Source organism: Thamnophis elegans, chromosome 5 (genome assembly GCF_009769535.1).
Source record: "Thamnophis elegans isolate rThaEle1 chromosome 5, rThaEle1.pri, whole genome shotgun sequence".
NCBI classification, from domain to species: domain Eukaryota; kingdom Metazoa; phylum Chordata; class Lepidosauria; order Squamata; family Colubridae; genus Thamnophis; species Thamnophis elegans.
The window spans coordinates 85822048-85966226 of NC_045545.1; the positions used below are offsets into that span (position 1 = coordinate 85822048).

A 144179-nucleotide genomic window follows, 5' to 3' on the forward strand; every position below is an offset into this window, starting at 1 on the left:
TTTACGTTGCTAAGTGAAGCATATGTTAATTTTCTGCATTTTTCTCTCTTTTGTTCTCTCAACATCAATCCTTACATCTTGGAAGGTACATCATTGTGACACTGAAAATGAGAGGAACATTATTTCTCTGGTTTTGAAAGTAAAGTAGTCCTCAACATATGACCACAATGAAAGCCCGTAATTTATGTTGCTAAGCAAAAAATGTGTTAAGTGAGTTTTGCCCCATTTGACGACTTTTCTTGTCGCATTCGTTAAGTGAATCACTGCAATTGTTAAATTAGATACATCGTTGTTAAGTGAATCTGGCTTCCCCATTGACTTTGCTTGTCAGAGGGTTTCAGCAGGGGATCACATAACCCCGGGACACGGCAAGCGTCATAAATGTGAGTCAGTTGTCAAACATCCGAATGTAAAATCATTTGACCGTGAGGATCCTGCAACACAATCACAAGTGTGAAAAATGGTCGTAAGTCACTTTGTTGTAACTTTGAACGCTCATTAAGTGAACTGTGGTAGGTTGAGGACTACCTGTTCAATTTGTGATTGTTTAAGGGTTGCAAAAAAGGAAAGATTCGGAGGCTGAATCATGTAGGAATTTTTGGAGTTGTCACATGCCTGCTAGAAGCATCCAATTTTTTCTCTCTTATTTATTTATGTATTTATTAGACTTATATACCGCTTCATAGGGCTTTCAGCCCTCTCTAAGCGGTTTACAGATTTTTTTAGCAAATTGAGTCAGCAACTTGCCCCCACAGTCTGGGTCCTCATTTCACCCACCTCGGAAGGATGGAAGGCTGAGTCGACCTTGAGCCGGTGAGATTTGAACCGCTGAACTGCAGATCACAGTCAGCTGAAGTGGCCTGCAGTACTGCACCCTAACCACTGCGCCACCTCGGCTCGATTGTCTTGCCTCTTTGATTGTCAAACAAAGAATTTTATTTTATTGCAGCATTTTATTGTCCCCTGGCTCCTTGGTCCAAAATGTTCTGAGCTGGACTGTGAGAACTTCAGGCCACAAAGAAGCTGCCCAACTCTTTGTGAACAGAAATTAGTTATATTATCTTGCTGCTAATGACTTGGCTGGGAGCTGGGAGAGAAGAGAAACTTTGGCCAGGCAAAATGGTCACTCTTGATTGCACTTTCTCCTGTCACTTAACTTATGAGGTGAGGGCCGATGGAGCAGCATTAGAGCCTTGGCTGCTTTAGTGTGACATTATCTACAAAGCCAAAATGGGAAAGATCATCTTTTCCCATCCCCTGGAGGAGAGTAATAGTTTATGAGTCGCTGGGAAATGGCGAGAGAAATCGTTTTATTGAATGGCGTAGGACAAAGGGAGAACCCAGCCAAATGTAGCTTATTAACAAGCCGTGATTTAAATGCTGCTAGATGAGCCTGGTGTATCGGTTACCGTCAGAGTGTGAAATTAGGCATTTTATAGAATGCCTGGAAGGGTATAGAATGCCAAAAATGGGATGTCAAAGCTATGAAAAGCTTAATGTTTCACACATTTCCTGGGCATGCGATGCAATGCCAAACGCAAAGCAGGAAATACACCCGCTGAAATGCCATTCTAGGCATTGTGCAGAAGGGCATTGTTGCAACAAGTAGGTCAATACTGTTTTTTTTCTTTTTTACTGTACTTTATCTTGCATTTCTTCTTTTCACATTTTCACATATGTCTTTTCAATAACGATGTGATGGCTCAGTGGTTAAGATACTGGGCTTTGTCCGAAAGCTGACAGCCCAGGTTCGAAACCCACGCATTGCACAACGGGGTGAGCGCCTGTCTTTGCTTAGCTCCTGCCTACTTAGCAGTTCAAAAGCATGAAAGTGCAAGTAGACAAATGTAGAGCCATGGTGGCGCAGTGGTTAGAATGCAGTACTGCAGGCTACTTCTGCTGACTGCCAGTTGCCAGCAGTTTGGCAGTTTGAATCTCACCAGGCTCAAGGTTGACTCAGTTGATTCAGCCTTTCACCCTTCCGAGGTGGGTAAAATGAGGACCCAGCTTGTTGGGGGGCAACATGCTGACTCTGTAAACCACTTAGAGAGGGCTGTAAAGCACTGTGAAGCAGTATATAAGTCTAAGTCAGTGTTTCTCAACGTTGGCAACTTGAAGATGTCCGGACTTCAACTTCCAGAATTCCCCAGCCAGCATTCGCTGGCTGGGAATTCTGGGAGTTGAAGTCCGGACATCTTCAAGTTGCCAACGTTGAGAAACACTGGTCTAAGTGCTAGTGCTATACTGCACTACGACAGCCGTTGCTCTCCCATCCGTTACGCAAAGACGGAGTCTTACATTATTATTTCAAGAGAGGGATATGCATAAATATCATAAAAAGTATTTTTTTAAAAAATCAATTGTTAAAATGCCATGTAGAAAGACACCTCTGTTTTAGGTGCTCTGCATCTAATGTTCTTGGAAACAGCTCCCGATCATGGTATGTTTAAATGGATTAAACCAGAGGTGTCAAACTCAAGGCCCGTGGGCCAGTTGCAACACGCAGGGGATTTAGATCTGGCCTCCAGGGCCTTCCTGGAAACACTGAAGAACCGGCCTGCAGGGCCTCTGCCAGAGAAAATGGAGCTCCATTTTCGCTGGCAGAGGGCTGCAGGAGACTGTCGCAGCCGACGGTTGGAGGACGTTGAGCTGGCCGTGCCCACCCCGGCCACACCCACTTGGCCCCTCAGGGTTAGACACAACCCTGATGCAGCCCTCATTGAAATCAAGTTTGACATCCCTGCCTTAAATCATGCCTGGAGGGATTGTCCTCAAGAGAAAAGCCAAGTTTAGGTTTAGGTTTATTAGATTTATATGCCGCCCTTTTCCCAAGGACTCAGGGCGGCGTACAACATTAAAAGGAACACATAATACAAAAGTTTTAAAAAGATTAAATAGAATATCCCAAACCCAATTAAAATTGACAAGTAAGTAGCATTCCTAATCAGCAACCACACTTCCGGGGAAGCCTCTCCAGTCACAACTCTGCCAAGAAACCCATCACAACATTTCACTTCCCAGGTGCTAAGTAAATAAGGCAAACTGGAGGAATCCAGATGTGTGATCGCACAGCATCCCCTGTGCCTACTGATCAAAAGGAGAGGTGGCTTCTATTTATGTTGCACAGAGGCGTCACGTAACAACTGTTGGCTGCAAAAAAGATCGGAAGCTTAGTCTCCAACGTGCAATTAAAAGCTTTAGAGGAGAAAGGCGAGTGCAAACAGTACCACTATTGTTCTCTCACAGGCGTGCTTGACATTGTAATTGTGAGGACGTTGTGGTTAAAAAGGTAAAGTGTCTCTTGAGTTCCCCTGACTCCACTGAGATGTCCAGCCTGTTTCCTCTTTTTAGCAAAAATGCAAAACTCTGTGTGTGTGTGGGGGGGGGGGTTCTCCTTCTTCTTTCTTTTAGAATTGCCTTTTTCCAGAGTATTTTTTCAGTTCTCCAATCTGGTCATGGAAATCTGCCCTCCCTTGTATGCAGTGGCCCACATCTAAGCACATTTGAAGGTCATCCAAGGTCATTAACCAGAGTTGGCTGTAACATAGGACCTGAATCATTGCTAGGATGTTTTCTGTTTTCCAAAAGCAGTGGCTTTTCATAGGCACATGCCAATGAACGTGTGAGTACCAGCACAATTGCCCACACTGCATTTCGGACATAAAAACATTAGAGAGGGTCCAGAGGTATTTTAGGCCTGGATAACCTTGAAATATGTTCTACGTTCCAACCTGAGCTTAATGCACAAGATAATCTGCCATAGCATCCTACCAGTTAATGACTACCATATTTTTCGGAGTATAACACGCACCAAGGTTTTGAAGAGGCAAATTAAAAAAAAAAAGTTTTTGCACACTGCAAACCTCCCAAAAACGGTCCGTTTTTTGCAAAAACGGGATTGGTTGTTTCCCCCCCCCCAAGAAAAGGCATGAATAGCTTTTAGGGGGTTTGTAGAGTGCTCCTGGGGGTGCCCCACCCAAAACGAGGAAAACGCAGCCCATTTTTCGCAAAAACAGGCCTGTTTTTTCTTTAAAAAATTGCATACATAGCCTTTAGAAGGCTTATAGAGTGCTCTTGGGGGCTGGGGGGAGCAAAATTGAGCAAAAAACGGCCCGTTTTTCACTCATTTCTGCCTTCCCCAGCCCCTGGAGCTCTCTGAAAGTCTTCTACAGGCTTTGCACAGGCATTTTAGTGAAGGGGGCGGGGTTTCGGGAGGCAAAAAATGCTGTATTCAGTGTATAAGACGCACCCAGATTTTCAGCCTTTTTTTTTTGAGGGAAAAAGGTGTGTCTTATACTCTGACAAATACGGTACTTTACTTCAACTGCAATAACACAAGGGCTATCAATAGATTCAAACTAAATGTAATCCACTCTAATCTTGATTGCAGGAAAAACGATTTCAGCAATAGAGTAGTAAATGTGTGGAACACCCTACCTGATCCTCTTGTTAGTTCCTCTAACCCTCATACCTTTTACCTTGAACTGTCTACCATGAACCTTACGCATTTCTTAAGAGGTCCCTAAGGGGACGTGCATAAGCGCACCAGCATGCCTACCGTCCCTGTCCTACTGTGCCTATTTATATGTACTCCTTTTATGTGTTTATGGCTATATTTGCTTATTTATTTGTGTCATTTTTCCATGTGTTTTCATACTTGTTTCCTAGGACTTGTTGACAAAATAAATAAATAAATTAAAATTTAAAAATATATAACGTAACTTAGTGCCACACAAATCAGTGCATTCCTTTTGTTGATGGCATGAAAACGTTCCATAAGCCTATGGCAGGTAGCCCTCGACTTACAACAATCCATTTAGTGGCCATTCAAAGGTACAACAGCATTGAAAAAAGGGACTTACAACCATTTTTCACACTTGTGATTATTGCCGCATCCCCACAGTCAGGTGATTTACATTTGGATGTTTGACAACTGACTCAGTTTATGATGCTTGCTGTGTCCCGGGGTTATGTGATCCCCTGTTGAAACCCTCTGACAACCAAAGTCAAAGGGAAAGACAGATTCACTTAACAACCGGGTTATTAAATTCACCACGGCAATGATTCACTTAATAGCAATGGCAAGAAAAGTCATCAAATGGGGCAAAACTCACTTAACGAATTTCTCGCTTAGCAATACAAATTATGGGCTCCATAATTTGGTCATATGTTGAGGACTACTTTACTTTCAAAACCAGAGAAATAATGTTCCTCTCACTTTCAGTCTTAAAAAGATGTACCTCCCATGACGTAAGGATTGATATTGGGAGAGAAAAAGGAGAGAAAAATGCAGAAAATTAACATATGCTTCACTTAGCAACGTAAATTTTGGGCTCAATTGTGATCATAAGTCAAGGACTACCTGCATTATTATGATGGTATAAGATGTTCGTTCAGTATGTGTCAAATGCACAACTGCAGGAATGCAGTTTTAAAATAAATAAAAAGGTGTGTATGGATTCCCGGTTCCACCACAAAACCGCGGAGTACAAAATCGCGCTCGACGAAAGCGCGCATTTGACGTCATCACAGCGCGACGAAAACATCGCGCTGTGATCGAAAAATGTAAAAATAAAGCGAAAACCTTACCCTAACCCCCCCAAACCTAACCCTAAACCTAATCCTAAACCTAACCCTTAACCTAACCCTAAACCTAACCGTTAACGTAACGCTAAACCTAACGCTAACCCTTAACCTAACGCTAAACGTAACGATAACCCTCTAAACCTAACCCTAACCCTTAACCTAACCCTAACCCTAACGCTAACCCTTACCTTTATGTGAATCGGTTTGCTTTAATTTTAATTTTATTTCAATTTTTAATTTTTTTCGGCGCGCTGTGATGACGTCACATGCACGCTTTCGTCAAGCGCGATTTTGTCCTCCGCGGTTTTGACGGGTCACGGGATTCCCAACTGCATAAACACAATGCAAAAAAGAGTACAATAACACAAAACAAAAGGTAAACCGAACAACTTTCTTTTTTTTTCCCCTTGCAAACCTTTCCTCCTTTCTGAGGTTGAAGGAGAAAGGCAGTGAAAAATCTTGAAAAATGGGTTCTGTGGCTTTAAAATCACATATTCCTATAAAAGGTAGAAGAGCAAAAGACTGGGAAATGCATCGCTTAGTTGTTCCTCTCATTTTCAGTGGTAAAATAATGCCCCTCCCAAGACGTAAGGCTGGATTGAGGTTGAGAGAGAGAAAATGCAGAAAAATCAACATCACCTGAACAGAAAACACTTTTTCCAAAGTATCTACCTTTCTGGATAGATTTTGCCTACCCAGTTTAGAGGGCAGAGAATTTGGAGGATCAGAGAGCATCTCCTGAAGATCCCCACCTGTCTTGGTGAGGCCTCCCACTTAACCGTACAACTTTCCAGGAAGCTGACACAAGTCTTGATTTTCCACAAAAATAAAAATCCTCTGAGAAGTACCTATTGACCATTGTGACTTATATTTGTTTTATGCCAATGTTAATTAAGTAAATGCATTCTTATTATGCATTTTTGATGTTTCACGTTTTATTACTCTCTGTAAACTGCCAAGAGTTTGGCTGAATAGAGAAGCTGCATCAACTACATAAATCAGTACTGTTAGATAAATCAATTAATTTTCTGGAAAAATCAACCCTTGCCCGCTTTTTAAAAGCGTGACCAAAAAGAGGGGAAATAGGTTCATTTCTGCTTTGATGGAGGAGCATGCTTCGGTTACTGTTAGTTAAACCAGTTTCTGTGTTTAAGGAACAAAGAAAATATTTTCTTTCTTTCTCTTGTATGCTTCCCACCTTTAAAATGTAGCTTGGGTAGAAATGTGGCATTCTGTTTTGTGCATTTCTTAATAAATTTAACTTTGAACTCAAACCTATTGAATGTATGCTAGCATTGATTCACAGCTGGAATAGAATATACTCTGCATCCATGAACGGTTATTTGAGGAACATTTTTCTTTTTAATGGGATCTTCTGCTACTTAATTAGTTGGTATTCTTTTAGCATTCTACATATGCTCAGGAACCCATCCTTTATAAGAGCTGCTGCTGCTGAATCCAAACCTCCAATAACATTACACAGCTTCTTAATAATTTGAGATAAACTGGGGCTTCATTTGCATAGTGGTAACTTGCAAAAAGGGAAGACGTATTCATTAGGAACAAAATAATAGTTTTCACAGCACTGTTTTTAAATAATTTTATTAAAGATAATAATTGTAACAGTAAGCCCTTTAGTTTTGTAAAAAATGCAAAGGGGAAAAATGGAGAGAGAGGGGCGGGAGAGGGAGGACTCCCAATGTTCATCACAAGTACAAACAATTTTAGTAACTTTCCACCCCTTAATTTACACCAATTATCTCTTCGTCAGATATCCCGGAGGACAGCCTTCTCGGTGGCTGCTCCGACCCTCTGGAACGAACTCCCCGTGGAGATTCGGACCCTCACCACCCTTCAGTCCTTCCGCGCCGCTTTAAAGATCTGGCTGTCCCGACTGGCCTGGGGTTAAGATTCTAACCCCACCCGAATTGTGTGACTGTTGTGCTCTCTTTTTAATATGTTGTATTGTCTCTATGTGGAATACTGTTTGTCTCCCCCCCCCCCTTTTTGAACTGTGAGCCGCCCTGAGTCCCCCCAGGGAAAAGGCGGCATACAAATAAAGGGTAAACTAAACTAAAATCCCTTATCTTATCCATAAGCAAAATCCTTAAAACATCATCATTTCAGTCTTGGTGTTAGCAAAAGTCATTTAAGATTCAGAAATAACAATGTATCTATTTTAACCTTGATCAAATAAACCAATTTTATATCCCTCCTTTTACTTCTAACACACTTTGGTCCATTCAAGTAATGTCAATAGAATTGGATTACTTTCCTCTCTTTTTTTTTGCCTCTTCTCACAAGATTTATACAAACTTTAACAAACCTCTTTTACAAATCCAATAAGAATTATCCAAATCACTCTGTTTTTTATTTGTAATTCCTTTTTAAATTTTTAAACATTGACTTTTTTTTGTGTGTCCAATGAGACATATTTTTCTATGTCATTCTTGTAGCTTTCATTTGTAGATTCACTTTCAGTTTCAACTCTGGGTCTATCTTGTCAGTTAAAATGTGTTCCTTTTCTTCCAAAACATATTTTGAACACAGTCTACCCATAGAAGCAAACATCACTATTGACATTGATGATCTTAACTTCTCATTCCGTTTTATAAAAAGTGTCCTTCAGTATTTCCAATGTTACAATATTTTGTATTATTCTGTAGCTGTTAATTGGGTTTATGTATTTTTCTCCTTTAATTAAAATATTTAGTTTCCTCTAGTGTCCAATTTTTTTAAATGGATTAGATTATTATATTTTAGAAAAAAATTCAAACCAAGTCCATTTTCCCATGGGAAGATTTCTTCATAATTAATTCCAAAATCTTATTTTATATTATCTAGATCCTTAATCCATTTATAACTTTCTAAAATATAAGTCTTAATCAGCTTTCTGCTGTTTATATCAATTTTTTAAAAATTCTTAAGCTTGCAAATTTTTCTTTTATTAAGGACTGAAATCAGACTCAACTGTTTTTTCCCAGACTTTTTGCTCCAAAGATCTCTAAAAGCTGAAAAGTAGTTAACAAGCAAATTCCTAATCTGATTAGAAAACAAAGCATGTGAATTTAGTGACCTTTTAAGGTTAGGTTAGGTTTATTGGTTTTGTATGCCGCCCACTCCCGAAGGACTCCGGGTGGCTCACAATAAAAAGGGGAGGGAATAAATAAGACAATACAAACAATTTTAAAATCCACAATAGTCACAATTAAGACGGGGCTGGGTGCTTTAACAGCCCCCAGCCTGCCGGAACAGCCAGGACTTAGTAGCTTTACGGAAGGCCGGGAGGGTAGTAAGGGTCCGGATCTCCACAGGGAGCTCGTTCCAGAGGGCCGGAGCAGCAACAGAGAAGGCTCTCCCCTGTGGGGGAGAGATACCAATCCTTGCTTGAGCAAGATAGCAATAGCACTAAGACTTATAAACCGCTTTACAATGCTTTATAGCCCTCTCTAAGCGGTTTATAGAGTCAACATATTGCTCCCAACAATCTGGGTCCTCATTTTACTGACCTTGGAAGGATGGAAGGCTCAGGCAACCTTGAGTTGATGGGAATCGAACTGCCAAACTGCAGCCTGCAATACCGCATTCTAACCACTGCACCACCATGGCTCATCCATTGTCTCCCAGTGCTCAAAACCCACCGGAAACTGCTGTCTTTTGGTTTCTTTGTGAGAAGCCACTGTCTGGAGCACTTGTGGGTCATCTCCGGCCCTCTCTGCCTGGAGAAATTCGAAGCACCAGTCTAGTCACCTACTCTTTGTTCTTTTCTATGGTTGTTGGCTCCATTTTTCACTGGAACCATCTTCACACTTCGTCATTTTCCCCCCCTCTGAAAGTCCATAGCATTAAGGTGTTAAAACAACAAGAAGACATTCGTGACAATATGGGAAGAATTATATTACTTCTTTCTCTCTCCCTCAGAACACTATAACATAAATATCTGGTAAAAGTGTTTGGCGTTGACTCTACAAAAAGGATTTTATGGCAGCAAACTCTAATGATTCATTATCCATGCCAAAAAAAAAAAAAAAAGATTTGGACTGGAACCTGTGAGCATCTTCACACAGCAATCCCAAACTCCTAAATTGTATAAGACAGAATGGAATTTATCCCCCCCCCCTCATCTTTAATCTTCTTAGCTAACATCTTCCATTCAGTGAAGGAAGTGGTGGTCCAAATAAGCAAATTCCTGTCCATTAAGATATTACAACTGGTTTCCTGCTGGGACTGCAGAGCATTACTCCAGCTGCTTCATACTTTCAGAACGAACCCCTTCGATTCCCACCATGGACGAATGGTGGCAGAAGCTGATGGAGTTGACCGAAATGGCAAAATTGACTATTTTTATTACAAGAGAAGGACATAAGTATTTCTGTTTCCACGTGGAGATCGCTTCTGAACTTCGGGCGTGATGTGGAAAAGAATGAAAATTAGACTTTGGGATTTACCAGTTAGACTGATAGATCTCTATAGAAATGGCTTGTTGATATTACGAGAAAGCAAAAGGTTGTGATTTGATGTTATTAAGTTTCCCTGTAACAGAGAGAATCAAGATCAAGTGAGGTACTGATACCACTCTATAAAGCCCTAGTAAGACCACACCTAGAGTACTTCATCCAGTTTTGGTCACCACACTATAAGAAAGATGTTGAGACTCTAGAAAAAGTGCAGAGAAGAGCAACCAAGGGGATTAGGGGACCGAAGTCTAAAACATATGAAGAACGGTTGCAGGAACTGGGCATGGCTAGTCTAGTGAAGGGAAGGGCCAGGGGAAACATGATAGCAGTGTTCCAATATTTGAGGGGCTGCCACAGAGAGGAAGGGGTCAATCTATTTCCAAAGCACCCAAAGGTCAGACAAGGAATAATGGATGGAAACTTACCAAGGAGAGATTCAACCTAGAAATAAGGAAGAACTTATTGTAAGAACAATCAACCAATGGAACAGAAGTTGCCTTCAGAAGTTGTGGGGGCTTCATCACTTGAGACTTTCAAGAAGAGATTGGACTGCCATTTGTCAGAAATGGTATAGGATCTCCTGCTTGAGCAGGGGGGGGGGGGTTGGACTAGATGACCTATAAGGTCCCTTCCAACTCTGTCAATCTGATCTGATGAAGGAAGTCAATGCTTCTTTTTCTTATCTTTCCTCACTTCTCCTTTCCTCCCCCCCCAGTGCTTTTCTATTTCTTTTGTATTTAATAGTACTTTATAATTCAATAAAAAAATGTTGACCAGAATGAACCCCTGTAAAACTTGCTTTTGAACGAAGCAATGAGCAATAATCAGAGCAGCATCTGCATCTTTGCATTTCTCTTATACAGCAATACAAAACCTTCCTCACTTGCAAAAAGCAACAGGGCTTCGTGGACATAAATATTCCTCATCCGCTATAATGCTGAAGAAAAGCAGGTGGTGCTTTGAAGGCCCCCATCCTTACTGCTGGACTCTTAACTTTGCAATCCTTTCAGAAGCTGAAGCTTTCTTCATTTCCAAAGGCTTTTAACGAGTCCACATGCCCAAGTATTCAAGGAGTTCATCCAAAGTACAAAATGTACTAAATAAAAGGAAAATGAATCAGACTTGCTCTCGCCATCCTTCTGTTTCACTTTGGGAGCTGAAGTTTGCTCCCGAGTTCTTCAAAATCTCTTTCTCCAAAATGCAAACTGCTTTGAAAGAAAAATTGGGTACTTTGGTATTCTTCAGACGGAATGTCATTCAGGCTTTATTCCGATTTAACAAGGCTCTTAAAAGAAAGGCACACAGAGACAATCTAGTTCCCCTAAAGGCAGAAAATATTTGAGTCCTGTTCTAAGTGTCCTTCTTCTGCCTTAATAGTTTATTATTGTGTAGACTGTCTAGAGTTGCTTCCATGAATGAGGCATCTAATGGATTTGACAAACAAGCAAAAACAAACACAATTTACTTTTGAACTTTCTTTCCTTTCAACTACACGTCTGTGCAAAGCTGCATCTGGACACGTTGAATGCTGGATCTGCAGAGATGGGAATGAGAAATGAATCCAATGCTGCATTCTGCCAATACATGAATCCTCTTCACTTGTTCTTCCAGATGTGCAGAGAACACAAAGAAAGATGAACAGAACTGGGAAGATGTGCCTAGTGGTGGAATGGGACAACTTGCCATGGCCAACTCACTGTGGGACAACTGATCGAGGGATAATTCAACAATTCAATGTAATTATTAAAAAAAAAAATTCTCATTCACATTTCATTTCGTCCCTCCACCATTTCTTCAATGTAAATTAAGATTAAGATTAAGATTTAATGAATTTGTATGCCGCCCAATCCCGAAGGACTCCGGGCAGCTTACATAAAAACAAGTTAAAAATATTAAAAGAATTTAAAATACAAAGACAAGGCAGTTAAAAGAACACAACATGCACTCAATCTTAGTGGGGCTGGAGCTCAATCAAGGATCAGCAGCCCCAGGCCTGCCGGAACAGCCAGGTCTTAGTAGACTTCCGAAAGGCCGACAGAGTGGGGAGGGTCCGGATCTCAGGGGGTAGATCGTTCCATAGGGCCAGGGCAGCTACAGAGAAGGCTCTCCCCCAAGGAGCCGCCAGACGACATTGTGTAGTTGACGGCACACGGAGAAGGCCCACCCTGTGAGATCTTATCTGACGCTGGGAGGTATGTTGCAGGAGGCGGTCACGGAGATATCCAGGTCCTAGGCCATGTAGGGCTTTAAAGGTGATAACCAGCACCTTGAAGCGCGTTTGGAGACCAATAGGGAGCCAGTGCAGCTCACGGAGGATAGGTGTAACATGGGTGTATCTCGGTACACCCAGTATTGCCCGCGCGGGTGCATTCTGGACCAATTGTAGTCTCCAAACACTTTTCAAGGGCAGCCCCATGTAGAGCGTGTTACAGTAGTAGAGTCTTGAGGTGACGAGGGCGTGAGTGACCATTTGGAGTGCCTCCCGGTCCAGATAGGGCCGCAACTGGTGCACCAGGTGAACCTGGGCAAAAGCTCCCCTGGTCACAGCTGACAAATGGTGTTCTAGTGTCAGCTGCGGATCCAGGAGAACACCCAAGTTGCGGGCCCTCTCTGAGGGGTATAAGATTTCACCCCCCAGGTTTAAAGATGGAATATCTGGACTATCTTTGGGGGGCAGCATCCATAGCCACTCGGTCTTGTCAGGGTTGAGTGCAAGCTTGTTCATTCCCATCCAGACCCTGACAGCTTCCAGGCATTGGCACATCACTTCCACCGCTTCACTGAGTTGGCACGGGGTGGACAGATACAGCTGGGTATCGTCCATGTACTGGTGGTATTTAATCCCGTACTGGATTAAGTGTAACTCTTGTCCCACAGCAAGTTGGCCATGGTCAGTTGGCTGCAGTGAGTTGACCATGGTAAGTTGGCAGTGGTGAGTTGGCCATGGTGAGTTGGCTGTGTTGAGTTGGCCATGGTGAGTTGGCTGTGTTGAGTTGGCCATGGCGAGTTAGCTGTGCCAAGTTGGCTGTGGCAAGTTGTCCTAGACCCCTTGGTGGACAGTTGCACTCATTGCCCAAGGAAGAACATCTGCACTTCAAGTCCTTTAGGAAGCTAAAGAGGTCCTCCATTGTAGTCTTTGTAAGAGGAGAGTTGTGTTAGTTTAAAAATCAGAAGTCTCACAGCAATCTTTCTGACAAACTTTATTAAAAAGGCATAAGCTTTTGTGAGTTTGCATCTCATCAAGAAAGCTGCAGCTTACAAAAGCTTATGCCTTTTAATAATATTTATTAGTTGGAAAAGGAGTTAGCAGATTCCTTTGATTTCTACAAAAGTCCAAATGTTTTCATTTACAAATGGTTAGTTTTTCAGTGAGAATTAGCTACGATGCCTTGGTACAACCACACTTGGAATATTACATTCCGTTTCTGTTACCATGATATAAAAAAGATGTTGAGGTTCTGAAAAGAGTGTAAAGAAGAACATAAAGATGATTAAGGGACTGTAGGTTAAAACATATAAAGAACAGTTGCAGAAATTGGGTATGCCTAGTTTAATGAAAAGAAGAACTGGCGGGGGGGCATGATAGAAGTGTTCCAATATTTGGGGGGCTGCCACAAGGAAAAGGAGATCAACCTATTCTCCAAAGCACCAGAGAGCAGAACAAGAAGCAATGGATGGAAACTAATCAAGGAGAGAAGCAACCTAGAAGTAAGGAGACATCTCCTGACAGTTAGAATAATTAATCGGTGGAACGAATTGCATCTGGAAGCTGCAAATGCTCCAACGGTGGAGATTTCAAAGAAGAGATTGGACAACCATTAGTCCGAAATTGTATAGAGTTTCCTCCTTGAGCAAGGGATTGGACCAGCATTCCTCCAAGGTCCCTTCCAACTCTGTTATTCTGATCCTCAGTGGACAAAGCAGTCTATCTTCAAAGACTGAAAACTGATGGCTATTATTGAACTGGCATGCGTGGAGTGAAATTGGCTGTGGTGGACTTAAAAGGGCAATTCTTCTTTTGTTTGCTTTCTGGCCCAATTTATTCTAAAAGTTTTGGTTGTAGTTCCAAGAATGGCAACCTTCTTAAGATATTCCATATTTGTCATCTGGAATGTTGCTTTCCGTGATGTACAGCTGTCTTCTTAGTTCTATGGGACACTATTTGGGGCAGGAAAATGTGAAGGCCTTCTGCCTTCGGTCATCATCATCATCATCATCATCATTATTTATTAAATGTATAAGCCATTCAACTCCCAGCAACACATACGTGCTTTACTTTCAAGTAAAATATCTTACAGTGTGTGTACATAAGTGTAGGCAATCCTTAGCATTCATTTAATAATGGTTCAACGTTACAGCAGCCTTGGAAAAAGTGACTTACAATCAGTTGCAATGTCCTGTAATCACGTGGTCATGATTTCTGGTCTGTTTTGCTGATTTCCAGCAAAAAAAAAAAACCCGACCATTGGGAAACCTGGATTTGCTTAATGACTGCAGGATTCACTTAACATCCATGGTGATTTGCTTAACAACCACCATAAAAATTGTCATAAAATTGGGTCCAATTGATCAACTTATGATTACAATGATTTACAATGGAATTTTGGTCCCAGAGAGGGTCGTAAATCAAGGATTACAGACATATAGTAGCAGAATAGAACATAACAGATATAAATAGCTTGTGTCTAAGTATTCTGGGTTTTCACCGTACATTAATATTCTTAGGCAAAGAATTCTGGTTAAAGCATATGGTTTTGCAATAAAACACGCATATTACTCAACATTTTCCCCAATGTTCATTCACTCAACATACTTTATCTTCGCACCTTAGATCAGCCAAGTCATCCAAATCCTAAAACTCTGCACCATCTCAGTTCAGGGGCTGGGTTTTGGGGGGTCTTGTAGCTGTGATATATTTGGAAGTTGCAGAATGTCTGGATAATCCCAGACATAAATGATTGTCAATTATTGAACTGCACAGACTTCCTTTTTCTTTTAAAAACAATTCATATCTCTACAACTTGTCCACTCTTTAGTGTTAAAATGATCGGTACAAATGAATTCTTACAGAAAATAAAATTTAAATGCAAGGCAGAGGCAGGAAAATTTGTGCTGCACCAGGCAAATGACACACTGTAGTACAGAATATATTGCTTAAGGAAGAGTCTAGTCCTCAAACGCCATTCTTGTGCGCCCCCTGCTGCTCACAATGGGAAGTACCATTTTTAAAAAATATTATTACTGGAATATTCTTATTAGCAAAAGCACTTTTTTATCAATCAACTTGCTCCATTCTCCTAACAACGAGGAACATTCAGATGCAAGAACATTGGAAAAGGAGCTGGGCATTATCATGAAAAAATATTACTGGATCAAAAACTCCAAAGACAAATAGAGAAAACACAGGAATAATCTAAGGTGACGTTTCTTATATGTACCCAAAAATGTGCTATCCACTGGCATAGATATGAAAGATAGAGTACAACTCAGGGGAGGAAGATCACACTTTATTTATTTGTTGTGGATTTCTAGCATGCAAAGGAAGAAAAATGGAGAATTTTTTTAAAAAAAGAATGATTATAAGAATTTTGAATTGTGGGCAGGAAATTCTAGGGCTCTGATTTGCTATCAGGATCATTTCGGGAAAACCAAAGGAGTCTGATTGTGTACTATAGTGAGAGCTGTTTTGCTGTTAATGGCAAAATGTTTTTTAGATGCAGCACTATGCTGGAAATAACCACTGTCCCTTGTTCATGCTGTAAGCCAGTGGTTCCCAAACTTGGCAGCTTTAAGACTTGTGGACTTCAACTCCCAGAATTCTCCAGCCAGCTCTGCTGGCTGGAGAATTCTGGGAGTTGAAGTCCACAAGTCTTAAATTTGCCAAGTTTGGGAACCACTGCTGTAAGCAATGGGTGTGGATGGGATTTTGCCCCGTCAGCCAATTAATTTTGTTACAATCACCTTATGAAGTCTGCCTTAACTTAAAGTTAACTTAATGTTAAAGGCAAGAAAAATCAAATGCACGGTTAAAGAATAGGTGGCACCTGGCTCAATAGTAGTAACTGTGAGAGGGATCTTGGAGTCCTAATGGACAATCACTTAAATATCAGCCAGCAGTGTGCTGCAGCTGCCAAAAAAGCCAACACAGTTCGAGGCTGCATAAAAAGAGGGATAGAATCAAGATCATGTGAAGTGTTAACACTACTTTCTAATGCCTTGGTAAGGCCACACTTGGAATACTGCATCCAGTTTTGGTCGCCACAATATTAAAAAAAAAAAGTTGAGACTCTAGAAAGAGTGCAGAAAAGAGCAACAAAGATGATTAGGAGACTGGAGACTAAAACATATGAAGAACAATTGCAGGAACTGGGTATGTCTAGTTTCATAAAAAGAAGGACTGGGGTGACAAAATAGCAGTGTTCCTATATATGAGGGGCTGCCACATAGAAGACGGGGGGGGGGGTGTCAACGTATTCTCCAAACCACCCGAAGACAGAGCAAAAGAAATAACTAACCAAGGAGAGAACCAACTAAGAAAGAACCAATAGCCGGCAGTCAGCAGAAGTAGCCTGCAGTATTGCATTTTCACCACTGCACCACCATGGCTCATAATGAATGCAGTGTTATTAAGCAAACCCATTGTAATCATTGGGCGATATTTGCCAGATGCTGGCAATAAATGCCGGTTTCCAGCAACAATGTTGTAAATGGCAGTCACATGGCTGCGGGATTCTGCAAGTGGCTTTGCCTTATGAGGAGATGGGCGGTATAAAAATTTAATAAATAAATAAAGGAATTTTTTTAAAAAGGGAAGCTAGCTGCCAAGCACCAAAAATGCAATCTTGTGAGAGGCAGCAATCAGAACTTCGAAACCAGGTCGTAGGCAACTCTGGAGATGTCTGCAGTAAATTTAAACAGTTGCAAAGCGACCAGTCGCATGTTGAGAATTACCTCTGTTTTTTGGAACAACTAAGGAAAGGCCAAAACTTTGTCTTAAATGAACTTTGGGGTGGAGATAGCAAAACATGAAATAAATCCTCTATAAATCCTGTGAGTTTACACAGCCTTCTTCTAATCTAAGGCAGTGTTTCTCAACCTTGGCGACTTTAAGTCCTATGGACTTCAACTCCCAGAATTCCCCAGCCAGCTGTGCTGGCTGGGGGATTCTGGCAGTTGAAGTCCACAGGACTTAAAGTCGCCAAGGTTGAGAAACACTGTTCTAAGGACATCTAATTTTGGAAAATATTAGAATCAAAGTGGTAAATCCTATATTTTCATTATGCATTAGCTCCATCTACTGTCTTTTCAAGCTGCATATAAAAAGAACAAAACAAAAGTTGTAAGATCTTTCAACAGAAAAATCAGATGTGCAATTTTTTTGGGGACATTTTTTGTGCTTGAGAAGAACACATACCATATTTTTGGAGTTTAAGATGCACCAGATTTTGAAGAGGCAAATTTTTAAAAAAAGTTTTTGCACTCTGCAGACCTCCCAAAAACGGCCCATTTTTCAGCGTACCGGTTGCAACGTGAGCCGGAACCCACCCCTGGTACATTCCACCCAGCAGCCGAATCCACACAACACACAAGCCCAGCTTTACAAACTGCAATTGCATACCTAAAGTGCTATGCCAAACAAATTATGGATTAAGACGGTGGTCTGGCTCCTACAACATGCTAAGACTACGGCTGTATTCTCACAGTTAAATTACTCGGAATAGAGCTGGAAGGGACCTTGGGAGGTCTTCTAGTCCAACCCCCTGCTCAAGCAGGAGACCTTATGCAGTTTGAGACAAGTAGCTGCCCTGTCTCTTCTTAAAGGGCTCTTTCTTTCCTGCGATTTCTGTTAGGAGGATGGGCAGAATGCATGATTAATATGTACAGGGAGACGCGTCAATTAATTTCATAAATGGGATCCTTATTTTTCAGGCCATTACTTTTAATCAGTGGTTACTTAGATTTAATTAGTTGCCTACGTAAATTAAAATCGATTCTACTTAGCCTAGTCTAGCGAGCTGCGTGAATTCAGCGAGGCTGGCAAAACAGGCAGTTCTGAACCGGTGGCTAATCTTAACTGAAATCTCCCCATCTCAACATTGCTGAGGTTGAGAAATACCCTCCTTTACCGGACTCTCCCCACTTTCTCCTCCGCCTTTTAACTCCAGCTTCTTCAGGCCACGCACGCAAGAGCAGCGAACCTTATCGCGTCGAACGGGAGCCAGCGATAGAGGGTCAGCCCCCAAAGCGCCGCGCCTCTTTGTCCCGCGGCTCCACCTTCTACCTTCTCCGGAACTTTTAGTTTCACGCCTCTTTCGGGGGCCAGCCGGGGAAGGATTTGAGCGCCGGACTAGGCGGAAGTGAGCCGAGCCGGGCCGTGATTGCAGTCAGGGTGGGCGGGCGAGCGAGCAAGGCTAGGGCGCACACCGGAGGGAGTCAGGGCTGGTTCCCTTCCGTGTCCTGCCAGCGGCGGGGAGGAGGAGGAGGAAGAAGAGCAGCCGCAGCGCCGCCCGCAGGAAACCTTGCAGGGCTCCCCTTGGAGGGGGGGGCGTTTGCTCGCAGGGAGACTAACACGGGGAGGCTCCCGGGGGCGTCTGGGTGGGTGGAGGGGCGCGCTTTCCCTTAGGAGGAGGCGCTTCCTTGGAAGGAGCTTCGGCCTCCGGGCAGGCAGGGACTGAAGAACCGCATGGGGAACCCTTGCAGGGAAAGCCCCCGCGGGAAGCCCTTTGCAGCGGCCGTTCCATCATACCGGGCGCCGTTTTAAGAACCGGGTCCCGCCGGGAAGCTGCCCTGGTGGTGGTGGGGGATCCCTTGGGGTTAAGCCTGAGCGGGGCTCCTGCAGGCTCTCAGCGGGGCAGGGAGGGTGGGGGTCCTAGAAGGACCTGTAGGAAACTTTCAGGCATGGCCACCCGGCGTTTAACAGACGCGTACTTGTTGTTGCGGAACAACGCCATCCAAAGCCGGCAGCTGCTGGCCGAGCAAGTGAGTAGTTACAGCTCCTCCAGTCCTCTGACTTCACGTAGCATGGCTGCTGCGGTGAGTCTCCCTTCATCCTACTGTATCCCACATGATACCCTTGTTTGTGTGTGCCAACCCGCTTAAAAGATAGCCAGCATGTCTTTCTTTCTTTCTGGGTGCCCCCCTATGCCCCCCTCCTGAATCCACTCTGCTTTTCTCCCAATCTATGAGATCTGGTTGGCCTAACAGGTTTCTTTCGGATAAATTTGCCCGTCTTTTAGGCTAGGCAGCCCTAAGTACCCTGTTTCCCTGAAAATAAGACCTCCCCGAATAACAAGCCCAATCGGGCTTTTGAGCGCATGCGCTAAAATAAACCCTCCCCTGAAAATATAACACAGCAGCAGCCATGAGGTGACCACGCTCACCGCATCTCAAAAATAATAAGGCCTCCCCGAAAATAAGGCCAGGCGCTTAGTTGGGGGGGTCAAAAGAAAATAAGTGTCTTGTTTTCGGGAAAACACGGTAGAATGGACTTACTATAAGCGCACCTGGTCAACTGTTGTGTGACACGGAATGCTGGATTTAGATGGGTCTGATCCAACAAATCTCTTATTTTCATAGTGCGAGCTACCAGTTTGGCTCAGTCTGATCAAAGGAGGTTGGACTGATTCATGGATGTTATTGGGAATCAATGGCTGTGTTATGCCAGCATATTGAAGGCCGTCTACTGGGAGAACAGAGGGCGTCCTTAAGCAGAAGGTTGCCCCCCCCCCTCCCTGCCACCCTATCAGAAGACTGCTAAATTTACATGGGACGGGGAGCCAATCCAGCAGGACAGTAGTTCACTTTTTATGGTTTAATATTGTACTCTACGATTCCATAATAAAGCTAATGTTAGGCTTTTTTCTAAAGGTGAATTATTCTATACATTTGTTGTAAAAACATGCTCTGTATAGATATGATCAGTTTTGGTTTTTAACCAGCTAAGGATAATAACAAAGGGACCAGAAATAGATGTCTTTATTGCTTGGGAATTAAATTCCCCAGTATTTAATTCATTTTGTTGTGTTGGGTGTTTTCTGCTTGTTGGTTTTTTGGATGAGGGGATATTTATTTCTTCTCCATTTTCTAATCAATAGTGCATGTATAATAATTATTTTATAATGCAAAATGATAGATCCTTATTCATCCCATCAACTGAAAGTGCTTGTGGTCAGATATTGATATAGCTTAGAAACTGTAAGAGTTGAAATAGACTTGCCTGGCTGATTTCTTTTTCTTATGATTTCCCAGTCAACCTGGCAAGGACATCTGATACCAATTTTTCTTTTCGCTTGAACAAACTCAGAAAAACTCAGGTTCCCCCCCCCCCAAAAAAAAACCAAAACAAGCATTTTATGCCATAACCTCAAAGTTGCACTAAAAAATAAAACTAGTGAATACTTGTCACTATGATTGGAAATATTTGGGAGGACCTACCTAGACTGTATTTCGTGACGGTTGAAATGCCTTTTATAATGATAAAGGTAGACATAAAGGGGACGTTAAAATGAATGTAGCCCTGTACTTTCTCATGCCATTTTTAACCCATTGAGTGCCCTTGAAAAAGCCTCTTGGTGGTACAAAATGGCCTGTTTCAATATCAAAATAGAAAGTGTTGGAAATCAGAAGATTTCTTTTAAAGTTGGAATACCTTGTTATCAACCCCTAAGGTTGCTGGGCACAACTACTTAGAGTCCATAATGGGGAGTTTCAGAGTAGTATTAACACAATATATTTCGAATACCTTCCCAAAAGCTTTTATCTAGTATTAAACACAGAAAGTTGATGGTGCAAAGTTAGCAATAGTTCATATGGTCCTATTGTTATAGTGCTGATAGAACCACATTTTTCCTGAGAGTGGATGTAGGAAAGTAATTTATAGCAGAGGTACAGGCTACAGATTGTTATTACCTAAAATTACCTAATTTATCTTCAGATGTTTTTGAATTAGACTAAAAAGGGAGTCCTCAAATTCTTCAGCTCATTGACCCCTCCATGAAGTTTCAGATTTATTGACATTCCCCCCAAACATATTTGAAAATTTAATAAATACTATTTTAACCTTTACCTCTTTTTACCTTTACTATGAATAACATCAGCCCCCATCAGCTTTTGAGGTTGATATTGACCACTTTGGAAAACTCTAGAGGAATGTTTCTTCCTCATCCTTTATATACAACGGATCTGCTAATAGAAGCCGTATCAGCTGAATACAAATGGTTCTCCATTTATGTCCCTAATGAAGCCCAGAATTTCCATCATAACTCACAACAGTCATAAGTTGAGGCACCCATGGCACCAAGCCTGAGTTTACAACTGCAATTTTAATAAAATAACCCACCATTTTCCTCCCCGGCAGTTAACTGGCAGGATATATATCAATTTTTCAATTGACTGTCTTTTAGCTGGCAGTATGAAAATCTGAGAGCTTTAAGTAGATCCATTATCCAGCCCTCCCTCTTTGGGTGGGTGGGAGGCTGATTCCTGCAGTGTGCAGTCAGAATAGTCGTTGCTATTTTGGTCTTGTAGTATTTCCAGAATTATTCCTCAAAGTGATAGAGTGGAAATGACTGAAAAGGCTGTACAAAAGTCACCATGGAGTTCTCAGCAATTTTGAAATGCTAGAGAAGAGTATAATCAGTTAAAGAAGACTATAAAATAATAATCAGCTTAATGTGAAAGGCATGCCAGACTGTCTTTTGAGGTGGACTGTGTTCTGTGGGTGTGATCAAAGGAGGCAGTTGAAGCCACCGAGTTGCTAGAAAAAATAGCTGAATAATCCTGATAGGTTACATTTATAGACCTTTGCAGCACTGAAACAAAAGGACTTTAAGCCAACAGGCATATTGGTGTTAAAGAAAGACAGACAGGTATCTCTGCAGAATAGAGCAGCATTCTTGGTAGCTGAAATTATTGGAAAGATCTAAACTCTTAATAGAAAGAAGGATGGACAACAATATAAACCAGGGCCCCCCAAACTTGGCAACTTTAAGACTTGTGGAGTTGAACTCTCAGAATTCTCCAGCCAGCTTAGCTGGCTGAAGAATTTTGGGAGTTCAACTCCACAAGTTGCCAAGTTTGGACACCTCTAAAATAAACAGTTGTTCCAGCACTAAGGAAGAGCAGATTAAGTCTACATAAGAAGTCCTTAGTATGACATCTATTTCCATCTGCATGAAGAAATCATATCTGTCATGTGCTTTCTTTTTACTTTTAAAACTCTCCAAGTTGCCCCCCCCCCCGTTACATCACCTCTACATATTGTGCCTTATTTCTCTTTTTCCTCTTTTGACCTGCTAGAAAGGATAACTGGAGCTCCATTTGTTTAAAACAGGCAAAAAACATAAAGACTAAATTAGGGATGGAAGTTATGGCTAGACAGCAAGTGCCCTCAAGAATTCATCCAGTCCTGCTAATTGAGAAATCCATTGGTGCAATTCTCTGTGTAGAGACGCCTTCTTAAAAACAGGAACAGCGTTGACTTGAGAATTCTTTTGGCTTCAACTTGGCCACACTTGATTCTGAAACTAATCCAATTTAGAGATTGGTTAATGAATGTTGCCCATACAGACTTTCTGTAATGAATGATCTGCATGTAATCTTTGACTTTTTTCCTGTTTTATTAAAATGCCATACGTACATAAGCCAATTGATTCTTTTTAGATATTTCATGGCTACATAGTTTAAATCTTAAATTTAAGACCCCCTATTTATTGTTTTAATGTTTATGATGCATTTTAATTGAATATTTGTAAGCCACCGTAAAGGGACTCAGTGGCTAAGACGCTGAGCCTGTTGATCAGAAAGGTTGCGGCGGTTCAAATCCCTAGCGCCACATAAGAGTGAGCTCTTGTTACTTGTCCCAGCTTCTGCCAACCCAGCAGTTCGAAAGCATGTAAAATGCAAGTAGAAAAATAGGAACCACCTTTGGTGGGAAGGTATCAGTGTTCCGTGCCCTTTCATTGTCTAGTCATGCCGACCACATAACCAAGGAGACATCTTTCGACAACGCTGGCTCTTTGGTTTTGAAACGGAGATTAGCACTGCCCCCTAGAGTTGGGAACGACTAGCACATATGTGCAAGGGGAACCTTTACATTTATCTTTAAGCCACCCTAGAATCGCTTTGACATGATGGGCAGCATATCAATTTGGTAAATATATAGTTGTATTATTTTCAGGTGTCGTGTAACTGAATTAAGTTGGAATCAGATCCTCTAAACTAGGATTTCTTTTAATGGCTAGGTTAAATAGAAAGTTCTGGATCCACTATCATATTAAGCAATTTATACTGTTTGTGCCTTGGTTTTCTTTTTATTTCCTTAACGAACGTTTTAAAAGGTTTGTAATGTAAAGCTCCTAAAATGTGCATTTCTTTACAGATCAAGAACATGGTTAGAAATATATTGAAAGGAAAAATACAATATGCAGCAGGCCGAATGTGAAATCCACTTGAAAACTGATACTGCTTTAAAAGACTGTTTTGTTTTCTGTGATAATCTGCCAATGTTGATCAATAAAATACTTGCATTCCTTCAACTGACTGTACCCTGTGCTCTGTCCTGTTCTTTTTGTTTCCCTCTCTTAAAATTTTTTGCTGGCTCTATATGGATGGGCTGATGTGATCACCAAACCATCTCAGGAGCTGGATGAGGTATTGTGCTGTTTGTCTAATCTATAAAATATCATTCAAAGTTGTCTTGTTCTGGCAAGGCAACTACTGCATTTAACTTAGGGTTATTCCTCCAAAGAGAAACCAGAAGACTGACGTGCAAATAGTCATCTGGATTTTGTCTCTGGTTTACTTCATTCCCTCGCTTACTGTAATATGCATGGATATTGACCAGGATTTAAAATATTACTGTTTAAACCAGGTGTATCCAATCTATGGCCCACAGATCGCATGCAGCCCTGGCGGCTAGTAATGTGGGCCCCACAAAATTTCCCTTTTACATTTGCTTTTAAAGCTCTGGATATATAGAAACACATTTTATTAGCTTTAGCTTCAGCATAATTGCCATTTCCTTTTTCTAGAAAGGACTAAAAACCTAAGAATACCAAAATGTCTTAACTGGCATGTTTACTTGGAAATGAAAGAAATGTAGAGTTTGATTGTGCTGGTAGGTTTTTAAGTTTAAATGTAGGAAGACACGAGGGCCAGTTTTAAAAACGGAGCTGGCACTGCAGATGAGCCACCCTGTCTAATATGGTGGGTTGCTTTAAGAATTCCTTTAAGTGTAACATTTTCTCAAACCAGGAGTTAACAAGATCTGAACAAAAGAGGTTGTAAACTATAAATAATTTTAATATATCAAGCCTAGCACTTCCTTTAATTATAAAGCCAACCATAGATTTTTATATAGCTTCCTGAAGAAACAATACCCTTTCATGGGCCCTATTGTGAAAGGCAGACAGCAGCTACTTGCCTGGATGTTAAGTGGAAGAACAGTGCCAATGTAGACCGGGATCCAAGTTTAGCTAAATTCTCAGATCGATAGATTAATTTGGAATGGATCCCCCAAATCAACTCTCTCTGTCCTGTTTTTTTTTCCACTGTGCTCTTTGGGTTTCGGTTTCATTCACTCTCTGTGACTTACTCTGCACATCCAACTAAGTTGTTATTTATTAAACCATGACTTGTTAAATAAATTATATTAGGTTGGTTTTGCCCAACGTGCTGAAACATAACGGTTTGCTAATTATACTGGCTGGATTCTTTCAACATGCTTTGCCAAACCACAAATTTGGCTTAGTCCAATGCGTAAACCCAGTCTACTAGAAGTGCGCTTTTTAAAACCCCATCATTCCAAAGGCTAAGAATGTTATATCAAATATGGAGTTTGCTCCAAACTCAATCTTGGATTAAGCCAGGATGGAGGTATTTATACCTACCTTCAAAGATCTTTTTGATGTGTTGAAAATAGATAGACAGCTTACCTGGGACATAAAATGTTCTTTGGTCTTTGAAAAGAAAATAGTAAAATAAAGTTGTTCTTTTAATAGTTACCAGCTTGGCCCAAAATCATTTATCATGCATTAACTTTACTTCAATTGCATAAAAAGCACATGTATATTTGGAAAGTAATATAGAAAATAACAAAAGCTGAAATAATTTCATACTACCTAATTTCTTTTCTTTATAACTTCTTGAAGGGGTCCAGAACTAAATTTTGCTTTATCAAATTGCAGTGAGAGCCTTCTTTCCATTTGACCTAAATTCTTCAAGCCCTTCTTTTTCATTGTGCATCTGCTTTTCTAGCCTAACTAGATTTATTTTTTTCAAACTTGGCTTCTGTTTTAAATAAAACACTGCATTTATATACAGTGTGTTTGAAATGAAGCTTGTCCTGGGAATTTGTTTGTCGAATGGTATGAATGAGTCATAAATTGAAATATTTTAGGTGTTATGTACAGAGCCACAGCCTTTGCCTTAAGCCAATGGCTTAAACCTGAGAAAACTTTGGACATCAGTTTGTATGTGATTTTCTGCCATAAAACCCCTGTATTTTGCAGAGTTCTGAAGAGATAACCCTAGATGTGTGTTTGTTTGCAAGCATGTTGGCCAAGTTTGTGGGTTCTTATAATGGTCTTACATGATTATCTCAAGAAATACATTCAGCTCTCCTTTGCAAATTTAAATTAAAATGGAGTAATGTAACAATGGTCACCACTTGTCTCTCATTACAGTTACAGTGTCAGTTTGGTCTAGTGCAGTGCTGGTGAATCTATGGCACACGGGCAACAGGTGGCATGCAGAGCCCTTTCTGTGAGCATGTGCACTGTTGCCCCAGCTCAGCTTCGCTGCGCATGTGTGCGCACCTCCCACTGACCAGCTGGTCTTCGGGTCTCTCCCGCTCATGGACAGGAGGGATTGGGGCAGTATATATGTGTGTGTGTTGCATTTTGGGTATGCACGTGCGCACATGCGCTTTGGGCACTCGGTGCAAAAAAGGTTCTCCATCACTGGTCTAATGGTAAAAGCACCAGACTAGAAACTGGGAGGCTGTGAATTCTAGTCCTTCCTTAGCCCCCTAAGCCAGTTGGGTGACCTTGGGCCAGTCACACTCACTCTCTCAGCCACACCCACCACACGGAGTTGTTGGGGGAGAAAATAGGTGGAGGAAACTGCATTGGATATGTTTGTTTGCCTTGAGTTATGTGTCAAAATAAAAAAGGTGGGATATAAATAAATAAATAACCAGCTGTCACAAAGAGTTGCAAAGAATCAGAAGACCATGAGCTTTGAGTCCTAAATGTTCAAGTTATTTTCTTCTGAATCTGGAAGCTGTGTCATTTTGATTCACAACAGACAAAACACCTTTCTTCTATTTTTCTCCAGCTTGCAGATGATCGCATGGCACTGGTATCGGGTATCAGTTTAGATCCTGAAGCAGCTATCTGTGTATCTAAGAGGTTGTCTCCCAAGTGGATTGATGGTATAGAAGAAGTAAGTATATAAAGAATGTAACCACATATGCATAAATTCTGGGAAAGCAGTAGTAAAAACTGGCAATATTTTGTTTACTTAATTTTTAATCTTCCGATGTTCAGGGAAGAATGTAAAATTAAAAAGTGGTGTTTAGAGTTACAGGTCTAAAAACATTTAATAGGAATACCTACCTAACCAACTCCATGAAATAGACAAATGTAAATTTGCTTTTTGCAATTTGTACAATTCTTTACAATCTATTTCAATATTTTAGGTTTTAAGAGAGAGAGGGATGGGGGCATAATATGGGAATATATGGTATTCCCCCATTTGTAAAGGAGGAGAGTTTTGACAGGGGAAACTATTTGATTTGCAAAGGTTCAAGTTGCTAGCATTAGCTGGAAGGGGAAATTCATAAGGTTGAAGGAAATAAGATGCCTAAGGAAATAGCTGGATTATATCTTGTTGACGTTATATTCCCCCCCCCCCATTATATGACCTTTCTTGGTAGAGTTGTTAAGTGAATCCCTGCAGTTGTTAAGTTAGTAACATGGTTATTAAATGAATCTGGTTTGCTCATGGATTTTGCTTGTGTCAGATGGTCGCAAAAGGTGATCACATGCTCCTGGGACACTGCAGCCATCATAAATAAATGCCAGTTGCCAAGCGTCCAAATTTTGATCATGTGACCATGGGGATGCTGCAATGATGATTAAGTGTGCAAAATGGTGATAAGTAACTTTTTTTTAGTGCCAATGTCAGGGTTCCAAGTAACATACCCATAGCAAACAAAATTCTGAGGCAGGCATGTTCCTCAAAGACTAGATTTATTGGATATGTCATATTGGCACCAGCTGGTGAAAACCGATTCGGAATATATCCCGTGGTTTTCACTGATTAAAAGTGAAAGTTTGTCACTTTCTCAAAACAACGAGTCACATGGTCCAATCAGGATGCTGTCCAGTTGCTAGGTGTCTCCAGTTCCCTCCTTCCGAGCACCTGCAGGAATATCCTTGGTTCCCATGAGAAAGCATTTTGTTGGCTACAACACCCCAACTATCTCTATTTCCTCCTCCCCCTCCCTCTTCCCTGGTGTGACAGCTCTGAAGTCTCAAAATGGCCTTAGTCAGGCCAACTTCAGGGTTGACAACCATTGTAACTTCAAATTTGATGGAATTCAGTTTCTTGGTCAAGACGGTGAAAGATCAACCATTTCGGAAGTGATCTGAACTCAAAATATGCTGGCTTCCCCCCCCACACACACACACTTGTGTGTATATGGCTGAAATTGAATAGCATTTTTCTATAAAAAGCCAATATGTATTTTTTAAAATATAACCAAGTGGGTTTTTTAAAAAAATTACTATTGTCTGGAATGCTTTCTTCGCTTAAGTTTCTAATGTTGCCCTTCTTTTTTTCAAATTTTGTTTTAAGATTCAATATGAAATATCCAGGATAAAACAGAAGATGAAAGAACTTGCCAGTCTGCATGACAAGCATTTAAACAGACCAACTTTGGATGATAGCAGCGAGGAAGAGCATGCAATAGAAATAACCACTCAAGAAATTACACAGGTGCCACCGCGCTTCTCTTTTCAAAATAGAATTGGGTTTTACCAAGTGCAGATACGTGAGTAAGTTGCCCGAATGTCCCTTTGGATAAAGGTAAAAATCCAGCCGTCAGAAGTCAATTGATTTCTTAAACAAAAAAATAAAATAAAAATGGCAATATTATACTGATATATGAATACTTAAAATAATTTTAAGAAGAAAAATGCAAAGATGTTAAACATCTGCAGTTAAGAATTCCAACCAAAACGCATTTGTGTAGATTGATGGTTATAGAAAAAAAATATTGTTACCATTTTAAACAATGGACACCTGATTTTAATAAAACAGTACTTAAGATTTTATAGTATAGATTTCGTTGTTCAGCTGTTGCAACTGCACATACGGGTAAGTTAAATACCCTGTTTCCCTGAAAATAAGACCTTCCTGGAAAAAAATCAAATGCCCTCTGCCAGCAAAGATAATAGAATTTGGTTAGAAACCCTCTAACACTAAATCTACCTGATTTCCTGGACTCTTTTTCTGGGCTGGTGTTGGAGAACCCATGGTCACATGTCCTTAGGGATTTCAGTTTCCCACCATGTGACAAGGAGTCTGGGATTTCTCAAGCCATGAAGTTCATCATTCCAAAGCAACCCTGGACTAATTCCGGGTCGTTGACAGCCCAGCACAAATTGGAGGGTTGCACATTTACACCTGCATTTTTTTACTTGGGGCAAATGTGGCATGATCTGATTTTAGAGGATATAAGGGGTAGGATTCAGCCAGTTCGCCCCAGTTCAGGTGAACCAGATGCTAATTTGCATCTGTTGCAAGGACCGGCTGGCCGTGCCCATCCCAGGAGTCTCCACGCGGCTCATTCATCATGCCAGGTAAGTGTAGGGCCTACGTGGAGGCTCTGGGAGGGCGAAAAACAGGCCTACCGGAAGTTTCCGGAGGTCACGTCCCCCAATGGCCACACCCACCCAGCAATTGAGCAGACAATCAGTTGCTAAAACTTTTCAATCCCACCCCTGATTACCATCCATCCAGTTGCCCTGATCAAATCACTTTCTTATTGCTTTTTTGGCTTGCTGGTGTGATTCCCCCAAGATGGCTCATGTTCTACTGGGGGGTAGGAGTGGGGGATAAGACCTAACAACTTCTATTGAACCCTTATGAAGATTAGTTTTGCTACAGTATCTTCCTGGCAGATAAAGTCCCTCAGATCTCCTCCCAGTTGAAATCCAGTGGGCAGGTCCTTTCAATATAACTGAAGTGGAGTCTTGCAGAGTTATCTGGGGCAAGATTGAGACTGTGGCACAGGAGGAAATGGACAGAATTCTTCAGCTACCTGTTTGCTAGATCCAGATCCCTCCTGATTGGTCAGATCTTCCTGGGATTTGATCTTTTTTGACTTTGAAGTTGTTTCCCGGGTTTTGAAAGAGGTATTGGTATACCAGCTCTTCAAGAGACCATTGGTGGACCCAGTGATTCTGGACAATTGTCATCCACTCTCCATTCTTCCCTTTGAGGACAAGATTGTCGAATGGAATCTGCTTCCTGCACTATTTTGAAACTTTCAAAAGAGCCTGACTAACTGTACGTAGGCTCCTTATTATACCTCAGTCTGGATTTCATTTTTGGTTTCTTTTTTCATAAAGATCAACAGCTCCTTTTGCTCTTTATCAAGGAAATAAATATTACCAATAGCTTCAGTTACTGCGATAAGCTATATGTATATTCTCAACTCTGAGATACATATATTCTCCCCTTCTGTTGGCTACAGTTATTCTCCGCACAGTGTAAATCGCCAGAAACTCAGTACAAGAAATTACTGTGAGATTCAATTCAATAAGCTTTTAAGACATAGTTGAATGTAGCTACAGCTCTAGAGGATAGCTTTACTTCAGTTTAAATAAATAGTTTCTTAGGCATTTGTTGTTGTGGTCCACCAGGGGCGAGCAGATCTGGCAGTAGATTCGGACAGTGAGGAGGTTGGAGAGGAACATGGGCCAGTCCTGGAGTCTGTGAAAGACTCTGATGAAGGCTCTGTGTCAGAGGCAGAGAGGGGGCCAGAGCTATATGCCAATTATCAGTTGCCTTAAGAATCAGACATCAGTGAGGCAGACGAACAGGTGGAGCCTGTTCCCGGTGTGCACATGCACAGAGTTGCCAGACGAAGGAAGCAGCTAAAGAACAGGGGTCGACTTGGGAGTAAGGCCACAGGTGGATGATGAATGGCCCTTCCCAGAGGAAATAAAAGAGGAGCGAAAGGGGAGTGGAGTTTGCAGGAGACAATTAGATCGCTTAATTGGTTCGTGACTGAGACTCCTTGCCAGGTTTTGCAGATATCGACCTGGCATTTCTCCAAGCCAGAGAAGGTCTGTGACTGTAAATCCTCCCTTGAAAGACTTTGCTGGATGTGAATGAACAGAATTCACAGTAAATTAATAAAAGGGTTTTTTTGTCGGGACAAGGAGTTTGCTTCATGGTCTTGGGAAGCCTCGGTCAGAACAGTTGTTAACTGAACCAGGAATGCTTGCTCCTGTTTCTCTATAAAAACGATTTGTCTTCTCTCTCTCTCTCTCTCTCTCTGTCTCTCTGTCTCTCTCTCTCTTCCCCCAGCTATTTCACAGGTGTCACAAAGCAGTCCAGGGTTTGCACAGCAAGTCGCGAAGCTGTACTGGCCAAGAATGCCGGCTTCTGAAGAACGTTGTGTGTTCCTTAGCTCAGTCTCTGCAGGACCTCTCCACAAGCTTTAGACACGGGCAGTCTGACTATCTCAAACGTAAGCCATGGACCATTTGCAACCTTTTAGAACAGGGCACCTTCCCACTGTGGCTGAGAATTCTTAGTGACAATAATCTTCTTGTTCTTGTAGGCATGAAAAATCGAGAAGAAAGATCCAAACATTTCTTCGACACCTCGGTCTCTCTCATGGATGATGGGGAGGATATGACACTGTACGACAGGGTAGGTACCAAATTGTCAACTGGATTATTTTTATGTAAAAATACAAAGCATCTGGTGTTCATTTGCCTGCTATGAAGAACTTGAAAGTAATGATTGCATGCATCGATTAAAATTGAGTGAGTCTCTTTTGTATTAAGATGCAAATTTCTCAAAAGAGACAAACTTTTGAAAACTACATGCTATTTGCTGGCATGCCAAAGAATCAAAAGTACTGCCACACCCACCCACCCACCCCACCCCTCTCTCTCTCTCTCTCTCCCTCCCCCCTCCCTCCCCCCTCCCTCCCCCTCCCTCCCTCCCTCCCTCTCTTTCTCTCTCTCTCATTTCCTTTCTGATATTTTTTTTCTCTCTTTCTGATTGCCCAGCAGCCTGCAAGGGAAATGATAAATCTCTCTTGCAGGAGGACTTTAGAATTAAGCTGAGAGTCCCATATTATCCTCTGGCTTAAGGCTGACTACCTGCTGATAAAAAAATTGGTCTCTAGGATATCTGCTAGTTGCTAGGAAAAATTGGGTTACTGCTGGATTTTGTAGATGCTTGGTTATAAACTGATTCATTGAAACTCTCAAAGGGGGCAGCTGGGCTCAGAGTTATGCCACAATTATCGTGCTTATCTTTTTAAAAGAGAACTTTTAAGAGAGAGATTAAAGAGACTGCAGAGGGGGAAAATACAGGAGGATATTATGGTTGAATGGGAAGCTGTTTGGTTTGAAAACCTTTTGGGTTTTTTTAATGCATTTTGAATGGTACAATATTTAGTCTGACATTTTTCTTTTTATTTTCATAAGGGTTTTACAGATGACCAGTTAGTATTAGTGGAACAAAACACTACGTTGGTGGAAGAGCGGGAACGAGAAATTCGACAAATTATACAGTCCATTACTGATCTTAATGAAATTTTCAGGGATTTAGGAGCAATGATAGTTGAACAGGTAAGTGGTTCTTTGGTATCAATGCTATTTGCATCTTATAAGATCTTGATTTAGAATATGATATGTCTTCCTGGAGTTCACCTGAAGAAAAGCGGGATGTAAACATAATTTAAAAAAACAGGTGGATCGGACCTAATCATTTTGAAGTAGCATCATTGAAAAAAAACAGTCTATTAGAGCTAATCATTTTACTTTGGCTTACCAATTGAGGGTGATTCTAAAACAGCTCTAACCTAATTAAAATTAATCATTTTACTTTATATTTCTGTTTGCTTGATTAGGAATGATTCAAACAGGATTGTCAGAAATCCTGCGTTTTGCAAAGTATCTTTTATTTATTTATTTATTAAATTTATAGGCCGCCCAATCCCAGAGGACTCTTGTCTGTACCTTTGTACCAACTCTGTGAATACACTTGCAAAGCATACTGATGGAAGCCCTATGCATTTAGAGGCTATAGCAGGCACAGAGTGCAGCAGGGTGGACAGTTTTTGGGGCCCCAAGAATGGCCCATGTAACACCATTGTTCCATGAGCTGCACTGGCTGCTGGTTTGCTTCCAGGTGCAGTTCCAGGTGTTGCTAATCACCTTGAATGTCCTTCATGACGTGGGTCCAGGCTACTTGCAGGACCACTTCATCCCACTTTGATTGCCAGCAGAAGAGGCATCCTGCAGGCCCCTTTGCCCAGGTATTCTGGCTGATGGGGGTCCCGGAGAAAAGCCTTCTCTGCCATTGCACCTGGCCCCTGGAACATCTTGCCACTTGGACTGAGGTCGGCTCTAACTCTCCTGACCTTCAGCAAGACCTTAAAAGATCTGACTTTGCCAGGTGGCTTAGGGTTCCCATAGGGGAGTTTCACACTGGCAGACTAATAGCAGATCCCAACTCCCACCACCCACCCTGCTGGTCCTATTTCCTCTCTCCCCATCTTTTGGTTAGGGTTGAGTATTTATCTTTTTATATTATTTGGGTTTTGTAAAATTTTATCTTTTTAAATATTGACAACTGCCCAGAGTTGCCTTGTGATAAGATGGGTGACCAATAAATTAGATGATAGATAGATAGATAGATAGATAGATAGATAGATAGATAGATAGATAGATGATAGATAGATAGATAGATAGATAGATAGATAGATAGATAGATAGATAGATAGATAGATAGATACATGATAGAGATAGATAGATAGATAGATAGATAGATAGATAGATAGATAGATAGATAGATAGATAGATAGATAGATAGATAGATAGATGATAGATAGAAAGATACATGATATAGATAGATAGATAGATAAATAGACAGACAGACAGACAGATCCTAGATGGGAGGGAGTTATTTGGATCATCAGAAAGGTTGTGACATAGAAGAAAAAATACTTAACAACTATCTCACTTAGCAACAGAAATTTTGGGCATAATTGTGTGTGTTAGTCATATTGTATGTGTACATACCAGAAGAAAGACATTTGCCTTTGATTCCTCAATCTGTTTCTATACTGAAATATAGAATATTAAAATATTTCTATATAGGAGAGAGAGTATGTGTGTAAATATACATGCACAGACACACACATTGTTAGAGGTGAAGAGGAAGGGTTCACCAAATATTCCACTTATTTTATACATGTTTGACTTTCATATGCTGGTTTACCATCATATGCTGGTTTTCCAGCATTAGCCAACCAATTTATATTAATAGAAAACATCCTATAATTTGAGCCTATCTTAATATATATTGCATTTCCATCAATCAACCTTCATTTTGATCACAGAACAGCACTGCAGCCTACAGAACTGATGCATATTTTTTCTTCAGGGTACCGTACTGGATAGGATTGACTACAGTGTTGAACAATCATGCATAAAAACAGATGAAGGATTGAAACAACTACATAAAGTAAGCAGAGAATGTTTTTTTGAGGTCTTATTCTGAATGCCACTATTTCATACTGTTGAGGAGCTTGTTAGTACAATTCCAGACATATGAGACATAACATTTTCTCTTTCCATACCTATTGTTTTAGAACAATAGAAGTTCTATTTTTAGAACTTAAAAGTTCTAAAAGTTTTAGAAGTTAAAAGGACACTGATGGCAGCTAACTAAAATTAAGGAAATTAGACAAATGGTTCCTATCCTAGATATCTTAATATCTAGCATTTAATGATTGTATGGGAATGTGATTACGCTTTTCTGATTATTCCTCTGTGCAGTTCTCCCACAAATTTCTTTGCAGTTGGCACATGGGTAATCTACCCATTTCTTTTTATCCACAGAACCGTAAAATAGTCTAGGTGTAAAGGTTGAGTTCACCTTTGAGTTGAGTTCTATGAGTATTAAGATAATTCCTTCTCTTATTTGTGGGGTATAAAACAGTTATTAAGACTTACGCCACATGTACTTTATGCCAGAAAGGGAAACATCACTGATGTATTTAGAATCTGCTCTGTACCAAACTTCCTATGACAGTTTACCTAATGGAAATTAAACGAAAATGATAATCTAGTGTCCACAAAACAAAATCCAGAAAATAACAAGAAGAACAAAAGAGGAAATGTTCAGAAAACGACGGGAAACGTTAGAAATAAACTCAAACTGCTTCTGTCCTTACTCCTTGGGATGTAAGAGGAGTGAAGAGAAAATTCTATCGGGCTTTTTTAAAAAGACTTTCAGGCAGGCCATACCAGAAAACTTGACTTCACCAGTTTGATTAGATAGAATATTTACTGATAGAAACTGTAGTAACATAACCTCGAAAGCCTAAAGCAGTGATGGCGAACCTTTTAGACACCGAGTGCCCAAACTGAAAGGTGCACATGTGCAGGCATGCGCGGATGCGCAGCAGAGACCCAAAGACCAGCTGGTGGGAGGCAGGGCATCCCAACCCTGGCAGCATGGCAAGAGGTAAGATCTTTTTCTTTCGTGAGCGTCTGTTTCGTCATTTGCAGGGAAACATCAGCTCACGAAAGAAACACCACGGAGATCTGACCTGGGTCAACAGCATGCATGCCAGCAGAGAAAGCCCTGCATGCCACCTCTGGCACCCCTGCCACAGGTTCGCCATCACGGGACTTTTTTCGCTTCTCTCCCTCTTATATAGGAAATGAAGGCAATTCTTTATTTTTTTCTGTCTTTTCCAAGTTAAAAGCACATTTTTGTGCATATTGTAGTCATCATCTCTGCTTAGTTTCTCCCAGGTCATTACTGTGGCTCTCTGCTCATTATTCCCTATTTAGAGTAATTTATTTTCTGCTATCTCCGGTGAAGAATCTGTGTTAAAGTCCTCTTTTCTGTATCTGCAGGCCGAGCATTATCAAAAGAAGAATCGGAAGATGCTCATCATTTTAATTTTGTTTGTCATAGTTATTATCCTTATCATTGTCCTTATTGCTGTGAAATTTCGCTAGGCGATGTGCTGGTGATGCTTTCCTTTCTCTCTGTGTTTGTCTGAGAGGTAGCGACAAATTTTTGTGTGTTGTGTTTCTCCCGTTTTTGTTCCTGGCAGGAATGGTTGAGCCTCTGCTCTTGAAAGCTATCTGTTGGATGAATGTATGGGATCTAATGGTGCAAAGTCTGTGCAATGTTCATACAGAAAACTCCTGTTTTACATATTCAGTGAATATGAAAGGCAGTGATTTGTAAAAAAATCAGAAATGTGCAGAAATGCCAGAATTTCTGAGAAAAGCTACCAAATCAGGCATTTTGTTTATCCAGGCTATTGGAATGCTAGAAACATTTTTAAAAATGATTTAAACATTTCGGAAAGTGCTTTTACTAAACAGGAATAATAATGTGCTTTCTAACATGACTTAACCTATGGTTAATTTTAGGGTAAACTGTCCGAAGTATGATGTGGACATCATTCCCAAAACTATGAAGTTGGAGATTTTTTTTTAAAAAATGCCTTAAAGATACAATATTTGCTCTTTACCATCTTCCCCTCCAGAGTTAATATTAGTATGGGTTCACAGAAATAAAAAAAAGATTTCTATTTCATTCTATTATTCCAAAAGTGGTGGCTGGCGTTATCAATAGTACTCAAACCACAGAGAGTATTACTGTTTTAAGATTATTTTTTAAAAGTTTTAAATAATCAAGAATGTGCTTTGATTATTTCCACCTCTTCCCACTATTGAACTGAAGGAGGGTTTCTCTGATCCCTCTTTCTGAATCTTCCTTCCCAAACTGAATCTGTTAATAATATACAGCAGCAGTTACATATTTCATCTTATTTTTCAGAGCGCGAATGGAAAAGGGCGATGGTACATTCACACACAGTTTAATTTGAACTAATGGCAGCATGAGGAACTTACCCTTAAATAAAATCATATTTGTTCTCAGCTGTGAGATCTCAGGAAAATTTGGAATCCTGTTCAGAGCAAATGTTGCTCTGCGTCTATATTTCTTGTTTCTTTTAACATTTTAGGTGGTTCTGCTGGAAAAGATAATTTTCCTGATTTTAAAAAATCTTATCTTTTAACTGTAACTTAAAATTGCTGAGCTGTTTGGGGCCCTTGGTGTTCGATCCTTTTTTTTTTTTTAAGCATTCTGTACTGAAGAATTTAAAAGTTGTACTTTGCATCTCGTTTTGCTGTGATTTAGCAACACCAGTTGCCAACTTTTTTTTTTTAACTGCCTTAGATTCTTATCAATTTGATCACGGAATAATTGCAATGCTGCCTGTGTAGTTGTTACACCTTGTTTTCTTCCTTTCATCCAGCTCTTTGCATCATTCAGATTTCTTGTATCTGATGACAGAGAAACAGAAATCATAGTCCCACCTGGGGTCATTGGGAGATTCTGCTTGCTAGATAAAGGAAGAATCCGACATCTGTAGTTGAAACCTCTGGCGTAAAAGAGGATTGCCACAAGAGAATTGTGTTTTAGCTGCTGCTGTGATTCTGTCAGTGAGAAGGTGAAGAAATGCTCTTGGTGAACTCTGCTCAGCTATTTTGATTCATCTCCTATTTACAGAACCTCTGCAGAAGGCTTACTTTATGCCCTTCCGATACAGTGGTCCATTGCTTCTTGGAAGAATGGAATTCAGTCTCTTTATGTTAGCATCTGCAGCAGCTATCAGTTGTACAGGTAGATTTGTGATTTGAACAAGGTCTGGCCCAGCCAAAGAACCATGAATACCAAACAGCATGAGAAATATGGAAAATAAACATACTGTACTTTATGCACGCGCAAAAATCCATTTGCTCCTTAGGCATGCACAAAATAGACAAAAATGTGCCACGAGTGATGGTTGCCAGAGTCTGGTTTGTATTTTCCAACTGGATAACAAAGGCCACTTATATTTACTGTAAATATTATTCTGTTACCTAAAGTAGAATACCAATTACACACTGGACTTCTTTCCTTTCAAAACAAGGAAAAGTTGAACATCGGTTTACTTAAGTTTTTCAATGATTTGCTCGAGATAACAAATTTCAGCAGGCCATGTTTAACCTCCTGCTGCCATTTATGCTGACCATTAGCATCTTTAATCAATTTTATTAGGTTTAGTAACGAGAAGATATTTATAAACACGTACTTAAAACCAATGGCATGATTTGGAAAAGGCTATCTTGGCTCCAGACTAAATTGATGCATGTCAATGTGTGTATGTCCTTGAAGCCAAGCTTGATCCTTGACTGTTCTATGGATACTCGGCTGTCACTTCTCTTCAAAAATATATGGAAATGGTTTATCATTGCCTTTTCTCTGGATGATTTCTGGATTTCCAAGTGTGGCCTACAGCTTAGAGATCCTCCTGATTAGCTCTGAAAATATGTATGCATGTACAATTGTTGCAATCTGTGTATCACGGTGTGTTTAATTAAGACTGGATTAACTGGATGCAGAAACAGTTTTTACTTCGTTCTCCCCCCTCCCCTTCCTCTCCAGAAGAGGATCAGGAAATAGGGAATCATGAGAAAAGATTGAGCCAAGAGAGAAATGTGTTCTCTAAAGAGGATGGTGGGTAGAACAAGCTGGATGTTTGGAAGAAAAAGGTATTTTGCTGCTAAAAAAAAATTGTCACTTGCAAGAGGAAAAGTTGTTCATTTTCATGCCATCTCCCTAACCGTATGTTGGTTAATACCGTATGTTTGGTGGCACATTATTGCCACTAAGGTTATTTGTGAATACCGTTTTGAAGTTTCATTTGTATTTCTGTCTATTGCAATATATTTTTTGGAATTATTCCCAATCCACAGTCTTTTTAAAAAAATCTTAAATCATGAGAACAAATCAGTGTAAGATATGTACATTCCAAGGGGTGGGTTTTGCGGTTTGGAGATTCCTTGTGGTCATTGGGCATGGTTTCATGTGGCATCACTGTACTTTGGGAAGACTATTTTTTTAAGTTTATTTAAAATTATTTATTTAAAACTCAATAGTTAAATAGGTGGGGGGTGGTTTCTATGCTGAAGATTCTTTGTCTGACCCATTAAGTGAAAAACTAACTGGCTTGTAATTTTAACTGGACCGAAAAAGTTAGGCAAGAGATAAGTTAGCAATTTACAAAAGAATGGCCAAAGATTTGATCATTCTTGTCTGCCTGATTTGGTGCTTTCTCTGTTTTGGTAGATTTGCTGCATAAAATTTACTGGGATATTCTTTCTGTATCAACTCCCCCAACCAAGCAGTCCTCTAGCAGACTCGGTTTCCAGAAAAACTGCTGGATGCTTTGTCTCTCAGGCAATATTATTCTTGGTGAGCCTTTTTATTTCCTAAATCAATTGGCTCTCTACAACCTGCCCTCTTTGCAAAACTGGAACACCAAAGCTGAGAAGTAGTAGCACCATCTTACCCAAAGAACTGGTTGTTACAGCCTGATTTGAACTGAGACTATGGATGGAAAAGCGATGTAACTGGCTTTCTTATGACCGTTCACTGTTGAATGATGCTTGTGGTGTGTTCCAGAAGGTCTTCCCTTCAGCCTGCTTCAGGTTGAATGTGTTTGGGATTAAACGGGATTTAAAGCTACAAAGGACACCTACAGCCTGCCATAAAGGTTCACCGCTTTCAGCAAAACTCCAAACCTTGGTTGGGCGCAGAATGAAGGCTTTTGATGCACCCAATAAAGGAGAATCATCCTGAATGAGACATCATCAGCTGGATACATCGCGTAGGGACTCAAGTTGGGCCAATGGTGGTTTCACGCAATGATGGATTTGCTTTCAAATCAAATGTATTTATGGTGTATGTAACGGAAGGGATCTCTGTTTTTACCCAACAATGTACAGTCTATTTTCATCCATTTCTGTGGACAATTTGTAATGTACAAATAAACTATTCAACTCTAACTAGAAGCTGACTTCTTCTCCCATCTCCCCACATTAAAACCCGTCATTAAAATCTAGTGTTGTTGCAATACGCGCAGGCATACATTAGCTATACTGAAACGCGTATAGAATAGAAGCAATGATTAACCATATGATTGAATCAGTAAAACCAACTGTTTACCTCCTAACACTAAGTAAGATCAGCAATCACAGACTCTAATTATAAGCGTTGATTAAATCAGGGAGTTCATTGATTAAATCAGGGGTTACAACTGTTTAACTCTCAAACATTAATTAAGGATTGGAAGTTTACACGATGATAAAAGATTATTGACTATGGGCATTCTCTAGGTCTACAATACATGGAAGTAAATGAGTTACCATATACCATAGACTTGTACAACCATGATTGGTCCACATAGACCATGTGAATCCACCCTTTCCTTGTGTATGCTCAATAAAAGAGGCCTCCCGATTCTATTCTGTGTCGGCCCATCCCGAGAGAGACCTGCCTTCTTTCATCATTGGCCTCATGGGCGACCCACGGAGAAAATCGCATAGTGTTCTATTTGTTTAACAATAATCCAAGGGATTGTAATTTGTTTAGCATAAAAATCCAGTGGAACAACTTGTGTCCAGAAGTTGTGGGTACTCCCAACACTGGAAGAGACTGGACAATATTTTACCTGAAACGCTATAGGGTTCCCTGCCTGAGCAGGACGTTGGACTAAAAGACCTCCAAGGTCCCTTCCAACTCTGGATGTACTATTGGGCTCATTTCTCCCCTTTCCTTATTTTAACAGAGTTGGAAGGGACCTTGTAGGTCATCTAGTCCAACCCCCTGCCCAAGCAGGAGACCCTATACCATTTCTGAAAAATGGAGTCCGGTCTCTTATTTAGTTCGTTAGTTGCTGATAGTTATTTTGTCACTCACATACAAGATAACAGGAATAGGAATAAACATAAATAAAAACACAGGAAATAGGACAAGGACATTAGGCATGATGGTGCACTGACCTCTTAGGAATGGGGTGAGGTCAACAATAGGTAGTTTAAGATTAAAATTATGTGGGTTTGAAGATGTTACCACAGTTAGGTAGAGCATTCCAGGCGTTGACCACTCTGTTGCTGAAGTCCTATCTTCTGCAATCCAGTTTGGAGTTCTTTACCTTGAGTGTGTGTGTGTATTGTGTGCTTGTGCATTAATGCGTTTGAAGTTGTCATTGACAATAGGATGACACAGGCAGCTTTTTTCTTGAAAGCTTCCAGTGATGGAAGCTCCCACAACTTCTGTTCCATGGGTGGATTGTTGTCACTGAAAATTGGAAAGACTCCATCAGTTCAGTTTTGTCCTATAACCTGTGAAAGCTCGCTAGATTTCAATTTGGGATTCAACCTTGGAGCACACATTTTCCCCGTGGACAATGTAAGGAGGGTGAGACGCGTCACAGTTCTGCTGTATAGGATCTGCTTGAGCAGGAAGGCTGGACTAGAAGACCTCCAAGGCCCCATCCAGCTCCATTCTGAAACCTTCCTCTGAAGCTTTGCCCGAGGCGCGTTCCGCTTTGCCTGCTGCTTCTACCTGGGAATTTCAGTTAAATCTAGCTGGGCCTCCCAGGAATCAGCCTCCCGGATCCTCACCGTGATCCATTGCAAAGAAAGCCAACGGTGGCATATCGGGACGGCCTCTTTCGACTCGTGGAAACCCGGCTCCTCCCGGCCTCCTCTCTCTCCCTCCTCCTCCTTCCGCGCTGTCCTTCTTCTGGCGGCCGCGGGAGGCAAGCGCGGCACCTGCCTGGGAGGAGCCGCCGCGCCGCGGGCAGGAAGATGGCGAGCGTGCGGCTGGAGTTCCAGGCCAGCGCTGGCGAGGCGGACCCGCAAAGCCGCCCGGTGCTGGTGCTGGGCCAGCTGCAGAACCTCCACCGGCTGCCGTGGGCTCATCTGCGGGGCAAGCTGCAGCCCAGGGTCACCGAGGAGGTAAGGCGGAGTCGGGCGGGCATCGCCTCGCCTCCTTCAAGCGGGCTCGCCTGCCCGATGCCCCTTCGCCCTTTTGGAAGGGGCGATGCCCCCCTGGCTCCCCCCACCCGCGCGCGTCGTTCTTGCAGTCGCGGCCCTGCTGGCCTCGAGCCGGGTCGCTCTCCCCTCGCCCCTTCTCTTGCCAGACGGGCCTAGGCTGAGCCGCCAACCGCTCCAGCCGCGGCGGTCGGGTTGAATCCCCGGCGCCCCTGCCGGCGCCCTGCTCTGGGCGGAGTTCCTTCGGTGCTGCCCAAGTTGGGTGGTTTGCTTGCAGATGTTTCATTGTCCGAACTAAACTAGAATAGAAAGAACAAGAGTTGGAAGGGACCTTGGAGGTCATCTAGTCCAACCTCCTGCTCAGGCAGGAAAGCCTATACCATTTCAGTTTAACAGGAACAGAGTTGGAAGGGACCTTGGAGGTCTTCTAGTCTAACCCCCTCCCCAGACAGGAAAGCATATACCATTTCAGTTTAACAGTAACAGTTGTAAGGGACCTTGGAGGTCATCTAGTCCAACCCCCTGCTCAGGCAGGAAAGCATATACCATTTCAATTTAACAGGAACAGAGCTGGAAGGGACCTTGGAGGTCTTCTAGTCCAATCCCCTGCTCAGGCAGGAAAGCCAATACCATTTCAGTTTAACAGTAACAGAGTTGGAAGGAGCCTTGGAGGTCATCTAGTCCAACCCCCTGCTCAGGGAGGAGACCTGTAACTAGGGATTTGAACTGCCGACCTTTTTGATCGACAAGCTCAGTGTCTCAGCCACTGAGCCACCTAGTCATTGGCTCTGTTTATTTTGGATAAAGGCTTGTCCAAGCTCTTCTTCACATCCCTGTGCCTTATCCCCCTCCCTCCCCCACCCCATATCACATAGGCTTCCAGATGTTTGCCTGCCTCTTTTTCATATCTTCCTAAGGGAGATATACAATGGCCTTCAGATAGACTTATTGCTTTGATAATGCTATGTGAAGTCACAGATTTAGGCTGGGCCAAAATGTTGCTTGGTTCTTTGAGGTGTTGTGTAAACCTAATCTTTGTACCTTGTAAAAAGTTGTTTGTGGTTTAAGGTGTTTTGTGAGTTCAGCCGATGGTGTTTGAACCCATATGGTTAAGCAAAATAAACGTAATGTAAGATGTTCTGTGAATGGAGCCTTAGATCACGCTGGCTGGGGAACTTTCTGAGTTGAAGCCCATCCATGTGAAACTGCTCAGAAAGTTAACCGGTTCTCCTGAAGTGGTACGAACTAGCTGAATCCCACTACTGAGAGAGGGGCAGGAAAAAAGGTGGGAATACACCCCTTCCATCCTCCCTTGTGCTATGCAACCTATGTGCTTCTAGGGAGGGTAGTCAAAAAACATGTTGGCACTGAAACTTTTCCATCCCCATGGAAATCATGGATCCCAGCATTCTTTAAATTAGCCCATTTAAGTTACCATAATTCAATAACTCTTACCCTACTCTTTCCAATTTTGTCTCAAGGTATCAGACACACAGACTTTTAGCATTACATAGGCAGAGTGTCACATAAGCCATAATTTGCTCTGCTGAGCCAGGAGAGAGGTGCAGTTTCTCTTTTGATTAATCAGCATGTATTCTCCCAGTTGAGCAATACTGACAAAGCATCGGGGCCAGCATCTCACACACTTGAGAAGCGTGTTGTGAAGGTGTGTGCCAACCGTTTCATTAAGGGACACTGTATCCCTTTAAATGACTTTTACCAGCTATTTTTATTTACTTTTCAACAGCTGGACCTCCCCATGATTGGAGACTTGTTTTGAATCTGGGCTAAAGCCTCTGGGATCCTGGTGGTGTACAAATTTGATTTTAATAATAATAACAGCAACAGCAGCTTTCTATTTGGCTTTTTTGAAATAACCCTCTTCTTGGGGATTCTTTAAATAGGCTCTCAATTCTTATGGGGAGCTATTAATAGCTCAATAGTAGTAACTGTGAGAGGGATCTTGGAGTCCTAGTGGACAACCATTTAAATATGAGCCAGCAGTGAGCAGCAGCTGCCAAAAAAGCCAACACAGTTCTAGGCTGCATAAACAGAGGGATAGAATCAAGATCACGTGAAGTGTTAATACCAATTTATAATGCCTTGGTAAGGCCACACTTGGAATACTACATCCAGTTTTGGTCGCCATGATGTAAAAAAGATGTGGAGACTCTAGAACAGGGGTAGTCAACCTTTTTATACCTACCGCTCACTTTTGTATTTCTGGTAGTATTAAAATTTTCTAACCGCCTACCAGTTCCACAGTAATGGTGATTTATAAAGTAGGGAAGTAATTTTACTTTATAAAATTTATAAAGCAGAGTTACAGCAAACTCCTACCGCCCACCATGAAAGCTGGAACGCCCACTAGTGGGCGATAGGGACCAGGTTGACTACCACTGCTCTAGAAAGAGTGCAGAGAAGAGCAGCAAAGAGGATTAGGGGACTGGAGGCTAAAACATATGAAGAACGGTTGCAGGAACTGGGTATGTCTAGTTTAATGAAAAGAAGGACTAGGGGAGACATGATAGCAGCGTTCCAATATCTCAGGGGCTGCCACAAAGAAGAGGGAGTCAAGCTATTCTCCAAAGCACCTGAGGGTAGAACAAGAAGCAATGGGTGGAAATTAATCAAGGAGAGAAGCAACTTAGAACTGAGGAGAACTTTCCTGACAGAATAATTAATCAGTGGAACAACTTGCCTCCAGAAGTTGTGAATGCCCCCACATTGCAAGTCTTTAAGAAGATATTGGATAGCCATTTGTCTGAGGTGGTGTAGGGTTTCCTGCCTAGGCAGGGGGTTGGACTAGAAGACCTCCAAGGTCCCTTCCAACTCTCCTATTGCAATTGTAATAATTATATTAATAGGGGGAAGCGGATCCCTGGATTGAAGGTTCTGCTTGAAGAACAGTTGCCTGCAGAAGACCTGACATTTCCCCCCTCTTTTCTCAGATATGGCAGGCAGCATTAAATACTTTGAACCCCAACCCCACCGACAGCTGCCCCCTCTACCTGAGCCATGCCACAGTAGCTGCTTTGCCTTCCCGGGTGAGTCGACACAACAGCCCCTCTGCTGCTCAGTTCCTGACACGGGTTATCCGGACGTGCTTGCCTGGAGGAACCAAGAGATGCATCCTTGTAAGTGAAGACAGGAGAGGAAACACTCAAAGTGGGAAGGGGGAACTGGTTTTCCTTAAATGCCAACCTGCAAATTTTTTGGGGGGGCGGGGGGCTGGAGCTGCGGCCTTGTTTCGTGATTGTTCTCAGTTATGACGGTACTTAAAAAAAGTCACCTTGTGACCAGTCCTTGCATTGATCATCTTTGCAGATCTCTAAAGCAAAAGTATAGGGACGCGATAGCTCAGTGGCCAAGACGCTGAGCTTGTCGATCAGAAAGGTCGGCAGTTTGGCGATTTGAATCCCTAGTGCCACGTAACAGAGTGAGCTCCCGTTACTTGTCCCAGCTTCTGCCAACCAGCAGTTGGAAAGCATGTAAAAATGCAAGTAGAAAAATTGGGAACATCTTTGGTGGGAAGGTAACAGCGTTCCATGCTCCTTGGGCATTTATCATACCGGCCACATGACCATGGAGACGTCTTTGGACATATGTGCTAGTTGTTCCTGACTCTAGGGGGCGGTGCTCATCTCTGTTTCAAAGCCGAAGAGCCAGCGCTGTCTGTGGTCATGTGGCTGGCATGACTAAATGCCGAAGGCGCATGGAACGCTGTTGCTTTCCCATCAAAGTGGTCCCTATTTGTCTACTTGCATTTTTTACATGCTTTTGAACTGCTAAGTTGACAGAAGCTGGGACAAGTAATGGGAGCTCACTCCGTTTACACAGCACTTGGGATTCGAACCGCCAAACTGCCTATCTTTCTCATTGACAAGCTCAGAGTCTTAGCCACGGAGCCACCGCATCCCTACACAACAACAAAACAATTATCATTCTTCCAGGAAATTAGCCACCCGTCATAATGCTTTGCTTATTTTAATCTTTTAACCTGCTTTCTGTGTCTAAAGACACAGAATGGAAATGGAACAAAATAATTGTCTCCAGCATCATTGTAGCCCAAAAGCCATTGATGAAAATTACTCTGAAGGCTGCAATTTTCCAAATATAAGTGTGTAAGATAACAGAAGGGATTTTGATTTTTTTCAGGCTACAGAACCATTGATTCTATTTTTTAATCCTCAGAATTGCTGACCAACAGGCAAAGCTCCAGCATAGTGTTTTTCTACCAGAGCAACTTCAAGATATGTGGACTTTAGCTCTAAGAATTCCCTACCCAGATATGTTGGCTGGAGAATTCTGGGAGTTCTCACTTCTTAAATCTGCCCGGATTTTTTTTTTAAAAAAAAACATTGCTCTTGTGTTAAAAAACTAATATTTGGGTTTTTCTTTGTCTCTCGCAGAACATCACCGGGTTCTTGTGGGATTCAGGGTTTTCAGGAAAGAAGTTTGAAAAACATGGATTAAACTCCTTTTATCTCCGTAAAAGCTTGTTCAACGTACTTTTTCTTTTTAAAAAAAATCAGTGCTGGTTATCTATTTCAGATGGTGTGCGAGCGCTCAGAGGTCTTTGCTTCAGCTTGTGCCATAGCTCGGGCCTTCCCACTCTTCACCCTTCGCTCCAGTTCAACTAGGCGTACAGAGAAGAAGACCGTAGTTGTGGAGTTTTTCTTAATTGGGCAGAACAACGGCCCAGTAGAGGTTGAGATGCTGAAAGTAAGTTGACATTTTCCAGAGAATTCTTCGGATTACAAACAAATTATTTACAGCTAATCCTCACTTAATTACAGTAATTGGAACCAGAATTTCTATCACTAAGCAATGCAGTTGTAAAGCACAACATCAAGGGACTGGGCCACTTGGCGTCAGCAGTTTTGGCCCTGCCCGGTTGCCGTTGTAAAGCAAATCACTGTCAGTGAAGTCACATGACTGTAATGTCCGACTTCCTGCCAGCTTCCCCATTGACTTTGCTACTAGGAAGCTGGCAGGGAAAATCTCAAATTGTGATCACATGATTGTAGGACACAGCAATGGTCAGAAATCCAAGCCAGTTGCCAAGTGACCAGGCTGCAATCACTGTCAGGCCTGCAGCCAGTCACATGACTGGGGAGGCTCTGTGTCAGATGGAACTTTGAGGTTCAGTCATGACCAGTGGTGAGTTGATGCCGGTACAGCCTGGTACGGCCATACCAGTAGTGGCCGGGAGCAGCAAAGAGTGTACCAGTACGGTGGCTCGTTTGGCCCTCCCGCCTGCCCGGTTGTTTTTATGCCAAAAGGCACACTGCACACGCATGCACAGTGTGCGGTCCCTGCGCGCGCCCCGACAAGCAGCTGAGTGTCGCCGGGGTGGTGGATTGCGCATGTGCAGCACACATCACGCACATGCACAGCGCACGCCAGGCTCGTGCATGGACAGACCGTGATCAGCGTACCGGTAGTGACGGTTAGAGCAACCCACCACTGGTCATGACTACCACTTGTTCAGCATTGTCTCAAGTTCAGTCTCTGAACTAGTGATCACTAAGTGAGGACCAGCTGTGCTGATCTCTTCCACCAGGGAATAGTCCAACCTACCATTAAACAATGAACAATGAAATTAAAATGTGCACAAAGACTGTCAAGCCTATCAGTGGTTGCAAAGATGACCATCAACAAGCTGTTTCGAATATAACATCCTACATCTAGAAGTTCACACTTCCTGAATAGATACCCTGCAGGCACGTTGGATGATAAGACCCATTATCCCCAGCTTTTCCTCCTAATGAATGAGAATTGGATATTCTTGTTGATCACATCTAGAGAGGAGCTGGTTGGGAAAGGCTGTAATTGAATTGGGCATAAATATATTTTCTGATTGGGGATAATTGGGAATGTTGACAGATTTCTTTGATGGAGTTCCTATGAACTTACTATAAAATAAGGCCAATGTAATGCATATTTCTTCATACCTTAACTGATTCTTGGTGTTATTAACACAATTTAACATTGTTTGGTGGCCAGAGTGTTGAGGAATACTAAGTCTTTTTTTAATCATTCTTTTCTAAGTATATATATACAGGATGATAGAGGCTTGGTCAAACCAGGGGTGGGTTCCGACTGCTGCTACTGCCGGTTCGCTCAGGGACACAGTGCACGCACGCATGCGCAGTACTAAAAAAATTGCTTCTGCCCATGCTCAGAAGCAAAAAACAAGATGGCGGCGCCTATGGTGCCGCTGAGAGAACCGGTTCAGGGGCATGGCAGGCCGAGTTACTATCTACTTGGCCAAACCCGTCTGAACCAGTAGGAACCCGCCTCTGGGTCAAATGTTGAATATTCATGTCTCATTCATGTCCCAAGCATGGGAGACCACAAGGAAGACTCAAATCTACAGCTAGACCAGGAAGTCAGTACACATCCTTGAAGGTAATTGCTGATTGTGCTGTTCCGAACAAAACTAAAGTCTTGCTTTAGTTTAGGTTGAGAGGCTCCATGCCTCCAGCCCCTCTTATGGATCTAATCCTTCATTATTAAGTCTTACATCCACCATCTTTGCTGTGTTAAAATTGGCTAGCCCAAAATCCTTAATGCTTGGTCATTCATGATTCTTGAGTAAACGTAATACATTTAAAAAGTTTATGGGCAGTAAGAATGCACTCTTTGGATGAAACAAAAGTCTGCCAACACAGGCACCCTTTGTTATTTATTTTATCCTTTTTCAGTGTCTAGAAAGTGCTACAGAAGGGGTTAGACTGGCAGCTCGAATCGTTGACACCCCTTGCAATGAAATGAACACTGACAAGTTCCTGGAGGTTGGTGATGCCTTCCAAACGTTGCTATTTTTCCAGGGAATTTGAGAAATCCTATCTAGGATTCATTTTTGTTTCTAGCAAAACTCTTTGTTTTTCCAAGGGTTGCTCAAAAGTGGGATGGTTTTTACTTATCGTTTTATCCTGAAATAATGCACAGTTACAAGCATAGTTTTATGAAGCTGAAGGATTACATTAGTCTCTGCCTTGGCCTGATTGTAGGAGAAGAGGAGGCAGAGTTTAGGGGTAGAGTTAAATGTGTCATCAGCTTAGAATTGTTACATTCCCACAAATGGTCCATTCTCACCTGAATTTGGTTGATCCTTATCTGGCACCAATTTGGTGTTGAGCTTTAGTTGACCAGATTTTTGTGTAAAGCCATTCCTGTGGCTTTGCAACAAAATGACATCTAAGAGAGAAATATAGGGAGCAGACGGTAAATGTGATAGAAGGAAAAAGCTTCTCTCAGGTGAGAAAAAACTGCCTTTCTTCCAAAGAATCTCTGTAATAAGGACCCTGGGGAAGTGGATAGGTAAGGCCAGGGAGTTGCAATGACATAGCTTAAATGTTGGATTTTAAGTGTGGTTTTTTGTTTTCAGCATTGTTGAAAGTGATTGGTTAGGGTTAATGATGATCAAGTGATGCCTTCTTTCACTTTATTTTTTTTGGAAGGAAATCAGAAAAGTGGGAAAGGATTTGGGGATTGTGCCAACTATTTTTCAAAATGAAGAACTAAAGGAGAAAGGATTTGGAGGTCAGTCAAAGCAGTGACATTTATTTTTTATTTCTTTCTCCTCTCCTATACCCTAGACAACTGTTTAACTCAGCCTTTCCCAGATGGCACTAGATTTCTTAAAGAGTTTGCTGTGCTGGATGAAAACTGTAGTCGTAGCCTAGTTGGAGAACACCAGAGTAGGGAAGAGTGGCATCTATGATATCAACCTCTTCCTCATTGTGTTGATCAAAGTCATTGATTGAATATGTAACGTCAGGCCAGTCGAGTCCTTGCTTAGTGACCGTTCAAAGTTACAATGGACCCCTTAAACACCTGCTTACAACTCGGTCCAGGAACTCCAGTGGATTGATTTGTTCAGTGATCCATTTGTTTGTTTTCTTAACTACCATGGGATTCTCAAAAGTCTTCAGCACAAAATTTCAAAAGCATCAATGCTGTTTATCCCACTTCTTCAAAATCCTCTTAATGATTTGGATCTTGCAAAAAATAATAATAATAAGACTTCATTGGTCATTGTTCTAGACATAATCCTTAAACTTTGTCGGATGCTGTTCAGAAATTTAAGGCTTGTAGAACAAACTTTAGAAGTAGGAAAGTGAGGAGCATGGGAGGACCTCAAAAGATGTTACAGACTTTGTGTAACTGTTTGAGCTCCTGCCATGTGTTTTAGAGGTTCCTCTACCCATCCCTTACATAGGATGACGATATCGTGCTTAAAGTACAGATAGTCCTTGTGTAGTGAGACTGAAATTGCTTTCAGCAAAATGGTTGCAAAATGAACCACGTGACTGATGAAGGAAAGAGAGAGAGAGAATAATTTCTTAGTGTCTTCCTTCTTCTTCAGGCATCTATGGGGTTGGGAAAGCAGCCATTCACCCACCCGCGCTAGCTGTGCTCAGTCATACCCCAGAAGGAGCCACACAGACTATTGCCTGGGTTGGAAAGGGCATTGTCTATGACACTGGAGGACTCAGCATCAAAGGAAAGGTAGGTTCAGAGTCTGTTCCTGGGAGGACCTGGCAAGTTATTCTAATATCCATGAGTTAAATGGACTCCAAGAAATGTTCTCCTTACCCTTACTCACATCTATGCCTTGACATCTGAACTGAAGGCATAACTGATGACTAACTGGCATTAGTTAGTTAGTTGGTCAAATATGCAGCAGCATCACAAATTAGCATTTATACATACCCTTACCCAGGGGGAAATCAACTTACCTTCGCTAGCGGTTTGCAAATGTGAGTGCATGCACCACCTCCGTGCATGTGCAGGACCTTCGATTTCCGACAATCAGCTGTGACACGCAATTTAAATTAGCTAGAAAGCAGGAAATCCAACGATTCTAGCTAATATAAATTGCGCGTCACAGCTGATCATTGGAAATACCGATTTGCCCAAACTGGTAGCATTTTTTTACTACTGGTTCAGGCAAACCGGTAGCATTTTTACTGATTTGGGCGAACCAGTGGTGTTTTTACTACCAGTTTGGGCAAACCGGTTGCATTTTTACTACCAGTTCAGGTGGACCGGTAGCATTTTTACTACCAGTTCAGGTGGACCGGTAGCATTTTTACTACTGGTTCGGGCGGACTGGTAGCATTTTTACTACCAATTCAGGCAAACTGGTAGCATTTTTACTACCTGTTCGTGCAAACCGGTAGCATTTTTTACTACCTGTTCGGCCAAACTGGTAGCATTTTTACTACTGGTTCGGGTGAACCGGTGGCATTTTTACTACCAGTTCAGGCGAACCGGTTGCATTTTTACTACCAGTTCAGGCAAACCAGTAGCATTTTTACTACCTGTTCAGGCAAACTGGTAGCATTTTTACTACTGGTTCGGGCGAACCGGTAGCATTTTTACTACCAGTTCGGGAGAACTGGTAGCATTTTTACTACTGGTCCGGGCGAACCGGTGGCATTTTTGCTACTGGTTCAGGCAAACTGGTCTGAACTGGTAGCGTTTCACCCCTGCCCTTCCCATTTCAGACTAAATTTTGACAAGGAAGGAGAGGCAAAGATAAGTATGGGATGAAGAGATGGAAATGTTGTCTTTAGATCACACCTGCTACCTTGAGTTGGAGGAAGTTTCACTGAACTTGTTGCAGTTTGCTTTTGAGAAGAAGAACATGCAGCTGGGATACTTTGCCCTCCGTGGCTTTGAGATAAACACTTGCATTTCTGCTTTTATTTCGCTAGACAACAATGCCTGGAATGAAACGAGATTGTGGTGGGGCTGCTGCTATTTTGGGTGCCTTCAAGGCCACTGTGAAACAAGTAAGTGAAATCCTGCAGATCACTGAAGATAGTTTGGTATTAACTATCTATGGTTAAGCTATAGTGAGATTTATTTAGTTATACTTTGGGTTTCTTAATCGCCTATCTGCCTCAGAGAGGGGCTTTTTTTAGGTTATAAATGTACTTTCTGTGAATCTTTGGGATTTCATGGTTCCGCTCCTACAGGTAGTTTTTACTGACAATAGAACACCCACCCCCCCTCAAAAAAAAAGTACTTATGATCTGATTCTGAAGTTGTAATGTGCCCTCCCTCCACCACATGGTCACAAGATCACATTTCGGGCACTCAGCAACTGGCCTGCATTTACAACTATTTGCAGCTTCCTATGATCTCATGACCGTGGTTTACAACATTTTTGCCAAAAAGCAACATTTATTTCCACTTTTCAGCAAAAAGACCCCATAGCAAACAATGAGTTTTGCTTAATAACTGTGATTAAATAGAATAGAGTAGAATAACAGAGTTGGAAGGGACCTTGGAGGTCTTCTAGTCCAACCCCCTGCTTAGTCATGAAACACTATACCCGGGATGGCGAACCTATGGCACGCGTGCCACAGGTGGCACGCGGAGCCATTTGTCAGGGCAGCATGCGCGCACTGGCCAGCTGAGTTCACCCTTTTTTAAAGCCATTTTTTGCCCTCCCCAGGCTCCAGAGGCTTTATAGGAGCCTGGGGAGGCCGAAAAGAGCCTCCCCCACCCCCAGAGGTCCTCCGGAGGCTTCAGGAGCATCCCTGAAGCCTCCAGAGTGCAAAAAACCGGACCTATAGGCAAACCGGAAGTTCGGGAAGTCACTTCCGGTTTGCTCATAGGGTCCTTTTTTGCCCTCCGGAGGCTTTAGGGAAGCCTTGTGAAGGGCCTCCGGGGGGGGGGGGATGTTTTTTTTGCCCCCTCCCCCCCCGCTCCTATAAAGCCTTTGGAGCCTGGGGAAGGCGAAAAAAGGATACAAAAAATTGGGTTTCTCGCCTGTAGTGCATGCATGCGCACTTGGGGGGTCCCGCATTGTATTATGGGTGTGGCACGTCCAAGGACGACCCCCCTGCGTTCCCCCCACTTATGGCACGCGAGCCAAAAAACGTTCACCATCGCTGCCCTATACCATTTCAGATAAATGGTTATCCAACATCATCTTAAAAACATCCAGTGTTGGAGTCTTCACAACTTCTGGAGGCAAGTTGTTCCACTGATTAATTGTTCTAACTATCAGGAAATTTCTCCTCAGTTCTAAGTTGCTTCTCTCCTTGATTAGTTTCCACCCATTGCTTCTTGTTCTACCCTCAAGTGCCGTGGAAAATAGTTTGACTCCCTCTTCTTTGTGGCAACCCCTGAGATATTGGAACACTGCTATCATTTCTATTAAACTAGACATACCCAGTTCCTGCAACCATTCTTCATATGTTTTAGTCTCCAGTCCCCTAATCCTCTTTGTTGCTCTTCTCTGCACTCTTTCTAGAGTCTCCACATCTTTTCTACATCGTAGCTACCAAAACTGAATGCAGTATTCCAAGTGTGGCCTTACCAAGGCATTATAAAGTGGTATTAACCTTAGTTCTAAGTTGCTTCTCTCCTAGATTAGTTTCCGCCCATTGCTTCTTGTCCTGCCCTCAGGTGCTTTGGAGAATAGTTTGATTCCCTCTTCTTTATGGCAACCCCTGAGATATTGGAACACTGCTAGCATGTCTTCCCTAGTCCTTCTTTTCATTAAACTAGGCATGTTTGCTTAACGACCACCTCAAAAAAAGTTAAAGGTCAGGCTCCATTTTGGCTATAAATTGATGACTGCCTATAATCCCCTTTCCTCAAATTATAAAGGAACTTATTTTGCTAGAGGTAACATGGGTAATCAAGTCCTGTGTATATGAATGCATGCACACAATTTTTCAAATCACATTCAAGTCTATAAATATATTCACAGTCCTAAATGAACTTTGCAAGTAGTGTTCCAATATAGGATATCTTTCACATTAACTTTGAAATGCTTGTGATAAAGTTGAGATGTCTTTGGAGCAATCTATATAATTTGAAAAGTTCTGTACACATTTTATTTGATTTTATTAGAATTGTAAATACTATGTGCATGGTGTTTTTTTTCCCCATACAAGGCATCTGGAACGGTTTACAAAGAAAGTCAGGCTAAAAAATCAAGTGGGATGTACATCAGTACAATACATATTCATGTACAGTATATGCACAGATTCAGCCAGATGACAATAACACAGCAATTAAAGTAACGTCATCAAAAAGATAGCATCCATTCAGTAACATATGTGCATACTTGGCAATCAGTAAGTCTATAAAAAAGAAAAAGGAGATCTTCCAAAGTTCGACATTTCAAAACTTCAACTTTGCAACAGAGAAGCCTTAATTTTCCCCCCCTCTAAAAAATGAAAACTTCCTTATCCTCAGCCTGACACTTCCGGTTGAGCTGTGACCAGTCTTGTGTGATGCAATATAGAAGTATGAACTAAAAAGCATATTTGAAGTGCTGAATAAGGAAGTCTAATCTGGTAGATACATCAAATTATGATTTGCTCATTATTTTGGTCTTTCTATTAAGAAGAATCTTTGCTATCAGGCTCCATTTCCCCTAGGCAGAGGCATGTTCAAGATTTGCAACAGCTGTTTTCATTGTCACTGTGCTCTCAGCTTTGGCTAGGTGTGTGTGTTCTTCGGTTGAAGTCAAATTCAACAAATCACTCTGTTGACTTCTGGCCCTGCCGGGAACCCCTGGGAACAACATACAAAGTTGGAAGGAAGCCACCAGCTGCTCCCTTCTCTTGATCTCAGTTTATCTTTAGGACCAAGCTAAAGTCCATCCACCTTTAGCACCAAGCTGAGTCCATCCAGCTTAATTTCGCCTGTCAGTTGTCAGGAGCCGTTCTATCAGATTTAGACAAGATTTTTTTTCTCCAACCCTACATGGAAATCCAAGGGATTGAATTTGGGATTTCAACAAGGCACATGCCTCTCTACTAAGCCCCTTCTCTTCCATAGAGCAGGGGTGTCAAACTGTGTTTGACCTTGGGGGAGGGGCATGGCTGGGGGACGTGGTCAGCTCAACGTCACTCCTGTCAGGGGTGCCTGTGGTGGCCCGAGCGCTCTGCCGGTGATAATGGGGTCCCAAGCTCCATTTTTGGCTACGACAGCCTTCTGCAACCCTCTGCCAGTGAAAGAGAGTGTGGGCCTTCCAAGCTCTGTTTTCGCTGGCAGAGGGTTACAGGAGGCCCCCCAGCCAAAAACGGAGCTCGGGATCCCATTTTTGCTGGCAGAGGCAACGCGGGCCAGTCCTTTGCTGTTTCCAGGGCGGCCCTGTAGGCCAGATCTAAGCATCCTGTGGGCCAGATGTTGCTCTCGGGCTTTGAGTTTGACACCCCTCCCATAGAGCACCATCTTCTATCTCCTTCATTCTTCCGCAGCTTAGGAATGTATAAAAGTGGGGTTATTCTCTTTGCTAGCTTTGACCTTCCTAGGATTTCTGTACAAATGTTGACCTCAGAAATTAAATCCCATGCATCTAAAACCAAACAAGTCACAAAGATGTAGGCCCAAATATTTTACACTTGGCCAAGTTTGACCATTTTAAAGCTGCAAAGCATTTTATTGCCAGTCGCCTTCACTTCTTTTTCCTTATTACCCAGATAGGAATAGAATCAATATTTTTGCATCAAACGATTCAGAATTTTCCAGTTTTCCTATTTGTTGCTGGTCATTGCATAAAATGGAATGTTACGTGGTTTTTACTTATTACCTAGATATGGAAGATAGATTGAGTAGACAGTGAAAACACAAACGTTGGAATACTCAAAGTCTTATTGAAGACTTTTTCTTGCAAAAAGAAATACGGAAGAAATTTCACTCCCACTCTAAATCCTATAGCTGTTAAGCTTGCTGGCAACTCTGATGCTCTTTGTCCCTTACCCCAACTATCTGGGGATCCAGATCTGTAAACACATTCTCTGCAGTAATTTAATGAACAGTAGGCCGCCCAAGAAAATTGGTCAGAAGACAACTTAAATGTCAAATTAGCATTTCCCTGTGCAATTGCTTTAAACAGCATCTCTCTTAGAAAAAGAAGTTGTATCAAAAGCTTTGTTATCAGCCCCAAGTGAACCTCCTCAAGTGAAGGCTAATTATTTAGATCGCTCCAAATCAACCCAAGTGAAAACATAAGAGAGATCCTTTCAGGTTTTTTTAAAAAGGGGGGAGATAAAGGAATGTGTTTCAAATTAACCAAATTCGTAGATTCAGCTTTTTTTAAACTGTGACTTTTTTGATAACAATTCAGTTTTTACTTTTCTTATCTAAACGCTGCTATATTTAAGTTTTGCTTCTATTAATTTCTACTATTGTTTTGGTAGTAGGTTATTTTTGCCTATAATTTTTAATCTTAACATGAATGTTGTAAGAATAGAATAGAATAGAATAACGTTATTGTCACTTTAACTGTACACCAATCAGCATACATTAAAATGAGATTTAATTGCATACAGCTCTCAAAGGGTAACCACCTACAATATATGCTACATTAACATGACAAAAAATTGTTCATATACCCACATACTCACACACATGACTCACAGAAACCACACAGTCCAGTTCGGATGTATACGTATACATGGCGAGAAAAAACAAATCTTGTGAGTTTAGCAGGCGGATGGTATATAGTCGTGATAGCGAACCTTTTTGCCACCGAGTGCCAATAAAATCACGTGGAAACGTCACGCGCATGTGTGCGGGCGCATTCATCGGGGCCGCACTCCGAAAAAAATGAACTTTCAGGTTCTAGCGTGCATGCATGCACAACGATCAGCTGGCTGGTGAATGCACAGGCTGGTTTTTGGCACCGCCGCGCTCACAAAAGGATCGCGCTCCAGAAAAGCCAAACCTCTGGGTTCTGGTGCGTATGCACACTCAGCAATCAGCTGGCCGGCGTGCATGCACATATCAGTTTTTGGCACTGCCGCACATGCAAAGGATAGCTGATTGTTGCATGCACATGTGTGCCAGAAACCCGGAAGACAAGCAGGCAAGGCCACGTATGCCAGGCAACATGGCTTCCTGTGCCACTTTGGGCATGCGTGCCATAGGTTCGCCATCACGGGTATATAGTGAACAAAGCTGTTACAGAATCTGGTAGTCCTGTTAGAAATACTTCGAAACCTCCTCCCAGAGGGGAGCAATAGAAACAGATTGTGTAGTTGGTGAAGGATTTGAATGTGTAAGTTGGAGGGCAGTGTATGTGTGCATGCATGTGTGTGACTGTTTGTATAAGGTGTTATCTAGCATTTCTGCATGACGGGCTCAAGATGCTGTAAAATGCACAGGCTTATATCTATAGTTTAGTTGTGGTACATGGACATTTTACATTTCTTTATTTGTATGCCTTCCGTTCCCAAAAGTTGTTGTGAAATGGATAAGCAACAAATTTTAAAAAGAGCAAAAATGAAGACCATAGAAACCTAAGAGAGGGATCTGTGTCTCCTAGAGAGGTGCTGGTTGAACTCACTCATCCATCATTTGATGTCTCCTTTCTCTTCCTATAACAGGGCTTTAAAGACAATCTTCATGCTGTGTTTTGCTTGGCTGAGAATTCTGTTGGACCAAATGCAACAAGGCCTGATGACATTCACGTTCTTTACTCGGGAAAGTAAGTTTAATCCGCTCACCGTCTCTGCTGCTTCATTAAATAAATTTTCCATCTGCTTTCGCTTTTTCATTTTGTGATGATTTCATTTTGTTATGATTTCATTTTGTTAGGTTCCTTCCAAATTCACCAGGGTTGAAAAACAGGATAAAGGAAGGAGGGAGGGAGGATTGGGAATATTTTTTTTTCATATTAATCTTTAAATTTTTCTTTACTAGTTGGCTTCTACTTCGACAAATAATTGAAGGAGTCCACGTCCTCCCTTTAATCAAGCAACGCCATCAATGCCTCTCAATGGAGGTCCTCAATGAGAGATATTCTCATTGTATCCAATGAGAGAAATATATTTCTCTACCTAGGATTGAACTCACAGCCTCCTGATTATGAGGCAAGAACTCCACCTCTAAGCCACCGCACCACTTTCTTGCCACCCTAATAATGTTCTGAAAATCTTTAACAACTTCACTGTTCTCCCAAGCTTAGGGTAGGATGTTTGCAAACCCCTATAGATGATGTATTTGTCTGAGGGAATGTCTTTGCCCCAGGTGAATGGGATTTTCTTCTTTTTAATCTGTTTTCTATTTTTAATGTAAAGCTGCCCAGAATAATACTCGGGTCAAATGACCTCTAAATCTCATAAATAAATATTCTGTCGCTACTCTATTAGAAACACTGCTTACTACAAGAAAGGAGGCCTATGAAATTAGTGTAGGAAAGTTTACATTGGGTGATGGTTGTGTATCAATGAACCCTTATCCCCCTTTTGCCTCTTTCCAAGAACTGTGGAAATCAACAATACCGATGCTGAGGGGCGTCTGGTACTTGCCGACGGCGTCTGCTACGCTTGCAAAGACCTCGGGGCTGACATCATTCTTGACATGGCCACTCTCACAGGTGCTCAGGTACAGGTGGTGAACACAATAATAGCCTTGCTCGCCTCGTTCTGCTTTAAGCTGGGGGTGGAGAATCCTTTTGACACCCACCCAAGGGAGATGGTGTGAAGCTCTTCTAAGGGGAGGAAGGATAGAACCAACATCCTGAGAGACTCACCAGAGCTTGAAGCTAAGGTTCTTCCACAAATGCAAAAAAAGAGTTGTCATTGATCAGGTTACCAAGGGTTAATGTCAAGAGAATAATGGTAGAAGGAAGCTGGGGGAAATTGTTAGTAGTATATTTTGCACTGTAAGTAATAATTCATATTCTATCATTCAGAATAACATTGTGAGCTTACTAGTAGTCCTCAATTTACAACCACAATTGGGACTGGAAAATTCATCATGAAGCAGTGTGGTCATTAAGTGAGGCACCATGTGACTACGCTCCCAGTTAGATGTAATTTTTGTCTCATTCATTAAGTGAATCCCTGCAGTTGTTATATGAGACATTGTGTGATCGCAATTTGCAATCTTCACTGCTGGCTTCCCCATTGACTTTACTTGTTGGAAGCCAGCTGGGACAGTTGCAAATGACAATCATCTGATCACAGGCACTGCAGCAGTTATAAGTGCAAGGGCTGGTCATAACTCACTTTCTTGAGCTCCATTCTAGCTTTGAATAATCGCTAAATGAATAGTTGTAAGTTGAGGATCAGAGGGATGTGGTGGCTCAGTGGCTAAGACGCTGAGCTTGTCGATCAGAAAGGTCAGCAGTTCGGCAATTCGAATCCCTAGTGGCGTGTAACGGAGTGAGCTCCCATTACTTGTCCCAGCTTCTGCCAAACTAGCAGTTCAAAAGCATGTAAAAATGCAAGTAGAAAAATAGGGACCACCTTGGTGGGAAGGTAACAGCGTTCCGTGTGCCTTCGGTGTTTAGTCATGCCGGCCACATGACCACGGAGACGTCTTCGGACAGCACTGGCTCTTCGGCTTTGAAACGGAGATGAGCACCGCCCCCTAGAGTCCGGAATGACTAGCACATATGTGCAAGGGGAACCTTTACCTTTTAAGTTGAGGATTACCTGTACAGTAGTTTAGTGAAGAAACAGGAGAGCATCTCTCAACATTAAGAGTAGTTCATTAAATATATATATTTATGTATCTATGTATTTATATGCTGCTTATTTATTTTAGTTCTTTAACATAGGATATAAAAACCAGGGGTTAGAAAGCAGTACTTCATGAACTCAATGCTCAGTGTCAGGAGTTTGATTCTCACCACCTCAAGGTTGACTCAGCCTTCCAAGGTCGGTGAAATGAGCACCCAAATTGTTGGGGGCAATATGTTGACTCTGTAAACTGCTTAGAGAGGCTGTAAGCCACTGTGGAGCAGTATATAAGTCTAGGTGCTATTGCTTGACTCCCAACAACTCCCAGGAAGCAAAGATCTGATCCTATGTTTCCTAAATCCCCAATAGTTTAGGAACACCCTGATTGACCTACAGCCTCCATTCTGTGTAAGAGTGCTTACAGTTTTCAGAAGATTCAGAGATACATTCTGTCTCTCCATCACATTTTCAGCATCAGAAAAAGGAGGAACTCTTAACCCTGGTGGGTGGGGGGCATCTTGATGAAACACACTCAGATATCTTCTGCTTTTACATTTTGCCCTTATACCCCTTCTAGGGAATCGCCACGGGGAAGTACCACGCGGCTGTCCTCACCAATAACGAAGAGTGGGAACAGGCCTGTATCAAAGCAGGCAGAAACTGTGGTGATCTTGTTCATCCCCTCGTCTATTGCCCAGAGCTCCATTTTAGTGAATTTACCTCAGCTGTAGCCGACATGAAGAACTCAGTGGCAGTAGGTTTGCTTGATTTATAATGATTTATAATTTATTAATTTATAATCCTTGCCTCATGTCAGCTGCCAGGCTGTTTTGTGCTCTCTGTTTTTTTTTACAGCATGGGTTTTTTTTTCAGGTGGTTAGCTTTGCAAATGACTGTTAATCCATCTGTTAGTGTGGGCTAACAGCTCCTCAAAATCAGATTATTTTATGTATAAGGTCAACCAGGAAAAAGGCAGGGAAGTGAGAGATTTGAAAATCTCTTTCTCTTGAAAAAAGATTCCAGATCTCCAACTCCACTTCCTGAAGGATTTTGAAAGGAAACAGACACTGAAAATGGGACTCTTCTGTGCACTTGCGCTAGAAACCATAGCAAACTCTCGCATTTTGCAGAGATGGCAAAATGATGTCATCATTCTGCAAATGCTGATATTGCACAATCCTGTTCTCTAATCCCAGTGAGCAGTGAGTGTTAGGTAAGCTCCCTGTTGGGAGAACGAGTGCGTTCAGAGAAGCGTTGTGAGAGTTGTGTTGGAGAACACACAAACCAGCATACAGAGACACTGCAGTTTAAATAGGCTTTTACTTTCGTGGAGATAGAGGTATCAGAGTCCATCAAACAGTCCAAGTCATACACGGATAAGACAGTCAGTCATCACTGCATTTGCCTGGTAACATCACCCAGTAAATGAGTATCATGTATTCATCTCTGCAGACCCCCATGTCTCGGTTTTAAATTTGGTGTTCTAAAGCAGGAGGTCCCCAACCCCCAGGCCACAGCCCACTACTGGACCATGGCCTATTTGCAATCAGGCCACACAAGTGGCAGGCCAGGGCACATGCATGCACAGCTCAACTTGCCTGCCACACTCACGTGGCCCGATCCCCATCCCCCCGCCATGCCGTAAAGGTTGGGGACTGCTGTTCTAAAGCAGACTGAAATGAACTAAAGGCAATTCCCCTGTGTTGTGTTTTTCTTCAGGATCGAGATAACTCTCCTAGCTCCTGTGCTGGACTTTTTATTGCTTCACACATTGGTTTTGATTGGCCTGGTGTTTGGGTCCACATAGACATTGCAGCTCCCGTCCATGCGGTGAGTAAAGAGGATTTTCTTAATGCTCTGTGTGCTGCATAGCTTTCTCTCTGGAGTTTTGTCCCAGTTATTTATGTCCTTTTTCCTGCTACATAAATGATAATTTATGATAAAACACAGCGGGTTTTTTTCCTCTTAATGTTTTGCCCACTGTAACAGTTTACCCATTTCTTTTTTCTATTCTTTTTAACTAATCAATACATACAATCTCGCTATGTGATTTCATGGTTCTGGGTTAGATTTCTGGAGTAGGTTCAGGCGTGAAATTCAGCAGGTTCTGACAGGTTCTGGAGAACCAGTAGTGGAAATTAATAGTTCGGAGAACTGGCAAATAACACCTCTAGCTGGCCCCAGAGTGGGGAGAGAATGGAGATTTTGCAGTATCCTTCCCCTGCCACGCCCACCAAGCCACACCTACAGAACAGGTAGTTAAAAATTTTGAATTTCACCACTGAGTAGGTTGCATCTATGACTGTCCTTGACGGTTATCTGGAAACTAAAAGCCGTACATTCAAGTCATAACTGGCAGTAATAGGCTTCTCACTTGAATCAAGTGTTGGGAATAGTCCATTGCTTCAAGAAATACTTCTGGAATGTGATAAAGATAATCCTTGATGTACAACCGCAATTGGGAACCAAATTTCCATTGCTAAGCAAGGCGATAGTCATGTGAGTTCTGCCTAATTTTACAACCTTTTTTTTGCCATGGTTGTTAAACAAGTCACTGAAGTGTTAAATGAATCATGTCATTAAGCAAATCTAGCTTCCCCAATTGACTTTGCTTGTGAGAATCTGGCTGGGAAGGTTGCAAATGGTCCCATGATCCTGGGACACCACACCCGTCATAAATACATTCTGGTTGTCAGATGCCTGAATTATGATCATGTGACTTTGGTCATATTGGTCGTAAGTGCTAAGTCTGGTTGTAAATAACTTTTTAGTGCTGTTAACAATTTCGAATGGTTGCTGAACGAATGCTTTAAGACAAGGACTACCTATATCAATCTTTAAAGCCTTCGGGTTTTCCCTGGGGTTCACATGAATGTCTTTTAAAGGTTCAGGAAACTCACTCATGCCGTATTCTTCCAAAATATTGTAAAATATTCTTCCTGGGAGCTATGTGTAGGGTTTCTTTATATTAGTTTTAGGAAGAATTTAAACAACAGTTTGTTCTTCAGTGATGATTCCTAATAATAGTCCAAGTTACAATAAGAAAAAAAAACTAAAATGGAATATTGTGGATGTTACAGTTGCTTTCTCCATTTTAATTCTTTTAATAAGCAGGTGGTTGATCTTTACATCTTTTCCTTGAACCCTTTTCTTCTGTCTTTCTGTTTGTGATGCAAAACAAGCATATTTGTATCGGTTGAGCTAGGTAGAAAAATTCTTCAAACTATTATCTGTCTTATGGTTGATTATATAGTCAGCCAGATGTTTAGACTGGATTTGGCATTTTTATCCATCTATCGAGTCCTTCCCTAGGACCTGGAATAGCAAATATTGTTTCATGTTGTTAAATGACGCAATCTGTTCCAAGTAAAGTTGCCTTTTGCAAGCTGATGGTGTCAATGCCAATGGTGTTCAAGCGATGCTCCAGATGTTTTGAGATTTTATTATTGTTGTTGTTATTATTTTGGTTGTGGTAGTAACGTCAAGTCAGCTTCAATCCCTATTGACTGCCTGAATAAATCCCTTCAATTTACTGGGCAACTTTTGAAAGCGGCACTTGCTGTTGTTTCTTCCAATGGCTGAGAGAGAGTGACTGGCCCAAGGTCATCCAGTGTCTAAGGCGGGACTAGAACTTATCATTTCCTAGTTTGGTGCCTTAACACTATACCAAGTTGGCTCTCAACCATCTGATAGTATGAATTACACTTTTTCCTCTTAAAAATGTAAAGGACAAAATCTACGTAGCCTGAATGTTCTTCAAATTGTAAACCTAAATATCACAAGTTTTTTTTAATGCCTTCTTATGTTCAATCACGAAAGGGATGCCTACAGATGTGCTTCATTGTATTTTCTTTTTTAAAAAATGTAACTGTAGATTCATGTGTGCAAACTTTATGCTACATTTGGATAACTAGAACTTACTGAATAAACACATGTCGTTTTGGTTCACACAATAGCCAGAGCCAATCCCAAACAAGCCACTTGTGTGAATGGACATTTGGCATCAGCTTTCAGAGCTTTCTCCTAATGTTTGTGTGTGTGTGTGTGTGTGTGTGTGTGTGTGTGTTTGGGCTCAAAGGCTAGCCATCTGAGATGCCTTTTTGTTTGCCTCTAGGGAGAAAGAGCCACTGGCTACGGTGTGGCTTTGTTGCTGTCACTCTTTGGCCGTGCCTCTGAAGACCCTCTGCTGAATATGGTCTCACCATTGGGCTGCAGCGGTGACCCCTTGGAAGACGGCATGGGGAGAGATTGCAAGAGACGGCGCTTGGTTTAATTCCCCTCCTTCCCCTATTTTGGAGCTGGCATGCCAGAATTACCTCACTTAGCACTGATCAAATTTCCTAAATCCTAAAATAGCATGTGTCAGAAATGGTCATTTAAAGTGTAAAAGAAAATAGACACAAAAGTTGTGGTGGCTTGTATTCTGGTTTTCCCTGACAATGAAAAGTCCAGTCCTACTGGTTTCTAAGAATGGTTTGCATTATTTTCTAGGGTTTTTTTGCAAATGTGTAACAGCTTTGCAGCTCCCGGCCCTTGTTGTGGAGGGCCTAGAAGTGTTTCTCATCTCTTCCCTTTCAAAAGCTATCTGAACCTATTAATTACAACTGCTTGACCTCTTACTTCCTATAGAGTTTTTTGAGTTAGTTTCCTGGATTCTCACTCTTGTCAGGGCTTCCTTAGCCCCTTGTCTTTCAAAATGTATACAGTAGAGGGGAAAACACCACATAGTTGTCACCATACAGACTGGACCGGTGTTTCTCAATCTGGGCACCTTTAAAATGTGTAGACTTCAACCTGGCTGGCTGGAGAGTTCTAGGCGTTAAAGTTCACACATCTTAAAGTTGTGACCAAGTCCATACTTCATGGTTAAAGGCACTCTGTTTCCAGCCATTCTGCCTCTGGACTCCATTTCCCTTCTGTCCTGTTCTTGGACAACTGAACCTGCTTTTTGGTCCCTGCAGGTAGGTGAGCAGGAATTAAAGAGGGAAAATTTGGAAGGAACAATGACTCTCTTGCCTTGCATCACACTGGGAAATGGGAAGCCCAACATGGGCTGAAGTTGTAAGATGGCAGTCTTGGGATAAGAATCACTTTGGGCTCTGCTGTATCCCATGCCATTAATGGAGGCCTTAATCTCTTTCTTTAAAGATAGGCTTTAAACAAAATTCTCCCTCACTTGCCTTTCTTGCATGATTATTTTATCAGTGTGACCCAGTGCACATGTCCATGAAGTTCTTAACATGCTTATGCTAATGAATTACATTAATGTTTAGAATTAAAGACCTTGTGGGAGGTAACCACACCAGAATAAAGCTTATCCTATTTCAACATTGTTTGGGTTTTTAAATCAGATTTACAATGCATTTTTTCTGCTAATCCCTGAAGGTGTTCCAAAGATGTTAGAGAAATTTATGGAAGATACACAGATTGCTATATTGATGGAAGGCAGCTAAATGCAACTGGAGCAGTTAATAACTCATAGGTCATGAGAGCAATTGGGACCATGGTGGTTCCAAGAAGAGCCAGCCCTTTCTGGAAACAAAGGGCTGGGTTGGCTGGATCTAATGCATTTTTACTTTACCTTTTGTGTCAAAGGCCTAAAGTAGGACCATGCTATCTTTTAACCCATTACTAACATTAAAACCTTAGTGTTAATGAGTATCCAATTAGGTATTCACTGCAAGAATCATAGCGTCTATGACAGATATTCAGTTTCTGCTTGAATATATCCAGCATAAGGGAGTTATTATCTTTATAGATAATTGGTTCCATTATTAAAGTGCTGTCACTATTAGGAAAACTTTTTAACCTTCAGGCAGACTCTTGTTTTCCTAGGGCAAAGTCATTATTCTGTGTTCTACCACCATATGGGAATATCTACCACTAAACATGGACGTGACGATCTGGGAATCTTAGTGGGCAAGAGAGAACACAGAAAGTCCCAGGATACAAAACTGTATTTTATTTGTATGCCTATGTAACATTTCATTTTGTTCATGCCACAATTATTTGACAAATTAAAGACGTAATTCCTAATTCATTGCTAATTTTACTGCCCTGTTCAACTGACTGCATACAATCAAAAGGGGGGGAGAATCATAGGAGCATTTTCCACTCACTGAGGATTTTCCCTGGCCTAAATCACTGTTCAGCATCTGTGCAATATAAAACTGCATATCACACCCTGGATATTAAATCTCACATATAGTTGCACACCTCCCTAATGCAATACATGTACAATAAATATCCAATACACCAAAACAACATTGCCTTGATGTCCTGTGGAATGATGCCCAACTCCCAAGTACAGGCCCCGTTTTTTGTAGAGTTCCTTAGGGGTAATCTCCCATCCATGTTGCTTTTTTTATTTTTCCTTGCGTTCTCTGGTCCATTTGATCATCGTTTCAGGTGATCTGTACAGAAAGATGAGTTTAGCAAAAAGCTGCTCTTCTAGCTCCAATTCTCCAGCCTCTCTGGCCAAGAAGATTTCTGTGCACAGTTTCAGGATGCGGTCCACATTGGGCAGCTCTTCGAACATGATGGAACGCGAGAGGCCATTGAAATACTCTCGGATGAATTTCCCAATAACCAAAACAAATGACATATAGAGACCGGCAATGCTGGTGTTTGGGGAAAAGAAGAGCCAAGGTTATTTTCAGAGTGAGTAATGTAAGGTTTGAAATGCATTTTCCTGTTTCTGGCCCTCTGAATTTATCTTCCAAACTATTTCTCATATGTTCCCAAATTTGTATATTTGTATGTGCACCCTGTCTTGAAATACTGAGCTTCCTTGGTAAGTGAAAACCTTAACCCTGGTGAAGTATCCAAGAGTTGAATCTGCCAGTTAACAACAACCATATCAAAATAATATATGCAGTCCATCTTCCTTAAACTCTCAAAGCGAAAACACACGGATATTACATTAGGTCATGTTCTCATGTTTACATGATTTTAACTTCCCTTTGGAGAAATTTTCTTATTTTTACAAAATGTAGATACTTTAGGATGGCAGGAGGCAATGTCACCTATTTCATGCTGTATTGGAACTAATCAGAAGTCTCACATGACATAATGTAACACCCATATCTGCTCAGAAGCTCAAGGGATCATGGATTTTATATACCATTCTGACAGACTGCATCTCTTCCTGCAATGTTGGATGGTTGCTGTATAAAGTATTAAAGTGGAATAGTCCATGAGTTCAATTCCTGGTAGAGTATTAAAACCTCACAGAATAAAATCTGGCTGTTTTATGTCTGATGAGTTCCAGTATAGGATGAAACCACTCATGTGGTGCTTCCTATTAGTGAATATAAGTAAAAGCTATGTTCAGTAAATTGCTAAACAGGATTTTCCCAGAAGATTTTATTTTGGAGCAAAGCTATTTTAAGGCTTTTAAATATTTTTTATTATTTAAGGTTAACTCTTGTTTTTTAATCACAGGATAGCTAGCAGTTTGGTGTAAAATACAGTATAAAAATAACAATACTAATTAAAAAGCCTGACCACTCCTGCTTCCTTTCTTGAAATTGTACATAGTAGGAAATTTAGGTCAGTTCTAAGGTTTGCATGCTGCAGCTTGTGAATGAACGAAACATGGAGATAAGATTGGTGGCATAATGAGATTTGTTTTTGATGTTCTCACTAGTTTCTGAGAAAGTTGCTAAATCCTTTTGCATGTTTGCATCAACCATCAATAGAACTACCTCAAAAACATTGTAAAATGTGGACTATAACAACTACCAAGGAAACTCTAAATTTCTAGGACAACTTCCTCAACTTAGTGGCCTTCAGGTTCATTTAACTCCAATTCTGTCAATGGCTGAGTAGAGAGCCAGAGCAGGAAATAGTTGCTATACTATCCTTACCCATATGCAGTGACGAATCCCAGACCAGAAGGACTAACTTTATCGTTACAAATTATAATCTCCATATTCTTGCTGCATCTGTTATCCAAACAGAGAGGCTTCTGCTCTTTAACAATCCACCATTCAGAAACATGACTTGAAGACTCCTTGTCTGGCAAACGCTGCAGCTTTATGGTTATATTTCTGAAGAAGGCCATCGCATCAATGTCTTCTAACTTCTGGGAATGAACTGTTGAAAACAAGTTAGTCTCTGCTTCCCGCACTTTCTTCCTCATAACAAAACACATGCCTGTGCTGATATTAATTCTATTTACGTCTTGTAATACAGGGAGCAAAGACCTGGGTTCTGACTGGGGAATTCTGGGAGTTAAAATCAATATATCTTAGTTGCCAAGTTTGAAGAACACTGATTTAAGCTGTGTGTAATGCTAAGCTATAATCGAGTCTACTTTGTTTTGTTTTCATATGAATATGTGAAACCATTTATTAGGGTTTTTAGGGCATTATAACTTATTTGACTGAAAATGAAGATTTACTATTATGTATGAACAGTCAAAAGTGGTTTGCACGCTCACATCTTCTATCTTTTGATTCTACAGTCAAAACTGTACAGCATTCTGGCATTCCCCTATTTGTGTGCAATTATTTCCAAATGCTTCAAAACACAGGAAAAAATGTAGTCCACTGCAACTGGGCTCATCCATCCTATTAAATTATAATTTGTTTTAACCATGGTTTGTTAATTAAGCCAGAGTGATCTAGTTCACGTGAGATGTTAAAACATAGACTATGATTTTCATGCATTGCAATAACCTCTATCCAATCCAAGCAAACTATTATAGTTCATTGTGATGTGAAATAGCAGCAAAACAAGGTTAAAAATCCACTTTAAAAGAGAATATTTTTTTCAAGACATAAGAACTAGCTAGCCATGATGGGTGTGTATATGTATTTGATTTTAAATACAAAAAAGGCTTTGTATCTCCTCCCAGCAGAAAACTCAGCCAAGCAATAGTCATAAAATTTGTCTGTTGCATAACAGCGCTTTAGAAATAGGATTATAGGCAATGCCTCAAAGTAGACAGCACATTTTAACCTGCCAACCATCAAACTTACCAACTTTCAAGCTGTTTGCTGTTTTAGCATCTGCCCCATTAGTTGCTCTAAGATATTTTGGTAGAACACCAGGAAGTACACTTGAGAGGGGGGGAAAAGAATTGTTATTTTTACAAGCTTCCAAACCAATGTTAACTTTTTAAATGCATTCATCCAGCCTACATATTTTACTGCCTAAAATGGAACAAAATATCATATCTCCTCCATCCAGATCAATAAATATTGTGCCTAGAGCCAGAAAAACAATTGCAAACTTGAATTTGAAACCATTTCTCCCTAGCCTTAGCAATGGAAATACCAAAATAGTCTTTCCCCAAAAGTCAAACAATGACATTGCATTATTTAATCATGCAATTGCATCACCACCTCTACTTGTTGCAGACATTACTGGTTATTGACCAAAGTAGACTTGTAAATAGAGACTAAAAGAAAAAAATGCTACCTACATTGGTTCAGTCCGAGTCCCAGAGAGCATGTGAACGATTTGGTCCCTTATTTCCTTCTCTCCATATCGCACAGTACGTACACCAGATGCTTCAGTATTCGTCACAAGAGAAGCATTCCTGATTTTATAAGGAAAGGAGCAAAAATCTTAAATTGACATCACAGAAGCCACTTGGGGAAGGTACAATGCATCTTTGTGATGTTTTCTGGACTGTACATATTTGTGAAAGCCCAACAAATAGGGATTTAAGAAGGGTGCCTCTTTTTGGAAAGGAATATTTGCCTTAGTGGAGGGTGACAAGTCTGATTTACACCTAATGGTCCATCAAAATATGATTGCTTTGGCCTCAGTGGAATTTGGGAAACCACCTCAAGATGTTTGAAGCTAAGGTCAAGAGCATTAAATGAATATAATGCAAGGCCCATCTCTTCTACATAGGTCACCACATTGCACACACAATGTTCACAAAGAGGCAGGTCTTAAGTTGCAATAGCAAAGTTTCATCCTTTTTAGAAAAGTGCAGAGATGCTTCTGAATCTGCTTGACATTGTTTAGTATTATGGGGGAACCAGGCCATCTATGGTTTTAAAAGGACCTAATAGAATATGGGAACCAGACAACAATGGAAGGAAATTAATGCAATAACTAGGGACTAGCTGGCTTCAATATATGCATATAACACATTTCTTTGTTTTTCTTTTACCTGGTAAGAGTCCAGTGAAAGTTGACATACACTGCAGAGGAATTGGAGAGCTCTGTGATCATAGCTTTTCGATTCCCTGGACTGATGCTCCAAAGCAGGCTGGCATTGCCTTTTATTTTAGCAATTACAATGTCCTCTGGGCTATAGCGATCTATAAAGTATGAGGCAGACTAGGGAACATAAAATAAATTGGAAAACAGTTTTAAAAGTGCAATAGAAAAATCACACTTCGCAATAAAGTCATTTCCAACCTAAGATCTTCCAAAGATGTTGGAATCGCAAAGCTTAAAGTTTCTAGCTAACTCAAAATTTGCAATTCCAACATATGGTAGAGTACCAGACTTGCTTTAAAAGACTCTCCCTCCCTCCCTCTTCTATTTATCTATTTATCATCTATTTATAATCTATTTATCTAATTTAGGTATCACTCATCTCACTCAGCTATTTTTATGGTTGGTTGCACAGTCAATCAGATGCTTAACCTGAACTTTGCATTTTATCCATCTATTGAGTCCTTCCCAAGGACCTGAGATAGGCAAATGTTGTTTGATGATATTTTAAAGTTATTATCACAGAATGTAAGCTGATTACTATATATAAAACAATGTGAAATAACAGTTGTCAGTTTCTTAGCTGGTAAAGCCTTCATTAAGCATCGAATTCCCAAGAACCTAAGATGTCATAGAGAATTAGTGTAATATATATGCAGATCCAAGCAGTAATTATCTTTTGTAATTGTCAGATGGAAATTTTATCAATGTGTAGATTTTCAAAGTACCATCCAATATTTTTTCGACTGGTGCCAATAACCACCAGTACCACCACAACTGGTATATACCATAATCTTTGAATCCCGGTATTGAGATCTTACTGTGATTATACCATTTCATTGGAGAAACATGATCCCTGTGGTTCACATTGTGAGAGCGTCCTTGTGTATGTATACAGAAGTACATGTATTGTGTATATACAAAGGTGCATATATACTTACAGGATAGAGAGCATATTGAGCAGTGAATTGATTATATACTGCATGAGTGAAAGGAACCAGATTTTGTTGCTGAGCACTCATAGTGAACAAGGACTAGAAAAAAAAGAAAAAAGAAAAGACTATATTACAAACTTGCTGCGCTAGAAATGTAACTCACTGTATTAACTCTTGTAGGTTGGCTTATATTAGCCCTGTGATAATACAGCAATGCAACTGTTTGGATTCATCTCTAAACAATGCATTAGGGGGGAGGAGGGGGTGTCCCACAGCATCGTTTTCCAAATTACACAACTTGTGTTATTTATGCAATGATATCATGACACCTGTGATGTCATCATGGCTTCTATCAGACATCTAAAGTCTTCAGCTTACCACCCATCCAGCTGACCACCTCATCCACCCATTCTTAACCTATACTTTTCAGATGTGCTGAATTGCAGTTTCCAGGATGGGCTCACAAATTTGGAGGGCAGCAAGTTGGGAAAAGATTATCTATTCTGATCAGGAAGAAAAACCTACCACATTACTAACTGTGTAATTCTTTCTAATAGAGATAACAAAGACTGAATGAGGTCTTATTAATGTAATAAATAAAAATATTTTGCAGGCAAGAATCTGCTTAACCACAGATCCATAGCTCCCTTCTCCTTTTAATTGATTTAAATTGAGCAATGGAAATGGAGCTACTTGTAAAAGGCTTAAATATTCTCTTGTCAAGTGTCCTCTCTGTTACCTCATAACCACTGATGGTAATTTTGACAGAAACATCCAGAGGCTGGTTGGTGACACCTGCCACAGATTTCAATGACATAAGAAGAAGTGGGAACCATACAATGAAGACAAGTAAGAAGATAGTGAAGCCACCCATCCCATATTTCATAATTGGTTTCTTCTTCTGCCCAGGAGGTTGGGGATATTTCTGGAGGGGAAAGAGGAGTTAATTGACAAAGAGTTTGGTTACTCCATATACATACTGAAATAATAGCAATAGCAATTAGGCTTCTATACCACTTCATAGTGATTTACAGCATTCTCTAAGTCAGGGCTGTCAAATGCGCAGCGCACGGGCCAGATGGGTGATGCACTGGCCATGCCCATGCCTGGTTTAGCGAAGGAGGAAAAAGTCCACATGGCAGACATGTTAATGATATGTATCAAGCAGCAACCAAGGAAAGCATATTTTTGTAGGTACAATACAATTTTCCCAGTACCAAATATTTCAAAATCCCTTTATGATTTGTCTGACAAATGTACAATCATCTCAGTGTTTTCATATCAGTGTTTCCAAAAACTACATGTTGTGGCCATATTTCCATTTGTGAATATTCAGATATGAGCAAAAGGTGATCATCACAGAAGTTGGAAATCTTAAACACAATGTTTATTGTAATATGGCTAATAAAAACCAACCATTTCAGAGGTCGACTAGACCATCCCAGACTCCCCTGCCCACTCAACCTGCCACATTGTAGAAGTTTTACACTACAATTTCCAAAGTTCCCAGCAGGTTTATCCTGTGTCACCTGCATGAAGAGAGTTAGCAAGATCCAGAAAAAATACTACTCACTTTTTCACACTCTCTCTGACATTTTAGAATGAAAATATTTGCATAAATATCCTCTAGGCAGATCCAACTGGACAAGCTGAGTGTAGAATCAGTCCAGACCCAGTCCATAGTAGCCTTCAGCTCAATCAAGAAAGGTAGTATGCGGAATCTATCCATGAGAGAATAAAAAAGGCAAATTGATATTGGTGACTGGCATTTTGTAATAAACATTTCAAACATAAACATTTGATAAATTAATTTTTAGAATTTTATTCAAAGTCTTTCCTTTGAATAAAGAAAAATATACAGAGACTTTAATCTGGATACCAATAATATCCTGATACACATATTTGTAATTCTTCTTTCAAATAATTACAAATAAAAAAATAGAATAGTTTGAGCCAAAGAAGAATCTTTTTGTTGCTGAAGTTACTTTATTAGTATGAGAGTCCAAAACCTTCCAGTTAGTTCCAATCTTCCTTCGGCCACCTTCTAGGTGTGGACATGTTTATGTCTTGTCATGAAATTACTACTTACCCTTGAAATAAATGGAGGTTTATATAGTTGTAATTCTTGGTTAAAAAGTGGCCCATGGTCCGATTTGGGTAGCCACATTTGATCTGATATGCGGACAAACCAAAATAAATGCACTTGACCAAATACCACAGCTGAGCCAATCTATTCCTGTTAAATCTCCTGCAAAGGAACAGAAAATCATTCTGATCTCCCACTTTTTCTAACTACATATACCATAAAATTTTCTTAGTTCTTGGCTGTTACTCAATTTAGTGTTTATGTACAGCCTTGTGAGGAGAACAGATAGAATTGTCATTAATTACACAAGAGTTGCATTATGTATTCACAGGGGAAGAGTTCAAAATCTGCAGGATGGCAGGCACAACGTCAAAATGAAGCTCTGCCACTTTTGTACAGGTGAGTTAAATAGATGTATGGACCAAGAGGGCAGGGCTATTATTGCCACACTGTGCTTGCCATCTTGCAAATTTTGATACCAGTTGTGGATGCATAGAAGAGAGAAAATAGGAGAAGAATTAAATCCTTTTCTTTATTCCCTTAATAACAACCGAAGGTTATATAAAGTAAATGGTTACAACTTGATTAGGGACATGAACTACATCCAGATAATTCTTATATTCACCAGTTAATTAATGAATTGAGGGCAGATTCTATGAAGCATTAGAATGGCTATGAATATAAGACTTTTTTCCTCCTGGAGAATTGTTCATGGATATACTAATGTAAGCATGCACAATAAATAAATAAACAAGCAAGCAAACAAACGTAACAATCCCCAAGTACAAATATTTAGTTCAACTGCTTGGATCTGGGTATACTTTCTGCAGCACAAGTACCATAAACTCAAGTTCCATGTATACATGGCTATCAAAAATTTTAGGTGCATCCCCCAAATGTCACAAACAATTTCACCAATTTGCATTAATTTAATGTAGTAGAAGAAGAAACCTATTAAATACACACTTGGAATGTAATCTTACTAGTTACCCATATACTACTAAAACTGTCTTTTTTTCATTTCAAATGAAATGATATTTATACTTTATGCCTGAAAGGAACTAAAGATACTAAACTGAATCATTGATATCTAAAATAGTATTTAACACTCTCACTCTAAAGAACAATACATTCTTCAAACAATCTTTAAAATCATAATGAAAGCAATAAATTATGAAAAGCCAAATTACCCTCAACTGAAGAAACATTCCACAATGTGGGTGCAACCACCAGCATGGATCTAGAATAGATCTAGGTAAACCATAGGCCATGTACAGTACCTAAATAATTTTGAGTAATCTCCAGAATTCCTTCTTTCGTTGCTTCGGAAATTTGGTAGCACCTTTTGGGTATTTTTTTAATTTCTTAATAATTTGAAACCATTATATCTGTTAAGTTTCATGTTCCTATAAGGAACATGTTCCTATAACATAATTCAGCTTTGTAAAGGGTCTTTTTCCTACCTGTTACTTTTTGTACAACCCACCACATCAAATTAACACAAAATATGGTACTCAACCTGAGAAGACTTGGTTATCCTTGAGGACTTGAAGTAATACCTCGAAGCACATAGAAAAGACACATATAGAATAAAGGTCATTTAACCCACTGAATATACATCTCCCTTTTGAATTGAGCCCCAAAGGAACTTTTCAGGAAGCAACTCCCAGTTCCCTCCCGGATGTTGCCATACCTTTGTGTTACTTGTGGCAAAATGAAACACATCCAAATATGAACGCCAAAGACCAAGATCATTTGGAAAACACACTTCCCAAACGTGTTCTTTCTTAAGTAGAGTGCCCTATCAATTATTATGGTGCCAAACTGTATCAAGAGTATCACAAGCCAAGGTCCAGGGACTTCATCTTCCAAAAGGGATTCTGCTATATCATCCTCTGAATGCCTCTAAAATATGTTAGAAAAAATTAATAATAGCACAGTGACAAAAGAAAGCAAACAACAATAGCAATAGATAAAATATGTGAAAGACCACTTGAATACCATTGGCACTGATAAAAACCCTTAACATCAATAACAACAATCTCTGCCTATCCCAGGTCCTTTGGTATTTGGAAAAATACCAAATTGAGTCTAAACATTTAGCTAAACATATATGACCAAACATCATAATAATAATGCCAAATAAAACTACATTAAGTTAAATTTCCTCTTCTTTTTTCTGAACTCCTGTTTCTTTTGCCTATAACTTTTTATATAGTTTTTCCTCACTTTGTTTAGTGCTGTTTATTCCAAAGGAATAGTATGACATATGTATTAGTATCAATAACCATAAAAATAATAGATCAAAATATTCACACTTATAATGGTCCCACACTTTAGACTGACATTTAAAATCATTTAAAGTTTTAAAAGCAAAGACTTGCATTTTATTTTTAAATCTAGCTTCATAAGTTTATTTAACCAGTATTTTCTCTAATTTTCATTGTATCATATAGAAGCCACATTGATCCTATGTTCCATAGACTCAGTTCCAAATATACCTCATCATCTTCAGGTTTGCCTTTTGCTTTAAAGCATCTGATTCCAATCCTCTTCAGTCTGTATTCTCTTCTAGTATTGTCTTTCTCTCCTCTCTTCTCCCCTCCCCTCCCCTTCTCTCCTCTCCTGTCCTCTCCTCTCTTCTATTAAGGTCACAATGACTCCATGAGCTAACAGATCTTAGCTCAAGGTCACCTACTGAACTCGACAATTAAATGGGGATTTAAATCTAGGTCCAATAATCGAAAACTCAAATTACTACCCAACTTGGGTCTTTATCATTCATACATTCACAAGAAGTCACATATTCTTGCAGCAAAAATATCTAAAGATACTTTTATTAGAGCATTGATTTCATTGAACTTGAAATTGTTCTGGACTGAACAACTTGAAATTGAAATGCATTCATGGATTTGAAACTTTTGAAGTAATAGCAAAATAGTAATAGCTTTTGAGCACATCATAAGTACATGAGTATTTCTTCTTCATCATTGAGGGAAGCATTAGCAGATCTATTTGAAATTCTGAAAAAAAAAACTTTCCATACCGCCAAAACATACTCTACAAACCCTTTCTGTTAAAATTTCAGCAACATATTGTTACTTACCCCAAATGCCCCATGTCCAAAGATGGTAATAATAAAATTAATCACATCAGCAATGAAGATGAAAACATAGATATCACGGACTGGGCTGCTCTCAGGATAAATGATGTCATAGAAGAACTGCTTGATAGGCCGATAAATCCAAAGCACGCTGGGGGTAAGAGTTTATCTAGATCCGTCAAAGTGCAAAGTAGAGTCATATTTATTAAGATAAAGTCCTTGCTTAAAGTTCAAGAAAAAAAGGGATAGCAGACACTGCAAAAAACACACAAGCTAGCTAGTTGAGATGAGTTTGTAGACCCAAAGAGTGGTGTAATGTGGACATCCTTTTCAGGCCCTCCTATTTCTAGAGTTGGATACCCCCTTCTCTGTCTGTTCTTTCCCACATACAGTAGTCTGACGCACATTATTCACTGGTTGGGTCAGATATCAAGCTGAAATATCTGATTTCATTCTAGAACTTCTCAACTCAGATAACCATGAAAAGACAGTTATTGTAATCATAAATGAAAGCAAACCACAGGATGTTATTCTATTTTACATCATCTATCTTTATGAGAAAGACATCACCCAGTCTTAGTATAGCTAACTTGGAGGGCAGTGTGTGTTGAGGTTGAGGTCGAGTCTGGTTCTCAGCAATTGACTGATATGTCTATTCATATAGCCAAGATCACAGAGGCATGACAAAATGAGCATCACACTGTTGTGATTAACCTCTGCTCCTTTTGTCCATGCATTGTATTGTGACACATATATACAAAGTATGTATATATGTTTTGTATACTTAAGTACAACAGCGCAGTACTCCTTGCATCATTCTGACCCCGGATCTTCTCTCAGAGCTATGTTTTTTGCATCATCAAGTCAGCTAAACAAAATCTCAAAGATCTTGACCATTGTATAGTCAAAAGCAAATGTAGCATGTTTCTTCCTTGTAGAATTCTATGTAGCAGCATCATTTTTCAGGCATGATCATCAAGCAATTTAAATTTTGTGTCTATTCTTCCTGCCATCCCCTTCCCTACTTACAACTCAGCTCAGGTTGCAACACCTTACTTTCTTTAGGTTGGTGTTTCTCATCTTTAAGATGGGCAGATTTCAACTCCTAGAATTCCCCAGCCGAGGGAAGTTGAAGTCTACCCATCTTAAAATTGTGAAGGTCAGGAAATACTGTTTTAGAGGTTCTTAAAAAAATAAAAGGAAACCCTCCATTTACATTTTAAGCAATAACTTTTTTGACTTAAGTATCTTCTGGTCTATTGTTTCTTTAGAATGTCTCTTCTTGCCAGAGGGAGGTTTTCTGAAAAAGCTGCATGTCTTCTGGGCTTCTTTCAGAGATTTGTCTGTCAAAAGGAAAGGAAAACAGTCATGCTATCTAAGAAGCTTTCATATGACAGGATAATTTTTTAAAATGCTCCCTGACTTTTGATCAGGTTCCATTCCTAAGCATGTAACAATGGATCTTCAGTCCAATCATGTCTTCTGAAACATTAAAATAAGTGCCCCTGTGTAAATTCCTGTGTTGGAGAATCCCCCCTTCCAAATGGCAACAAAAGAATCTAATGAACACAGAGGGATCAAGCTTTCACCTTTTGATTGCAAAAGAGGTTTAAAGAAATGTGAAACGTCTCAACATAAACCAAACCACAGCAATAACAGTGAAAGTGAGCAGGTTTTAGGACGGGGAGGCCATTTGGGGGAGGTTGAGGAACACAGTGGACAGAGTGATTAAAAAAGAGGCAATCCTATTTTTATTTCTATTTCTAAGATAGGGGGTACTTTTGTTTCTCAAATAGATTGAGTTTATGTTATGGTTTATGCTATATTTGTCATCTCAAAATGATGGGAAATCACATTGCCCATTTTCAGGAATGGCACTAGTTTAGCTGGAGAAGTTTCTAGAATCACAAAAGGGGATTCCAAGTCTATTGTTGCTCACCCTAAGATAGGATAACAACAAATGCAAATTAAATTTGAAAAGATCACTTCAAATTATTTCCTTCCTCAAAGCCAGGGAGACATTTCTTTAATGGGCCATCTTCCTTTGAGAGGCATATTAGGATCATCAATGGGTTTTATGTTCCTCACCGAACAGAAGAGCAGAGATCACAGGCAGGAGACTACCGAGGTGAATGCACGCTATTACTTTATATTTCTGTCAGATCTTAGAGTGAATTTAAATCAAGGACATATATCAGGTGCTAAAATATAACTAGGCTTTTGATTATAGAATTATATTCATTTTGACTGAGTAGGAAGCTGCTGTTAGCTTCTTCCACTCCAGCAATGAAATGTTCAATTTTCCAGCTCTTGTTTTATTAGTATATTTTTGACTTTTATTCTTCCGGCTGATCAGGAGGGACAGAATTATCCTTTTCTCTTCCTCTCCTCTTCTCATAGTAAAAATATTTTGTCCACATATTTGCATTTATCTACCTCTTTTAGCCCTCTTAAAAATGTTCCTAGAGAGATGCCATCCTTCTGAGCTAGACTGATGCTCCTTCGAATGACCTTTGCAACCTTTCTTCTTAGATTTCTTGGCCATGTCCTTTTGTTTAGGATCTAGTATTTTAGAATCCCAGAGACCTTGACACTGTGGGACAAAGCAAAGTGAAAGTTATTACATGTGCGAATCTTAAAACCACATTTAAAAGAAGTGAAAGAGAATGCTGGGTCTGTACATGCATAATTCCCATATATGTCAGAGCACAGAGCAGGAAAAATAATTGGACCTTTCATGAAGAAAGTTGCCTGTCAAGTAACCACCCAAATTTCGGTATTTGATACTTTAGGAGAGAAAAACATTTGAAGAGATGTTCTTTCAAATATTATGACCATAACATTGACTGATTCATTTGATCTAGGACACGTCTATTGTAGAATTAGGGAAACTTCAGTCAGAGTTTTGTATTAAAAATTACGGCTTGGGAGATTTTAGTTGAAAAAAGAAAATAATTGGGAAAAGAAAGAAAGGTGTAAAGAATTATACCCAGTATGAATAATCTCCAGAGCAAGGGACATCTATCTTTCTCAATGATACTACAAAATGACTGGCTACTCAGGAGAGACTAAAAGAAATGTTCTGTTACAAAATGTTTGGCCAAACTATAGAATTATTTGTTTCCAGAAGCTGGGAAGTTAAAGAAATTAATGGAGCATAAGGCTGCCAATGGGTGTGATAGTTCTATATTAGCTGCAAAGGTAATATATTTGCAATGACATTTCCATCTGCTAGAAAACATGAGTGTCACTCTCTATTGCATCAATGTTCTTCTGGTGGGACATGGTTGATCACTACAGAAAAGTGACCAGACACCAAAGGTGATCAAAATCACTGTAGGGACAAGTTACTGGACTAGATAGGTTTAGGATTTATAGGACTCTTCTGATGTTATCATAGACATCCACTGTATGACATGTTAACAAATCCATGCTTGAAAGGGCAGATTAAGGTCTTTTTTCCTTATTAAGGATAGTTTGCAGTACCTTCAAGATGTACCTGTGCAAGAACAAGGCTAGGAGCTGCACCAGATCATACTGTGCATATCCATCTTTCTTCTCAATCCCAATTATATTTGGCAAAGCAAATGGTGCTTCTGCACTGATACTGCAATATAGCTTAGAAGACCAAGGAAAGAATCCAAATTGGGAAATACATTTGATCACAATCATTATCTGGCAGAAGAAGGAAACATATGTAGATGTATTATTATTATAAAATGATAATTCTTCAAGATTTTTAAAACAGTGAGCAATGCTAAAGTGGGGTAGTGGTCTATTCTACGACACAGGCTTCATATTTTTCTCCTGCTTATTTAATGATCATCTTTTCAAAGGAGAAAGTCAATAAAAACTGTGAGACAATATTAAAATTTATCTTGTAGGATTCAGCTGAAATCAGTGTTTTTCACTCTTATCCATGTGTTTTCCCAGGATAATTAGCAGGAGGACATATATTCCAGATACAAATCACCATTTATTCAAAGGCCTGTGTTTGAAGATGCTAACAAAAAGTTTTGTTTTCCTCCTTTTTGCTTGAGACCTTGTACTATGTTCTGTTATAGTTTTCTTTCTTTCCAATGCGGCCAGTAGTTGCTTCCAAGTCAGAGACTAAGATTCCCAGGTAGGCTTCCCAGTTTTTTTTATTTCAGTGAAGCTCAAAGGGGAATGAAAATGATACAGAGAAGAGTACAGCAACTAAATGCAGCAAGACTTACCTCAGTGTAAATGATTGCCGTCATCCAGAAGAATTTGGTAGGCCTTGGAAAGGACAACATAGGCCACAGGAATATCAAGATGGAGAGAACCAAAGTAAGAATGGAAGCAGAAACCATGTGGTTGACAATGATAACAAAATAACAAAGCATTTCTGATGAAGAGATCATAACATGGTACAAAGCAACTCCCAGCTTCAAGAGGCAAGGAAGGCACTGGTAAAATGTATCTGACTGTTCCAGCTCATTGTCATGAAGAATGCTAGACCATATTTAAGGAAAAAGCACAAAAGAAATGTCATTAACTATGGTAACTTATTTCCCCTTCTTAGCATTTTCCCTTAAGTGCAGGGTTCTATTTTGGAACAAGTAAATATTAATCCATTGGTTGTGACAAGAATTAACCAACTGCTTTGTTGCATGAGGCTGACATTATGGGGGGGCTTCGGGGGGAGGAGCCTGCCGCCGTCGGGAGCTCAACGAAGCTCCTGTCAGGATTCTGGTTCGTATATCTTATAAGATCTATAGATATCTCCCCTTTCTGGCAGAAAGGGGCAGGGAGAAGGTCAGTCGTTAGGATCTCTTTGTAATTCATAGCTTTTTTTTGCTGTGAATGGAGAAGAGGTTCAACATTAGCTGAGCCTTTACTCCGGCCAGTTTTCCGCGCTGCCTTTTTTGCAGCCCTAGGCAGATTGCCCCCCCCCCAGGACAAAGCTAAGCTATTTAAAAGTCAATCCGGGCGGGGACCATTCCTGAGGAATTTCTTCTATTACTATCTAAAATACCAGCTTCAATTTCGCAAAAGGCTCCCTTTCTTTTTTAGCTGCGTCACAAGATGGCGATCTCGTAGCTTTTGTGTTTGATGTGACGTACTTAGTCAGCCCTACCCTCCTGAAGGCTTCTCCGTACTAATTGCTAAAAGATTAACTGAGGGGAGCAGAGACTTTGATTTTTGGCTCGCTTGATTGCTTGTCTTTTATTTTTACTCTGGAATGGCTCCCAAATCTAAACAGAAGCGCTTCCTTAATAACATATCTCCAAAAACTGCTATGAAGCCGCTACCCTTGCCTCCTACACCCTCCACGGGAGATTTGTTAACACAAGAATTTCTTCTCAAAACGCTTAATGATTTCAGACAGGAAATTAATCAACTGATATCGGATTTATATGATCAATTTGATGCTAAAATTGCTCAGGCAAAGAAGGATATGATCGGAGTAATGACAGTCATGACAGATTATATTGCTGAAACGGAGGACAAATTGGAACTTTTGGAAGAAACTAATCTTAATTTGATATCCAAAATTCAAACGTTACAACAGGAAATTGAAAATGCTCAAAAACAACTTGTCATGATAAATTATAATAAGACTGCCTTTGCAATTAGAGTTAGAGGATTGCGTGAAAACCAACAGGAGAATTTGAAACAGATCTTCTTTGAGGCTATCAGCCGCTTGGTGGGAAGTCCGGGATTTAACTTTGATTGGCAGATTCAAAGAATTTACCGCCAGAATTCGTGGGTAGCAAAACAGCGACAGCTTCCGAGGGACATAATTATATACTTTACCACAAGGGAATCCAGAAATGAGATAATACAGAGGCTTTACAGCAAGAGGTTGAGAATTGATGGACAGGACTTGATTGTTTTTAAAGAGATACCATCTCAAATATTAAGAACAAGGAGAGAGTACGCTTTCTTAACCGAAGAACTCAGAAATTCTCAGATTCCATACAAATGGGAAGTCCCAGCTGGTATTACAGTTACATTTGGCAACCAAAAACACCGCATTAATTCTGTCTGTGAAGCCCGAGAATTTTACTACGAGACCCTGAAGGCGGGACTTCCTGATTCATCCGGACCTGGAGAGAGACAAGGAGAAGGAGAAGACAAACAGCGAGACACATGGCTACAAGGCGGAGGGTGTTGCTTTCCTCTTCCGGAAGGGCAGAAGACTAAAGAATAAAGACTTAGTGATGTTCTTAAAGCTTTATGATTTCCGTCTGGGATAAAATGGGAAAGTTGTATATCGATGATGAGACATGGAGACTGAAAGAAGCGTTGCTGATTGTGGACACATATTGTATATAAGATTTGTCTGAACTCTAACTCAAATTGCACATGAATTATTTTCCTAGGCGAGGAGAGCGGAGATTGCGATCTTTTTGAGTTGTGGTCTGGGACGAACGGAGTTGGGAGGCGCGTGGGAGAGGGAAGGGTAGCGAAAGCTTAATTAGACTACCTGGGGCTAGAATGCAAGCTGATGTTTGTTTGAGTTGCTATTTCAATATAAGGTCAAGAAAGATTGGTCGGAGAGTCTTCAGGAAAGTGGAGTAAATATGGGAGGAGCAATGGATGCGGATAAAATATATATGTGGATATGGATAAAGGCAGGGTGGAAGGTAAAAAAATTTACATGTGGAGGTGGGTAAGGATAGAAAGGGAGGTGTTGGAAATGAAAAATGAAAGAAGTACTTGAGTTTAATGGTTTTATAGAAAGGTTTGGATATTCGGATAAAAAAGAGATAAATTAAAGGTCTGAATAGATAGACAAAGCAATGAGACTTTTAGTTGGGGAATCCTAATTGATCAACTTACCTGGCTCTAATACAGTTTGAAACCCTGCAAGTAGTAAAATAACCGAAATTTGGAATGAGCTACATTGTTTAAGATTTACAGATAATGGGAAGCTGTGTTAACGTAGTGGGTTTATTGACCCTTCTTGTTTCTCCTTTCTTTTTGTGTGTGTGTGTGTTTTTTTTTTTATTTTGTATTTTTTACTATTCTCTTTTTTTTTCTTTGGCTTTACTTTTATTTTATTTTTTTAATTTTAAAGTTAGCTGGCCTTATTATACTCAAATGCTTGTTAAAGAATTATGCCGGGTATGGGACCTGCGAAGCCGTAAGGGGGTTAGGGAGGGGGGATTATAGGGGGGAGGGGGGAGGGTGGAATTACAGTTTCAATTCTTAGAACAATAAGAATTCACTTGTATACTGTGGCTCGTTTTTCTTTTTTCTTTTTTTCTTTTTCTCTTTTATTTAAAAAAAAAAAAAAAAAAAAAACAAACTGAAATGTATGGATACACCAAAGCGAGGAGAAGAGGGAAAGAGGAGGGAGAAGTAAAGAGGGAGTGAGAGGGAATGTAAGGAGGGTGAGATGGAGGGAGGGGGAGATGTCTGAGGGGGAAGGGAAGTAGAAGAGGGGAATGCTGGAGGGGTGAAATGAAAGTTGGAGGGGGAGAAGAGGGGGATGGGGGAATGAAGTGTCATGTTGGGGTTTTTTTTTTCTCTTTTTTTTTACGCACAGTATATAAGTGATTGTATAAAATGAAAATGAAATGAAATAAATAAAATGTATTGAAAGACATTATGGGCTGAGAAAGAGTCATCCAGACAGCTTTCATGGCTAAGACAGGACAACTCACCGTCTCCTGTTTCTAGTTGATTCCTTAACCACTAAAACAAACTACTGTAGCTCACAATTAATAATTGTAACTAAAATAATATATACCAGCATAAATATATTATAGAATAAGTGATGTCCTGAACTTTTGATACAGTTCATCATGAACATCTCTTTCATTTTTCCCCACACTGGGGATTGTTAAGGTACTAGGTCAGCCTTTCACAGCTGAAGTCATCCAAATGTGGAATTGTGAATGTTGGCATTTCACCCTGTATGTTGGAGAACAAAATGGAGCTTTGAGATGTCTGCTCTGGGTTATGAAAGAACAGTGAACAAGAGGCACTCACTGAAATATTGTGGACCTAAGGATTTTGCAATCTTGAATTCATGCTATTAAAAAGCAAAGTGAGGTCAGAAGGCAGTTTTAATAAAAGCATAATGAGATATGCCTTGCCTGTTAAGCACCAGCTCAGTGGTTGTCATCATAGGAGATATTTCATCTAATGGCTTGTTGGCTTTTGGACTTCTAGTGAATAAGGAATCTGCACACTCTTGAATTTCTGATGGAGAGATGGAAAGAACGGCAGGTTCTGCCCAGGAAGTGATCAGAGTGAATCTTTGGGAAAGGGCTTCTTTTTCATTTCCCACTTCTATCTTCTCACTCCCCATTACATCTTTGTCAGTTTCACTGGATTTCCTGATTTCCAAAGACATAAAACATTGCCCAGAAATCTTTTAGTAGCTCCAAGACTGAGAGGCATTTTCACAATGGCTCTTCTTCCAAAGAGCTGTTAAAAACAATTCATTATCCTTCACTTCTGAAGGATTTTAACCATCAAGGATTTGTGCAAACAAAAATCAGGGGAAACAAGCTTCTTGATAACTTCGGACATTTGAGTCCTCTTTTAGAATGATGGCAGACAATATTTCTTTGCTGAGAAATTCCATATTTGGTCTCCAAAGTAAAGATCTCACCATTAAAAAATTCTGTTTTACTACCCAGTATAGTTAGACTGGGAGAGACGACATATTTGGTGACTTAACCTTTGTTCAAAGCCAAGTTGAAAAATCTAAAAAAGCAAAGCACCAAAAAATGGGGAAATGGGTCCTTTTCAGTGTAGGTTCTGTGTGGGAATCACATCAAAAAATTATAGCTTTGTAAGGGATATTTGAGATCATCTAGTCAACCTCACACTGTCCAATGCATTTGGAAATCATCTAGTTGTGACCTGCCCAGTGTAGAAATCCTCAAACTCTTGTGGCTGCCCATTCTAAAAGCACAGTTCTGAACCATTATATAAGGGTGGGGGACAATAAAAGCAAAAACAAACAAATAATAAAACATAAAGAAAAACCTGGCATCAAAACCACTTCTATTATGCAGCCAAGGCTGCTACCTTCCAAATCTGACTTCTCCCTATCCTAGTGCTTGGTGGAAGAGCCAAGAAAAATATCTGTGATGAAACATAGTGTCATATTGCAATGTTTCTGCTCGCATCAACATGTACAAAGGTTGTAAATATGCAATGGATGGAAGTGCACCATGACATCACAGTGCATTTCATCATTTTGATGTAATTTTGGTGCACCACAGCTGTCTGTGTCTGCATGCTCCTTTTCTATCAAAAGGATTTTCTTGCATACACCTTTTATATGTTGGTAGAAGCAATATGCACCTGCAGTGTGAAGACTGCCAGCACTCTTTGCTTTAAAGACAGCATTCCTAAACCTTGGCAACTTTAAGATGTGTGAACTTAACTCCCAGAATTGTCAAGTAGCATGCTGTTTATGGAATTCTGGCAGTTGAAAGTCCACACATCTTAAAGTTGCTGAGGTTGACAAATACTGCTTTAAAGGGTGAAAGATAAAAGCCGAGATAATGTCTTTGTGGTTATGTTCCATTGATTTTTAATGGCCAAAAGAGATACTACAGATTTATATATATATGTATGTATGTATGTATGTATGTATGTATGTATGTATGTATGTATGTATGTATGTATATAAATCTACATTATCTGTTTCCCAACATCACAATCTATTTCCTAATGTATAGGAACATTATAAAAACCTGAAGAAAAAATACTGGAGGTTTCCACCTTATGACAAGCAATTACTTCTTACCTGAGTTGCACAGAAAAAGGCTCAGTATTCTCAGTCGGTGAAGATTCAGATACCTTGCCTTGGCTTTCCTCAGTTCCTATTACTTTGGCTTTATATTCGCTGTAAACTGGCTGATTATTCTCAAATCTGTAATGCTGTAGAACCATATCTGCTGAAACCTCATTTCCCTTTAGAAAATAATCCAGAGCACAGTTAATTGGGTGGAAGGAGAGCAGTAAAGGATAATTAAATGGGATTGCTTTGATCCATGAAAGCGCAAAAGAAAATAGTATTATCTGGAATTGACATGTTACATGAAATGCAGCACGTCACAGTGAAGAGAAAAGCTCCTCAACACATTCCACTGTCTTTACTACAAAATAGTAGTTAGTCAGTGCTAACTAGCATTGCCTACAATATACATTGAGAAATGCATACAGCTGCCTATCTTATTCCTGATAGTAAAAACATAATAAATTGCACAACACCATATATTCCAACCATAGTACCACAATGTCCCATGAATTCTACATTTATACTTGCTGAATTCACTCTAGCAGTTTGAAAGCAGTCACTCCGGCAATGATTGGCCATCTGACTGGACACAAAATGCAATTCAGGACAACTATCTTCAAAGTAACCATGAGTTTATATCAACCAGCAACAATACAACTAAGCCCAGTAAAAATAATAAAATTCAATTCCAGTTTCTTAAATTAAAATTGCAACTAAAACACAAAGCCTCTATAAACAGAATGTAAGCTACACTATTTCAAAATCCAGAAATCTTACCTTGTTCATTTGTTGCCAAAGAATATATTTTTTGAATCTCAATGCATCAGCAATGTCCAAATTATCTTTAACGAGGGAATTAAGGGCTTCTATAATACCATCCATCAATGCACGCATCAAGATGGAGATAAGCTTAATAATGTTGATTATTCTTTGCACAATACTTTCTGTTGTGAAGAGAACAAGCATCTTACTATGAGAAAAACTGAGAGCCCAACATCATTCCAATTCTGAAGACCCTTTAGGAATCTGCAAAGCTTGGAGTGTAACCCTCATATTATAGTTATAAAAACTACTTCACTAATTTGCTCTCAGGAATACTCATATACATATAGAGAATTGTTTCAATCTCTAACAATGACAGCATCTGTCTGCATTTTATTTTGTATTTTGTATATTCATGTTATAATCTGATTTATTTGTCCTCTAACAGATACCATACATTTATTGGCATTGGTATTCTTTCAGTTTATAGCTATTTGAAAGTTACTTTAGAAGTGATATCAAATGTATCTTTCTCTTCAAAATGCAAATAGTATTAATTAATCTGGTGGAGCTACAGAGAGAGAAAAAATTATCTGTGTATCCTGCTACATTCCCTAAGAAAACCTTTTCTCTGAAGTTGATACTTACTTTGGGGGGAAATACTCTCAAACTGTCACTGTGATTTCACCAGGAGAAGACAGAGTTAAATACCTCCCTTGCTTATGCTTTTAATAATTGCTATCAATTATTAAAGATTGATAGTGAAAAGATGAAAGTGAAAAAATGCACTTAATGTGATATCCATGAATATCTCCATATCTCCATGGACAATTTTATTGCACCTGCTTGATCACAGTTAAAATTCCAAAACCATTATATCTGCAATATAATATTAACAAGATAATAAAGTTGGAGCTACATGGAATAATAATGAAATAGAAAATCATGATTATTCTTGGTAGATATGGTAAGATGGAGCCTATTGACTCAAAATTGAATGTAGAATCTGCCCCTTTAAAGCATCATAGACATGTCACCACCATCACTATTATGAAATTAAACCCATTAAAATTTAATTTGCAGGACATTTGTACACTGTAGCAAATTGGCTGCTTGCCTCCCATGCATAAACTAGAAATGAAAACATCTTAAGAAATCCCAAATTATATAGAATAATGGCCAGGTGTCCTGTCTCAACTGCAATTAGCACAGATCCTCATTGGTGGATTCCCCTGCTTTATGCCCTGTCACCTTTGATGGCATGGCCTTCTTGCCACCATTCCAAGACTGGAAATCTGAATTAGCCCTGATGGTTACTCACCTGTGACCTACATGAGAGATAGATGATTGACTCATTAATTTGTATGCTAATGATTTCTGTACAATGGAATTAATTACCTGACTTATCCAAGTCCTCTTCAGAAGCCAGTATCTCTATATTTTCATCAGAGGATTCCAAACTGACATTAGCTAAACACACAAAACAAAACAAAAACAAAAAAAATCAGAACAGCGTCCTAGAATTATGTTTCAGGCCAATGCCCTTGATGAAGTTGTATATTGAGGTTTTCACCTTTCCATCAACAAGAATATAAATTTATTTTTGTGAAATGTTGTAAAAATATATATTAATAAGAGGTGGGGGATGATTTAAAATATAGTATTTTCCACTTCTAACCAATCATGGTATAATCTAGTGAAAATAACAGCATGTGTAAAAGGACTCCTACCTCTTTCAACCCCTCGTAATTGCTCATTTTTCCGTTCCTCCTCCTTTTTATTTCTTTGACTTCTAATTTCATCTTGCTCTCTCATATTTAGAGCTGATTTTGCATTGCTCATCCAGGCTTCATATGCAAGCTACAAAGAAGACAGAATCTTATTGAGCAATGGCTAATCTGGGGTAAAATATATTAAATTATCTCCTACTGAATTTCTAGCTGCCTTTAAACAAAATGGTGGGTTTTGTAAAACAGTCAAAACATAGAATAAAATTGATGTACTGAAAGAAAATACATCTAGTTCGTCTCCTCAGTTTAACCACTGCTGAAGCCATTAGGAGAGGTCATCCATTAACATGAGGCAATTGTTAAATGAATCGCTGCAGTTGTTAAGATTCACAGTTAAGTGAATCTGACTTCCCCATTAACTTTGCTCGTCAGAAGTCAGCTGGAATACAATACAATAGCAGAATTGGAAGGGACCTTTGGAGGTCTTCTAGTCCAACCTCCTGCCTAGGCAGGAAACCCTATACCATTTCAGACAAATGGCTATCCAACATCTTCTTAAAGACTTCCAGTGTTGGTGCAATAACAACTTCTGGAGGCAATCTGTTCCACTGATTAAGTGTTCTAACTGTCAGGAAATTTCTCCTCAGTTCTAAGTTGCTTCTCTCCTTGATTAGTTTCCACCCATTGCTTCTTGTTCTACCCTCAGGTGCCTTGGAGAATAGTTTGACTCCCTCTTCTTTGTGGCAACCCCTGAGATATTGAAACACTGCTATCATGACTCCCCTAGTCCTTCTTTCTCTTAAACTTAAACTAGAACTAGTTTGCAAATGGCCATCATATGACATTGCAATACTGTAATTTGGGTTGCAGTGCACCAGAGGTGGGTTGTTCCTGGTTCAGCCCAGATTGGGTGAACCTGTAGTAGTGGTGGCGGGAGGCTCTGCCCACTCATCTGGACGCTTCTGTGCACAGAAGCATTGTTTATATGTGCGAGCACACGCAAACGCGCTCAAACCAGTAGTAAAAAAATTGGCAACCCACCATTGCAGTGCACCCAAATTTTGATTCCATGACCGTTGGAATGCTGCAATGGTTGTAAATGCGAGGATCAGATGTAAGTCATGTTTTCAGTGCCATTGTAACTTTGATTGGTTGCTAAAGGAATGGTTATAAGTCAAGGGTACAGAACTGTATTCCCACAAAGCCTGAATGAATAGTTTTTGCCTACAATTTAAAAATAACTAGATGCCTATATGCCATTTCCACTAGCTCTCAGTCACTTCCCCAGCACAGTTTTTTCCCCTTCAAAAATTGGACACACCTGCCATGCTGTTTTCTTTTTAAATAATTCTTTTTTGCTCTTTTCAGAGTGTTCATGTTCTTCTTCTTCATCTTCACTATCTGTATCAAAAAGGTAATAGCTCCCACTTCGAACCACTGAAATTGACAAGAAATCCAGATATTCAAAAGCTCTTATGGAATTAAGTGCCACACGGCTAAAACTCGGATTTTTCAGTCAAGTTTTCTGCTCCTCAAAGATTGCAGTTCCTTTGCCACATTGCTTACTTACAAATAGTGAAACCAATTAAAACAGCTTTTTATCTAACCTGGTGTCCTGCAGATGGAATTAATTTCAACTCCCCTCTATTCAAGCCAATTGTAGCTCAATCCATCAGAAGAAAATTAGGTAGAAAAGGGAAAACTGTAATTGTTTAGCTTTGGCTAACATTTCACTGTTAAGCTACTGTACTTGCATAAGAGAGTTAAATGCAGTACCTAAAGATGACACACATATTTTTGTAAGTCCTTTGCATTACAATTTTTTGAAAGTTGGACTATTGAATCAAATACATCTTTCTGATGCACCAAAATGTTTTAAGCAACTGATTTAATTCATTGTTCATGCTTTTCAAATCTAGCAATAATCATTTTATAGCATAAACATCAAACAAACCAAGAAGGACAAGTTGAAAAGAAGAAACATTCTCTTCAATGGGGACACCTGGTAAATAGACTTTTTATTAGTAAACACAGGTAATGTACCTGAATTATGTGTCACCCATGGCTGCCACCAATTCTTTTTATTCCCTTTTTCCATCTTGCTGATATCATCTCCTGTAGAAAAGACAAAAAGAATTACTCAGTAAAAAGTGCCTTAAGAAAAAATAGAGAAACTTTACCCAACCTGTGACTCTCCAGATATGTTGAAGATGGAGTTCCCAGAATCCCCAGACTTCATGACCAAGCATGGGCATCCATAGGGTCAGGGGGTAAGTGATGATGTGCAAATGACATTGTCACACAAACATTGTGGCTAATACAGTCATAGCAGCAACAGCAGAATTTCAGAGTGCCATCATTACCAAAATAGCCATGCAATTTTAGTGTCATTTCTTTTCAAGATAAACAGAAATTTAGGAAAGAAAGATAAAATATCTATCCAATACTTCACAAAGAACAATCTGATTGAAAGCTTTCCAGCCTACATGGGTGACATTAAAGATATTTTCCTTTATGTTGCTAAGTGAGACATTTGTTAAGTGAGTTTTGCCTCATTTTAAGATTTTTCTTGCCATGATTGTTAAATGAATCAACACATTTGTTAAGTTAATAACTCGGCTAAGTGGATCTGATTTCCCCATTGACTTTGTTTGTTAGAAGGTTGCAAAAGGTTTGGGATATTCAAAATTTCCTAAGCAATAAGGCTTAGATGTTTTGTGAAAAAAATGAGGGTTTTTACCTGGATCCTCCTCATCCAATTTCTGATCAGACTCTGTTTCTAATACTTTGCAGGAGCTTTGGTTTTTAAATTTTGGTTTAATGAGGTCCATCCTAAAAAAAACCCACAAAAGAACAGGTGATTTCCTACCTCCAAAGAAAGTCAAGTCTGCTTTTATACCAATATAACTGAGATTTTTATGCTAATTATGCTAGTATTACGTTTCTCTCCTTTCTTTCTTTTGTGGGCTTCTCTTGCTTGCCTGTGCAGGACTGAGCATGTATTCTTCCAATGAAGCCTAAAGTACAAGATGTCTGAAATTTAAGCTTATTTCTTTTACCAATAATATAGACCATACTTCCATATTTGCAGGTGAGTGCTATCAAGGACCATAATTTCCATTTAGCATGCTTACCTGTTATTCAACAAAAAATTGGATAAGAATTTTAAAAGTCATATTTTAAGAAATGCTTTACTGCGAGTCTGGAAAAAATACCAATATAAATTAAATGACAAGATACCCATGTGGGCAATTCCTAGACATGCAATTGAAAATATGAATATAGCACAAAAACAGGATAGAACTACCTACAGACAGCTTCTCACTTTGGAAAGGGAGGTACTACAACTAAAATCTGTAGGAGAAGGTAGTTCAAACATGGTTCCAGTATGGGCAATTACAGGCCATGTGGAAAATAGATCAAAAAAGTGGTTTTATCCAAGTTGAGGATAATTTGTTTAAACAAATAAGAGATCAAAGTTTAATGCATATAAAGAGGATATATAATGTACTAATACAGATGGATTCGGAAACAGAATTAGTTAAAGATTGTATGATAAAGTGGGCTCAAAATATTGAAGAACCAATAATGTTGGATACATGGGAAAGAATATGGGTAAGAAATGTGAAATTTACACAAGCTCAAAACCTGAGAGAAAATTTTTATAAGATTTTCTATAGATGGCATTTAGATCCTAAAAAGCTGGCTTCTATGTATCCGAATGTACAGCCTAAATGTTGGAGGTGTGGTTCTCTCGATGCTACATATTTTCATATATGGTGGACCTGTCAAAAGGTTAAGGCATTTTGGATAAAAATATGGTGGATTATGCAAAATATCTTTAAAAGAAGGATAAAGTTTACTCCTCAGTTATTTTTACTAGGTATATGTACTGACTTTAAAGTGGTAGAGACTAACTTGGTTCTGCACCTAATAACGGCGACAAGACTGTTGGTGGCGCAATACTGGAAGAAGGAAGACTTGCCTACAACTCAAGAATGGACATTGAAAGTTACAAACTTAGCCGAGATGGCTAAAATATCGGCATATCTTAAAGATCATTCAAATGAGAGATATAAACAAGACTGGAAAAAATGGATTGACTACATACAAAACAAATATGGCACTAAGAAATTCCAGATAGCCTATGCTTAAGATCAGGAATAATTTAAACTGTTCAAAATTAGTGTAACAGGAAGAAGCTGAGTTCAATGTAGAGATGTTATTAACTTCTTTTTTTATTTCTTTTGTCTCAATATATTTTAGACTGTGTTTGTTAAAAATCTATACCGTGTACGGGCTCTGGGAAGTTGGGGGGGGAGGGAGGTGGGGTGTTAGGGGGGAAGGGGGGATATATACTATGTGTTAGATTTCAATGTAATGCGATTTCACATGTATAAAAAACAAAATAAACAAAATAATAAAAAAATTTCCATTTAGCATCTTTACATATATCAAAATCCTTTCACTGAGAAGACTGGGGGGGGATATTAACTCACACTAGCTGTAAGTATTTATTGTTGTTATGATATGGATTTAAACTTGCAGACTTCTTTGGACTACCGAAGACAATAATAAATATGTATTTTTATTTGTAAATTGTCTCAAGTTTCACAAACTTTATCTCATGAATATATTATATATGATAACTACAGTATATGCTACAGCTGAACAAAAAGCTGTCACAAAAATAAAATTTAGGAAAGAAAGACAAAATATCTATCCAATACGTCTGGTCCTAAAGAACAATCGGATTGAAACCTATCCAGCCTAAATGGGTAACATTAAAGATATTGACATACTAAACTGAAACTTTTTGCCTTTAAGCTGAAGAGCCATCTTTACCATCTTTCCCAACTGAGTACCTCAGAAGAAAATAGATTTGTCATATTTCCTAGGTATTTTTTTTTGATAGTGCAACTGAATGAAGAAACTTACTGCTTTTTCATGATTTCCATTGATTTTCTATTTTCTTCCATCCGAGAATTCACCCTTTTTTTCAGCTTCAACTCAAACATCTCAGCCGCCCTGTTTTGAAAAACAAGTTGGAACAATATTTCCAAAATTTTGCCTTAGTAGATCAAGGATCTAATTTATCCACCATTACTTTTTTTTCTGCATTAGAATGGTAGCCAGCAAGCTGCCTTTATAGGAAACCCATGAAGCTCACAGACTTGATTATCAATATTGATAATATTCAGATACATGTATAAGCAAAGGAACCATGTAATTAATATCGCTAAAAGCAGAGGAATCTGCAACAAAATTTTAAAGCATCAAATACACCTATTCCTTTCTATTGTCTGTACCATGTGACTTTTTTTCCGCTTCCAACAATAATCAACAATAGCCAATAAACATGCTCAGTCTTTGCTGTTTGGGAATCAACTCCCTTTCATTTTGGCAGAACTCTTATGTTCTTAGGCTGGATCCTTCAAATATGTGGGGTTGAAATTCCCAGAATTTTCAGGCAGCATAAACTGAAATTCCCTACAATTAATTATTTGTATAATATTAAGATTTTTAAAGATAACATAAAAACTAACACAAACTATGAAAATCCCTGCAATTACTGAGAATTTTAGACATTGTCATTCCAGTAAATGTAAAAATCATTAGGTTGAAAAAGCAATTTTAAAATTTAATTAAGTATACTTCAAGCAGAAATTTTTTTTAAATCAAGCCATTTATGTACATATATATGCCAACCAATTAAAAAAATCAGAATCCATTAATAATAAGCAATTTATTAGACAACTGCATTTATAAAAATTTAAATTCTCCAAAACATCAGAATATTATTTTCTAAGGATCATAAAGGAGATAGTTCCTTTTATGCGTGTGATGTGTCATGTGTTTAGAATGACATAGTCACCAGTTTCTCTAGTAAGTTCAAGAAAAGCTTAAACTGGGAAATGGATAATAACTCTTAAGACAATGTTAAAATTTTCAGGGCACTAGATATGCTAATATCTCACTTTGTTCATGTCAGTTATCTGCTTAGATGTTAGTTACATCAGTTAATCATCCATTCTTAGACTTGTTTCCATCTCCACTTCCAATAACCAAATGCAATATTGTTGTAAATTCAAATAATGTTGATAAATACCTGGAGGCTAAGAAATCTGTAGTCTTGAGATCAGTCACAATATAGAGATAATAGTAGCTCATAAAAACTCTTCTCTGAATCAGTAAGACTGTGAAACATACTGCATCCCACAGGATTCCTGCTTCATCCTTGGGCAATTCACATATCTCATTATTAGGTGGATCTGTGCAGAATAGAAGATTTCAGGACTGAAACTGGCAGGTTTTTAATTATTATTATTTTCTTTCTCTAATCTTCCTATTTGTATGTGTATATGTCACTAGAGGCATCCATATGTATGTATGTATGTATGTATGTATGTATGTATGTATGTATGTATGTATGTGGAAGAATGGTTGATTTCCATGCAAAAGAGCTTACACTCAATTGTTCCTGAGTTCTTGGGAAAAAGGCAGTGGCCAGTCACAATAGGTAGCTAGACAAGAACTCTTATCTGGCATAAGACAGATAATTATTCTGAAAGTAGTTGCCTGTACTCATTCATCTGTTGTGCTTGTTCAAGAGTTGCAGGTTGATATAGATGGCTAGAAACTTCTCCACTGGTACATTAAATTATGATAGCCTTCATAAATAGTAATGTACATCAGCTATACAAGATTCAACTGATTTTTATAAATATGTTGTATAGATTCAGGAGATTCATGTTGCCTAAGCAAAAAAGCAAGGTTCTTGAACAGGTTCTGTAGCTAATCTTGAAAGGCTAATGAAAGTTGAGAGCATACCAAGGATGAATAAGAGACTACCAAGAACTCCCAAGACTTTAGACTAGATTGGAAATTGAAAAATATATCCTGAAAGAAAACAATGGTAAATCTTTTCTGTATCATTACCAAGAAAATAGCAACTTTATTTTCACCAGTAATAAAGCTTAACTAAAAGGACACTGTCCCTTGAATCAAATGTATGGAAGATAATAGCTTGGATTATTTCTGTGAAAAATATCTTCTCTGTTGAGGGTTAGAGTTACTTAACAATAGAACATATTTTAAGTTTTGTGAAATTTTATCCATAGAATGTGATAGAAAAGACATAATGGATTTATTTGTTTTATTTTGTGGATTAAAAAATGAAAGAGTAAACATAGTTTCTGACTTATTTTCTTTTCGAGAGCTAAATTTATCCTCGCTATCTCTGAAAAACAAAGTTTCATTTATGATCTCCACAATATTCACATTACATTGCACAAAATGCAAATTGTATAAATCTGATAATATTAACAACAACAACAACAGCAACATGATTCTTCCTGTAGGACAGGACTGTCAAACTCATGGTCCTCAGGCAGGATGTGTCACACGCTGGCCATGCCCACATCCCATTTAGCGAAGGGGAAAAAAGTTCCGATAAGTCACATGACTTCACCATGATGACACAGGTTTGACATCCTGCTGTAGGGAAACTGGATGATTTACAAGTTACCACCTAAAAAACAAGTTTGTATATATTGTTTTCCATGGCAAGAGTCATAATCATTATCGTACCGGTATTAAGTGTTCATGCTAAGGGAACCCACAAGTGCTTTTTCAAAAGGCTTCTGGGCTTTTGTTTTTTTTCCTTGAAGATGTTTTGCTTCTCATCCAAGAAGCTTCTTTAGTTCCGACTGAATGGTGGAGAATGGAAGGATTTATAGGTGGCACAGTGGTTAGGGTGCAGTACTGCAGGCCACTTCAGCTGACTGTTATCTGCAGTTCAGCGGATCTAATCTCACCGGCTCAAGGTTGACTCAGCCTTCCATCCTTCCGAGGTGGGTAAAATGAGGACCCGGATTGTTGTTGGGGGCAATATGCTGACTCTGTAAACCGCTTAGAGAGGGCTGAAAGGTCTATGAAGCGGTAAATAAGTCTAACTGCTATTGCTGCTATTGCTATCTGGTCATTAGCACTCTCTCTGAGAGTCATTGAGGCCACTTGGAGTTTTATCTGTGCCCTCACCTGAACAATGCAAATGGGTGTGGAACCTTCTTGGAACTGCTGAAAGGACTGTGTTATAAACATGTAATAGGTGGTGCCGTATTCCTCCTCCTCTTCTGAGAAAGGGCGGTTCAATTTTAATGTAGATGGACTCTTTGACCCCTTTTTAAAACCAGTGGTCCTCTCTGTCCAGAATGTGGACTTCGCTGTCTTCAAAAGAGTGGCCATTGTCTTTCAAATGCAGAAGGACTGCTGAATTCTGTCATGATAGGTTTTTTCTCCTAAGTTGTGCCATGCATTCGTGAAGTGGTTGCTTTGGATTAAGATCACTATACTGAAGGACTATAATTTACCATCCAGGTCCAGTGCAGGTCAGTAAATAGATTATTTTGACTTTCTAGTTAGGGATTGATTTCTGCCAGCATTACTGCTGGTTCCATGCACATGCACAGTTGCCTATAAATAGGTCTGCACATGCGCAGAACATTAAAAATGTCCCAAAAAATGTAGCGGCAACCGGGGAACCACTTCAGGGGCATGGCAAGCATGCCGTCCCTATTGGTTCAGCAACCCAGTTGCCATTTCCATTACCGGTTCCACCGGACCAGTGTGAACCATAGGAACCCACCTCTGTTTTTAGTCCCAGGCTGAGGGAAATGTCCCAAAGTCACTCATTTGGCTTTTGTGCCCAAGAGAGGACAAGAATTTGAATCTCTCCACTCCTAGTCTTACAATTTAACACACACATACTCAGGAAGTAAAGATCCATAATTTTCTTGAAGGAACATTTGGGATTCCTTATAATATAAAGATTCTCTTCCCACTTACCTACTTTATATCCTGGTATTGTGCAATACATAGCAAAGATCTGAATTAGCCAACAATAATTTATTTGTAATTTATTAAGGTATGCACATGCTCCAACCTGTAGAAAAAGAGAAGGGAGGAAATGGAATAATTTAGCAGGGATTAGGGCTCCAGATGTTTTATCAGTTATCATGAATAACCACCTATCATGTATTTCTCCTTTAGATTTTGAAAAAGCATGTTGGAAGCCGCATAATTCCAACCTCTGCAACCAGTTGTACTGCATCCCTTTAAGAATTATAAGAATTATAATTATATTAAGAATTATGACATGTCTTTTCCAATGAAAATTACAATGTATTGCATTTAAATTGCCTCTGCCTCAACAGTGATTCCAAACTATACTTCTTAAGTGGCTGCCAATATATTGACATTTCTCACACTACCCCTAAAAAGAGACTTAAACTTCTCCTTTTCTACCTTAGAATGCTTGAGAATTTCCTTTAATTTTCTCTTCTTGGTATTTTGAAGCCTAGTTAATTTTTGAATTTCTATCTCTGTTGTTTTCTACTGCATAACTTTCCATCATTCTCAAGCTTCCTTAGCCATACTACTCAATTTCAAAGATGCCCAATGGGAGAAATTTCTTAAGAAAATGTCCTTGGGATCAAATCAAATTCCTTTAAGATTTAAATATAAGAAGCTATGGAGGTTGCAGATCTCTGAAAATCAATTTATATGCCAAAAAACAGGACTTCCATGTCTACTTCATATCTAAAAAGAGCAAAACCATGAGAAATTCACCAGCACTCTTTTTCTTTTGAAAGACCATTTCAAAACAAATAAACGAATATTCTTCCACCAAATTAAAGAACTGTTAGAAAGAAATGTAGTTTAGCTCTTTTTCTGAGGCAGTTTACAATCAATAGTTTTGCCCAGCCTCACCCAGCTGATCACAAACATTAACCCACTACATACAGCAAGAAGATTCTTTACTGTTATAACCAAAGTAGTGTAGGCAATCAAGTAGTCCCATGGTCTAAGAATGTCGCTGCAGGGCTTCAGATGAAGGCTTTGTCCAAAGTGCATAAAGTAGAAGCAGGCAACCAAGTAGCCTACACAGAAGATGTTGATCCTGGCTGTTGCAGTCATAAAAATTAGGCAAAGGGCAATCCAGAAGAGGTATTTGAATATAAACACTTTGATCAGATCCAAATAAGATCTGTTCAGAAGAAAATCATGAGAATAGAATTAATAGAAACTAGATTGTATAGTAACAAGGGAATCAAAGACAGAATTGGCTATAGGTTCTACAGAATGTACTGATTGAATTCACCCACTGTATAAAGCCATTTTGTTTATAACTATGGCCTTTTGGGTAGAGTCAGGTTAAGGCCAAGTAGACATTGACATAAGGTCTCAAAATTTAGGAGCCACCAATGCTGCCACTTCTTCAAAATTATTCAAAAAATGAAAACCTGTGCATTAGCAGGTGGTGGCACCATCATTTAATTTAGGAGCCACCAATGCTGCCACTTCTTCAAAATTATTCAAAAAATGAAAACCTGTGCATTAGCAGGTGGTGGCACCATCATTTAATGTGTGGGACCATATACCTTGACATGGCACTGCCATTGGGGGTGGAGAATTTGGAAAGCACAACTGCTATCAGTACCTGAAAAAATCCCACATTATATTAAGAAGCAGTCCCAAATTTCTATAGTTGTACCAGCTACGAATTATGAAGGTTCTAATCCTACATATCTAGAGGACAGTATATTGTGAAGTTGGTCTGCTTCCTAGAGAAAACCCAAACAAGTTTTCCTTTATTTCTTACCTGCAATAGATAAAGTTTGGTACCCGACTGAATTCACTGAGCCCTGCTGGGCCCAAATCTTGATTAATCTCTGAGTTATCTCCAGCTTGCAGCCTGACTACAGGTTGATCCTCATCTTCAAAAACTTGCCATTGGAAGGAAGCAAAAAGCAGAAGAAGGAAATCATCTATCGTAAGGAAGGAAAGACATTTTTTAAAAAAATCTGGAAGATGGTTTCAATTTTGCCTTCTTACCATAACATGTTTCTCCATGTTTCTCTGTTTTAAATAAACAGCCATACAAAAATATCATTTTGCTATCAATTACAAAAAGGGCCATGCTCCACAACACTAAAAAACAATGCAGCAATGCAGCAAAACTGCAACAATGAATCTTAGAGGCAGCTCTGCTGTTTTCACTGCTACCAGCTGCTTGAGTTATACAAGTTAGCCAGAAGAAACAAAACTAATTTTACAAAGATTCACTAGCTGAAAAGATATAAACAAACTGACGCACTAAAAAGCTAGAAGATGTGTTCTGCATGGAATTCAATATATAGTGATCTTTGTAGGGTAACTCATTATCAAATACCTTTTCCTATTTTTTGCCACAATAGTGTGGAATTTTGTTAAGGTGAAATTTGTTTGAACTGTAGGGTGGGCAATCTTTTGGAAACAGATTATTTTTTAAAAAAAATGAAAAGAATTTATCAAAGAATTGTAATTTTGGAATAGTATCTCCAGAGTGGGCACATTCTGTTGGAAGTGGGAAAATTCCTTTATCAGGGTGTTTGCTAAGTCTTTAAAAAAATTAAATATTATTTTTAATGCAAGATACATATATTTGATTTCATTTGTGACTATTTTTATTTTATTTTTAATAGTAAGAAATTGCACTGCTGTTTCTTGGCAGATTTCAGTCAGGAGTAACCAGATAGAAGTAAGATGAAGGCTTTACAGGAATCTGTAAGAGCTGCAGAACATGAAGAGCAAGTCCACAGCCATATATGCAGTCTAAATTAAAAGGACAAAAGTCATTGCTTGCTGGAAAAGAAGAGGATCTTCATACAGACTGGACAAGAAAAAATCCATGTCTGAAATCTTAAAGAATTATGGGCATATAAATCAGGAATAGATATTTAGTGCTTCACAAATATTTTGGATCAGTGGTGGGTTTCAAATCCTGTTCCAACTGGTACAGTTGAAACAGGGCCGGCAGCATCCTCATGGACACATGCAGCGCGCTCATGCATCTTAGTGCCTCCGAGATGCTCTGCAATGCTCCAGCTGCTCCATGGAGCATCACGCAGGGGCTGTACACGCCATGCACCTGCGCGGAAGCACAGAAGCCTTTAAAAACCAGTAAGGAGCTCGGGCGGGTGGGTGGACCCTCCGGAGCACTGTACCGGAACAGTATCCAGTGCTCCAGGCTAGCTCCAGTATGCCCGTACTGGGGCGTACCGCCTGCAACCTACCACTGCTTTGGACTGAGATACCCATATTCCTTGGATTCTCAATATAGTAATCTTTCCGATATGAGTGTACCTTACTACCTATTCTACATATAATACTGAGCTAGATAACATTGCCCATTTTGTCCACATTTCCCAAGTGCAATGTATATAGAGTATTTAGCTGTAATTTATTTATTAATTTTCTATTGCCATCCATCTCATCAAGCAATTCTGGGACAACCTTAGGTATGACATGTCATTATCACTGTTACCTGCAAGAATTATATTGGCCTAAATATAAGTTACATTTCCTCATTAAGCAAATATTACTCTTCCCAAATTATACTTACACAAGAGAAAATTAGTATTGGGTCTTTCAGCAAAATCAGGCAAATAAAGCCACTTAATCAGATTTGAAGGGAACAACCAGTGGGAACTTCTCCACGGATAATCTGCCAGCAAAAAGATCAACCATATTACACAAAAGGTCTTAAACTAATTTACAAATTTGCTGTCCAGACAAGTTTGATGCAAAGGGAAATGCTGAACACAAGTGGCAAAACCAGTCCTCTGCTCAATTATTGCTATTACCCTCCACATGACATATCTCTGCTTCCCCACACAATGCTGCATTCACCTTGGCACAAAGCAGGTGGAAGACCAATACAAAGCAAATACTGAAAGGCCACAATGCTGGCAAGGAAGAAACAGTATTTGGGCCAGATTTGGGCTATTGCTTTCCTCTGACGATAGCTCAACAGGTAAGTCAGCCAACTGGCATGGATAAGTGCATAGAGGTCCATGCGTTTCCCAATCACATTAACTGCCGCCACAAAGCATATCTGAAAAAAGGAGAAGAGGGAGCTGAGGTAACATCACAATGGCTCCAGGTTGAAGGGACTTAACACTGAGCTCAAGAACTGAATCTGCAATCACATACAGGTAATTCTCAACATATAATGAGTCTGCCCATTGTGATCATATATTGTAATTATTATATAACTGGTATGTCACAATGTTTCTTGTGATGGTTAAGCAAACGTGGTTGTTAAGCAAACCAATGTTTCACTATGGGCATTTATGGCTATTAATTTGTGTTTTGCCCTTTATAGTCAGACAAATGTACAGTACTTCATTAAATGTATATTATTATATACAAGCAGGGGAAAGTACAACATTGATATACCAATGACAGCAATTTGCCATCTGTACAATCCAATATAGGTGACTCCAGTATTTCTCAATCCAGTAACTTTGAGGTCTGTTGTGACTACAACTTCCAGATTCCCCAATTAACATGCTCACAGGAGAATTTTTTGTAATCTAATATGGCTGAAGAATTATGGATATCAGTCTCAAAACATTTGAAAACATTGGACAGAAAGAATATGGTCTCTTAGCTACATGTTTGTAGGAAAAACAGATGGATTTATATTGGAATTCCCAAAACTATAAAGTGAAGTGATCAACAATGTGAACCAGGTGTCAGAAAGCATCACCCTTGCCACAACACTTGGCTCTCTAGTGCCACATCAGATTTTTTCCTACTTGAAACCAAACATATTTTGTCTTCTAAGCTGCCTGTCTCATTCCCCAATACCAAGAAGCTATGGTCCTTTCTTACCAACATTATCTCACCTCCAGTCCAAATTTGTAAAAACTATAGTTGAGAAAGTATTTGATGCAGTTGAGTAGCCCTTCATCCAAGTTCTGCCGGGCAATATTATTAAAAAGGCTACCTGTGACAGGTGGTAATAGTTGGTTCTGAGTCCAGTAAAAATATTGGTGGCGATACACTGTTGCTTCAAAAGCCATTAGAATCAGGATGGTAAGATGGTTCTAAGAAATATAGGAAAATACATCCTTCATAAGAAAGTTCAGTTCCCCAAGTACCCTACCTAAAGCATCTATGTTTTTCCTCTTTAATAGCTCACCCTACTGAGACAACTACCGGTATATATTTATTTATGATGGCCATTATTCATGAATCATTCTCTTTTGATGGAAGACATAATTATCTTTCCTATGATCCTCCTGATAGTGAATGAATGGAAATCAAGTACTAGTACTAAAGTATTATTTAGGTCTGCTTCTGAACATCTAACAGACCATCGGTTTTAAATAGCCTAATGTCTTAAATCAGTTTTGTTCCTAATTTTAAAGTGATATTACAAAGTTTATCTGATATTATTATTAGACAAACATCAGTTTTCCCATTAGAAGAACTAATCTCACAGTCTCTGTCTTACATGCAAAAGGATACATTTTGTAATATTCTTTTGCTTGCCATAATATTAGTGGCTAAATAGAGTTCTACCTTTAGAGCAAGAAGAATATTGTCACTGCACTTCATCAGTCCTCCAATCCAGAGTGCTGGGTCAATTGGTGCCACGTACAAAGATGATTTCTCCAAAAACTCATCAACATTGATAGAATGGTAAGTCATATTCAAATACAGTTCCTAAAGAGATGGATACTTTATTAACTCACTCATTCATTCTTCATTCATTCAATTTATATGGCATCCTATTAGCCAAACATTTCTGTTTTCAAAAGTATATTATTTCATGTTTAATTTATATGGTAGCCTATTGGCCAAATGACTCTACAGTATACAATTGTACTTCTTGTTTTCATTTTTACAGAAAAAAAGCCCTCAAAGGGAAAAAAAGTGGGGATTTTATTTCAGAAAAATACACTCATTTATTTATTCTCTTCACACCTCCCCACTTCTAATCCATACTATCTGTAAGTCATACCACTTGGAAATTTTGGGGTTGCAATTCCAAAATATCTTGAAGCTACCAAATTGCAGAATGTTAAGTTAATCATCAGCAATGTGCAAAACATTTTATATCTGATTAAGGGAGCTGGAACATCTTCAAGGAAGTACAAAAAATGGTTGAGGAATTTGGATCCTCAGCCCATTAGCACACTGACCTGAGTGCAGTTTGAGGAATAATTCCAGGGCTTGATAAATTTCAGCTGGTATAACATTTTACAGATGACCATCACACAAGACCAAAATGTACAGATTCTTGAGGCATAGGGACGAAATTTAGAATAAGGAATAGCAAATGTCCACACAATAAAGAAAATGTAGTTCATCAAACACACCTACAAAAAATTGGAGACAAGCAAAAAAAGGAAAAAGCAACAGGAATCATATTTGCAAACAAATTGTTTTCAGTCTTGTGCTTCAGTCTTGATCAAATGAAGCAGATGATCTAATCCAGGTTGGAAAGTTTACCCCCAATCTTAGCCATAGTAATAGTTTGGTTTTTGATGCATCTGTAACTAGGCACAATATACAATTTAAAGATCAAGATGTTGATGAAGAAGCACACAATATTTATAATCACAACTAAACTTTAGAGCCTTTGTAACTTGAAGAACCCATAACATACATAAATAACATTCTGGATTATTAATTTATTAATAATACAATTTTGTACTAAATATTAACAAATCAACTTCATGAAGAAAAAGAGTATTCTTTTCAATATTTATATCAAGATTTATTTTGTTTTGTTTTCTTGACTGAATTCCTACCTTAATTCCTGGGTTTTTCTTTAGACTATTTCCCAGATGAGATAGTTATTTACTAACCTCTTGAAGTGTAATCCAGATAGTGCAAGTAGACACAATCTTAAGGATGTGCAGCTCCAGAAATCTCCATGCAAACACCTGCATATCCTGAGCTATTGCTATGATCTTCAGAAGGCAAACTGCCAAATTTTCCAACTCCTCTGCCCATTTATTCCTCTTTACCACTAGAAGGAAAATAATTGATTAAAAAAGTAAAATAAGCAAAATTTAAAAAGGACCTGGGATTTTTCCAAAGGTTTGCATTTTAAAAGTTTCTCAATAAAGGGATAAACAAATAACATGGCAGAGAGAAATATGATAGAACTACTGCTGTGACCACAAAAAAAATATTAGTTTGGTGAAAATACTAGTAATTCTTTTTGAAAATTTGCAATTATGTGAATAGAAGTATAACTGTTAAACTGGGTTGAATTTGCATATGAATTTATTCAACATTGGCTTGTTAGGGAATTCTGGGAATTGAAATCCACATACCTTAAAGTTGCCAAATTTGAAAAACATTGATTCAAAGTGTGATGTTGTAATCTGCACCTACTGCCAAGAATATTTGTCAGAAATTCATCAGTGGGAAGATTCATCCCACAGATGAATTTTGTTCCTCAGACCTAAAAATAGCAAACCCCTTTGTTGTTTAGTACTGGGATTGGGAGACAAAATATTACTTTTGCAAAATGAATGCCAAATTTATTAGAATAAAGCAAGCCACTACTTTCTATATTTTCAATAGAAGAGTTCACTTTTCTGCCTTACCATTTTCTGTAGTATTCTCAGAATTGTCCAGTCCATCTGGAAAAGACTGTTGTAATGGCTCAGGAGCCAGTCTGTTTAAAATACATTAGAAAGAATAGCTAACCAGTCTAGCCATTGCATGACTAATGAAGCAAGATACATGTTTGGTCATTCAGGTAATTTTTAAACATTATTTTTCTTTATTGTTTATTTTTTAAATCAAATTTACATGCTCCTCATCTAGTGATGTTTTACAGATAATGAGAGAGACAATAAACTCTGACAAATAAATATTTTCCAGGAATATTTTAAGAAAAGCAAAAGAAAAGGAATGTTAGACTGTTACATGGCACTGCCCTAAAAAACCACCCAGAATCTTTAACTATCAGTAGTTCAGAATGCAGCAGCACAGGCAGTGATGGGCATGCTGGTCACTACCTATAAAGCCCTTCATGGCATAGAGCCAAGATGCTTGAGGAACCACCTGTCTCCCATTATATCTGCCCAGCTGATCCAATCTGGCAGAGCTGGCATGCTCTAGAATCTACTGATTAAATAACATAACTTTCAGGACATTGGATTTCTCTGTTGCAGTCTCAGCTCTCTGTAAATAAGATTCCCCCTTAGATTCAAAAGGCCTTGGCTCTTCTGGTATTTAGAAAGGCCTTGAAGACATGGCTTTTCACTCAGCCCTCTGTGAATCCTTTTCCTTTTTCTTCTTCCCATTTTTTTCTTGCAGTTTCTTATATTTTTGTCTATTTTAAAATATTTTTTAAAAATGTTAAAATACCCAGAGTTTCTGGGAGTCAGGTTGCATATCATTTTTATAAACTCATTCTCCATAGGACTGTCTTAAAGATCAACCAAAAACTTAGTTGGTCTAAACTGAAATGACCCATATGCTTCCTGGTCAGTCTTGATACTGTGTTACTCTGTTGCTACAGGAACTGCACCTGCATACTTTTAAAGTATACTTAATTGCATGCTTTGAAGCAAAATTCAAGATGCTACTTTTATAGTATTGAATGGTTCAGAGTCTAGGTAACTATTTTCTAATAAAATCTGTCCACCTGACCTGCATAGGCTTCAAATTTAAGCAGATTCAAACATTTAATATTCTGTGCACTTCAATCTCACCTACTTTGCAGTTTTTGGAGTGTTTCTTTAACCCTGAAAAGATTAAAAAAAAAAAAAACAAGTGACATTGCCAGTTCAGAAATTTCCCAAATTTGAACTTTAGACAAAGTCTTTCCCAATTGCTACCAGAAACGTCTAACTGGAATGCCAGTTAAGAGCATCAGTGACATTTCAATGAGCCACAATTGCTTTAGCAGGAACTTATAGTGCAAGTATTTAAGTAAGGGTGTTTGAATTCAAGCTAATTTACTCCAAGGAAATCTATTTATGGTTGCACCCTATTTATGGTTGTACCCAGTACCCTAACAATATTCAGACATGCATCATTTCCTGGACCGGGACATTCCCATGAGCAATAATTATTGCCTGTGATTTCATACTCATAGCAATATTTCATTTTATCTGGGTTTTAAAGGTACTTTAACTCTACAAATTAATAATCTCTTAACTTTTGCTTTCTTTCTTTATAGCTTTCTGGTTGATCAATAACTGGCAAGGGTGTGCCAATCCTTCAACAAAAGTATTTCACAGCATAAAGGACTGCATGTAAAAAGCACCTCTTCAAAGCATTAAAGTAGCTGCATCTTTTTTCAGTCTTACACAGCTGCCTCAAAGGCTGCTTCAGGCTGACCCTTCACACATATGTATGTACATCCTTGTGGAATTTTTTTTTTAAAAGATTTGTATGGCTAGTATATGTTAAGCATGCATGGCAAAAGTAGAAACCTGCCTATGGGGGTCAGAGACACAAATGACAATGCAAACAAGAGTTAATATCACAAACTCAGATCTATCTGGGAACATTTATTTTCTTATGTATTTATTAACCATTTTTACACTGTCTTACTGAACACTTCAAGATAGTTTACAAGAAGTTGCATATGGAACATAAAAACATGCTACATGAAATTGCACTTTTTTTTTCTAGACAATGTCATTTGCAAGAGAAAGTTTCAAGAAATAAAGCCAACTCACTTATTAGCCAGAAGACACACAAGCATTTCCATTTGCTTATCACTGGGGAGAAACAGAACATAAATCTCAGCACGTATTCAATTCCAATTACTGAAAGCCAGTATCATAATACCAAACATATTTGATCCCTTAAGGAGAAAATTCTCCTGATTTCACTTTCCATATTATACAGCCATCCCATATTTGATAATCTGCCTCAACAGACAGCAGCATCTGATAAACCTTGATTGATCTAGGAAGCTAATTTGTGGATGGAAACTCAAAATGGGAGACCTTCCAAGTCTGTGAGCCAGATTGCAAGTTTTAAAAAATCCAGAAGACACTGGTAAACCATTTCATTATCATACCAAGAAAATTGCAGGCATATGTTCATATAAATCATGCGGACCAGCTAGGTTTGGAGGAGACCCAACTTGACTCTTAACTTCCCAGGTAGATCAATGAATAATTTGGCTAAAAACTCTCATCATGAAATTTCTAGGAAATGAAGCACAACAGGCCCAGAGAAAGAAGCAGGCTGAAGAAAAGCTGATGTAATAAAAACCAAAAACCAGTACTTCACACAGGAGTTCTAACAACCAATTAGAAATGAAGAATAATAAAAAAATTAGTTGCATTGCAAATGCTGCTTGTCTTCACACTCTTGGACTCTAAGAAAGCCAAACTTATGGTGGGACAGAAAATTGTGATAACTTTTTGCTGAATGTGAGTAGAACTTTATATTCCATAGATTGAATGATATGAGAAGACACTGAGGTTGGAGACAGCGTGCATGGCCCTAACACCTTTCATTTTCAAGCAATTATACATTTAAGCAAAACCCTAAATAGGATCAGGAGAATAAAAACCAGGTGGGGGAATGTGTTGAAGCCAGACAAATAACCAAGGAGGAGCCATATCAAAAAGAGGAAGAGATAGATGAGAATTATTTAGTATTTTTATTTTACATGTACTTATTTTCCCATAACAACCACCACCTATGAGTTAGGTTGGATTGAGATAAAATGAATGGCCTAAAGTTATGACCTGAATGTCCATGGGGGTGGAGTAGAATCTGGGTTTCCCCATTCCAAATGTAACACTTTAACTACCACTACTGACTCTGTAAACCGCTTAGAGAGTGATGTAAAACACTATGAAGCAGCATATAAATCTAAGTGCTATTGCTATTACTATTGCTATCTAATGAGCACTTGTTCTGAGGGCCAACTCTAGAAAGAGTGCAGAGAAGAGCAACAAAGATGATTAGGGGACTGGAGACTAAAACATATGAAGAACGGTTGCAGGAATTGGGTTTGTCTAGTTTAATAGAAAGGACTAGGGGAGACATGATAGCAGTGTTCCAATATCTCAGGGGTTGCCACAAAGAAGAGGGAGTCAAACTATTTTCCAAGGCACCTGAGGGTAGAACAAGAAGTAATGGGTGGAAACTAATCAAGGAGAGAAGCAACTTAGAACTGAGGAGAAATTTCCTGACAGTTAGAACAATTAATCAGTGGAACAGCTTGCCTCCAGAAGCTGTGAATGCCCCAACACTGCAAATCTTTAAGAAGATGTTGGATAGCCATTTGTCTGAAACTGTATAGGGTTTCCTGCCTAGGCAGGGCGTTGGACTAGAAGACCTCCAAGGTCCCTTCCAACTCTGCTATTGTATTATTGTATTACTATTTATTTGCAAGAAATTCTGTCCCTAAGAAATTAACTTTCCATATAAAATACAGGAAATATGAAGTCAAAATCATCTACCTTGCCATCTCTGTAGAATAAAAGAATAGTTACTAGCTCGATGACCCAACAAGCCATTCAAAATGGAAGTTTTGTGTATACAATAGATTCATTACTAAGAACACATATACTTAAAACATATTTATTTCTAAATAGGAGTTTCTCTCTGTCTCTTTATCTTTTTCTTTCTTTTTCCTTTCTCTTTTCCTTTCTCCGTTTCTTTCTTTTTCTTTTTCTTCTTCTCTCTCTCCCTCCTTTTCTCTCTCTCTCTCTCTCTCTCTCTCTCTCTCTCTCTCACACACACACACACACACACACACACATCAATGTCTTTTCTATTATAGAGTATACATTAAATACAGTAGTCTGCACATAATACCTGCCAGATGAAGGAGATGGATTCACAGAAATATTGGTCAGATCTGTGATATTCAGGAAATCTTTATGGAAATAGTGCAGTTGAACGATACAAACCAGAAGAAAGGCACAGGGTAATATAATTTTTGTAAAAAGTTCCTTTGTGCTGAACCGCTCAAGGCCCAAATCTTTTAATCTGCCAAATAAAAAGACAAAAATATATGCAGTCAGCTGATGAAAAGGAGGAAAAGAATTATTTCATGTTACAGGTATTTAAACATGTCAATATATGTATAATTATTAATTTAAAAGAATGATGAACCTAGTCAGTTATTCAGAGAAAGGGGGCATTCTCTATCCTTTCCTCAGATAAACATATTTCAGCACAATAGGAGTGTGAATTTGCACACCTGTGGCCACCTTGACTACCCATCAGTCCTCAATCATTTTTAAATATTCCTATCTACAGCTCTGTACTTAACAGGTAAATAGGGTGAATGTAGAAAGTTATTTCTGTAAATAATATTCTAAATGAGTAGCTCATAGGTCTTTGCAGGGAAAAACTTTGAGAGAATTTATATGTAATAATCTGATACAGCCCTCTATAGAACACTTTTCCCTAAAGAAGAAGAAATGTCATCTCATGGGACAATGTGTTGATGGGTTGAACCTAACAACTGGGCTAAGTAATTTGTCTAACTATTTAACCCTATTATGAAAAGACATCAAGATTGGCTTAGCCAGCTGGAGACAGAATGTTTCCTATTACAGAAAGTTAAATTCCTTCAGATACCCTTCTCTGGGCAAAGAAGCTAAGCAGTGATGGGCCTGGTTAATCCTCCATTAAAAAATTCCAAGGAATACTAGAGGCATTTTTCAACCTCATTGATTTAAAAAGCAATAGATATTTTTACAAGATCTAAAAAACAAGCCAATATGCCAAAAACAACGTGCATATAGTGAGGTAAACAAAAAAGAGGAAATTGTCCCATTATACTTTGCCAAAAAGGTTAGTTTTCCTCCAACTGAAACAAAAGTATTTTTTCTGATACATTCCAACACCTCCCATCTTCTAAATGTCAGTTTTTCCACTACTGACATTTCCCCATATTTTTTCATACCAGATGTCTAGTAATGGAGCTTCTGGGTTTTTCCAATGTTGTGATATAGCCAGCCTTGCTGTAACAATCATAAATTGAGCAGTTACTTTATTTTTAGCTCTTTGAATTGCCTCACTAAATAATAGCAAAAAAACATATTGGGACTGTAGCTAAAATTTCCCATAGTCATATTATTAATCTCAGTAAGCAATTCTTACCTGACACTGTGTAACCTAACAGGGCCCACCATACATGCATATATCTATGAAATCCAGTTTAGTGTAGTAATTAAGGTGCTAACCTAGAAACCAAAAGACCATGAGTTCTAGTTCTGCCTTAGGCATGAAAGCGAGTTAAGTGATCTTGGTCAGTGATTCTCTCTCACCTCACCTCACAGAGTTATTGTTGTGGGGAAAATAGGGGGAGAAAGGAGCATTAGATATGTTCACCAGCATGAGTATTTATAAAGTAATAAAGGTGGGATTAAAAAAACCCAATCTAATAATAACAATAGCAATAGCAGTAGACTTATATACCGCTTCATAGGCCTTTCAGGCCTCTCTAAGCGGTTTACAGAGTGTCAGCATATTGCCCCCAACAATCTGGGTCCTCATTTTACCCACCTCGGAAGGATGGAAGGCTGAGTCAACCCTGAGCCGGTGAGATTTGAACCGCTGACCTGCTGATCTAGCAGTAGCCTGCAGTGCTGCATTTAACCACTGCGCCACCTTGGCTCAATAAATATATCTGTGCTTTGCTTCAGCTCATTTCTATTGTTAATATGGCTGTTTCCCAGTAATTTATTATACCTTAAATCTAACTCCCACAAGTCATACCAAAGCTGCATATCAGACAGAGAAATTGACAAAACAAACCCTCCACTTCTATATCACTATAAGATGGGAATTGGGATTGGAATTTCAAATTCTAGCACTTCCAGTTCCTTCAGTTAAGCAACTCCCATGACATTTTAAGCATGATGGCCATTGCCTTTGGTTGTGTAGGTTGCAAATGGTGAGGTGCTGCAACCTTGAAATTGAAAGCTAAACACCTGTATCACAATCATGTGATGCAAATTCATTTCACTGGAACTTTGCGGGCTCGTTGTAAGTCACTGTCATTCAGGGCCATTTGAATTATCATTGAACAAGTGCTTATTAAACAAAACAATTTGCACTAACATCTATATGTGTGTGCCATGAAGTGCTCACAGTTGAATTAGATTTGGAGAAGATTTGAGAGATGTAGTTGAGTTAAAATAGAATAACAGAGTTGGAAGGGACCTTGGAGGTCTTCTAGTCCACCTCCTGCCTAGGCAGGAAACCCTACACCACTTCAGACAAATGGTCATCAGAAATCTTCTTAAAAACTTCCAGTGTTGGAGCATTCAGAACCTCTGGAGGCAAGTTAATTGTTTAATTGCTCTAACTATCAGGAAATTTCTCCTCAGTTCTAAGTTGCTTCTCTCCTTGATTAGTTTCCACCCATTGCTTCTTGTTCTACCTTCAGGTGCTTTGGAGAATAATTTGACTCCCTCTTCTTTGTAGCAACCCCTGAGATATTGGAACACTGCTATCATGTCTCCTCTAGTCGTTCTTTTCATTAAAGTAGACATACCCAGTTCCTGCGACTGTTCTTCATATGTTTTAGCATCCAGACCCCTAATCATCTTTGTTGCTCTTCTCTGCACTCTTTCTAGAGTCTCCACATCTTTTTTTTTTACATGGTAGCGATCAAAACTGAATGCAGTATTCCAAATGTGGCCTTACCAAGGCATTATAAAGTGGTATTAACACTTCATGTGATCTTGATTCTATCATCATCTTCATCTAGTATTGGTATCTATATTTTGATACAACAGCAAATTCTTTATTTGCTTCTATACAACAGAATTTGGAGGTGGGGGGAATCTCAAGAAACAATAGCAATATAGAATCTTAAATTAAAGTTCTTACGTTTCCTCTGATATTTCCAAAGTTTTTAGGAAAAATGCAGAAATCATCTCAAACTGGTAAGTATATAAAGCAATGAGGACTATCATCGAATAGGAGACACTTAGCAGCCAAAATCCTTTCAGGACTCGTCGCCATCCTTCATAATGAATCTAGAACCAACAAATTTAATTTTGTAGCCTTAGTATTGAATATAATCAAATACTCTACTAGAAGGCTTATAGTAGAAAGAGTCACAACAAATAAAACTGAGCTACAAAGTTTTCAAAATCCATTTGTCTTTATATTTATATCAAAATGTATCTATGATAAATGTAGTGTGTCTGCAATTATTTTCTTTATTGAAAAAAATTCAACTTCTTGTGCAATCCTCAGAAATTAAAAAAAAGAAGAAAATTTTCAGTAACCATAGCTGCTTTTAAAGGCATAGACAGTTTCTCCCATATGTGAATTAAAATAACATGACTAGGCTATAAAGAATAAGGGGTTTATTTATTGTAATTTAATGTGAATCTATCAGATGCATGCATTTTTGAAACCAAGTAATGAACTAATTTGAAAATATCTTTAATGTGGGCCCTTTGAAATTTCTAAGGCACTTTTGCAAACACAATAGCATCTGGAATGTGACATAAGGTTATTGACTGTTATAAGCCTTTGGGAAAAATATACAAGTACATGGAAATGTATTTTTCTGCAAATGTTTACACTAATTACAAATTAATGTAGAAATAGAAAAAGATTAACATTTCAAAGATAAAGCATCAAAAGAACTGCAAACTAACAGATTTGATTTGCCAGTGCTTTCTTTTCCTTTCAGAAATTAGAAATCAAGCAGAAGTCTCAAATTCCAGATCTGCTTACCTGATATAAAGCCACACAAAACAGAAAAAGGATAATGTAAATAATTTTATACAGGACCACTTTGCCATTGAAGCTGACAATAAAGAACATGATGGAACAGAAGTAAATCCAGTATTTTACTAGGATCCTCTTAAATATTTCCACAAACAGATTTTGCGGTGTGTCCAATTCTGCAACAGGAGTGTACATTCAATCAGGAGCATCATCAATATTTAATGGACCAGAATGTTGTTTTAGTATAAATGCTATTGCATTTGACTAACTAGTTATGGTACAATATTATAATCTAGAGTATGCTTATTTAGTAACAAGTCTCATTGGATTCCACAGGATTTCCTACTGAACAGCTCTAGATAATACTGAGCTTGGAATAAGCACAGAATACCCACTCTATTGTAATGCTACCTATATATGCATATATGTCACCTCTTTTTTTTAAAGAATGTAATATTCTACATCTAATGCCTATGCTTCATTGAACATTTCTATGTATACAAAGCATAAGGTATGTAGCATCAATCTCCTCCCCTACAATGCATATTATCATTGTTTATTTTAATAGAATCATGCATTCTCAGTGTGCAATTTTCACTCCCTTTCCAACCAGTTTGAATACAGCATCAATCATCCCTATGCGTAGTGGTTCCAAACCATATACATCAACTTGTTTTCCCTCTCACTCACCAATAGTAGAATACAAAAAAATGAGACTGAAACACAGCCACCCCGAGCCCTGAGTGTCCCTGGCTTCCATAATAATAAAAATAATTTTGACCTCAGTCAATAGAAAGAAAAATGGTTAGCATGCATCCATGGGCACACACACATATGTTTTCAGTGGAAGGAGATGATGGAGAGAATAATGGATTTCTTGAACCCAGAAATTGGGAGCAGGTGGGGTGGAGCAGAGTCTGGTGCTCAACTCACTTAGATTTAAACATGGAAATCAATCCTTTTTTTAAAATGAAGGCTGTGAAATAGATCCTGCAACCTCCTAGAAAGATTAGGACTAAGTTCACAAATAGGGTTGCCTCTATTTCTGTCCTGAGATAGTGAAGTTGGAAATCAATCCTTTTTTTAAAATGAAGGATGTGAAATTAATCCTGCAACCTCCTAGAAAGATTAGGATTAAGTTCACAAATAGGGTTGCCTCTATTTCTGTCCTGAGATAGTGAAGTTGTAGTGGAGACTGAAGTACACTACTCACCACAAGTTGTGGTGAAGCAAGACCAAAGTCAATAGAAAAACCTAGTTTATGAGCCTTAGAACAGTGTTTCTCAACTTTGGCAACTGAGAGTGGACGAACTCTCAGAATTCTACAGCCAGCCAAAAAAAAAAATCAAATTAAAGAATTCATTAGTTATGGCTACTTAGATTCAACCTGAACACATCTTAGAAAATCCCTAAATAGGTTCAAACTGCTCCTACAATGAAATAGGTTTTTTTCCCCTAACCATTAGATAGAATCTTTCTTTGTGTAATTTAGGACTATTTCCTAAATTAGCTTCTCTGCCACCATTCCTAGACTGAATGAAGACTTTTAAAATCCATTTTAAAGAAAGGGGCAAAGGATCAGAGTAATTGTACCCAATATTAAATGTTCTTACCAGTTTGATGTACTATAACTTCTTTGAGAAATTCCTCCTCTTTTTGCTTCTGTTTTTGCATCACATACTGCTTCAACAATAACCAGAAAGTTAACTGATATAAAATCTGCAATAGAATCACATAGGTATTTTAATGAGGAATATGTATATGAGAATTAGCCAGCACTGGAAGTGTGGCTTCAATTTTACTATCTCTTCAGTACCCTGAAACTCCGACTGATCACAAGGGCAATAGCAATTTATTTATGGCTTATTTGTTTGCTTATATCCTGTCTTTATTATTTTTATAAACAACTCAAAGTGGTGAAAATATATAACAGTCCTTCCATCTCCTATTTTCCCCACAGCAACAATCTGTGAGGCATGTTGGGCTGAGTGAAAGTTACTAGCCCAAGATCACCCAACTGGTTTTCATGCCTAAGGGCAAGACTGGAACCCACACTCTCCCAGCTTCTAGCGTGATGCCTTAACCACTAGACCAAAGTAGCTGTTCATTTTAGCAAGTATATGCTTACCTTGGCTCCCAGATGGACACAGGGAACAGAATAAGGTTTCAAATCTAAGTCAATAAGTAATGAAGTTGCAACTCCTGGAAATAATTCCTCTTGTGAAAGATTCAGACCCACAATAAAATTAAGAATCACCAATACATTTCCATAGGTGACAAGAAATGGTAAACTGCGCAAGGCATAGAGATGACGGTCATGTACCATCCAAATTATACAGGACCAAATTAGCAGAACAAAAGTTAGCCAGCTATTGTAGGTGATACTCCAAACCTATGAAGGAATACATAGCAATTATGTATTTTAAGCACACAGATTTGATAAGGTTGTAGCTTCATAGACCAATATGGATAATAGGACCGTAAAAATATAGCCAGCATATAACAAGGCACATTTCTTATATTCATTTCATTCTGCAACATTCAGTTATGTCTGACTTCTGGCAACTTTATAGGCAAATGTTCTCCATGTTACCCTATCAAGCACAGCTTCCTTTAGTTGTTGAACATTCATCTTTGTATCAGTTTTGATGGTATCAAGCCATCGGGTTTTTTGATTGCCTCTTCTTTTTCATCCACTAACCATTTCCTAGCATCATTGACTTCTCCAATGAATTTGCACGCATGATTTGACCAAAGTAAATCAGGCATAGCCTTGTGATTTTGGCTTCTAGTTTCTAGTTTTATACTATTCATCATCTCTCTATTGGTTGTCCCATCTGTCCGTAGAATATGCAAATAATCTTAATTGACTATATTCACAGAACACTCCTAACCATTCCTGTAAAGATCTACCAGATGCACTTGTAAAATATACTTCCCTAATGTTCACCTTTTGTAGTTTAACATGTGCAAACTTACCGCGTTTGGTTAGTTTATGTTTAGCATATTGTGCAAATCTTGAATGTGGATGAATTCAATAGTTAATTAACCCTATTTTATGAATTAAGTCATAAATTTAATCTTAACAACTTTATACAAAAATATACCTAAATATAATTTCAGAATGATCACACAAATACCATTATGGGTATAATTTTGATTTAAGACATGAGCCTTAAAATGGAGAAGTAGAAAGCACAACATCATAAGACTGTGAACAGGGTGAACAGAATCAAGTTCAAAGTAGATAATTTCAAAATGCTTCCCCAACTTGGTGCCATCCAGATATGCAAATTTATAATTCCCCAAATCCCTGTTCAGATGACTTAGAAAATTTGATTTAATAGGAAGGCACACAGCCAACTTGGAAATGCTCCTGGTCATTTGGAAGGCAATAGGTTCTATAAAACAGCAGTGCAGGGATTCCTAGTTGCTGATGCTGAACAGCTATTTGATAACAGCTCTTAAAAGACCACAAAAGGAAGTTCTTACCATCATAGTAATCAATGCAATGACATAGCTCTGATTTGTAATGAATTGTGCCAATGCTAAGAATGTACTAGATTTTTTTTCCATGTTACATTTTTCATTAACTTCTTGGGAGGTTTCAGAATATATTGTGTGCTCTGCAAAAAAATATTAAATTTGGAAAAATGACAGATTACAAGTAATATCCAAGTTTCTTGAAGTCTGTTTTTAATTTATTTTATTTCATGAAAACAACCCAGTGTCCTTGAAACCTTTGAAAAATTCAAAAAAAAAAAGAGGGAGGGGCGGGAGGGAGGGAGGAAGGAAGGAAGGAAATGAGCAACAAGCATTAATTATATATGAGCATTTTCTTACTTCTGTGTTCATTCCTCCAATTCTGACTTCTATTTCCAGCAAACTATTGTTACATTGAAACTGAGTAACAAATGCTTAAAAGAAGTCTTAGGAGTAGGTATTTGAAAGGTAAAATCAACTGACTCGCAAGGGTAAAGGCCCTCTTACTTATTTCCTTATAAATCTTCCTTATAAATGACCCATATTGATAACTATGGATGGTTTGATGAAACATGACATGCAGAGTTTGATTGAAATTATGGTGCAACACTCCTGCAGGGCATAAACCTGAATAAAAATATGTGGTAATTCTCCACGTTTTCTGATAATAACAAAGAGTTACAGCCTCCTTCAAGAATAATAGATTTAATGTAATTTACTCTCAGGAGATTAAGAAGTTGTATTATGTTGAATCATACCATATGATTCAGGATTAAAGACATTGATTAGAAGCAGCATGTAGGCTAGACAGACTTTCTTATAGACTTATTTGGATACACCTGGGATTATCCCTGGCCCTTTTGTCATGAATCTGACATGGTCTAACACCTAAGCACACTTATTTATGGATTCAAGTTCATGTCACCAAATGCAAGAAGTATTATCATTAATTGGCAGTGATACATTAGCATTTTGTTCAAAACATTAATACACAGACATTGAGAAGACAATAGCATGCAGGAAAAAAATTGCAATATTTTTTGCAATAATTATATGCAAAACTAATGATAGTTGAGTGGAAAAACTGACAAAAAAATAATCTGACCATGCTTTCTGCATTTTACATTTTGCATTTGGTTCTGCTTTAAAATTACATGCATCCTGAAGTTCATGCAACAAAGTTAGATTAAAAAAAAATCTTTCATATTAAATGTAATATTACAACATGCTTATTTATTTATTTACTATGAAATAAATTTCCAATTATTTAAATGTTAAATATTTAATAAAAAATAAAATCTTTTTAATATTTAAATGTTAGCTTTTAAAGAATGGTTGCAGGAATTGGGTATGTCTAGTCTAGTGAAAAGGTTTAGGGGTGACATGATAGCAGTATTCCAATACTACAGGAACTGACACAAAATAGAGAAGTCAACCTATTTTCCAAAGCATCTTGACAGTGGGAATGACCAGTGGAACCGTTTGCCTTCAGAAGTTGTGGGTGCTCCATCACTGGAAGCTTTTAAACAGAGACTGGACAACCACTTGTCTGGAATGGTATAGGGTCTCCTGCTTGAGCAGGAGGTTGGACTAGAAGACCTCCAAGGTCCCTTCCAACTCTGTTATTTTGCTATTCTGTTAAAATGATAGGCATTTCTCTATTGTTAGTGCAGATCCTCTATGCATCAGTATAGTAACTATTTCTCTGTACAGTTTTCCTTAGGGCAAACAGAATGATCTGGCACTCAATATGCAACATGCAATGTGCTATATATAGCATACCTGATAGAGAAATACTGTGATTTATATAGCCATCCATACTGCAACTGTTATGATTCTGATATTGCAAAAGGAGGCATTCCTGTGGAATTTCACTTGAAAGAGAAACCACCTAGACAAACAATAGAAGTGTTTTTATTTATACAAAGAGGCAGGGTTTACAGAAGTATCATACTCAAGGTAAAAACACTGCTACACCTTTTCTTTTGTACAAGGGCACTATTAATTTTGATTCCCCCCACGGCATTTTTGTTAGGTCCCAAAGGTTTCATAGGTTCTTACCACTGTGCCTCTTATGCCTAATCTATGCTACAGGCATGCTACAGTAAGACCTTTAATGGGCTATCTTGGGAAGATAGACTAGAGATTTGTGGTTATTGAAAAGAACAAGATATATGTACAACTTGAGCATAAGTGGAAACAAATAGCAAACCATCCACACAAACACTATTCCCAACACATAATAACAAATCAAAATCCGGTGGACCATTTTTTTCATTTTGTCAGTCTTCACTTCAAATTGTATTTTTTTTCTTATGCACACCTGAAGATTTATCGTTAGAAGGCAGCAATAAAGGGACTGGCAATGATGGCAGTAGTAGCAGCAGTGTAGGTGAGTGGCCAAAAGACAAATGGAGGGAGGCATCTCTGCCTTGCAAGAACAATGGTTTGTCCTCATCTAATGACCACGTGGGATTCACTTAATAACAGCAACAAGATCCGTTGAAGCTGGCATCATTAGGCGGAGCTGTCAAATGATGTTTTACTTAACAACCGCTTTCCTTAGAAATGGAATTGCCAGTCCCAATCAGGATCCTTAAAAAGTGAGGATTATTTGTATTGTTCCTAATCATCAATCTTGCTGCTTAGTGCAAATGTGTTTGAGAGTTGAAACAGGGAATTGTACTGATCTTATCATTTTCAGGAAAAAAAATGGCTGCTATGATTCAGATTCTTAATTTTTGAGGATCAGCTCATGGTAGTTTATCCTGTCTTGAGATCAACCCAGAAAAATCCGAAATCTTGACAAAGTTCTACTAATAATACATTCCTTAGAACAACCCTATATATTTATAGGATGAAGTTACATATCTTTCAAATCAGTTCAACAGACACATTAACAGTTAACCTTATTTAAAGGGTCTCATCCAAATCTCACGAAATACAAGCATACACATATACATAGTGGCTAGTTGGACTTTTTCTCAAATGGTACACAGTAATGGAGGATTTAATACTATTGAAAAGGAGACTTATAAAAATACGAGCAGTCAAATACAAGTAGAACAGGAATATAAGCCAAATTAGATCATTCTATGTTCCTGAGGGAAATCTCAAAGGTTTCACTTATTCATACTCTGTTTTAATATACATCATACCTTAGCAGGCAATGCCCACTGCTGCAACATTCGGACCAATAAATAATACAGGGAAAGAAGGAAAAAAGGATTCAAAGCCACTGGCCAGTTTAGGTGAGGATGAGTGTGTAGTTTCCAAGGTGCTGTAATGTTTGCCTTAATAAGGGGCACTATGCCCAAGACCCTAGAGAAAAAGATAGTAGAAGAAAATCTGCAGAGATTTATTTTTTTATAAAAATGAAATAGAATAGTGCCACAATGTATTAGTCCACTAACATAAAATCATTACATAATAGCAGCAGCAGCAATTCAGTTTTCTTAATAGGTCAACGCAATAGTACAACAATAAGTCATAACACAGAATTTTTTACTACCATTTCATACAAGCCAAGCTATATGGCTTTTTACTTCCAACATAGTTAAAACATATTGGCTTTCTAATATGCATAATGCACAGATTAAAAGATTGCAGTTCTGGATAGTAGCAAAAGGAGAAAGTCACAAAATGTTCTTTGGGACGTGTATGCAATATATTATCTCTTTTTTTCTTTTTGATGGTCCAATTTATTTTTTACAAAGATTTAAAATAAAACAGAATAAAAAAAACTCAAATTCATACATGTTGGAGGAGTGGATATAAGGGAACTAATTACTCAACACCTAATTTAATCCTAACCAGTTGATCACACATATCATGCTGATAGGGGGTTAAGGATTTTTTTCGTGTCTTCTTTGCTTATCATTCTATATGGTCTTTTTTTCAGAGATTATTAATCTGACTCAATTTGTTCTCTTTCTTCCCAGGCATACAAAAATAGAACACAAGTCCTTGGACTCTCTTCCTGGTAGGTTATAGCAATGTAGATGTTAGGCTTTGACCCATGTATACAGTATGTAGAAAAAGAACAGAGATGTCCTTGAACAAGTGATTGAAAAGGTGTTGCATAAACAAGAGCTTAGCCTGAGAAGGGATGAGGGAGTCAGAAGAAACTCAAAATTGCCTATCTTTGATTCTCTTGCATAAAAGAGGGTATGTAAAGGAAATAGTGTCAGATTTCTCTTATTATATCTTGTAATAAAAAATAGAGTTCTGATAGACTTGAAAAGAATAGCTTTAATTTTGAAAACCTGGCAGGTTGTCTCTCCCTCCCCCTCTTCCAAGTGATGCCCAAGAAAATAAAAACAGGGCAATCTTGAGTTTCTTTCTCACTTCCTCCTCCCTACCCAGGCTAAGCTGGTGTTACCAAAATAGCCAAATACTATTTTCAGAGTCATCTTCAAACTTTAACATTCTACTATATTTTCTGTCATAATTATAGAACTAAACTTTATATTATAATTACTACACCTGCCTAGCTAATCATTGCTCACATTAGATTCCTGCTCTCAGGAATAAATGTATACATCAGCCCCAAATAAAACACAATTTTAAAAAGGAAACTTCCCCAAATCTGCAAATTATACTGCCTCAATCTATTTCAGGCTTCTGCTTTTGGATGTATCTGGTGGACTTAATTTTCCAAAATTCCCTGTCAAGTATATTTTGAACACATCTGAAGAGTGCAAGCAAGTTGGTAATATCTGTTCTGTTTCATAATTCAGTGAAATATGTATAATATTTTTGTCTGAGTAGAACCACTTCAAATAATAATTTGCAAGTACATAAATATGAATGAGCAAAGCTATAATCTTAACTATTACAGTACTTAGAATGATTCTGCAAGTGATTTAGATGCACATGTACATAGGAAGCATTGAGAACTGGTAGCTTTTCCTAGGATAAGGATCTCAAAGCACCTGACTTTATTTTTCTTCTCATTTTAATTTTCCTAACTCTAAAAATAAACAGAAATAATGATAAAATAAACAAAATAAAAATTTCAGAATTATTATGAAGTGCTCTGTGGTTCTTCAACTCAAGTCATTTTTTCCCAGAGGCAAACTACAACTAGGACTTGAAGTGAGTGATATGGAGAATACAAGGTATTGTCACCTTCTGCCAAAAGTAATACCCAAAATGACTGAGATAATCAAACGTAAATAAAATAACCACAGTCGATTGTGGTTTCATCTTCATGTTTTCTCATCTATGAGATTTGTTTTTACCTGACATAAATGAGTTCTGAAGGAATAAGGTCTTGGAAGTATGGCAGTTGGTACAAGTAAAGCACAATGATGTGTCCCATGGAAAATATTGCAAGAAAAACACACAAACTATTGAAGAGAACTGGGCTGATTGGACAATTGCAGGACCACCAGGTGCACAAAGCCAGGAAGGTAAAGAAATAAACCGCTGAGCATGCAGAAGGTAGAATTATACCTAGGGATAAGGAAATATGATTTTCTTGGTTATAAGGTTCAATTTATATCATTGGAGAACCATCACAAAATTAAGAACACCTCCATAGAAATAAAAGCTCTCTGAATGTAATAAGTAAAATAAAATTAAAAAATAAAATAAAATAAAATAAAATGGAATACAGGTAATCCTCATATACCAATAGTCTCATTTAATGACCATTCAAAGTTACGATGATGTTAAAAAAACAACTTTATGATCAATTCTCACATTTACATCCATTGTCAATGGAGATTCTCAATCAGGTCATGGTTGTCCCAGTGTTTTCCAAGAGGCAATTTCCCCTCCGGGGAAAAGGGCAGCATATAAGTGCAATAAATTCAATTCAATTCAATTCAAATTCAATTGGAATTTCTTGGTTTTTTTTCCTTTGAAAACATTTCACTTCTCATCCAAGAAATATCTGAAGAACTGAAAAAGCTTCTTAGATGAGAAGCTAAATGTTGTTGTTTTCTTTTAAAAAAAACAGGAATGACCCCAAACCGGTTCATCTTGTTTTGGGCTTCTGCATATGCACAGAAGCATTTTTATAGTACTGTGCATGCACGTGTAGCACGCATCAAGCACACCAAGCGCGTGCACACTGCATGACCACAAGCAAACCGGCAGTAGCTTGTGGCTGCCGGAACCCACCCCTGCCCATATATATTATATAAATCTGAGAAACAACAGTCTACTTTGGATGTATACATGTATATGGTCATGTGACTGTCATTTATGTGCTTCACAACCAGTTTCTGACAAGCAGAATTAATGGAGAATTTAGAAGTCAAACTGCAAGTCATGGTCACATAAAGTCTCATTTAACAGTTCATGATATAGCAATTGACATCATATGCCCATCAAGTTCATGTGATTTTTTTTTCATTTAGCAACCAGGCACTTAGTAATGGATCGGTAGTCCCAGTTAAGGTTGTTAATCAAGAACTTTCTGTAAGAGCAGGGGTAGGCAATTACTGTAATTTTCCTCAAAGGCCACATGGGCCACATGAGAAATTGGGGCTGTTATGGACAGCTGCTGCCCCTAATCAAAATGAGAAGTGTGTAACAATGTGGTCGTGTGGGTAAGACACAGGTGAAAAGCAAAAGCTAGTCTAGCTAACACTTCCAAGTTACTGCTACTATGGGGCCAAGCTTGCCATTTATGACTTCTTCATGTGGAGAAAGAGAAATCATCACAACTGAAACAATGCAGGAGATACCTGTTCTCTTCTTGGTATAATATGTAGTGTCTTATCATACAAATAACCCAATGCAGATTTTAAAATGTCAGAGATCACCTTCCTTTTTATTTCCTCTTGTGGGGACACTACATTGTGCCTAACCTAACCCATTGTCCCACAAATATGTGAAGTAACCTGTACCTGTTAAGCCTAATAGAAGCATAATGAAGACTTTGCCAGCAGTTCTAAATGTTTCTTCACAAAGAATCTCCAAGCCTGTTAGGAACAAAGTGAATTTCAGAAGGAAACCTGAATGGCTGCATCTTAAATGATCCTTTTCAAACAGACAACCAATGTCTGTGTCCCCAGTATCTTCAGTTTCTGCTTCAGATTCCTGCGGAAATGGAATACAATATATTGATCAAGAATCAGTACTCAACACAAGCAGCAAAACCATCAGAGAACAGGAGGGCCAGAGATTCTGTTACAATTCTGTGTAAGGAATTGTTGTTTCTCCAAATAAAGCACGTAAGTTGTGGTGGAACAGTGGTTAGAGTACAGTACTACAAGCTACTTCTGCTGACTGCCAGTTGCCTGCAATTTGGCAGTTCAAATCTCACAGGCACAAGATTGACTCAGCCTTCCATCCTTCCGAGGTGGGTAAAATGAGGACCCAAATTGTTGGGGGCAATATGCTGGCTCTGTAAACCACTTACAGAGGGCTGTAAAGCACTGTAAAGTGGTATATAAGTCTAAGTGCTATTGCTATTGTTAAACAAATCCAATGGGAGGTGGGATGTTGATGAATCATTCCATCTTCTTAAAGCCTCAATAAAATGGTTAGGGTTCTGTTGTACTCAAAATAGCTGTATTGTCATATTTTAAAAAAAATAGGAAAAACAAAAAATTATGTTCTCATCTGATAAATGTGAAAAAGTCTATCTCCTTTTGGAAGGAATATGGGAAATTAGATACGTATATCTAGCACAGATATTTCTTTCTGCGCTCTTCAATGAGTACATGTTTACCTGAGATCTAGCTAGGAGATGCAAGTTTCTCTTTTTTTTAATGTGGTCTTTTTAAAAAGTATTTTTGCCCGTTTCTCAGACTTTGAAGTATGGTAAGCCTCAATTTCTGTCATCATGGTTCAGTGAATAAACCAAAATCGACTGAGCCATAAACTATTATGGTTGGGTTGAATGCAAAAGTCTGAGCTAAAAACTAACCAACCATACTACACTTGAAATTGAGATTTTGATTCATGTTATTTATACTTTACAGTTATATTTGTACAAACATTTTATGAAACTAACTCAGTTCTCTGGGTTTGCATGACATATTTGTGTATACTTGTAATGCATATAAGAAGGGGGAAGGGCTTTGACTACACAATTGTGAACCAGACATTTTGACAACATCTGACAAACAGACATTGAAATAAAAACAAATAACACACTTTAAAATAACCAAAGGTACAAGGCTAAAAAGTGGTTGCTAGTTTGAGTTTCAGAATCTTATGAAAATTGAGTCACTATGTACTTCTGTTATAAAGAATAAAGGAAGACCCTCTCCTTTTCTTTTTCTAATCTTCACTCTGTTACAATAAGAAATGCAACACATGCAGCATCCTCCGGAATTGGGCGGCCTATAAATCTATTAAATTAAATAAATAAATAAATAAATATCTACCGTCTCTTTCATGTCTTCTTCCTCATCCGAAGTAAACGGATCTTGATCTCTAGATGGAGGCTCACTTTCCCAGTTGTTGAGTTTCACTGTCTTACGGCAAAGCAGCATGACAGTCAGACCAAAAAGAAACATTCCAATGTCAGGAGCCAAAAGATGTATGATGTTTCCAGCATCAAGCCTGCTAAACCTACAGAGTACATGGAATGTTAGTATTTTATAAAGCTAAGATTTTCAGTCTAGTAGGAGAAACTTCTTTATTTTTGCTCTATTTACTATGGATCAGATTCTGATTTAAGCAAAGCAACAAGCTTTTCCTTAATCTCTGGAGCTTAGAAAGCTGGAGAGTATCTAACACCCTCCAATTGCATGTCAAAATCTACATGTCTGGAAATAAATTCTACTCATATCAGTAGGATTTAGGTCCAGGTTATTCAGGGAGAAAAGAGATACATGAACCAGCTGCTTACTTTGTATCTCAGTTGAAATTGTCATTTCTGTATTCAGTTACCCTTTTAATCTGCACCTTATAGATAAATCTTCTTCAGCAGGTGAATTATTATGTATTAAACTTTAATCCCAATAATTAAGGCTATCCAATACATTTTAAACTTTATTTTCCACGATTAAGGCTATCAATACAGAAATCTGTTAACCATTGGATGGCAGCAGAGACATACAGGAAATAAATTATTTGCTGCCATTTATACGTCTGCTGAAAATTTGAAAACCAAATTTAGTAGGCAGTTATAATAAAATGGTGTTTGCACTACTGACAGGTGACTTTACCATACTGGAGGGTACCAAATGATAATGGGTTTGAGAAATAAGAACATACCACCAATGTTTTATCCTCCCAAACATTCACAACACAGTTTACAAGCATCGTTTAATTCTGTTGTTTTTTTGCTGATTTCTTATCGTTCAGTTTCCAAGAGAGCAGTGCAAAGAACACCATAGAATTAATATCCTGCCCCATCTACCATATAACAAAAGTCCCCTCTACTTTCATGCCACACACAAAGAAAATAAAAATGTGGGCGCATATCTTCCCTTTCTTTCTTTTCAATACTTGTATTTGCAACTGGGTGCATATCCCCAAAGCTGTGGCCATTATTTCAAATTGTTCTGATGGATGGATTGGGGAAAGGGGGATATTTTCTGGTAAGGAACAAGTTGTTGAATCTCTGATGGAGGAAAGATAAAGAGAGGAATCCTTGGCTTGGACCTGGGAGCCAGGATATGTGGTTAAGTAAGAGTTCCTATTACGAGGACAACAGACTGCCGGCCAGGTCTGCAATCAAGAGATTCAAAGGAAAATACTACCTACAAAATACTGGAGGAGAGTCATTAATGTATTGATTCATTTTCTCCAAAACAGACAGGATCATGAGATCAATTAAGGTTGGAGCCAATCCCAGAGTGGTGCAAAGTGGACGTGTCCTTTAGAGCTTTCCGTAATGAAAATGGAATAACCTAAGATGGGTCACTAAAAAACAGCCTGCACCAGTGAAGCTGCTACAAACAGACCCCAATACATAGGCTGAGGGTCCCCGTCCAGGAAGGTCACAAACTATGCCAGAGAGTGAAAAGCAATTGGTGTGTCAAAAATGCCAATGACTCAAAATGGAAGCAGATGCAGCATACATTTAAATAAGTTTTCCCAAGGAGGAACAAGCCGCCAGATCCATCAACTCTGGCTGTCAAAAAGACAGCAACATTGAGTTTCCCTTGTAACTTTACAGAAACTTTGGAAACTGGTTAGCAATGAGACAAGAAGGCTTGTCTGCCATTACTGGTATTTATCTATATTTATCAAAGTTATTAAATTATTTATAAATATATAGAAATAATAAAATACCCGGATGGTGCAATCAAAGCTATGTGGCATACATTAAAAAATGGGCTACAACTGAATCATGAGTTTCAGTTGTACTGTGATGGCTTCTATTTTGACTTTTTTCAACTATGCTCTGTGGATACTCTTACCTTCTCCCACCCCAACAATAAAATCAGGCAATTGAATTAAAATCTTACCGTACAATACCAAAATGTGACAGCACTTCCTCCCCAAAAAAAACTGTGAAAAGAAAAACCATTGGTTTGGAAACAGCCATTATATTCCATTTCTCAATATTTTAATGTATTGTTTATATTAAAAAATGTATATCTTGGTGGAACTGGGGTATGTTTGTGTGTGTGTGGGGGGTGATTATAACACATAGATTGTGTTATTGGCAAAAACTTTTAAAATGAAACATTTGCAGTCCTTTATATGAATGTCTTAGAATTTTAAAATTGGCAAGGAAATAAGTGCAAAACAAATACAAATTAAAATCAATTTATATAACCATGAGGGACATGTCACTATCCAAGTCATGCTTGGCTTGAAACCTATGAATGATGACAAATATTTCTAATAAGCTATTTCTGATAAATTTTGAATGGCCTCATATCACCAAAACCAGAAAATATTTTTATCCCCAAATGACACTTTTAAAAGTATTTGTGTCTGCTTTTGAACAAACTAACTTGATCATTTTATAACATTTTTTGGAAGATTCCAGAAAAGGAAAAAAAATTCTAAACATAAAGAAACAATTTCCCGATAATTCAGGTTTAAAGTTAAATTTACATGAAACTAGACATTGTTATTTTGTAACTATAAGTACCTTCTAGATTCACTACCCTTTCTTCAATGAACGTAACACTATATCTTACTAAACCACCCATAAACCAAGTCTGTCCATACTAAAATATACTTTATACCCTATTTCTTTTCCTATAGCAATTCTTATTCTATACCATTCAGCAATAATGTAGAAACCATTTTGAATTTCTCAAATTTCAAACAATCTCAGAACAAACCGTTCTGAAGTAATGTTTAAAACTTGAGAAATTCAAAATGGCTACCCAGAATTCTACTATGATTGCTGTAAAGAAGGTGGGAATCTAATTCTTTGTATCTTTTTTTCTTTTTTTTCTGGAGTTTTTAACTTTTTCTTTGACTTTTTTCTTTTTCTTTTCTGTTTCTTACTCTACGTTAGTTAGAATTATTTTTTTAAACTTTCATTTGAGTTTTCGTTTTACCAATATTTTCGTCAGCTCTAATTGACAGTGTTTTGAAAGAACACAAACTCCTGGTTAAGTAGTCAGTTAATTATTTTGGGCAAAAATATCACTGACAAGTTATTCCAAGTCTGATCTCTAGTTGTAATGTTTTTAACCCCTAGAATAAATTATTGCCATGAAATTTTGAACTGATCTGTACCATTAGGTGGTAAGTAGTAGAAAGCAATTTGAAAAGACACTTGTAGCATAAGGAAAATGAAGCTGGTATAACTGATGGTCCTAAGCAAATGCCCGGTGCACCCTGAAAAACAGAAACAGAAACATTATTAAAACATTTCTATCACACATCACACAATCCCTTTTTAAAAAAAAATGCAACAAAGGAGCAAAATGTTAAAATTTAAAAAGCTGTTTTCTAAATCATGATGCTACTATTTATGAGAGAATAAATATCTGCTTTCCAGAATGGAATTAATCATAAAGGGATATCTAGCCAATTAAAGTCAAGTTATGTAGATAAATGAAATTAGTCACATATTTTCAGACCAGTGTTGAAATAGTGCTGTGGTTCTTAAATATGATCCAAAAAATATTGTTATTGAGAAGGTTTTGTGGGAAATGTTCTGAGGCAAGGGCAATAAGTGCAGATCAGAGACCATAAAAGATGCAGAGTCTAGTTTATTTTATTTCACTTATTCAATCTTTTATTTATTTACTTCCACACCGTCTTTATTATTTTTATAAATAACTCAAGACAATGAACATTAAATTCCTTCCTCCTCCAGTTCTTGTCAGGTGAGTTGGGCTAAGAGAAAGTGACTGGCTCAAAGTCACTCAGCTGGCTTTCATGGCTAAGGTGGGGCTAGAACTCACAGCATCCTGTTTCTACCACTAGGCTAAATTGACTAAATTATATATGATATAATTTAGTCTAATGGTTAAAGTACTAAAGAACTACTCGTTTAATAAATTATACACTATAATTAACCTGAGGTGTAGTTCAACATGCTATAGTCAACATGGCGCCCTCTATGGGCTGAGGCTATTATTCCCAGAATTCTGTAGGCATTTGGCTTTGTCAATATTGACTGTAAAACATGGAGACTGTAATCCATACCTACCTGGAGGTCATCAAAAAACAAATTAGGATTTGGTGGATGATTGCCTACCTTGCATTGTAATATCATTTGGTCCGGGACACAGAGGGAGAATTAACAGGAAGATGAGGTAGACAACAGATAGCCCATTGTATCTGAAACCTATAGCTGTGAAAATAGCCAAATATTATTCTAAATTTGTGTAATTTTACTATAACACTAATAATTTATCACTTAGTGAATACAAAGTATAGATAGTTAAGATGCATAGTTGAATATTTATCTTTTTAGCATATGTTTGCTTGCTCCAAAATACTTTACATTATTAGCTAGCTATTCATTTTCTCTGAAATGCAAATAATTTCACCCAGATTTCTCTCTGCTGACATAGCCAGTTCAGTGATAAATGTCTCTGAAACCATCTCTGGTTGTCTAACAATAGTAGGAAAGTTTTAAAAAGTGCATATCCAGTGTAAATATATTGATTTTACATACAGTAATTAAACTTTAAGTTATATAAAATATACATGAAAGTGTACCTTGTCAAATAATGCTTATAAACACATCTTCCACTTCTGAAGATTAATTATTTTATTTATTCATGATTTTAATTAAATTTTAACTAATGCCTTTCTTTTGTTTCTGCCATACTCCTTTCCATCTTCCTTTTTATATTGCTCACTTCTTAGTGTGACTCTCAACAGACCACATGGTTCTTTAACACACATACACACCCATAGTGTTATGCTGTGTTGAAGACTTTTTTCATTTAAAACATGGCTTTTCACCATGCTGTAGTTCTTCTTCTAAACTTTTTTGCTTTAATCCTAGACTTGTGACTAAGCCCATTGTACTTTTAAATGCTGGCTGATTTTTTTTTCTTTTTGCATAAAAAGATGGTGTTAGATCGGGTAAAGGAGGCACAAAAGACTTCAATAAACAACAGCTCTTTATTGCAAGTCAAGTAAACATCCGGTTGAGGAATGGTCGGGCAGCATCTCCTTTTAAAAAGATCTGTCAGACCTCTTAGCCAATGAGATTCAATCTTGGTGGAAACCTCTTGCAGCCTGTCAGTGGGGGGGGGATATATAACACCCCTCCCCTCTAGGATGGAACAATCTAATTAGTGACGTAGACACGCTTTTGCGTAGTTGTGCCTGACCTGCGCATTTCAGTCCTGGTGTTTCCTTTGCGCAAGTCAGACGGACCTCTTGCTCCTGCAGATCCGCCTGGTGGAATCTCCTGGAACTTTTCACAGGTCGCGGCTGGAGCCTCTGGTGTTGGATCGCTAAGAGCTCACTGTGGGCCTGCATCGAAGTCAGATAAGTCATCCGACATTCTCGGGTTTTCCTCAGGAATGTTCTTTTGTGTGTAGCTTCTTTTGGTTTGTGCAGGAGTTATGTTTGGCTGTCTAAGTGTTGAGTTAGACAGGCGGCTCCGGAGTTGGTCAATATGCCTTCTCCAGTTTCTACCGTCCTCAAGTTTTACTGTATACGATTGAGGACCGGTAATGCCAATTATAGTTGCGGGAATCCATAGCATTGCATATACCGAACCTCCTATGTTAAAGGACCTGACTTTGCTAGTGGAGTAAGGGGGTGTTGATGTGGAATAATTTGGGTGTAGCCGGTCTAGGTGAGACCTAAGGCAGTGGCCCATGAGAAGCTCAGCTGGGCTTCTCCCAGTAGTGGCACTGGTTGTGATGTGTTGTATGAGTAAGTAATGATCAATTTGTGTCTGCCAATCGCCTGGGCCCATCCTATTGAGGGCTTGCTTTGTGGATCTTACCATCAGTTCTGCCTGGCCATTGGAGGCCGGATGGAATGGCGTGACCAGAGCATGTCTGGTTCCCTGAGCTGCTAAGAATGTTTCAAATGTCATGGCCATGAATTGGGGTCCGTTGTGGGAGACTAATACATCGAGGAAACCATGCATGGCGAATAGTTTCCGTAGTATCTTGATGACAGATTCTACTGTAGTGGAACTCATCAGGACTATTTCTAACCATTTAGAAAATGCATCCACGACTATGAGGAAGGTTTGGCCATGAACTGGTCCAGCGAAATCAATGTGTATTCTGGACCATGGTGCTTGCAGGCACTCCCATTCCCCCTTCTGGGGGAGCTGGTCTGGACTCCTGACAGGGTGTGCCTGTGGCTGCCCATGTTAGGCCACCAAACATAACTCCTTGCTAGAGACTTCATTTTAACAATCCCTGGGTGCCCTACATGCAGTGCTTCTAGGACTGCTATTTGCAATTGTTTGGGAGTGACTACCTGGTTCCCCCACAACAAACAGCCATTAATAACCGACAATTCATCTCACTTGGAAAAATACATTTTGAATTCAGCCCCCCTCCACACCCAGTTCAAAATTTGTTTTATTATGGGGTCCTTTGCAGAGTGGCATGCAATGTCACTGGAAGAAACAGGTCCAGTTTCCAGGCAGTCAATGAGGAGGACCAATGTCTCAGGGGTGGGGATAGCGAGAACTTCAGGCAATGGGCAACGGCTCAAGGCATCCGCGTGCCCTAACGTTGTGCCCGGTCGGTGGATGAGGCAGTAGGAATAGGCTGCCAAAAATATTGTCCATCTGGTCATTCGGGGAGATAGTGAAACCGGGGTGGGGTGGTCCCCAGACAGCAAACCTAGCAATGGCTTGTGGTCTGTAATCAGTTTGAAATCCCGACTATAGAGATACTCGTGGAATCTTTTTATTCCGGCTACTGCAGCCAAAGCCTCACAATCCAGTTGGCTTTAGTTCCGCTCAGTGGTGGATAATGTCTTGGAGTAAAATGCAATAGGGGCTTCGGCACCATTTGGCCTGCGGTGGCTGAAGACTGCACCAACACCGAAAGGGGAAGCGTCACAGGTTAATACCAAAGGCAGGGTCTGGCTGTACTAGGAACGAGTCTGATGATAATAGTCTTTTTACGGCGGCGAATGCGGTGGCCTCGGTTTCCCCCCAGGACCACTTCACGTTCTTGGCTAGGAGCTGATGTAGTGGTTCAGCAACTGTCACTTTCTGTTTGAGAAAGACGCTGTAGAAGTCAAGGAGCCCAAGGAATGCCTGTAGTTCGGTCTGATTGTGAGGTGTGGGGGCTTTCATAATGGCTTTTATTTTTTGTGAGGTCAGGTGAATCCCAGACCCATTGATCATGTACCCTAGGAATTAAATTTTTGGTACATTGATTTTCCATTTTTCTTTTTTGAGGCCTTTGTCTCTGATTCTAGCCAAAACTGTTCGTACGAGTTTTAAAAGTTGCACTCCGTTTGCAGTTGATACCAAAATGTCATCGAAATAGGGGACGACTCCTGGAATTCCCTGCAAAAGTCATTCCATGACGCTTTGGAACAGTCCAGGGGCAATACTAACGCCGAATTGCAGGCAGTTGCATTTGAATGCACTCCTGTGCATCACAATGGTTGGGCCTCCACGGTAGCGCCATCTACTGGCAATTGCAGATATGCCTGTGCCATGTCTAATTTAGCAAAGATTTTTCCCAGGCCGAGGGAATGCAATAGGTGCTGTACAACAGGTACAGGGTAAGTGTTTTGTTGTAACATTTTATTAATTGTACATTTATAGTCTGCACAGATGTGTACAGACTCATCAGGTTTGACAGGTGTCGCCATTGGCATCTCCCACCGTGCATGATCGACCGGTTCTAAAATGCCCTGGCTCACGAGCTTATCGATTTCTTTGTCGATTTTTGGCTGAAGAGCGAAAGGTACTCTCCTAGGCTGATTGGGGCTATTGTGAGGTCTAAGCTAAAGTAAATGGGGGTTCCTTTGTACTCATCTAGACCAGTGCCGAAGACGTCCTCGAACTCCTTAAAAATGGCTTCAGCATTTTTGGCTGTGGACAGAGATTAGATCCAGCCGGAGCAGAGCTTTTATCTCCAGCCAGTTCTTCTCAGCTGCCTTTTTTTTTGGCAGCCCCAGACAGGCTAGCCCCCCCCAGGACAAAACAAAGTTTTTTCAAGCTAGAATTGATACGGGCGGGTCCCACCCCTGTGAGATTTATGCTTTTATTACTATCTTAAATACCAGCACCATTTGTCTTAGAGACTTCTTTGTCTAAATGGACTTCAAAATGGCGATTTCTCTCCGTGGATGATTGATAGTGGATGTACTTAGCCGGTTTTACCTTCCTGCAGACCGCTCCTTAACAAAATAAACTCTTCTTCTTTGGAAATAGAGGGGAGCAAAGCGCTGCTTACTTGTTTATTTATTATGGCACCCAGGTCAAAGAAGCGTCTTGCTACAAATGTGTCTAAAGAATTTAAAGAATTTTTACTGGAACCACAGCCTTTGTCTCCTATGCCCTCTACTGGAGAATTTCTAACACAGGAATATTTCTTTAAAATGTTTAATGCCTTTAAACAAGAAATTAAGGAATTTGTATTGGAACTATATGATGATTTAAAGTCTAAAGTTAATCAAATGAAGGCGAATACGTTTGCAGCCATGTCTGCCCTGTCAGATTACTCTGCTGAAATAGAGAACAGATTGGAAAGTTTGGAGAAGGCTAATTTTAATTTGACTACCAATATTCAAATTTTACAACAAAAAATTAGAGACAATGAAGAACAGCTCATGATGATAAATTTTAATAGGAAGGCATTTGCAATAAGAGTCAGAGGATTCCGTGAAAAGGAGCAAGAGAATTTGAAACAGACCTTTGCTGAAGCCTTCAGCTATGCGGTGGGAAGCCCGGGACTTAACTTTGATTGGCAGATTCGGAAAATCTATCGCCAGAACTCATTGATAGCGGAACAGCGACAGCTCCCGAGGGACATAATTATACATTTCTCTACAAAAGAATCTAGAAATGCGATTGTGCAAAAGTTTTATAATAACAGTCTCCGAGTTGATGGCCAGAACTTGATTGTCTTCAAAGAAATACCTTTCCAGATGTTAAAGGCAAGAAGGGACTACACCTTTTTAACTAAGGAGCTTAGGAGTCAACAGATTCGATACAGATGGGAGGCCCCTGCCGGCATCACGGTTACATTTGAGAATCAAAGATTTCGTCTTAACTCTGTTTCGGAGGCTCAAGATTTCTATTGCAGGATTCTGAAGGCGGGACTTCCTGACTCGCTTGGAAGAGAGGAGAGACAAGCGGAAGGAGAAGGCAAACGGCAGGCCATGTGGTTGCAAGATGGAGGGGGTAGCCCTTCCTCCCTCGGAGAAGCAGAAAAACGGAGATCGAGAATTTACACATTTTAAAATACTCGCCAAAGTTGAGGACTGAATGGGGGTTTGAGACCTCTCTCCGGTAGAAAAAGCGGACTAATTCTTATTAGAAGGGAAAGCTGGGTGAAACTACTTTGAGCTAGATTTTAAATTAACGTTAGCATAAATTTGATAGTGGTAAACATCAGACAAGCAAGGGATGAGGGTAAAATATATGTGGAATGATTTACGTTGTTTAAGGCTTATTAGAACAGAAAGCCGGTTGGGATTATCTTAAGATAAGTGTAAAAAGAATGCGGAATGATTTATGTTGTTTAAACTTTGTTAGAAGGGACTATTTTAAAACAGAAGGTTAACTGACTCTTGCTGAAAGTATTGTTTGAATATGTGGAATGATCCATGCTATTTAACTTTTATTAGAAGGGAAAGTTGGTTGAAATTGCTTTGAGTTAGATTTTAAACAAATGCTAGTATAAATTTGATAGTGGTAAATATTAGACAAGTAAGGGATGAGGGTAAAATGCATGTGGAATGAACTACGTTATTTAAATCCTATCAGAAGAGAAAGTCGGTTGGAATTATCTTAAGATAGAAATTGATTTCTGTGTAAAGTAATATTTGATCTACGCTGCTTAATTTTACTAAGAAGGGGAAGCTTGGCTAGATTATTTTGAATTACTGTTTGAAAAGGAGGTTAAGAAAGATCACTTACGCTGTTTAAATTTTACTAGAAGGGAAAGTTTGATTACTCTTCTGTAAAGTCATATTTGAATATGTGGCATGAACCACGTTGCTTAAATCTTATCGGAAGGGATCATGAGGTTTAGGAAGAGGAACGGGAGAGTCTACAGAAGGTTGGGGTAAATAGCAAAGAAGTAAGAGACGAGAATAAAATATAGATAGAATGATTTATACTATTTAAGCATAGATAAAGATGGGGGGCTGAGATCAACACAAAGAGTGGTTTCTTTTTCTTTTTTTCTTCTTTTTTCTTTTCTCTTTTTTTTTCTCTCTTCTTTTTTTTTCTGTTTTTCTTTCTTTTGACATATTACTTTTATTTTTTAATCCATATGTATACAAGATATTTTAGACAGAAGGTAGTGCCAGGTGTGGGCCCTGGGAAGTCGGGAGGATTGGGGATGGGGATTTGTGGGGGGGGTGGGGGGGTGTTAAAATAGTCTTAATAAGAATAAGAATGTATTTATATACGGTGGTTTTTTCTTTCTTTTATTTTTATTTATTTATTTATTTTTCCTTGGTTCATTTTACTTTTATCAGATCAAACAACACTCGAATAAAGGCATACACCAAGGAGGGAGGTAGAGGGAAAGAAGAGGGAGGAGTAAGGAAGGAGTAAGGGGAATGTAAGGAGGGTGTCTGGGGAGTAAGGGGAGAAAGGTTTGTGGGGAAAGGGAAGTAGGAGGGGAGTGTTAGAGGGAGAAAGGAAAGTTGGAGGGGGTAGATGGGGTGTATGGAGGATGGAAGGGTTAGGTGGGGTTGTGAATGATGAGTTGTGTTTCCTTTTTATTTGTTCGTTTTATTCCCTTTTTCTTTTTTTCTTTTCTTATAGTAAATACCCTGTATATAAGTGATTGCAAATGGAATGTGAAAAATGAATAAAATATATTAAAAAAAAAAATGGCTTCAGCAGCAGCTTCAGCAACGACTTCATCATCGTCCTCCTGCACAGAGGACTTCCATTCCCAGAGCCTGGAACCAATCAAGCCCCAGCAGGCTCTGAAGGTCATCCCTGACCACTGTCATGGGGAGTTTTTTGCAGAATTTCTTGTGGCTTGCATTGGCCCACGATGGGGACCTGCTTCCCCTGGTAGTCATGTAGGTGGACATTGGGGCTTCTGAGGTGTCTCTTTTGTATCTTGGGAATCGTTTGCTTCAGGACTGACAATGAAATTGTGGTCAGTGATGACCCAGTATCTATCTCCATTTCGCATGGAGAGTCCTCGATGAGGACAGTGACTTTCAGCTTTTTTGGGCGAATGGTCTGGATATGCCTGACCGGAACAATGACATTCAGCTTTTTTGAGCGTCCAGGGCGGCTTCCTATGGCAGAAGTGAGGTTGGTGATTCTATCATCTCCCTCTGAACCCCATGGGTACTTCTGCCAAGCCCCTGATTTGGGTCGCTGTTTGCGGGTTTGGCCCCCTTTGGGTTGTCCTGTGGTCGCAGGATAGTCGCTGTGGCACACCTTGGCAATGTGCCCTTTCTGCTCACATCGCTGGCAAATGGCGTCGCAGAAACAGTAGGATGATCGGACATGGTCTCCTCCACAGCTGGCGTAGGGCGAATTTTGGGAATTGAATTTCCGTGCTGGCTTTGTTCGGCTACTGCGCATGCAGTAGCTGTCTTCCCCCTCACTCTCAGATCTCTCGGGCCCTGGGGTCTTGCAGTGGATGTGGATACTTTTCTGTGCATCTGGAGGTGCGCTGTGGCGCTGGAGGGTCTCCACTGACTGGGTTGCGGACTCAGATGCTCTCGCTTCATCTAGTGCGATCTGCAGAGAGAGGTTGGATCTGTAGATTGAGATCTCACATCCCCAAAATTATGCGATCTAGAATCAAGTCGTCCAGTTCACGGAACTCTCAGTGGGCTGCGGCTTTTTGGAGAGCTGCCACGTATTCGTTGATCGATTCGCCCTCCCTCTGGTTCCGTATATTGAACTGGTACTGGCGAACGTATTTAGATGGCTTTGGCGCATAGTGGATCTTCAGAGTTTTTGTAGTGCAGACCAGGATACTGCTTGTAGAGGAGTCAGCTCTGAAAGGTTTTTTGCCATCTCGAATACTTTGCGGCTGCAGTATCCTAAGAACAAGGTTTTTTTTTTCCGGGCTTCTGGAATGCCCATGAGGTCATTCGCTCCCAGGAAACACTCGAATCGTAGCATGTACGATTCCCAGTGTTCTGTAGCTGGACTGTACGGAGTTGGTGGGGCATGCATGGCCATGCTGATTCTCTCTGGGTGTTCAGCAATGGCTAGCTCGATGCCTCATGAAATGCTCTGGGCTGGATGTACTTGCAAGGCTTCACTCTCTTTGTTTGCAAAGCTTCGCTCTCTTTGTTTGCCTAATTGCCTTCTAATCCCACCTTTGTTGCCAGTGTTAGATCGGGTAAAAGAGGCACAAAAGGCTTCAGTAAACAACAGCTCTTTATTGCAGAACAGAGGACCTTGGTGGAAACCTCTTGCAGCCTGTCAGAAGGGGGAAATATCTAACAGATGGGATATTCCACTGAATTTAGTTGGACTTCCTCAGAAATAAACATGCATGCAATTGCACTCAGGCAAATCACTATTTTTTTAGCAATCTTGAAAGCCTGACGATTTGGTTATAAAAGGTAAAATTTTCTCCAAGTTGTGGTTGATTCTGATTACTGCAAGCAATGTAGATTTCTTGGTAAGAATATAGATGTGATTTGCCATTGTCTCTTCTTAAGAAGGTTTAAGCTTTAAACCTCGCAATTCCCAACTAGCATTAACCAGATTAAATAGCTTACACTTACTAGTTTAGCCAAATAAACTCAACTAAAAGCTGTATCCACCCTTCTTTAAATGAATTCCTTGATTCAAGGAATGTTTTGTACCTGTTTCTTCTTATCAAAACAAGACAGCAATTTTACATATTAATGAAAATATAGAAAAGTTTGTAAATTTTAAAACTGAAAAAATATACAGAATTCCTAGCCAGCTGTTCCTATGGGGCAAGCATTCCAATAGCACCATCAATTTTGTTTTCTTCTTTCACTGATACTGGTACTAAATATTTCACGGCTACAGAACATGGTTTGTGAGATATCTGCTTTGCTTGATGCATGCTGTATTTCCTTTCTATTTTATATTGCAGTTAATATGATGTGCCTTCAAAATCACCCCTGGGGTTGCTTTACATGATAGATAGCATATTTTTATATAAATAAATAATGTTAAGCCTAAGCAAGCAAGCAATTCTTATCCATCCTGGTATGACTAGGTCTAATTCCCTTCTTCAATCATTTTCTCCATTTCATCTACACATGTAGAACATTTAATGCTTTCAATAAATTGAATTCTTCAGTTTCAGCTATGATAAAAGAATCTTGAATCTATTAGAAGCTAGTCTTTATCTCCTTGATATATATTCATTCTAATAAATATGAAATAATAAAATTATAAGAAATAATTTCAAACCAGGTCAATCATAATTATAGTTTCATATTGAATCAAGAAACAGAATTTGTAGAATCTAGAAGGACTCAAGGCAGTTTTGTTGATTCCTACAAAACAAATGTAAACCTGCACATTAGCATAAGAGAAACAAGAAAATCTGTTCTCTGTATTTGAATGTGAAGCTGTTTCATTATTTTCCTAACTCCACGCTAATATGCACAAATTTATTTTCCCTATGACCTTAACAATACATAAATGCACAATCTTATTTTCCCGATGACCTTAATACAATATTAAATGGAAATGGAAATGTCTTACCTGCTATTAAGAATAGTGGTAGTCCTATTTTGAAAACTAATCCACAGATTAAACAATTTTCCATGATTTGGTTTGTTTAGCATTAAGTTGCAGATCAGGAGATATCAACAAAAGCAGTGTATAGCATGAATGGCTTGTCTTATGAACTTGGCTAGAATATATAACTTCAGCTGACCCAACCTCTTTCTACTGTACATTTCATTGTAAATATGAATTCCCTACACCTTTTAAAACCTCACTCCAAATAGCCTGTTTACTGATCAATTGCTCTGTATTAATTTTTTACAAAATGTAAAATGAAAATGGGTGAATCTCCATTAATCTTCATGTTATATAAAATGGGAAATATTGATCCATTTGGCTCCCCTTTTCTGACTCTGCACTTTAATCCTATTTCTTCTTTGCTGTCAAACAAGTACTCAGAAACCTGGCTGTTGGATCATTATTGATCTATTTCCTTTTCCCAAGTTCTTTTTATTTGGTTCCTTTTCATATTCAAGTAATCCACTACGGTAGTACCAAATGGTTGTGGAATTATTTCAGTAGTTACATATACTGTATTTTATACTTTCTTCCTTTACTAAAATTTCAGTATGAAATACCTTTAAAAATTAAAAATATAATTTAGCTGTCTAATCTTAATACAATTAAGAACATCCAATTCCAAATCACGTTTGTTCACATCCTGAATCATAAACTGAGACTCCTAGGTTTAATTCATTCTTACAAAAACTCTAAATAAAATATTTATTTTGAACCCTATAAAAAGATTCCATTAACATCAATATTACTGAACATATGATTTAAGCAAAATAGATTTGAATTAAGTATTTACTGAATATATGAAGCATTCAACCAATTTTGTTGTATTTATTTTGTACAATGACAATATACTATACACTGGATTTTCTTTGGTAATTGATCTATTTACTACAGTTTATAAATCATCTTATTCTCAGGTTTCCAGGCAGCAATTTATTAGCAAAATGTTTAGCAAACTTATCATAGCAGCTCACATGGAGATCTTTTGATCTGACCATAATTCAAGAGAAAATTGATGTCAGAAATACTGTGAAAATGTTTTTTTTAAAAAAAACACATCTCTTTTGTTGGAATTCAAACTGAAAGGATATGTAAGGTAGCATTAATAAAATTTAGAAAGACTGGTGCAAACCAAATGTTTCTGTTTCTGAAATCATAAAGAAATACATATTAGAAAGAAAGTTTCTTGACTGAAGAAATGTACATGTTATTACAAAAAAAAGCATTTGATAAAATGAAAAGGGTTGAATTATCAAAAGTTTTGTACAAAGATTAAGTTGTGTTGTTGAATGCAAAAAGGGCAATATACAATGGGGAAAAGGATATCTGAATGGAAATAAGACAAAGATTAGATCATTGATTGTTTAATGTATTAATATATTTTAAACAAATATATAAGGAAAGCTTGAAGTCATGTCAGAGATGTATTAATTGGCAGAGAACCCAAATGATTTGCAGCAAATATATGATATAACAAATAGTATGAAATTGAAAAGAATGTATTCAAGACCAAATGAAAATGAATTATTTCAGCATTCGCATAAATGGGTTTAGGAAACCAGAACAAATCAATTTTTATCATTATTATTGTTGTATTTCTGTGTTTTTAATCACCATGTGGGGACTGTCTGAGTGAGTGAATGAGAATGTATGATTCGGAGGACCTGGTGGGATTTGCGGGGGCCACCGGGGTGGTTGGGGGAACTACATCCACGGGAGAGGGTCGGAGCATTGCGGTCATAACAGGGAGAGGCAGATACAGCGGGGACTTTAGGGCTGGCCATTACCGGGGAAGGAGGGCTCGCTATATCACAGAGATCCTTCCTTCCGGCCCTATGAGTCCCACTCCAAGGTCAGATGGCGCGAGTAGTCAGGACCCTGGTCTCAGGCTGCTGTCGCTAAATGCCAGGTCTGTTGTTCACAAGGCTCCCCTCGTCCGGGACTTGATAACAGACGAGGGCGCAGACCTGGCATGTATTACTGAGACATGGCTGGGCACGGAGGGAGGAGTCCCCCTCGTAGAGATGTGCCCAGACGGGTTTCAGGTGCTTCATCAGCCGAGAGCCCAGGGAAGGGGTGGCGGTGTGGCTATTGTAATCCGGGAGTCTTTAGTACCTCGTAGGATCCCTGCTCCGGAGCTTGTTGGGTGTGAGTCCCTACTGGTGACGCTGGACCTCAAGGGTCAAGTGGGTCTGCTGCTTACGTACCTGCCTCCCAACTGCGTTGCAGCAGCCCTCCCCTCGCTCCTCGAGTCAGTAGCCGAGCTGGCAGTTGAGTTCCCTAGGCTTATGGTTCTGGGGGACTTCAATCTGCCTTCGCTCGGTGAACACTCTGATGGAGCGCAGGAGTTCATGGCTTCCATGACAGCCATGGGCTTGACCCAGGTAATTCGAGGCCCAACCCACTCAGCGGGTCACACGCTCGACCTCGTATTCCTCTCGGAGCAGTGGAGTTATGATCTTGGTCTGAGGGGAAATGAGACCATTCCCCTGTCGTGGTCAGACCACTGCCTACTGAGGCTAGACTTCCGGAGGCCAAACCCCCACCGTAGGGAGGAGGAACCGACCAGGTGGTTCCGCCCCAGGCAACTTATGGACCCAGTAAGGTTCCAGACGGAGCTTGGGGTTATTCCAGATGCTCTCGCCCACAGTTCGGCGGAGACTCTTGCTGTGGCCTGGCACTCGGCAGCATCAGAGTCTCTGGACCGGATTGCGCCACTACGGCCCCTCCGGGTCAGCGGCCCACGGAGGCCTCCTTGGTTCACCGAGGAGCTCCGTGAGATAAAGCGCCGGAGGAGACGCCTAGAGCACCTGTGGAGGTCCGATAGGTCCGAGTCGAGCCGGGCACTGTTGACAGCTTGCACCAAGGAGTACATTCGGGCTCTAAGAACAGCCAAAAGATCACACATTGCCTCCTTGGTAGCGTCCGCCGAGTCCCGCCCAGCCGCCCTGTTTAGGATAACCCGCTCCCTCCTAAATAGGAGGGAGACGGAGAGCCCCTTACAGGGTAAGGCTGAGGAGTATGTACAGTTCTTGGCGGACAAAGTTGCTCGGTTTCGATCGGACCTGGACTCCACTCTTGCAGATCCAGCCGAGACACAAGGGAATGATCTGGCAGACCATCTCTGGGTTGAGTTTCAGGATGTTGCCTCTGGGGATGTGGACAAGGCTATGCGAGCTGTGAGCGCCTCCACCTGTATACTGGACCCGTGTCCCTCCTGGCTGGTTGCCAACAGCAGTGAGGTGACACGAGGCTGGATCCAGGCGGTTGTTACCGCCTCTCTTCGGGAGGGGCATCTCCCCACCGCGCTGAAGGCGGCGGTGGTGAGACCCCTCCTGAAGAAACCATCCTTGGATCCAGCAGTTCTTAATAACTACCGTCCAGTCTCCAACCTCCCCTTTGTGGGGAAGGTTGTTGAGAAGGTGGTGGCCTTCCAGCTTCAGCGTACCTTGGAGGAAGCTAACTATCTTGACCCCTTCCAGTCTGGCTTCAGGCCTGGTTACAGCACAGAAACCGCTTTGGTCGCATTGACTGATGATCTCTGGAGAGCCAGAGATGGAGGCCATGCGTCCATCCTGGTTCTCCTTGACCTCTCAGCGGCTTTCGATACCATCGACCATGGTATCCTTCTGCGACGACTGCGGGAGGTGGGGGTGGGCGGCACTGTTTTGCAGTGGTTCTCCTCCTACCTCTCGGACAGGTCGCAGTCGGTGTTGGTGGGGGGGCAGAGATCGTCCCCGAGGCCCCTTACTTATGGGGTGCCGCAGGGCTCGGTCTTATCCCCCCTACTATTTAACATATACATGAAACCGCTGGGCGAGATCATTCGGAGGCACGGGATAAAATACCATCAATATGCGGACGATACACAGTTGTATCTGTCCGCCCCGTGCCAACTCAATGAAGCGGTGGAAGTGATGAACCGGGGCCTTGAGGCTGTTAAAGACTGGATGAGAGCTAACAAACTGGTGCTCAACCCGGAAAAGACCGAGTGGCTGTTGTGTTTTCCTCCCAATAATTTGGCTAATGTTCCATCAATCAGGCTGGGGGGACAAAATTTATACCCCTCAGACAGGGTCCGCAACTTGGGAGTCCTCCTGGACCCACAGCTGAGTTTTGACCATCATTTGTCAGCTGTGACCAGGGGGGCATTTGCTCAGGTTCGCCTGATGCGCCAGTTGCGGCCCTACCTGAACCGGGAGGCCCTCACAACAGTCACTCGAGCCCTTGTGATCTCTAGGCTGGAATACTGCAATGTGCTCTACATGGGGCTGCCCTTGAAGAGCATCCGGCGACTTCAGCTAGTCCAGAATGCGGCCGCGCGAGTGATCGTGGGCGCACCACGGTTCGCCCACATAACACCGATCCTCCGTGAGCTGCGCTGGCTACCTGTTGATCTCCGGGTGCACTTCAAGGTCCTACTTACCACTCACAAAGCGCTCCATGGTAGTGGATCTGGCTATTTGAGAGACCGCCTTCTGCCAATTACCTCCCTGCGTCCCATCAGATCGCACAGGGTAGGCCTCCTCCGAATTCCATCCGCCAGTCAGTGCCGACTGGCGACTACGCAGAGGAGAGCCTTCTCAGTCGCAGCTCCGACGCTATGGAACAATCTCCCCGTGGAGATCCGCACCCTCACCACCGCCCAGGCCTTCCGCACGGCCCTTAAGATCTGGCTATCCCGTCAGGCCTGGGGATAAAAATCTTAGTTTGTCCCCTCCCGAATGATGAATGAATGTTGTGCTTTATTTTTAATATTATGTATTGTCTTATGTCTTTTGTCTTTGTACCCCCCTCCCCGTGTTTTGTAAGCCGCCCTGAGTCCCCTCAGGGAAAAGGGCGGCCTATAAATTATAATAAACACTCTAAACACTCTAAACAACCTGTATTTTTCAGAGTATAAGATGCACCTTTTTGCCTCAAAAAAGAGGCTGAAAATCTGGGTGCATCTTATACACTGAATATAGCATTTTTGGCTTCCTGAAATCCCGTCCCCTTTGCAAAAATGGCAGTGCATAGCCTTTAGGAGGCTTTCATTGTACTCCTGGGGACTGGGGAGGGCAGAAATGAGTGAAAAACAGGCAGTGTTTTGCCCGCCCAGCCTTCAGGAGCACTCTACAAGCCTCCTAAAGGCTAAGTGTTAGGAATATAATCTAACGGTTGGGTTGGCAATATATAAATCATGTAACAATGCTGTACCTGTTTCTTTAAATCATGCTGTAAATGTGATTGGTTGCTGTTTCCTCAATTGGCCATAAGATGGAGCCAGAATCACTGTTAGATCAAATCAGATCTGATCTGATCTGGAAGCTGGCTGTTAGAAGTGCCTATAGTGATCAGCATGAGCTATTGTAAGTTTTGCAACTGCTAACAAACTCTGTGTACCGGACTGTTTGTATGATTATGGACTATGTTATTTGGATTATCCCTTAACTGAAAGAAGTTGATGACTGACTGTCTTCACCGTGTATGACTTGGACTGTTTGATGGATTCTGATACCTCTATTTTCATGAAAGTAAAAGCCTATTTAAACTGCAGTGTCTCTGTATGCTGGTTTGTGTGTTCTCCAACACCATTCTCAAAACGCTTCTCTGAACATACTTGCTCTCCCAACGGGGAGCTTACCTAACACTAAGCAAGTCCTTTTTTGACAAAAAAAATGGGCCATTTTTGGGAGGTCTACAAAGTGCAAAAACTTTTTTTTTAATTTACCTCTTCAAAATCTTGATGCGTCTTACATTGCGGTGCATCTTATACTCTGAAAAATACGGTAACTGGTACAACTTGATAGAATGTTTAAAGAAGATAGGAAAAGAAGTGTAGAAATTTAAGATGCACAAATATTAATAGAAATATAATAATATTTATAGTTGGTAACAGAATTTATTTATTTATTTCAATTTTGAGGCTGCCTGTTTCCACAGCAACCCTGGGTGGCTCACAATTAAAAATGGGAAAAAAAACCAATATAGATTTCCAGTGTAATCATGAAGATAAGAAAACTTCCTCCTCTGACCTTTGTTAACTTCCTCCTTTGTTACTTCAAAGTATTACAATAAACGCCAACAGAATCAAAATTCTGTATAAAAAGCAGCTTTAGCTATTGGCTGTGGAGCTTGCAGATTGCTGAATGGAGATCCTGAAAAGCAAAAACCAACTCTGGGGTTCTTGCCATACCAAAACTGGATACCAATTGGCAAGGTATCATTCTCTCAAGTCAGATTCTGGATAGTCAGAATTTTCCCCATAACTCATGTGACATTCTGTAAAGACTCAGTGAGTTTCTGGTATGGCTACCAAAGGCCCAAAAAAGAAACAAGACATTTTGATTGCCCTTTCTTGGCCTGCCCGACCTCCGAGGCCATATCTATCATTTGCTCAATAATGGAGGCTTGCTCTCTGCTCCAGCTCCATTCTGAAGGCTCTATCTGTCACTTTAGAAGTGATTTTACGAATAAATAAAATATAACCACGCAATAAGTTTCTCCAACACGTTCTTCCAGCTAATGCAGGGAAAACAATACATAACATTAAATAAAATAGGATAAAAGCTTCCATGCTGAATAGCATAGTGGCAATTAACCTGCACTGTAAAATAGAAGGAGCAGTTAATAGCCACAGCATTGGTACTACATTGTAAACTGCAAAGTAAATGCAATTCTGAACAATTTATCATCTGGACAGGGCAGGGCAAGCTTCATGGATGGCTTAGGCAAGAACCTTCA

The 144179-nt window shown here is 39.4% G+C and overlaps 3 protein-coding genes across 6 annotated transcripts; 2 read left to right on the forward strand and 1 right to left on the reverse strand.

Moving 5' to 3' along the window:
- The first annotated feature begins 18387 nt into the window (after window positions 1–18387).
- Window positions 18388–39220, forward strand: STX16 (syntaxin 16). Of its 4 annotated transcripts, none has more exons than XM_032217995.1 (9): window positions 18388–19076; window positions 23682–23693; window positions 26379–26486; window positions 27903–28043; window positions 30645–30807; window positions 30901–30992; window positions 31781–31924; window positions 33744–33824; window positions 35228–39220. In XM_032217995.1, exons 1-9 carry the CDS (start codon window positions 18942–18944, stop codon window positions 35330–35332), a joined length of 981 nt encoding a protein of 326 aa, XP_032073886.1. In that variant the 5' UTR covers window positions 18388–18941; the 3' UTR covers window positions 35333–39220. The 4 variants fall into 4 exon arrangements, with proteins under 4 accessions (XP_032073886.1, XP_032073891.1, XP_032073890.1 ...); XM_032218000.1 differs by having other exon boundaries at window positions 18388–19022; XM_032217999.1 differs by lacking the exon at window positions 23682–23693.
- Window positions 39221–40956: 1736 nt separating this feature from the next.
- On the forward strand, window positions 40957–64581 carry NPEPL1 (aminopeptidase like 1). Its single transcript, XM_032217961.1, has 12 exons — window positions 40957–41176; window positions 44164–44349; window positions 45767–45937; window positions 47923–48012; window positions 48682–48763; window positions 49590–49732; window positions 50944–51021; window positions 56587–56687; window positions 57463–57586; window positions 59246–59422; window positions 60388–60498; window positions 62783–64581. Exons 1-12 carry the CDS (start codon window positions 41027–41029, stop codon window positions 62939–62941), a joined length of 1572 nt encoding a protein of 523 aa, XP_032073852.1. The 5' UTR covers window positions 40957–41026; the 3' UTR covers window positions 62942–64581.
- LOC116509461 (piezo-type mechanosensitive ion channel component 2-like) lies at window positions 64016–114065 on the reverse strand. The gene is made up of 37 exons (XM_032218611.1): window positions 113868–114065; window positions 113353–113458; window positions 111746–111915; window positions 110885–111033; window positions 107824–108025; window positions 107712–107765; window positions 105499–105502; window positions 102907–103070; window positions 102232–102414; window positions 101615–101758; window positions 100936–101136; window positions 99935–100139; window positions 99648–99749; window positions 97866–98031; window positions 97007–97250; window positions 96050–96146; window positions 93312–93474; window positions 92141–92230; window positions 89943–90034; window positions 89246–89317; window positions 88524–88639; window positions 87203–87332; window positions 86871–86942; window positions 85488–85654; window positions 84717–84883; window positions 83047–83289; window positions 78474–78581; window positions 74978–75125; window positions 73565–73776; window positions 71875–72033; window positions 71359–71506; window positions 70525–70710; window positions 69792–69884; window positions 68801–68970; window positions 68099–68215; window positions 66537–66896; window positions 64016–65288 (listed from the first exon to the last, which is right to left on the reverse strand). Exons 1-37 carry the CDS (start codon window positions 114063–114065, stop codon window positions 65033–65035), a joined length of 5658 nt encoding a protein of 1885 aa, XP_032074502.1. The 3' UTR covers window positions 64016–65032.
- Window positions 114066–144179: the final 30114 nt, after the last annotated feature.

Coding starts and splice junctions, on each gene's coding strand:
- LOC116509461 (XM_032218611.1), bottom strand. CDS start 114,065: ATGGTACATGACCGTCATCTCTATGCCTTGCGCAGTTTACCATTTCTT. Junction 107,766..107,823: donor TGCAGACTACTGTATTTAAT/GTATACTCTATA, acceptor TGTGTGTGTGAG/AGAGAGAGAGAGAGAGAGAG. Junction 68,971..69,791: donor CTCAATATGCTCTCTATCCT/GTAAGTATATAT, acceptor TATGTTCCCTAG/TCTGCCTCATACTTTATAGA.
- STX16 (XM_032217995.1), top strand. CDS start 18,942: ATGGCCACCCGGCGTTTAACAGACGCGTACTTGTTGTTGCGGAACAAC. Junction 30,808..30,900: donor GCAGTCTGACTATCTCAAAC/GTAAGCCATGGA, acceptor TTGTTCTTGTAG/GCATGAAAAATCGAGAAGAA. Junction 31,925..33,743: donor GAGCAATGATAGTTGAACAG/GTAAGTGGTTCT, acceptor TTTTTTCTTCAG/GGTACCGTACTGGATAGGAT.
- NPEPL1 (XM_032217961.1), top strand. CDS start 41,027: ATGGCGAGCGTGCGGCTGGAGTTCCAGGCCAGCGCTGGCGAGGCGGAC. Junction 51,022..56,586: donor TCAAGGCCACTGTGAAACAA/GTAAGTGAAATC, acceptor TTCCTATAACAG/GGCTTTAAAGACAATCTTCA. Junction 60,499..62,782: donor TTGCAGCTCCCGTCCATGCG/GTGAGTAAAGAG, acceptor GTTTGCCTCTAG/GGAGAAAGAGCCACTGGCTA.